The 126,073-nt window shown below is 50.2% G+C and overlaps 9 protein-coding genes and 2 long non-coding RNA genes across 24 annotated transcripts; 4 read left to right on the top strand and 7 right to left on the bottom strand.

The window, feature by feature from the left end:
• Positions 1–15,194: 15,194 nt before the first annotated feature.
• On the bottom strand, positions 15,195–22,045 carry LMF2 (lipase maturation factor 2). The gene is made up of 14 exons (XM_074271963.1): positions 21,781–22,045; positions 21,053–21,306; positions 20,775–20,803; positions 20,326–20,522; positions 20,016–20,194; positions 18,616–18,757; positions 18,395–18,529; positions 18,113–18,218; positions 17,822–17,918; positions 17,553–17,735; positions 16,923–17,091; positions 16,545–16,656; positions 16,108–16,204; positions 15,195–15,820 (listed from the first exon to the last, which is right to left on the bottom strand). Exons 1-14 carry the CDS (start codon positions 21,977–21,979, stop codon positions 15,518–15,520), a joined length of 2,202 nt encoding a protein of 733 aa, XP_074128064.1. The 5' UTR covers positions 21,980–22,045; the 3' UTR covers positions 15,195–15,517.
• Positions 22,046–22,388: 343 nt separating this feature from the next.
• Positions 22,389–30,910, top strand: NCAPH2 (non-SMC condensin II complex subunit H2). 3 transcript variants are annotated; one of them, XM_074271965.1, is made up of 20 exons: positions 22,389–22,639; positions 24,908–25,009; positions 25,699–25,754; positions 26,036–26,120; positions 26,219–26,287; positions 26,436–26,515; positions 26,702–26,835; positions 27,559–27,654; positions 27,888–27,985; positions 28,386–28,463; positions 28,678–28,744; positions 28,919–29,026; positions 29,136–29,186; positions 29,269–29,339; positions 29,518–29,611; positions 29,692–29,748; positions 29,843–29,895; positions 29,982–30,083; positions 30,169–30,318; positions 30,437–30,910. In XM_074271965.1, exons 1-20 carry the CDS (start codon positions 22,532–22,534, stop codon positions 30,575–30,577), a joined length of 1,800 nt encoding a protein of 599 aa, XP_074128066.1. In that variant the 5' UTR covers positions 22,389–22,531; the 3' UTR covers positions 30,578–30,910. The 3 variants fall into 3 exon arrangements, with proteins under 3 accessions (XP_074128066.1, XP_074128065.1, XP_074128067.1); XM_074271964.1 differs by having other exon boundaries at positions 28,386–28,502; XM_074271966.1 differs by having other exon boundaries at positions 22,437–22,639; positions 26,680–26,835; positions 28,386–28,502.
• On the bottom strand, positions 30,822–32,603 carry SCO2 (synthesis of cytochrome C oxidase 2). Its single transcript, XM_074271970.1, has 2 exons — positions 32,189–32,603; positions 30,822–31,738 (listed from the first exon to the last, which is right to left on the bottom strand). Exons 1-2 carry the CDS (start codon positions 32,484–32,486, stop codon positions 30,975–30,977), a joined length of 1,062 nt encoding a protein of 353 aa, XP_074128071.1. The 5' UTR covers positions 32,487–32,603; the 3' UTR covers positions 30,822–30,974.
• Positions 32,604–32,741: 138 nt separating this feature from the next.
• TYMP (thymidine phosphorylase) lies at positions 32,742–38,778 on the bottom strand. 3 transcript variants are annotated; one of them, XM_074271967.1, is made up of 11 exons: positions 38,604–38,778; positions 38,481–38,519; positions 38,275–38,409; positions 37,956–38,158; positions 37,573–37,671; positions 37,253–37,382; positions 36,977–37,095; positions 33,752–33,914; positions 33,447–33,677; positions 33,177–33,317; positions 32,742–33,034 (listed from the first exon to the last, which is right to left on the bottom strand). In XM_074271967.1, the coding sequence occupies exons 2-11, from the start codon at positions 38,506–38,508 to the stop codon at positions 32,880–32,882; spliced, it is 1,404 nt and encodes a 467-aa protein (XP_074128068.1). In that variant the 5' UTR covers positions 38,509–38,519; positions 38,604–38,778; the 3' UTR covers positions 32,742–32,879. The 3 variants fall into 3 exon arrangements, with proteins under 3 accessions (XP_074128068.1, XP_074128069.1, XP_074128070.1); XM_074271968.1 differs by having other exon boundaries at positions 38,481–38,516; positions 38,604–38,771; XM_074271969.1 differs by lacking the exon at positions 38,481–38,519 and having other exon boundaries at positions 38,604–38,758.
• Positions 38,779–53,439: 14,661 nt separating this feature from the next.
• CIMAP1B (ciliary microtubule associated protein 1B) lies at positions 53,440–57,939 on the bottom strand. Its single transcript, XM_074271959.1, has 6 exons — positions 57,676–57,939; positions 56,839–57,042; positions 56,310–56,411; positions 55,870–55,991; positions 55,614–55,754; positions 53,440–54,306 (listed from the first exon to the last, which is right to left on the bottom strand). The coding sequence occupies exons 1-6, from the start codon at positions 57,782–57,784 to the stop codon at positions 54,226–54,228; spliced, it is 759 nt and encodes a 252-aa protein (XP_074128060.1). The 5' UTR covers positions 57,785–57,939; the 3' UTR covers positions 53,440–54,225.
• A 51-nt stretch (positions 57,940–57,990) lies between these two features.
• LOC141545059 (uncharacterized) lies at positions 57,991–67,082 on the top strand. The gene is made up of 3 exons (XR_012482865.1): positions 57,991–58,119; positions 63,326–63,372; positions 66,333–67,082. It is a non-coding gene; the product is annotated as an uncharacterized LOC141545059 (long non-coding RNA).
• A 3,769-nt stretch (positions 67,083–70,851) lies between these two features.
• On the top strand, positions 70,852–77,279 carry KLHDC7B (kelch domain containing 7B). The gene has a single exon (XM_074271947.1). It carries the CDS (start codon positions 71,545–71,547, stop codon positions 76,339–76,341), a length of 4,797 nt encoding a protein of 1,598 aa, XP_074128048.1. The 5' UTR covers positions 70,852–71,544; the 3' UTR covers positions 76,342–77,279.
• SYCE3 (synaptonemal complex central element protein 3) lies at positions 76,971–83,670 on the bottom strand. 2 transcript variants are annotated; one of them, XM_074271960.1, is made up of 3 exons: positions 83,564–83,670; positions 82,478–82,586; positions 76,971–77,278 (listed from the first exon to the last, which is right to left on the bottom strand). In XM_074271960.1, the coding sequence occupies exons 1-3, from the start codon at positions 83,603–83,605 to the stop codon at positions 77,121–77,123; spliced, it is 309 nt and encodes a 102-aa protein (XP_074128061.1). In that variant the 5' UTR covers positions 83,606–83,670; the 3' UTR covers positions 76,971–77,120. The 2 variants fall into 2 exon arrangements, with proteins under 2 accessions (XP_074128061.1, XP_074128062.1); XM_074271961.1 differs by lacking the exon at positions 83,564–83,670 and adding an exon at positions 83,355–83,495.
• Positions 83,671–84,450: 780 nt separating this feature from the next.
• CPT1B (carnitine palmitoyltransferase 1B) lies at positions 84,451–98,807 on the bottom strand. Of its 5 annotated transcripts, none has more exons than XM_074271948.1 (19): positions 98,524–98,807; positions 96,168–96,327; positions 95,766–95,905; positions 95,272–95,449; positions 95,007–95,108; positions 94,577–94,714; positions 94,281–94,358; positions 89,283–89,390; positions 89,099–89,183; positions 87,983–88,178; positions 87,377–87,562; positions 87,130–87,235; positions 86,934–87,050; positions 86,579–86,743; positions 86,336–86,470; positions 86,101–86,253; positions 85,899–86,012; positions 85,276–85,368; positions 84,451–85,017 (listed from the first exon to the last, which is right to left on the bottom strand). In XM_074271948.1, the coding sequence occupies exons 2-19, from the start codon at positions 96,306–96,308 to the stop codon at positions 84,928–84,930; spliced, it is 2,325 nt and encodes a 774-aa protein (XP_074128049.1). In that variant the 5' UTR covers positions 96,309–96,327; positions 98,524–98,807; the 3' UTR covers positions 84,451–84,927. The 5 variants fall into 5 exon arrangements, with proteins under 5 accessions (XP_074128049.1, XP_074128051.1, XP_074128053.1 ...); XM_074271950.1 differs by lacking the exon at positions 98,524–98,807 and adding an exon at positions 98,191–98,438; XM_074271952.1 differs by lacking the exon at positions 98,524–98,807 and adding an exon at positions 97,763–97,908.
• On the top strand, positions 97,954–101,736 carry LOC141545058 (uncharacterized). Its single transcript, XR_012482864.1, has 4 exons — positions 97,954–98,063; positions 99,036–99,769; positions 99,977–100,042; positions 101,284–101,736. It is a non-coding gene; the product is annotated as an uncharacterized LOC141545058 (long non-coding RNA).
• On the bottom strand, positions 99,107–103,734 carry CHKB (choline kinase beta). 5 transcript variants are annotated; one of them, XM_074271955.1, is made up of 12 exons: positions 103,239–103,734; positions 102,640–102,898; positions 102,355–102,463; positions 101,794–101,907; positions 101,435–101,568; positions 101,291–101,353; positions 100,824–100,882; positions 100,664–100,739; positions 100,460–100,568; positions 99,960–100,063; positions 99,682–99,763; positions 99,107–99,549 (listed from the first exon to the last, which is right to left on the bottom strand). In XM_074271955.1, exons 2-12 carry the CDS (start codon positions 102,828–102,830, stop codon positions 99,439–99,441), a joined length of 1,152 nt encoding a protein of 383 aa, XP_074128056.1. In that variant the 5' UTR covers positions 102,831–102,898; positions 103,239–103,734; the 3' UTR covers positions 99,107–99,438. The 5 variants fall into 5 exon arrangements, with proteins under 5 accessions (XP_074128056.1, XP_074128059.1, XP_074128057.1 ...); XM_074271958.1 differs by having other exon boundaries at positions 99,682–99,786; positions 101,258–101,353; positions 103,239–103,732; XM_074271956.1 differs by having other exon boundaries at positions 99,107–99,531; positions 99,682–99,786; positions 101,258–101,353; positions 103,239–103,730.
• Between the last annotated feature and the right edge of the window lie 22,339 nt (positions 103,735–126,073).

Here is a 126,073-nt window from a genome sequence, read left to right as displayed (position 1 = left end):
TGGGGGAGGAGAAGGAGGACAAAGACTGGAGGAAGAGAAAGGCTCAGGGAATCCCCAAGAGTTTCTCTCTCTTGGGGCATTCACCATAAACAGTATGAAGTGAATTGCCCCAGGAAAGAGGCTTTGCAACACTTTGGGCTCGTCATAAAGCCCTTTAGCCAATCTTAGATTCCTCTAAGAGAGGGAAAGCAGACAGACAGAGAGACCACATACAAAGAGACACACAGAGACATACAGGATAAGACAGAGAGACATACAGAGGTAGAGACAGAGACAGAGAGATACATATAGACAGAGAGACCCCATATAGAGACTCCAAGAGACAGACAGACAGAGACAGAGAGACATACAGAGGTAGAGACAGAGACAGAGAGATACATATAGACAGAGAGACCACATATAGAGACTCCAAGAGACAGACAGACAGAGAGACATACAGAGGTAGAGACAGAGACAGAGAGATACATATAGACAGAGAGACCCCATATAGAGACTCCAAGAGACAGACAGACAGAGACAGAGAGACATACAGAGATAGAGACAGAGACAGAAAGATACATATAGACAGAGAGACACAGAGACCATATACAGAGACTCGAGAGACAGACAGACAGAGACAGAGAGACATATAGAGGTAGAGACAGAGACAGAGAGATACATATAGACAGAGAGACAGAGAGACCATATACAGAGACTCCGAGAGACAGACAGACAGAGACAGAGAGATACATATAGACAGAGAAACCATATACAGAGACTCCGAGAGACAGACAGAGGTAGACAGGACACAGACAGAAACATACATACAGACACAGAGACGGAGAGATAGAGACAGAGAGACATGGCTTAGGCTTCCCTCTAGAGTTGTATCATACTGAGGCGAGGAGGTGGAGGACGGCTCTGGAGTCAGGGAGAAGTGAGTTCCCATCCTGCCTCAGGCACTAACTAGTCCTGGTCTCCTGCAAACCCTTAACCTGCTTTATTTTCCTCATCAATAACATGGAAATAGCAAGAGTCCCTAGCTCCAGGCGTGTTGGGAGGATTAAATGAAGTCCTGTTTGTAAAGCAGTTTGCAAAACGCTGTAAAAATGCTACTGACTGTCCTTGTTAAGATTATTAATTAGTTTTCATTTGCAGAAAAAAAAATGGCCAATGTGAGGCTCGATTTCTCAGGCTGTGGCGCCGCCTGCTGTCCAAGAGGCAAAACTGAACGTTCAGAGTTTTGTTTCTAGTTGGTCTAAAAACTGTGATTCTTTTTCTAAACTGTTATTTTTCAGTGAACAAGCACTTGTTTTCTCTCTTTATTACCCTTTCGATTTAAGATAACAGAAGAAACACAGAATGTGTGTAGCAAATATACACAGTCAATCAAATCAAATCTCTCATCAGGCAGCTCCAAAAAAGGAAGTAGGTATCTGTCTGTCTGAAAGGAGGTGGACTGTAAGCTTCCTCATGGGTCCTCTGGAACTGTGATTGGTCATTGCATTGAATTCTAAGTTTTCCAATTCCCCTGTCTCTCTCTGTCTCTCTCTGTCTCTGTCTCTGTCTCTCTGTCTCTCTGTCTCTCTCTGTGTGTGTCTCTCTGTCTCTGTTTCTCTCTGTTTCTCTCTGTTTCTCTCTTTTCTCTCTCTCTCTCTCTCTCTCTCTCTCTCTCTCTCTCTCTCTCTCTCTCTCTCTCTCTCTCTCTCTCTGTCTTTCAGTCTCTGTCTCTGTCTCTCTCCCTCCCTCTCTCTCTCATTCTCACCTGACATTCATTCCTGTGACTGAGCAGTTTATTTTTCCCATTTAAGCAGTTGACAATTTTATTTATTTTTTCTTTTATGTGTACTTAATAGTATTTTATTTGCCCAAACATATGCAAAGATAATTTTCAACATTCTGCTTTGCAAAACCTTGTGTTCCCGGATTTTTCTCCCTCTTTCCCCTCTCCCCTCCCCAAGACAGCAAGGAATCCCCTATAGATTAAACATGTGCAATTCTTCTAAACATATTTCCTTATTAGTCATGCTGTGCAAGGAAAACCAGATCAAAAGTGAAAAAAGAAGAGAAAGAAAAAACAAACCACAACCACCACAAAAGGTGAAGATACTCTGCTTTGACTCACACTCAGTTCCCATAATCCTCTCTCTAGATGCTCTTTCCATCCCAAGTCTACTGGAATTGCCTTGAATCACCTCATTGTTCTTAAAAAGATACAATTCGCCACCATTCTTGTTACTGTGTATAATGTTCTCTTGGTTCTATGCCAAGTTAGTTACAAATTGCTATTGTATATACATTGTTTATACAAGGTATACCATATATATACAATGTATTATATACATATTATATATATAGTTCTCCTGGTTCTGCTCACTTTCTTCTGTGAAACTTTCCCAAGTTTCTCTGAAACCCTTTCCTTCATTATTTTTAACAGCACAGTTGTATCCCATTATTTTCATATTTTTTCAACTGTTGCCCAATTTTAACGGGAAAATGGTGTGATTCTTAACAGCTTCCACTGTCTGGTTTGTCCCTCTGCCATGGACCACTGTGGACTCAGAATAAAGGCCACACAGGATGCACAATTCACTTTTCTTTGTTCGTGGATGATTATGGCCAAGAATTCATCTGGCTACTTGTTGATCTCTCTATGTTTAGCTAAAGATAGCAATGGTCAAGAGAAAACTCATAAGGTTTCCAGCTTCCCCAAACCAGTCAGTTGTCTGGAGAAGCCTTCCAGATCCTAGGATCACTACCATTCCATGATGGGTCAAGTGGCAGTTGGGATTAAATCTAAGGGCCTCTGCCTCCCAATCCAGGGTCCTTTCCCTGACTTTTGAAGCCAGTTTATACTGCCACAATGGTGAGGCTCTGAGCATGGTTGAATGCTGGAGAGATGAAGAAGAGAGGACAGATGTCAAAACCTTACTTTGCTTCTTCCTCCTCACCCCCATGGTAAAACTAGGGAGGAATGATAGCTCTTCTTGCTAACAGGTGTGTGCTGGACAGCAAGTCTAAGAGCAGAATAATGGGTTTTCACTGTTCCAAATTTCCTCACTTGAAAGAACAGTCCCATGCTGTCTTCCTGTTGGTGGCCTATCTCTGCAGCAACCAGGCTCGTTCCCACTAATGAGGACACTGTTATCATTGAATTATGTTTGGAAGCTAATGCTGGATGTATGGCCAAGGGACTTTTTAGTGCTCTGTGGTCATTAAGCTCACCTTCATCCTCTCTTGGTGGATTACTTTTGTTCAGTCAACCAACTTGAGCTATGATGGTACCAAAACTGTTCTGGAAGGTTTAGGAATGGCAGTCAGTGGCTCGATTTCCTTAGAGACTATGGGGCTCCATTCAAATCAACCCATTTCCCAGATTAGGATAATAGCTTTTTAAAGTTCCTGATGCAAAAAGAAATGAGCAGAGACAGGAGATCATTATACACAGCAACAACAAGACTATACAATGATCAGTTCTGATGGTCTTGGCTCTCTTCAACAATGAGATGATTCAGACCAGTTCCAATTGTTCAGTGATGAAGAGAGCCATCTACACCCAGAGAGAGGACTGTGGGACCTGAATGTGGACCACAACATAGCATTTTCACTCTTTCTGTTGTTTGCTTGCATTTTTCTTTTCTTTCTCAGTTTTTTTTTTCCCTTCTTGATCTGATTTTTCTTGTGCAACAGATAACTATATAAATATATATACACATATTTTAACATATTTGACATATATGGGACTACCTGCCATCAAGGGGATGGGGTGGGGGAAAAAAGAGGAAATTTTGGAATAGAAGGTTTTAAAATAAGGGTCAATGTTGAAAAATTACTCATGCATATGTTTTATAAATAAAAAGCTTTAATACAAAAAAAATTTTATAAGGATGGGAGTTCCTTGGAATAATTGAAAGTGTTGTAATTTCAGAAGTGCAAATCAATTCATTCTCTATTGCAAATGCATGAGGGAGAGGGGGTGTAGCACAATCAGCACAATGTCATGAATCATCAAGAGCATCTGGAGAACCTTGCCATCTATAGGGAAACCATCTTCCATTTCAATCCTTTGCAGAGTGTCTTCAATGACAGTAGCAAACACTTTTCTATTTTATATATGGCTTGCTATAATCAATAGATCCTTATGTTTATGTCATTGAGAAGATCTCTGTGATCATGATGAGGAGAAACTTTTTTTTTTTTGGTGAGGCAATTGGGGTTAAGTGACTTGCCCAGGGTCACACAGCCAGGAAGTGTTAGGTATCTGAGGACAGATTTGAACTCAGGTCCTCTTGACGTGATAGAGCTGGTGCTCTATCCACTGTGCCATCTACCTGCCCCCAGAAACTTTTTTATGGTCTTAATAAACATAAGATACTTTTAGTGAGAAGAGCATTAGTCTACACATACACACATACATATACATATAATAGGCATTATATGTGTGTGCATGTATGTATGTTTATATATGTATTATGCATGTATTTGCAATTATAAAAAACTAAACATAGAAGACTCTTTTCCCCCTCTGATCCTGTCAGTTGTGTCCCTTATAGATGAGGTCTCTTCTAGAACATTGTTCCTAAATCCTCTGCCTCTTGCTTTCTCCTATTTTTAAAAATCAAGAAATCTTCCATATGTGTAGATCATTCACATAAAGATGTCATAGAAATATTTTTGTTATTGTTTGTGTCCTCTCAGCTGCCTTTAAAAAATGCTGTCCATGCTTCCTGCTCCCAGTTATTTTCATCATTTTCTCTTTCCAAGACCTTGAAAATTGATTCTTAATGTTTTCAAAAATGTGTGCTCTCTAGCATGAATTTACTTTGTGTGCATTCACTTGTTCTAGTTCAGTGGAATCTGTTGCTTATCAGAATATTTACTCTGGATGTACAGACAGTCTTCCCTTGTTTATCACATGGTGTCCTCAATATCTTGTTGCATTTCTCTGGGATGTTCTGTATTGAATTCCAGCCTCTTCAAATGATGTACACACATATGTGTATCTCTTTCTATATATGTGTACACACATACACATATATTTTTAAAAGAAAGATTATAGTTTGCTGGAGAAATATTGGTTAATCTGTTTCATTTTTTATTTATTTGTTATCTTCCTTTCTCCTCCCACTTCCATCTGAAAAACTTTTAGCTTGATTGGGTTTATCTGCATTCTACAGAAATGTTTTCCTTTCAGCATACTTCATGTTGTGAAGTAACATTGTTTATAGCCTTATTCCTTCTTCCCCTATAATATTTTGCAATTGAGTTTATATTTTAAACAAATGTAGTCCTGAGCTGCCACATGTCTGTTTGGCACAGGGATCAAAGGTTTGTTGTCTGAGGTAATTTCTAGGTACTTTTGATCTCTTCATTGTGATAACTGCTTTATGTTTCTTTAACTTTTGTAGGAAATGTTGATGATCAGAATCAATGCCTTATTTCATCCATTCCTCATTTTTCAGCAGGAATGAATCATTCGAATAGGTCAGGCTGGAGTTGTTATAATCGGCTAGAATGTCTTCTGCTCTTTGTCCTTTCTTCCAGATGAATGTCGATTTTGTTATACCTTTGCTGCATTCATTGCAGGTCCCAGTGCATACAGACAGCTGATTCAGAAATTAGTTTAGCATTAGTATCCACTTGCTCCTAACTGTCCAGTCTGCCTTCAATTTCAGTATTTTGATAAAGTATGGATCTTGTAATGTCCCAAGAAGACTGTTCATCCTTTTCAGGAATTCAGCTTCTGAGTGCTCTAGCAACCCTTGGTTTCTTCCATTTCTTAGTCTCAAATCATGCTTTCTAGCACATTTGTTAGAACCCTTTATTTTGAAGTTCTTGAATATCTATCTATTGACTCAAACCATGTTTTCTAGCACATTTGTCAACATCCTTTATTTTGAAGTCCTTGAATCTCTCTCTTTATCAACTCAAACTATGTTTTCCAGCACATTTATCCTAACTTTGAAATTCTTGAACATATATATATAGTTTGGGATAGTTTATTTGCTTTTTGCATTTCTATCTCTTCCCTTTCTACAATATATGTTGGTTCATTAGGCAAAATGACCTCATGCTTACTTACTTAGTGGGAATGGTACCAGCTCATGGCCAAGAGTCAAATAAAATGATGTCTTCCTAACTCTTAGCACACCACCAATCAATCAACATTTATTAGCCACCTATTTGTGTTTTGGCATAGTGCCAGGCTTTGAAGGTACAAAGACAAAAGTTGATCGGTGCGTGACCTTAATGAACCTAAGAGGTAGCAAGGAGATAATATGTATGTACATACATACACAACATACAGAAACATACAAAATAGATACAAGGCTAAATTAAACCCAGCAACTCCATTTTGCCCTTCTCCAATTAGAGCTTTCCAGCTTTCCTAAAACTGAGCTTCCTTTCGTCACCTGGCTTCCCTTAGAGTATGTATGGCAATCTGGATACACCTAGACTCTTTCTTCTTCCTTCCTTCCTTCCTTCCTTCCTTCCTTCCTTCCTTCCTTCCTTCCTTCCTTCCTTCCTTCCTTCCTTCCTTCCTTCCTTCCTTCCTTCCTTCCTTCCTTCCTTCCTTCCTTTCTTCCTTCCTTTCTTTCTTTCTTTCTTTCTTTCTTTCTTTCTTTCTTTCTTTCTTTCTTTCTTTCTTTCTTTCTTTCTTTCTTTCTTTCTTTCTTTCTTTCTTTCTTTCTTTCTTTCTTTCTTTCTTCCTTCCTTCCTTCCTTCCTTCCTTCCTTCCTTCCCCTGAGGCAATTGGGGTTAAGTGTGCTGCCCAAGGTCACAACTAGGAAATATTGAGTGTTTGAGACCAGATTTGAACTTAGGTCCTCCTGACTTCAGGGCTGGTGCTCTATTATCTAGATTCTTTCAGTAGGAAATGAATGCTTTGGTTGTTAGATAGGAATCTCACATTTAGAGTGCCAACAATTACTGTTTATAGAAGATCCAAAGACTAATTCATAGCATTTTCTGCTGCCTTTATGTTTGCTCATCCACCATCCCTCAGAGAAAGTGGGAAGGGTCAACAAAGTTTGATGACTATGATTGTATTTTTCTTTGTCCCTTAGGTTGCCAAGGCTAAAGAGTTCATCTCTTCATGATCAATCTTCCGATGAGCCTTGGAAAGCAGACATGGACTACAGTAGAAGCCCATCCAGCTTGGTCAAAACAATCATCCCAGGTTCTCAGGTTTGTATATTCAGTGTTATCCATGATTCCTCATGCTTCTCCTACTCTTATTCCACTATATCCAATCAGTGACCAGATCTTGTTATTTCTGCCTCACGTTTTCCCCTTCCACTCTACTCAAACAGCTCTGCATCTGTTCAGACTCTCTCTTATTACCTCTTACCTTAACTATTGTACCAGCCTCTATTTATTGCCCTTTTCTCAAGTCTCTCCCTATTACAATCCATTCTCATTCAGCTGCCAAAATAATCTTCCTAAAGCAAAGGATCATGATCATGTTATTCCCTCCATCCTCCCACTCAATAACCTAAAACCCCTGGGGAACAAATGTACACTCCTACATGTTACATTTTAAGCTCTTCACTACGAATCCCTTTCCTATCTTTCTGATCTCTCTTTTTTTTTTTTTATTGCTTCCCTTCATGTATTCTACCATTAATCTACGCTGGCATGTCATTCATGACACATCTCCTACCTCAATGCCTTTGCTTTGACTATCCCCCATTTGTGTAATACTCTCCCTCATCACCTTCACCTGCTTCAAAGCAAAGCTCAAGCCCCATCTTCTAAATAAAACCTTTCCCTATCCTATGCAGCCCTCTCCAAGCCACCTTGTATTCATTTGGTCCATATTCTACATACACTTATATCTGGACATGTTGGTTCTTCCATTAAAATGTAAACTTCTTGAAGAAAGGGACTGTTTCATTTTTGTCTGCGAACGCCCATGCTTAACGTAGTTTCTGAAACACAGTAGGTGCTTAATAAGTGTTTGCTTGATGGATAGATTGCAAACTTCCAGTGCTTTCAAGCATGTAGGGTTACCTCCAGGAACCCAAAGTCATGTGACAGGTAAACAGTAGAATCAGGATTTGAACCCAAGACTTCTGGTTCCAAAGCCAGGGCCCTCTCCACTATGCTTCTTAAGTCATTCTATTTAGTTGGAGTAATGGAAGCTCTGCACTAGGACTCGGAATGGAGAAGAGCGAACATGCTCTCCCATGATCACCTCCCAGGGTTTCTCAACTGGAAGACAAAGGGATGAGTGAGTGATATCCAACCTTGCCTTGCTTTATGAGGAAGAGAGAACAACTTGTGTGGAAAAAGGGGCTCTCAGTGTTCCTGCTTTGCCTAGCTGAGTAACTCCTTCCCTTTGATCCCCCCTTCCTGGGGTTAATGATATCTCTGATCTGGCTGGGCTCCTTCCCTGTAATGGCAACTCCAGGTGTCTGCCCAGGGCTAGAAAGGGGAGGGAGATAGGGAGAAGAGCTGGGGGGCTGGAGGTGACCCCAACTCAGATATTCTATACCCTCAGGCTGCTCGCTCCTGACATCTGGTGACCCCTTTCTCATAGATTCCACTTATTTGCGGTTCTGAAGGGCTCATGTCCCCCATGCCTTCTCCCCTCAGCCTCCTCCCTCCCCCAGCCCTGATGGCAAATCCCCTCCCAGATTATGTGTCTCCTCTGAAATATCCCTCCCCTGGATAATGGCTGATAAAATGCGAGTCCAGGGGGGATCAACCTGGGGGAGGCAGGTGCAAAGGTGAATGGTGATCACAGGAGCTTGGCTCTGGAGTTCAAGACCTCCAAGACCTTGGGGTATAGCCATCCCCTTTCTACAGATGAGAAAATTGGAACATAGGGAGATGAGGTAACTTGCTTAGGTGAATATAGAAGATCAGAAATCTAATGGGTAATAATAATAATACAGCTAGTGGTAATGGGTAGAACACTCATCCTGGAGTCAGGAAAACCTGCATTTAAATCCGGCCTCAGGCACTTATTAGGTGTATGATCCTGGAAAAGTCACTTAGTCTCTGTTTGCCTTAATTTCTTCAACTGGGAAATGGGGATAATAACAGCCTGTATCTTGCAGGGTTGTGAAGATCCAATAAGATATTACATGTAAAGCACTTAGCGTAATGATTGGAAGCGCTATACAAATTTGTTTCCCCCTAATAATGATAATCAATACCATTTATGTATTGCTCTAAGGTTTATAAAACACTCTGTCAGTCAATTAGCATTTATTACCCCTACTGTGTGCTGGCCACTGTGTTAAGTGCAGGGGATACAAAAAATGGCAAAAGACAATCCTTGCTTTTGAGGAATAAATGGTCTAATGGCGCAGACAACATTCAAACAAGCTATATTCAAAAGAAAATGGAAAGGATCAATAGCACCGGAATTGGGGGAATGAGAAAAGGCTTCCTATAGAAGATAAGATTTTATGAAGATTATTTCATTTGCTCCTCACAATAATCCTGCGAAGTAGGGGAAATGATTGATCCCACTACACAGATGAGGAAACTGAGGCAATTGGAGGTTAAGTGATTTGCCCAGGGTCACACAGCTGCGGCGTGTCTAAAACAGGACTTGAACTCAGGACTTCCTGACTCTGTTCTGACCATCTTCATCAGCTTCTTAGTATGCCCCCCTTCCCCAACCCTCAGAATAGCCACTTTCCCAAAAAAAGGAAGCTAAGGCACAAGGAGATTATGTCAAGGAAGCAAACATTACAGGGAGGATTTGAATTCAGCCCCCTGCTCATTCTTATGTGATCTCTGGCCAGTTTTTAATCTCCCCATTCCCAAGTTTCCCCATCTGTGGAATAAGGATAAAGCTCATCGGTGTCAGAGTTGGGATGCGAATCCAGATGTTCTCCCTCCCAGCCCCTTCCCCTTTCGTTGACCAATGATACTCATGATCTGACAAGTCACAGGCTTTTGGACTCAGAGATTCCAGGGCCTAGGATCCCTCCTCCCCCCTCATCCTCCCTGTGCTGAAGAGATCTCTTGGGATCAGTTGGGAGGACAGACCAAGCAGGGTGACTCAGAGCTGCAGGGAGCCTGGCCTGGGTGGGGAAACTCTTCATCTGTTCTTCCCTCCCTTCTCTATTCCCAGTATGGGAAAGGGGGAAGAAGCATTTATCGAGCACCTACTGTATACCAGGCTTTATAAATATGATCTCATTTCACATCAGCTCTTCAAAAATAATTCTCAACAGTGACGATTGGGAGTGGGGCTCAGAGGATCCCCACAGCAATCCAGATGTCCCCCCCCCCACTTCCTGTCCCTGGCTGAGTTCCCTTTCTTCCTCAACATCTGACTTCTCCAGAATTTCCCACTCCCATCCCAAGCTTCTGGGGCTTGGAGGAGCAAACTCTAAAGGGGGGAAGCAGTGATGGGTTTGAAGCCAGGGGATTGGCTTACATGACCTTAGACAGGGGAAGGGGAACTTATAACTCAAAGTCAAGGGAAACAAGGTCTAGCTCCACCCCCAAAAAAGAGTATTTCTGGTCTGGGCTGGTTTGGAAGATGTAATATTCTCCTGTGAAGAGAGGGAAGGCACTCGACACTCTGGAAAGCTCTGGTATCCTTTCTGCAGCTCCTGCCCAAGAGCTCCCCGCCTCCCTGACCTTTTGCTAATCTCTCTGCTCATTGCCCCATTTCCCTTCTTGTGCTCCCTGGTCCCCATCAGGCACCCTCAGGGCTCCCCTGGAGTCTCACTTAGCCCCACTCTGTCCATCCTGTCCTCACTGCTCCTTGTGACTTTACTGACTCCAGTCCCTTGTCCTCACTAACTTCCCATCATCCCTTTCTTCCCCCTGTTCCCCAGTCCCTCCTTTCCAGTGGCATGGAAGCGCTTTAGAGGGGAGGGCTGGGGAGTCTGTGAGAGAGGAACTTTGAGGAAGTTAAGTGAAGGGAGGTTGGGTTCCCAACCCATTGAATCTCTCTCTCTATCTCCTACAACTTCCCCTCCAGGGCGGCCTGGATCTGACACCTGGAAGCCTCGGGCCCTTTTTTGCTTTGACCATGATCCTGCCTCTCACCCTGTCCAAGATCCTCCTGAGCCTTCTGTGCCTGTCACTGGCTGGACTCTGGACCAGGTCAGTTGAACCCCCTTGGGCCCCTCAGGTCCTCGAGAACCTGAGTCACTCCATCTGTCATTCTAGAGATATCAAGAACCTTATCTTAGCTCCAGCGGATCCTAGACCCCCTTTACTAAGTCTCCTTTTCTTACCCTGCAAATTAGTCGGTTCCCCAAACCCTTCCCTGAGCCTGGCTGCCCAGGCTCCATATTATCCAGAGCCGAGAACAGGGAGGATGAGGCAGGGATGGGAAAGTTGGGGTAAGGAGTGGGAGATGGATCCAGTAATACCTCTAGGAGGCCTTCTGGTGGGGGGCAGGCAGAGAAGATTAATGGCGAAATACAAGCTCACAAGGGACGGAACGGAGACTAGAAACTCAGAGTAACCATGTTGAGAGCCCAGAACAAGGGCCTTTCTGGCCCTGGATCCAGTCCTGGGTCTGGTCTGTGCTGTCCCCCCCTATGGAGGCCAGGCCAAAAGAAAGAGCCTAATTAGGGCTGGATACGAGCAGGGGAAAATGCACCCTACTCATCACTGCCTCCCCTAAACCCTCCCTGGGGACCCTATGAGGGGCTGGGCTAGTTTGAGAGGTTGGAACTTTAACGGGAAAGACCCTGAAAGCCTGACTACAAAAGTCTGAGGCGGGGACCGGACTCCCTAAGGTAGGTTGACAACAGGATGATGAGGGGCTGTGTGGGAAGGGCAATTACTGTTGGAGGGTGAACAACAGGGAAGGGAGGAGGTCTGAGGTGCTGATGGAGAGGCCCGTGGGTCTCCTTTTTGTCCCAGCCCCCTCCCAGAGAAGGCCCTGGATGACGCTGCTAGCTACCTCCCAGGAAATACCCTGGAGCTGGCCGAAATGCCGCCCATCCCAGGAGGCCGAGAAAAGCGCTCCTCTGAGAAGGGCCGCTTCTTTGAAATATGTAAACCCGAAGACCCGGCCTGTGACACAGTGGGCCCCAAAGCCTGACACTCCTGCTCCTGGTGACCTCAGCAGCCCCAAGGCCTTTGGCCGCAGTACCTCCAGAGCCTACCTCCGGCTCTTGGGGTCTGGTGGGCAGCTGGGCCAGAATTGGATGAACCACTCAGGGCCTACCCAGAGCAACCCATCAATAAAGACTCACCTGTGTCTATGCAGAATCATTAGTGTCTTGGGGAGACTCCCCAGCTTAGAAGTAGCAAGGACTCAGAAGACTTGGGGGTTCAGGGAGAGAGGGAGGCAGGGAGGAGGCCTCAGGGAGCATGGGGGCCAGAAATCAGGTGACTGAGGGATCAAGGGATTCAAGTAATAGGGACTAGGGTTCTCAGGGCCTTGGGGACACAGGGATAAGGGCAAACAGGGAGCAGGGGCTCAAGGAGTAATCAGTTCAAGAGGTTTAGGGGGTGGGAACTTAGGCGGTTTGGGAGTACAGGGAACAGGGGTATGAGGATCATGAAATTTGGGGACTCAGGGCTCAGGGAACAGGGCTCGAAGGGTCAGGGATTGGGAGCTTGGCCTTCAGAGGGTCCAGAAGTTCACTGGTTCTGGGCTCAGTGAGTCCTGGGCCAGGAGTCCCATGGCATGAAGACGTGGCTAGGTGGAATTATGGGCCAGGCGGGAATCGGGGGAGTTACTGGGTACAGTCATTCCTCAGGTCCTAGTACAAGAGGCACAAACTGGGTAACTGGAAGGAGGCTGACTCTGGCCTCCTCAGGGAAGGCTGCTGGCATGGGGGTGGCGCAGGGCAGAGAATGGCATGGGTGCCTGGGGTCCGATTTTAAGTAATTCTTCTTGCTAAGGGGGTGCTAAACCCAACTCTGTTATTTATACCTGAAGAAATTTATTGTTTTCAGGCCCCTTTAAAAGTCGGCATCCCTCGGCAGAGCCTTAGTTGCCTCTCCTAGTTCTATCTCTGAGGGGGCTTGGTGCTCTGGGGCTCATACACAAGAGGAGGGTTAGGGAGGTCAGTGGGGCTGGTTAGGTTAAAGTCAGAAGCCAGGAGACAGTAGTGGGTCAGGGTGGCCCCCTCACTTTGGGAAGGCCCAGAGTGACCCAGGTTTCAGGGAAGGGAATCTGGAGGGGGAGCCACATGAGGTACATGCGGAGAGGTGGGCTATGGGAGACACGCTATAAAGCTTCCAGACTGCTAGACCGCTGGGAAAGTTTGTGTTGACTCTGGAAGTAAAAGGGAGACACTGGAGACTTCGCAATAGTGGAGTATTATGGTCATACTGTGCCTCTGAGGATTACTTTGTGGAGAGAGAGGAAAGAATGGAGGCAGGGAGACCAATTAGGAAGCCAAGAAGTCGAGGAGGGAATTGGGAAAGAGCCATACTTGCTCTTTATGTTAAGGTTAAAAAAAATTGCGGAAGTGTGGGGAGGGGGCAGCCAAGTAATATCCCTTCATGGCCAACATGGCCCACCATAATGGGTGATGAAGCGATGTGGGGCGCTCAAGAGGCGAAGACCCCGTCCCTCTCTCTCTCACACCCACTCCCACACACATAGCCCAACAACCCAGGGGAGGAGGAGGCTGTGAGGTAACATCTGCTCCCCCCGCTCAGATCCCCAGATCCCCCCCTTGGGCCTGGTAGTCTTAAGGAAAGCCTCGGCTACTGGTGTTTCTGGGCCAGGAATCCTTTGTCTTTGGTTTCGGGTTTGATTGATGCTCCTTGGAACCAGAGAAGTCCAAGGTCAATGGGGAGAGCAGAGCTCACCCCTCCTTCCTTCCCCTTCCCGGGTAGCGGGAGTCGCCAGGAGGAGCTGCAGCCAGTGTTGCAATAATGGAGACCAAGCTGGAGCAACTTGAGGCTTGGGCCCTCCCACTGAGACACCTCTCAGGCCCCGTTTTCCCTCGGAAGAGGAAAGCATTTGGACCTGTGTGCCCTGCAGCACGGCTCCCTCACTTGAAGGGCTGTTTTGAGTGCGTGGCCCAGCCGCCCCTGCTGGCCGGGAGTCTCGCAGAGCTGTGCAAAGGCTGCGATTTAGCAGCCGCCTGGGTGCGCTCCGTCCCCGGCTGGCCTCAGGCCCTGGGCAGCCCGTGCTTCCCTATAAGGGAGACTGGCAGCCGTCCTGGGACAGCCTCCCAACAGCTTTATACTTCGGCCACGTTCAGTGGTTCTGTGGCAGTCCCAGGAAGCAGCAGAAAGGAGAGAGGAAGAGCCATAGGGACCTCCCATCTCCCCTCCGAGGATACACCCCAAGATACAATACAGTCTCCGTCTAAGATATGGCTGCAATCTTCCCAGAGCCGAGCCACGAAAAGCACCACTCCCAAGGCCACGTGATCTTCGTGGTCAATCATATAAGTCATTTTGGATTGACTTCCCAGGCAGAAGTGGATGCCTTCATTCAATTAGGGAGGATCGTGACCAGCTGGAGAGTTCAAGGGAAGGTGGCCAGGGTACAAGGGAGCCATCAGCCTCTTCCTCACCAGGGTTTCTGGCCTGGAGAAGAGAAGGCTTAAGACATGAATCCTATCTAGAATTACTGGAAGGGCCGTCATGGGACAGAGACTGACCCGGGGGCAGAACCAGGAGCAATGGGGATGGCCGTAGTTGCAGATTCAGGTTCAATGTCCATGTGAAAGAACTGCTTAATTGCTAAAGCTGCTGCAAAGCAGGAGTTGCTGTGGAAGGTAGTGAGCCCCTCATCCCCCAGGATCATTTCTGGGACGAACACTTGCCAGGGAGGTTGCCAAGCAGATTCCCTAAGTGGGCATTGGACTAAATTTGCCCTGAACTCTCGTCCAGGACATGACCTTTGTCTGCTCTGTGCAGAGCCCTGCGCTGAAGCCTGGGAAGGTGGGATGTTCAGCTCCATGAGGACCACCGGACTCTGGTCTGGCCTCCCTCTCCCACATCGGGCCCTGGTCCTCTGCAGGGAGAGATTCCAGTGCCCGGTGGCACCCTCTTCTTAAAGCCCATGGGTAGGCTGAGGGGAGCACTCTGAACGTGGCTCTGGTCCTAGGGAGCAGTGGACCAAAACAGGGTTTCTCTTGCCCCATCCAGGAAGAGTAGGCTCTCGGCCTAGGCAGAGAGGGGCTGGCTCAGGCCCCGCAAGCCCAGCCTCTCGCTCCCCTGAAGCCTTTCTGGCTTTTCTGCCCTCCCAGGGGAGAATCCCACGCCTGCTCCTCCCTCTACCGCCCACAAGCCAAGGATGGAAAAAGGCCAGAGACGTTCCTTTCTTTATTTAGAAAACTCGAGGAAGACTGGTGTCCATCCATCTTACACGCCCGCAGGAAGGGGGGGTGTCTGGCCTGGGCACCCCGGTCCAGCTCTGGGGAGTCAGACAGTCTTATTAAGGCATTTGAAGCTGGCCCCACGGAATGGGCCCAGAGTGCAGCAGGTGGGAGAGGCCGAGAAGGTCCTGAGCTTGGCGGAGGCTGGTGCTGGTGCCCTGATCGCTGGATGCCCCAAGAGCATCCCGCCGTCACCCTGCCACCAGGGGCAGGGGAGCCTCACCTGAGAAGTGGCCTGAGATCCAGGCTGACCAACATTATTTCTTTCTCCGGGAACCCTTGGAGCCATTTCCAGCCCCCTCTGAGCTATGGGGTTGGGACCGTTCCTTGCCCCCCTTCTCCTTCTGGGAGACTGGCTTGTTCTTCTCCCCACTTGCTGTTTCCGGCCTCTGGGGCCTGGGATGCAGTAGCGCCTGGAGGAAGTGGATGGCCCCCACTGAGCAGATGAGACCCCAAAGCAGCATGGGGGCAGCCAGGGGGGTCAGCTGATCCCGCAGCCAGCGCAGGGCTCGAGGTAGCAGGCTGGCTGAGCTGTGGGGGGCGCGGCCTGGGTTTTTGTCCTGGAGGGGAGAGAGAGAGAGAGCTATGGCTATCCTGCAACAGCCCCCAGGACCACAGTAATAACAATGGGCATTCTGGCAATCTTGGAAGGTTTGCCAACATTTTGTTGCACTTCACGTGTGGAGAAACGAGGGACTTGCCCAAATCCAGACAGGGAGGGAGGGAGATAGGGTGCCCAGCTGACACTCCCTGCCTCCTTTTGCTGGGGCTCGCTGTGCAGAGATGTGCCTTCCCATGCATCCTGCCCCATGCCCAGCCTAGCCTCGGCCCCTGGGTTCCTCCTTACCTGGAGACCAAACTGTGCGAGCAATGACTCCAGCTTTGGGTCCCCCAGGGACACTGGGGGAAAGAACTCCTCAGCCCATTTTCGCCGCCACCACGTGCTAAAAGACAGAAAAAGAAATGGAGGCCAACAGGGGTTGGGGGACCGCTAGATTCCCTGTACCCTTCCCAGCCTGCAACTGCCTCTGCCATTTGACAGCGTGTGGTTGCTCTGCCACTCTCAATGCCCCCTCCTCAGGCTTAGTTCTCAGATATGCTCCCAGGGCCCCACTCCTGCCTCCCACCAGGACCTCACTTTTGTCCCCTGTTCCTGATACCTGCCCATCCCTGCCCCTTGGCCCCACCTGCTTGCCACCAGGGTCCCCTCCCTGCCCCCTGGTCCTGCACTCTTCCCCCGGCCAGGGCCTCCCTCCTGCTCCCTGTGCCCTACTAGGGCCTTACCCTTGCTCCCCAGGCCGTGAGAACCAGTACTTGTACAGGTGTGCCCGGATAAAGGTGGGCGGCTGCTCCCAGAACGGGTACTTGAAGACATCCACTTGTAGCAGGCGGATCACTGCCGCAGGGGAGGGAAACTACTGAGGATGCTGCCCCCAAACCAGGACCTCTGCTCCCATCTACTTGGCCCCTCGCTGTGTCTTCCTCTGAGGCAGAGGGATGACTCCGAAGAATGAGGCTGCCCGGGGCCCCTCGCTCCTGTCTCCTGCAGCACAAGGCCTTCCTCGTGGCTCCCCACCCCCTCCTGTGCTTCCTTCTGTAGCAGGGGCCCAGGAGCCTTTCTTCCAGCACTAGGACCCCTGCCTCCCTCCTCTCTGCCCTCACCGGGTGCCTTTCCCTGAAGTAGGCGGTAGACGAGACTGGAAAACCAGGGGCTGTGGGTGTGATGGCCCAGGGCAGCAAACCACATCTGCCAGTCTAGGCGGGGCTGGTGGGGAACCACGATGGGGGGAGCCACACTGACATTCCCCGGCTTATACATAAACTCGATCTCCTTGGGAAGCCAAAAAGGGAAAGAGCTGAGGGTCCCAGCTGGCAGCATGTCCCCCTTCTCCCCTCCTCTAAGGGCTTCCCACATGACACACAGCCCCTCGTATGATGGGGGGACAGGTCAGGGGTCACAGGGAAGGCAGGTCAGTGAAGGCCAAGGAATTAAACAAGTGCTTCCTTTTTCTGGGAAGGCTTATGCCCAGACCAGGAGGTTGGGAGGGGTAACCCCAGATCCCCAGGCTGTATGAAGGGGATAAGAGAAAGGCTGGCATTGCCCACGACATAAACATGTCTCCGAGCACTGACTTCTCGTCTGCTCCCTGGTGCCCGGCTGACTCCAGGACCAGGACTTAAGATCCTCATTTGCAGTGGCTCAGGGGCATCTCTTGCCCTGTCCCTCTGCGCTCAGGCCAGCACCCACCCCTGCCTACCGGAGGCCCGGCCTCACGTCCCTGGGCTCCTCACCGTCCAGCTCTGCCCATCATAGCTGCCCTCCAGGACCACCTCGGGCCGCCCACCCAGGCCCGTCATGCGGCGGAAGAGGCCGTAGGAGTTAGCCAGCTGTAGGTGCTCCACGGCGCCAAAGAGGCGGTAGGCCCCAGGCCAGAGCTGCCGGTTGGTCCCCGGCTCCAGATAGGTGTAGGGTACCTGAGGCAAGTTACAGAGTGGGTCATCCCTAAGCCTGGCAACACCAGCCCCTGTGGTGCAAAGCTCCCGGCCCGGCCCCGGCTCACCAGGCTGATTGTGAACATGGCCATGGCGGCGGCACCCACGATGGACAGCTGGACGGTGGCTTTGAGCTTCCCCAGCCATTTGCGGATGCGGGCGCACCTGGGGGAGGAGGGGACCAGCCAGACTTAGGAGGTCCTTGGGCCCCTGGTTGGCTTCAGGGCACAGGCTCTCCATGCCCAGCACGGAGCCCACATGCTTGAGATGGGCTCTGGAGCTGGAGAAGGGCCCAGGCCCCACCTTGGCCCAGGTCCCACAGGCCTCAGCTCCCTGCCCCAGCCCGGCCTGCCTAGTACCTGTAGAGGGCAGTCAGCAGGACCCAGAGCAGGGAGGCCATGCCCAGCCACACAGAGGGCATCGTGACCACCTTCAGCCACTGAGAAAACTCATGGAAGGTGAAGGCTGGAGAGGAGAAGGAGGAGAATCAGGAAGAGGATGGCGCAAGGAAGGCTGCCCCATGCCAGCTGGAGCAAACCAGCCACTTCATGAGCACGACCTTCCCCTCGCCATCATGGGTGCCCGCCCTGCCTGGCTCACACCTCCCCTCCCCCACATCGAGGACCGTGACTCTGTCCTACCCGTCTTGGCCTGAATGCTGCCCCATTCCCGGTCCAGCTCCAAGCCAAAGTAGTGCACTGTGCCGTAGGCCAGGAGCCCATAGACGGCCACCTCCAGCAGCAGGGACAGGGCAGTCAGCAGCCGCCGGGCCCGGGCTGCAGAGACAAAGATGGAGGGAGGGCGTGGGGCCGTGGGCCTGCCGGGCCAAGGTCCCCGCTCCACGGGCCGAGGGGGCACTTACAGGCAGGCGGCTGCTTCGTCCGGCCCGTGCCCAGCCACCAGGCCACGTGCTGGTCGTCCAGCAGGGACGTGGTGAGCACCAGGGTGAGGAGGTTGAAGAAGTTATAGTTCCCTGTGAGGATGATCAGGACCTGGAGCAAGGCCTGGGGAAAGGGGACAGAGAGGTCAGTGCAGTGAGGGGGAGGTGGTGGAAGGGAGCTCAGTGGAGTGGGGGAGAAGTAGAAGAGAGATGGGAACAGGGGGAAGGAGGGAGGGGAGTGGGGCATAAGGGATAGCAATAGGAGAAGGAAGTAGGGAGGGCAGTAAGATAAGGGGGAGGAAGAGGGCAGGGGCGAGAGAGGGAGAAGAGGAGAGGGGAACAAAGGAGCAGACAGTGGGGGAGGGAGGCAGGGAAGAACGAGGGAGGGAACATCAGTGATTCCCCATCAGCCAGGGAACAAACACAGAGCCCGGAGCCGGCTCTCCCCGGGCCTCCAGCGTCCTTCCCCAGTGATATTTCAGATCTGTCCTTGCCCCAAGGCCAGGCCAGCCAGTTCTTGACATCTGTGCCATGGGGCCATCTGGCTCCAGGCTGGACGCCCTTTCTCCCTTCTGCCCACTGAGGTCAAGCAGGCCGGCTCTAACCCCCTTCCACGTGAGTCCGTCAGGCTTGAGGCCCTGCTTGCATGCCCCCACCATCCCCTCGGGTTACTTGTCCTGGAGAACCCTCAGCTGCCCGGGTCCCCCGCCGCTCCCGCGCCTCCAAGGCCTTCCTACGCTGACGTCGCCAGAGCCAAACCCAAGAGCTCTGAACGGCTTCGGCAGCCGTGGCGGGCGCTGAGCGCGTTCGAAGCTTGGGGTCCGCTAAAAGCTTCGGATCTTTCCCCAAGGAACTCTTTGGTCCCACTTGCCCCATCACAGACTCGTGGGGCTGGTTTTCGCCAGTTTTCCACACAGGACTTGACAGTTGCCTTCATAGTTCAGTCCAGAGTTCTGGCAGGTGAACCCTGACTTATTGTCCCTCCCCATCTCTGTCAGCTGAAGGGATGAGCGTTCCAGGCCCAGTTTTCCTGGGTTTCTCCAGGGCCTTTTCCAGAGCTGACAACGAGCACTCTTTGGGACAGGGTCCGACCAGGCCAGCATCGCCTGAGGGTCTGGCCCGCTGCCGCAGGGGCGCCTGCCCGGCTGCAGGAAGAAGACGGCCCCGATCCTTCCCTATTTCTTCCTGCCGTGATCATCCCACACAGGAAAGTGACCCCCGCCAGCCTGGACCCATCTGGAGGGCCTCATGCCTAATTTGGCCTCCGAGAACACGCTCCCTGGGGGCAGGAATCCTTTCTCGCTCTTTGAGCCTCAAACACAGCCGGCCTTTACAAAAGCCAGGGAGAAAAGCGGGGGCCCAGGCCCCTCTGTCCGGCTTACCTGGGAATAGAACGCGGCGAGGCGGAGCCGGCGGATCGGGGCAAAGAACAAGACGGGCACGGCAATCTCGATGAGGAAGGTGGCCACCACACTGAGCTTGTGAAGCCAGACGGGCAGGTGGTGGGCAAACCAGGCGGCAGGGGTGGGCAGACACTGGGTCTCGTAGTGGTAGGTCAGGGCTGAGGAAGGCAGAGCTGGGGCTCAGGAAGGGTGGGGGAGGGCCGGGCGCCAGCGAGGGAGCACAGGACCCCTCGTGGGGGGATGGCGGGGCGAGGGCACGGGTCGGGTGGAGGGCAGCGTGGCTGCTCACCTGTGAGCCCCCACCAGGTAGGGCAGCGGCTGGTGAGCTTGACCACTCCCGAGGCAAACATGAGGCGGAAGAGGAGCCACCGGACCAGCCAGAAGGGGACGTCTGCGTGTGGTGGGGCTCCTGTCTCCTTGCCCCACGTGGGACACCAAGGGGCTACCAGCACTGCCAGGAAACCAGTCTCCAGCAACAGGGAGTCCCTGCAGGGGCCCGGTATCACAACGAGGGAGGCAGGGAACCGGGCCCCGCCCCCCCAGGGGCCGGCGTGCACTCCCTGCAGCCTGCCCCGGCCCCATCCCTGTCCTCCCTCACCCGGGGAAGCCCCTGCTCTGTCCTCCCTCCTGCACTGACTCCCAGTCGGGGCCGCTACAGCCTGCTGGCCCGGGGGCCGCTGGGACGTGAGCTCCTCCAGGACCCCTCAAGCTGTGGGATGGAGGCGCGTGGCCACTCACCACTGGAAGTACAGGAACACCTGGCCCACCTGCGGAAGACAGGAGGTCTGCAAGGGCGGCCAGGCTGGGCTCAGCCTCCTCCCTCCCCGGCCTCCCCCGGGGGCTCGCTGGGCCAGGAGGGCTTTGCGATGCTTTCCCCCAAATCCCAAGGGAAGGGAAGGGAAGGAAGCAAGATCCGGGAGCCTGCAGGGCCTGCAGAGGGCAGGAAGGGGGCGGGCAGAGCCAGCCGGCTGCCCTCGGGAGCGGAAGGGGCCTCTTGCCCAGCGGGCCCTCCTCACCTGGTACAGGGAGAGGTAGAGGCTCCAGAGCAGCAGGTAGAGCAGGCCGTGGCGCAGGGCGGGCAGCAGCAGCGCCCCCAGGCTGCCCAGCGTCCCCACAAGGCTCAGCAGCTCCATGCCTTGCTCCGTGTCCAGCCCGAGGCGAGGGGCCAGCCAGAGCAGGGTGGGGGCCTCCCGCAGCTGCTGCCACAGACCCTTCCCCAGAGGCCGCAGCATCTTCCGGGCCGGCAGGATGCCCTCGCGCCCATACAGCCCTGGGGGAAAGGCGGGTCAGGAAGGCAGCTGGGGGGGGCGGCGCGTGCCCACCCTGTCCCAGGAGAAAAGCACAGACGCTCCCTGGGCCGCCCGAGGGGGAGGACGCCAGGGGCAGGGGCGGGTCCCTGGGGAGCGGCCCAGGGAAGAAGGTCGGGGAAGTGGAGGATGGGGACGCGAGAAGATGGGGGGGCCGGTCCCGTTAGTCCCCAGGAGAGTTTGGAGAAGAAAGGTGGGGGGAGGGGCCCGGGGGAGGGGCTCGGAGTGTTGGGAGAGATTCCCAGGGGAGGGGGGAGCGTGCCCCGCAGGAGGAACTTCCCGGGGAAAAGGAGACGGTCCCTGGGGGAAGGAGCAGGGGAGAATCTGCAGGGGGGGTTCCAAGGGAAAGGGAAGGGTCTCCAGCGGGGGAGGACCTGGAGGGGGATTCCTGGGGCTAAGAGGGGAGGGTCCCCGGGGCGGGGGTCGCGCGGCCTCACCAGGGATCTGCGCGTAGAGCGAGGCAAAAGCGAACAAGAAGGCAGCCGCCACGCCCTGCAGAAACAGGCGCTGGGGCTGCCGCGAGCCCGCCATGGCGGGCAGTCCCGGTCCGAGTCTGGGCCGGAGCTGCCGAGACACGTCGGCCCGCCCGCGGTTGGCCCCGCCTCTCTTCCCGACCCCGCCCTGGAGGCGCGTCATGGGCTCTGGCTCCGCCCCCGGTGCAGCCCCGAGCACCGAGGAAGCTAGCTCCCTCCCTCCCGCTTCTGTCCCGCCCCCGTGTTTACGTCAGCACCCGCCCCTCCTTTGGCCTGTCATTCGTTTAAGCCCCGCCCGGCTCGGTGACGTCTCATCCCTGGTCCCCGCTCCTTCTCGGGGCTTCGTCTCTCAAAATCTCCACCTCAGTCTCCGAACGCCCCGCCCGAAGAGGAGTCTCCATCCCCTCTAGTGGCGGCCCCGCCCCACCGGGTCTCGGGGAGAAGCCCCCCGGAGCCCTCCCTTCTCCTTGGTCTCCGCCCTCCAGGTGGAGGCGTCGTCAACGCTCCGCCCACTAGACACCGCCCCCTTTCTCGGGGTAGCGGCTGGTAGGCCTCGAATCGTGTGACGTCACTGATGCGCGCCGGGCGCCGCTCATGGATAGTCGCTTAGTATCCTGAGCGGGAAAAGCAAAAATGGCGCCAGACCGAGCGGCCCCTACTGTGGCCTGAGGAAGAAGCGGAGGCCGGAGCTGGAGCCCCGGCATCCACTTCGTCCATGGAGGACGTCGAAAGCCGCTTCGCCCACCTCCTGCAGCCCATCCGCGACCTCACCAAGAACTGGGAGGTGGATGTGGCGGCGCAGCTGGGCGAATACCTGGAGGAGGTGACGTCACGGGCTTGGGAGGGTGACATCATTGATGGCAAGGCCGGGGGAGGGTCTGGGCGGTGACATCACTGGAGGCCGGCCAGGGCCTGGTGTTGGGGGTTCCAGCGGGAGCAGTCTGGAGTTGGAGTCCAGCACCCTTTAACAAGCGTGCATTGCTTAAACACCCACTGTGTGCAGCCCCCTGCCCTTAGGGCTGGGGTTCCTGCCCTGGGGGGGGCTCCCAGGCAGAGACAACGTGCAGAGCCCCTGGAATTGCGGTGATACCCAGCGTTCTGCGGTGTACCACAGCGTGCACTTGTATATTACATGTCATTATCTTGTGTGTTACATGGTATCTACTCGAGATGGGGAAATACACCATTTCCCAGGCAGGGAACTGAGGCAGAAGCCCTGCGCTGGCTTTGAAAGCCAGTCACAGCATTTGCTCCTGGAGGCAAGGGGGAGTGGAGAGGAGTGAGTGACAGGATCAGAACAGCGCTTCTGCAAAACCATCTCCTCCATGAATGGAGGATGTAATGGAGTGGAAGCAGGACCTCCCCCCCACCCCCCCAGCTGTTACTGCAATAGAAAGCATGAGACTTCAAAGAAAGGCGGATCTGGGGCAATAAAGTCAATTATGTGAGGGACCGAGCCTGGTCAGGCCTGACTCTCGGTGTCTTGTCTTGTCCCCACCGCACAAGGTCGTCCTGGGTGGTGTTCTGTAAACCTCAGAGCAGCCCCTGCAGCAGCTCGGGCGTCTGTGGGAAGCCATGGGCGGCCCCCCGGCCAGCAGCCTCTCGCTTGAGGTCATTGGAGCAGCAGTATGTGGGCTTCTCCCCCAGCATCCACAGGGGCAGCCGCTGCGCTCTGGGCACCGATCTGCACACGGACAGGCTCCCTGCTCTGCCCAAGACTTGCTCCCATCTGCAAGCACATGGGCCCCCACCTTTGCAGGTCTTGCCGTGTCTCCTCACCAGACTCCTTTCCAAAGAAGGGCGGAGAAGGGAAATGGGAAAATTGGGATTCCCACTGGGGAAGTAAAGTTAGAAAAAGGAAAAGACTCGGATGCGATGAATCAGCCAATGACTGAGCTGTGGAACACTTCCCTAATAACCTCTAGGCGGACGCTGACCCATTGATATATGGCAGCATTTGGGTCCGGTACAGACAGTTCTGAGACTACCAAACTGACGGATTTGTCCGTCTTCTGGGGCAGGATAGGAAGCGTCATTTCTCAAGTCAGTGAGCTACTCATCAAATGGTTATTAAGTGTTGACTGTTCTGGGCGCTGGGGATAAAAAAATGGACGGAAGAAAAAAAACTACTCGGGAGCTCACATCGTAACAGGATGTCAATAACTGGTCAGAGGAGACAGTCATTCCTGGGCTTATCCCCCTGCAGAAGGGGGACTGGGGCTGAGTTTTAAAGGTCAGGAGGCAGAGGGGAGAAGGGGAAACTGAGTCTCAGAGAAGTCAGCACTAGGAAGCAGTGGGCTCTGGCTCCAGTTTGAGCTTTGCAGGATTTCTGGGCCCTGGGTAGAAGATTGGCCTTGGCGGCAGGAGCCGACTTCGTGTTTCTGTGCCTCCGTTTCTTCGTCTTGTTAACGGGACGATAGCACTTGCCTCCCAGGGCTGTTTTGAGGATCAAAAAAGTTCACCCATGTAAGGATACGCTAGCAAGAAAGGGCCAGCTAAGTTCCAGCTCTTATCACGAGCCACAGAAGGACCTTGGAAGTGGTGAGCCAAGAGCCCAACCAACGGAAGATAATGCTTTAAGAAGGGAGAGTTTGGCCCCTTGCCGTTTGTTGGTTGGCTGGCTCACGGTATCACTTTGTGCGAGTGGTTGTCGGTGGATGTAAGAAACATGAATCTTTAAAAAACAGAGATTTGGGTCTTGAAACGGAGACCAAGGAGGGGCTTGGGGCTGATAATTGTCCTTATTTGGACAGGTCAGGAGTAGCTTGGTTGGCCAGGACAGTCTGGAAGGTTCTGATGTAAGGCTTGAGGCACCCACTGTAGGCAGGGGCTGTGAATGGAGGAGAGGGCTTCATAAGTACCACCCGGAAAGGCCTGCCCGAGGGCGTGGCTCTGTTACCTGCCTTCAGACCTTGATCTCTTATTTGTTCCCTACTGCATTCCAACTCAACCAGCCTGGGCGGGATTCCGGCAGGAGATGGGCTGAGGGGGTATGCCCAGTGGTAGAAAGGCAAAGGCCTGGAGGTGGGATTGAGCGTGGTCAGGATAGGCCCTGCTCACTTCCCTTTTTTCCTCCCCATATGTCCTGAAGCTGGACCAGATCTGCATTTCTTTTGATGAAGGTAAAACCACCATGAACTTCATCGAGGCTGCACTGCTGATCCAGGGGTCTGCCTGTGTCTACAGTAAAAAGGTGAGCACTCCAAGCACTGATTGGGCACACTGTGACCCCCGGGGGCCGCGGGGAGGCAGAGCGTGCACGCCGTGACCCCCGGGGGCCGCGGGGAGGCAGAGCGTGCACGCCGTGACCCCCGGGGGCCGCGGGGAGGCAGAGCGTGCACGCCGTGACCCCCGGGGGCCGCGGGGAGGCAGTGTGCATGCCGTGTTCCCTCTGTTTGGGGGGCTGGCCTGTGGGCCTTGTTTCCTCGGGCTCCTTTTTGGAGCCCAGTCGTGGTAGCCCTTTGTGGTGATGGCACAGGGGATGTTTCCTGCCTTTGAGAGAGCGGCCTTCCCTTCCCTCCATACCCTCAGTTCTCCTCTTGAGAGTAGCACCCGTGGGGCACGCTCTTGCTTGCCCCCTACCAGGGCAGCAGCTCCAGCTCCTTGTCCAAGGCCCATCGTGTCACCCCTGTGGGCTGCCCACGGCTCATTCCCTGGGGCACACTGGCTGCGGCCATGCTTGGGGGGGGGGGCTCTCAAAACGGGCCCTCCCGGGGAAGTGTCCCTAGGGCACAGACACATGTACACACGCTCTCAGATCCCCGTGCCGGTTCCTGATGCGCTGGGACCGGCTCCGCTCGGCCATCATGCTGGGTTGGCTGGGAGGGAAGCCCGGGGGCTGCCGTTGGCCGCTCTCCTCAGCCCGTGCCCCCCTTTTGGCAGGTGGAGTACCTCTACTCACTGGTCTACCAGGCTCTGGATTTCATCTCAGGAAAAAAGTAAGGGCGGTGGGACACGCAGCAGAGCGTGAGAACCTGGGCCTGCTGTGTGCCACAGACGCCCCCAGTGATCCTTCTCTGCTCTGCCCCATTGGGGTTTGGTAACAATGAGCAAACAGGAAATCTGGAAGGACAGGTGGCTGGGCGGAGACCGGGCACCTTCAGCGGGGCAGCCACTTGGGGAGGAGGCCCCCCCGGAGCTCCCCGGCTGCTCTGATAGCTGCACGACCTTGATGGCCAGGGAAGAGCTGACCCATGCCCGCTTGCCTCTCTCCTCCCAGGCGAAATAAGCAGCTGGCGTCGGCGCAGCCCGACGGGCAGGATGGTGACAATAGCTGCAGCACGCGCCCTGAGCCCGAGGAAGAGGTGAGGCTCCCCGGGGCCCACGTGCCCTCGGCTCCCGCCTCTGGGGCCTTCCCTGGGCACCGCGGCTCCTGCTAGCTGTTGCCTCTGTCTCCCCACAGTTTCTGTCCCTCGATGACTTTCCTGACCCCCGCACAAACATAGACCTGAAGGATGACCAGTCTCCCACCGTAAGTGGCGCCTTCTCCCCGATGCTCCTGGTCCTTTGGGCAGATCTTGGGGGCGGTGGTGATGGGAAGGGGAGGGAGGGCCTGGGAGGTGGCCGGGCTCTGGGGGAGCCCTCCTCCAACATCCGGTGACTCTGTGTGCCCCCAACAGGCCGTGCCTGTCATTCCCCTGGTGCCCATGGCCCTGGTGCCCCCTGACGAAGAAGAGAAGAAGAGCAACCCACTCTACAGGTACAGGACCCCAGCCCCCACCCCCAGTACTCCGCTGCCTCTCTGGGGGTCCTGTTCTGTGTCTGCCCTGAGCCTGCAGCCTCCTGAGGCAGGGCATGGGCCTCTGCCTCCCTGAGCCTGCGGCCCCCCTGAGGTGGGACATGGGTCTCCACCCCTCTTCTCAGAGCATGTTGTCTGCCAGCACAGCCGCCGAGGGGAGGTCCTGGCCAGTCGCAAGGATTTCAGGATGAACACCTCCATCCCTCACGCCAGCGGTGCATTCCTGCTGGAGCCAGGAGGCCTGTCCCCAATGGAGCAGACCATGCCAAGGACCCAGCCCGGTGAGGGTCACGGCCAGAAGGAGACTGGGGGGAGGGGAGTTGGTGACCCCTTGCCCAGGCTCAGGACCCAATTGTTCGCATTGGGGGAATTGTTCTGCACGAGAGTCTTAGACAGTAAAAGCCAAGGGGCAGTGATTATTCTCTCCATCCAGTAACCATTTATTAAGCACCTACTGGGTGCCAGACTCCATGCTGGGGGCTGGGCAGCCCCCACCTTCCAGAGCTTACTGTCTGGAGCCAGGAGGCAGGGAACAGCTTCTACTCAGAGCTAAGGAACCTCCCAGTGGCCACTGAGAAGCGAGGGCTGAGGTCTTGGCGTCAGGGCACCCCTCTGGCCGATATCAGGGTCATCAGGAGGTGAAGCGGGCATCCCGGCCATGGCACAGAGGGGGCAGCTGGAGCCTGGGAGCAGGCCGGGATGGCCGGGGAGCCCCCAGCAGGGTGCGGTCAGCCTGGGAGATGGACTGGCTGCTTGTGCCGAGCTCCCCCCAGGCACGATAGGCCCTGCATCAGGGCATGTAGTTTGAGCTGGACCCATTTTATAGATGAGCACCCACGAGGGCAGGGCCTCCACCTACCCTGTCACCCTCTGCCTTGAGCCCCCTTCTCCCGGAGTGAGCTCTTTGCTGCGAAGGCCCAACTGCAGAAGGGTGAAGGGCTGGGCGGCGTGGCCGGCTGGCGTCCCCAGCACGAGCTCGGCCCTTCTCATTCTCCTCTCCCCAGACGCGGAGCGGCCCGAGGAGATGCCCATGGACGTCTCGGTCTGCATGTCCCCAGCTCCGGTGCTCAACTTCTCCCAGGAGGAAGATGAGAAGCCAGGTGTAGAGCTGAGGCTCATTCCCTTCCCCTGCTCCCTTCCTCCGCCCCCCCCCCCCCCAGCTCCCATGCAACCCGAGCCCCAGGCAGCCGAGTCTTCTTCCCTCCAATTTAAATGGAGGCGAATCTGGACTCAGCTTTACACCGAGCTTGAGAGCCCGGTAGCCCCGCTCCCCGGACACCTGCCTGGGCCCGTAAGTGGCCAGTCTCATCCTCCTCTCCCTGCCCTCCTCCAGAGGCTGCACTGTCGGAAGGTGAGGAAGAGGTGGGAGGAGACGCGCTCCTTCACCCGGAGGTCCCCGAGGCCTCTCCTAAGTCCCCTGAGCAGCAGCAGGTAGGGCGGGAGTGCAGGGGGATGGGGAGACTGCTCCGATGATGTCAGAGGGACATGGGCTCTTTGAGGCTCATGTGGGCAGATGAATCACAGAAGAGTGAATGGGGGTGAGGGTGGTCTCTGGGCTCATTGGGTCCAAGTGTTTGAGCACATTTTAGCCCCACGTCTGGGGGGACCGCTGGAAAATACACGAAGTACGGCATAATCACGGGCCTTTTCCTGGGCTCAACTCCGCTTCCAGCAGCCCCCAGAAATCCTTGGGGACCCTGCCCTTCTCCCTCCAAGCAGGGCGGCCACTCGGGCTGGTCTGGGCAGAACATCTGCTTGTTCCCTCCAGCCTCTGGGGGCAGGTGGAGGTGCGACGGGCAGTGAGGTTGATCGCTTCCACTCTCTCTCCTAGGGTGTCCTGGAGCCAAGGAGATACTCGCTGCGGGGCAAAACCCCAGCTGCCACCCCTCGTCCCTCATGGCACCCAAAGGCAAGAGGAGCCGTTGGGGCTGAGGGAGGCGCCACGGAGGTCTCTTCCCTGTCCCTTCCTGGGAGCCATTAACTTTGCCAGCTGTTGGGGTGGGGAAGGGAAAGGATCCCTTTCAGAGTGGCCTGGCATCTTTGTGGGCGGGCAGGCCAGTATTTGATTATCAGGGGTCCCAAACACATGGTCCTCACTCAGTATCCCGTGTCCTGCATTGCAGGAGCCTCCCGATCCCTGGCAGAGTCTGGACCCCTTTGAAGCTGTGGAGGGCAAGCCCTTCAAGAAAGGTAAGAAGAGATTAGGGCTGGAGGTGAGCACTGTGGTGTGCTGGGCCCATCCCCGGGGCCCAGAGGGGCTGGGCTTGGGGGCTCCCACATCTCTCTAGCGCCATCTCTCCTGGGCGTCTGCTTCGTCCCCGGGGCCGGGACCCCTTCGCCTCACTTCCAGGCTTTGTCCGCCAGGTAGCCCTTACTCTTTGCCGCAGCAGCTGGAGGAGACCACGTCTGGCAAACGCAAACGGAAGATCTCCGCCAGACTCCAGGGGTTTCATGAGTGGTACCTGGCTGCTTGTGAGTTGAGTCCCAAGTGGGGTGGAGGCTTGGAGGGTGGGGAAGGAGGGGGTGACGATGGGATAACAGGCCCGAGCTCCGGTGACGCTCGTGTGACCTCCTCCCTCAGATAGCGGCCGTAGCTCCCAGAAACCTCGGCACAGAGGCCCCACATTTGCAGGTGAGGCTGGAGAAGGGTGGGAGGCCTGACCGGGACGGGGGCGAGGGTGCCAGAACCAAGAGCCCTGGCAATGTCTCTGCAGACCTAGAAGCCCTCTACTGGAAGCACATCAAGGAGCAGGTGGATGCCCTTCGGAAGCTGCGGCAGGGAGAGGTGAGGGCAGCGGGCTCAGCAGGCACCGGGCCGGGCCATTGCTCCCACGCCACTGCCAGATCCCAGGAGGCGGCGCCTGTGGGTCTGCCTCCGTTTCCCCTGCAGTGGCCCCTATGGGAAGGGCAGGAGGATCCAGGTCCAGACCCTGGGTAGCTCACCTCCCCCTGCTTCTGCCCAGGGAGCAGAGCAGCTGCTGTCCAAGGACCAGGAAGGGCTGTGGGCCCTAGAAGAGGAGCGAGTGGAGGACTCCCTGGAGCAGCTTGGAGGAGGAGGTACCCCTGGGGTGCATGCGGGGGAGGGGGCACTGGTGCTGGCCGGGTCTCTTGATGGGCCCGGCTTCCTCTTCTCTCAGACAGCTACTTGGAACTCGAGGATGCAGAGCACGAGGAGCCGCTGGAGAATATTCCTGGTAGGCCTGGGAGAGGGAGTGGGGAGGGTTCTGCGGCCACGGCCGGGCGTCCCAGCTCGGAGCTGACTCTCGGGGCCCTGCTTCCCTCCCCTAGAGCCAGAGATCATCCCTGCGCTCACCTACGAGGAGTTGGTCCAGAGAAACGTGGTAGGTTCTGTTTGGGGGCCAGACCGATGAGGCAGTGGGGGGGCAGCTGGCCCAAAGCCGTCCTGAGCCCCCTCTTCTTCTCCCAGGAATTATTTATTGCCAACTCTCAGAAGTACGTTCATGAGACCGAGCTGTCTCAGCGCATCCGGGAGTGGGAGGACACCATCGGGCCCCTGCTCCAGGAACAGGTGAGCAGGAGCTTGGGACCTGCGGGGCCCTTCACCCCTGGGCGGGGCAGACAGGCAGCAGACAGCCCCCGCTCCCTTCTTCCAGGAGGAGCACGTACCTTTCGACATCCATAATTACGGGGACCAAGTGGTAGCGGGCTTTCAGCAGCTCAACGAGTGGTGTCCCTTTGCAAAGCTGGTGGCCGGCAAGCCCGCCTTCGAGGTGTGCCGCTCTATGCTGGCTTCCCTGCAGCTGGTGAGTGGGGGCGAACGGGGCTGGCCGAGGGCGGGCGGGCACCACTGAAGCTTCTCCCCCGGAACCGCGAGAGGGAGAGGAGGAGGAAACTTCCCCCCACCCTCCCCTGTCCCTCCAGGCCAACGACTACACCGTGGAGATTGCCCAGAAGCCGGGGCTGGCCGAGGCTGTGGATACCATGTCCCTGCGGCTTCTCACCCGCCAGCGAGCCCACGAGCGCTTCCAGACCTACACGGCCCCCTCCATGGCCACCCCCTGATTGTGAATGTTTGTGTGACCGAGTCTGTTTGTGAACGGGTCCCCTTATAGCTGTTTTTTCCACGTTCTGTCCAAAGTTTGCCCTCCGCCTTCCCTCGACAACCCTGAAGCAGGTGCCCAGAGGACGCTGGGTTTTGGGGATGTGCCCTTCCCCACCCCGGTGCCAGAATACTGGCCGGATCCCTGCTGCCCCCAGACCCGGGCGCCCGGGCCCTAACCCAGACCTCTAGGGCGCTTCAGACACGTTGTTTGTAGAAGAAATACCTTTATTTCCCACCCCCTTGTCGAGTACTGTTGTAGAGTGTTGTTACACAGAATAAATATCTGGTCACTAGAGAGCCCACCCATCAGGGTTTGTCATGGGCCGTGGGGGGATGACTCCGAGGGGCCGGGAGGGCTCAGTCCATGATGCTGCGGAAGGCCGCCATGTGGCGCCGCACGCTGTCTGTGATCTGCTCCTCCGTCTTGCTCCGGTTGTAGTAGTCGGTGAAAAGGCCGTCGGGATTGAGCAGGTAGATGATGATGGAGTGGTCCACTATGTAGTCCTGATCCTCGTCGGGAGGCCCCGCGCTGTAGTAGACCCGGTAGTTGCGGCCGGCCCGGCTCACCTGCTCCGGGGTGCCGGTCAGCCCCAGCAGCCGCGGGTGGAACTCGCGCACGTAGTTCCCCACGGCGGCCACGTCGTCCCGCTCGGGGTCCACGGTGACGAAGAGGGGCTGCACGGGGGGCAGGCCGGGCTCGGCCTCGAGCCTGCGCACCACCGCGGCCAGCTTCTCCAGCTCCTCGGGGCAGATGTCCGGGCAGTGCGTGAAGCCGAAGTACAGGAGCACCCACTGGCCCGCGAAGTCGGCCTTGCGCCTGGGGCGGCCCGTGTGGTCCACCAAGTCAAAGTCCCCCTGGCCCACGGCCGCGCTGCGCAGCGCCTCGATCCGCCGCCGCTGCTGCCGCCGCTCCTTCTCCGCCCGGGCCACCAGCCAAGCCGCCGCCAGCCCGGTCCCGAAGAGCCCTGTCACCAGCAGGCGCGTGCGCAGCCCCAGGGCCCTCGGGGGCCCGCCGCCCGCTTCCTGGGAGCTGGAGTAGGGCCGGGCGGCCCGGCGCAGGGAGGCCAGGGCCACGCGCCAGGGGCCGGGAGCCCGCAGGTGCCACATCTCACTCTGGAGCCCTGCAACACAGGGAGCAGAGGGTGGGAGGGGGCAGAGGTGAAAGGGCAGTGGGGGACGGGGTAGGGGGCACAGAGGGGGGAGGGAGCAGAGTGGGGAGCCGGGGATGAAGGGGTACTCCTCAAGCGGAGAGTTCGGAGGCGGCCTTGGCCGCACGTGGGCCGCTCCTTGGTGCCCCGCTCACGGGGGGCTGTGCGCCGGCCCGACCCCGAGAAGCACGGGGTCTTTGCCCCGGTGGTACCCCCGCCCTCGGATCTGGTCTCCCCTTTATTAGACTGTTAGCACAGAGCACAGGCTCGGGACACAGCAGGCGCTTAGCCAGTGTTGACCACTGCAGTCTGAACTTGGGATCTGGGCTGGAGCCAGCGTGCACAGGACCGCGCGCGGAGGTTCGTCCGGAGCCCAGCACCCAGAGGGTAGCTGTGTGGGGAGGGGGGGGCGCATGCGCTCACCTCTGTTCGCGGGCTCGCCGGTCTCGTATCCGGAAGTTTTTTTGGGATCTCGCGAGACGGATACACGCGCGATGAAGTCCGAATTCGCGTTCAGCCGGCAAGTGACGAAGTCACCTCGGACTGGAGGCCATGGAGCATGCGCAGCGTGTGGGGTGGGGCCAGCGGGGGAAAGGAAATTATGCTGAGTCTGCGCAGGGATGTAGTGCAACCGGGAGGCGACGGCCGAAGACACCACGCATGAGCACGACCGGCTCTCCTTCCAAGCTTGCGAGCGCCCCCTGCTGCCCCTGAGGCGCATAGTGTCTGTCGTTCTTACTCCCAATTCCGCAGCCGAGGGCGGTGGTCCCCGCTATACGCACGTAGCCCCCATTTTCTTCGCCCCAAGTGCACGCACCACCCTACGCATAATGCCCCCCAGGCCCCAGCCCCAGCGGCGAACCAGCCGGGCTCGCGGAATGCCCGTGGACTTGGGGCTGTGACGTCATCGCCCCGCCCCCGGCGCGCACGGACCCAGAGACCAGACCGGAGGGGCCCCGCCCCCGGACAAGCGGAGTTCGAGCCGAAACGGGCACTTTATTCCGAGAAGACGCCCCCCCTTCCCCAACCGAGGGGGCCCGGGAGGCACGCGGACAGCGCCCCGGGTTGGGACGCGCGCAGATCTCGCCCGAAGGAAGCGCCTGGAAGCCGGGGCTCAGCCGCTCACGGAGGGGGGCAGGATGAGCTCCCGAAAGCAGGGCTCGGGCACGAAGGGCTCCCCGCTGCCCAGCGTCAGCGCCTCCTGCAGCTTCTGGCAGTGCCGCGGGCTCAGGCCGGGGCCCTGGTGGTGCACGCGGATCCAGGCGGTCCCTGGCAGTGGCGGGGAGAGCCGTCACCGCGAGCCCGCCGCGGTGGGAGGGGGCTCGGAGTACTTGTCCCCGCCCCACCGGCCGGGAGCCCTTAAAGGAGGCCCGGGAGCGGGTCTGGTGCTGATCTCGGTCTTCGCTCTCACCTGCACTGACCCTCTGTCCCACGCTCACCAGCAGCTCCAGCCCCACGTCGTGGCGGAGGGGCTCTCCTGCCCGGGTCCGGCCAGCCCCCAGCTCGTGGAGAACCTGGGCCAGGGGCAGGGCCTGGATCTTCTCCACCGTCCCTGGGGGGAGGGGAGGGTTAGTGGGGGGAGGGGAGGGGAGCATGGGGCACGGGGTGACTGACGCGTACAAAGGTAAGGGGGAAGGTTTGTGCTGGCCGGGGCGGGCCTTGAAATCGGGTTTCTCCTCACCCTCTGAAGCTGTTCTCAGCTCCTCCTGGGTGGGGGCCGTGGGGAGCAGGCCTCGGCGCTGGGCGGGAGACCCCGAGCACAGAGCCTGGGCCAGCGCGGGGGCCACCCCCTGGGCCTCCAGCATGGCCCGGAACTGGCGCAGGGCAGAGCCGTCGTCCAGCGAGGCCCCCACTCGGGCTGTCCCCTGGGTCAGGGTTGGAGCCTGGCCGTTCAGCCACAGCAGGGATCCTCCTGGGGACGGGGTTAGGCAGGACGGTGAGCGGGGACAGAGGAGCCCTTCCCCCCCTCCCCCTCCCTTCACACACCTAACTGGGTGACGAGGTCCCGTAAGTCCGGGGGGCCTCCTCCCTCCAGACACCGCAAGGCCTCCTCCACTTCGAGCCCGTGGCCCACGCAGCGGCCCAGAGGGTTGTCCATCGTCGTCAGCGCGGCCGCCACCCGGACCCCCAGGCGGGCCCCCACGCCCACCTGCAGAGAGCAGGCCGGGTCATTCTCGGCCCACTCCCTGTTCTGCTGGGCCTGCTGCCCGGAGTGCTCCCCTCCCTGTGTCCGTCCTCCCCAACCCTCCTCTGCGGCCTCCTGGGCTAGAAACCTCCTCTCTCCTTCATCTGCCACATCAACCACCCACCGAGTCCCGATCTTACCCCCACACGTCCTTCCCTTCCCTCACCTGCCTCACGCTGCCCTCCCAGAGTCCTGTGTCCTCTCATAAATGTCAGCAGCTTCCTAACAGATCTCCGTGCTCCTCTCCCCCGAGCCCCCTCACCATAGGGCCAGCCCTCCTAAGACACGCCTCATACCACGGCAACCGGGTCTTAGGCTCCTGTCTCTACCAATTGATCAATAAGCATCTATTAAGTGCCTACTGTAAGCCAGGCTGGAGCTCCCAATACCAAAAGTGTGACCAGTTCTGCCCCTTGCAGAGCTTAGACTTTTGGAGGAGGGGAAGGGAGAGAGCATGTAATATATGCTTTGCTGGGGGATGCTGTTGGGGAAGAGGAGCTTGGGAAATTCCTGCTGAGAACATTTCTGATTTATTTTTTTTTCTGACTTCATGTCGTTTTTTCCTTCTTAATTACTTAAAAAACAAACAAAACTAAAAACATGCTATTTTTATCTGGGGAATAACCAGATCCCTAGTCTGAAACGGATTTCAGAAGCCCTCGGTCATACTAGGGCATGAGCTGCAGCGCAGGGTGCCAGAGTCTTCGAAGGACTGGTGCTGGCTGGCCCACAGGTAATTTGCTTATTAGACCCCAACTGTGTACAAGGGTCCCTTCCTCTTTGATAATTCATCTTGACAAACTGGCCCACGACTATAAATTCTGCTTGTCTCTGGTTTGGAAGCCTTTTTTCATCCATTTCTGAGCCACTTATTGATCAGGAGGGTTTCCCAACCAATTTCATTTTCTCAGTTCCGGCTCCTTGGTTCAGAGTCCTTTGGATATGAAGTCTGCTTTTTGGCAAACATGAAAACAGAAATGGGTGATCTTTTCAGGGCCCTTCATTTCAGATTCTAAGACGCTCTCATTTTCCTTCCAGTTTGCAACCAGCATGTTTAGGGCTTCCCATGGCCTGGGCTGACTTTACTACTAGTCTCAATCGTCTGTCTCTTCTGTCTGTCACATTTACTGCTCCATTGCCTGCTAAATTAGGTAGTGAGTTCCCTGTCACCGGAGGTATCCAAGCAATGGGTGGCTACCCCCTTGTAGAGGAAATTCTCCTTTATATACAAGCACGGAGTTTTCCCCATCGAGTCCAGGTGCACTCTGGATCCTCACCCAGCACAGTCCTAATCCTGCAGAAGTCTCTCAAAGGCCTCCCCTTGTTGCTGTCTCTGTAGCTTATGAGTCATTTGAGTATCTGTTCTGGAATTCTCTCTCTTGCCTCAGGTTGTTTCCTCCTCCCTTCCTGACTCATTCCCAAGTTCCTTTTCCTGGCTCACCTTCTCCCTGCCTTTAAAGTTGGCTGCTATTCAAGGTTGCTCTAAGCCCTCTTCTCTTCACACTTTAATCGCTCTTTCTTGTTGACTTACCCACTCTCTGGTGGCTAATATTAGCCCAGATGAGTCCTGAGTCTAAAACTCCAGTCCCAATCACAAAGTGCACAACTCCACCTGGACCTGCCCACCTTGTGCTCCCACTAGCACCCCAAGCTCACTATGCCCTAAAGCAGGGGATTTTAACTTGGGTCCCACATGAGGACTGATTTCATGAAAAACAAATGGGAAAATAATTACATCCTTTCTTCTCACTAACCTTTACTGAAATGCAACATTTCCTTCAATTATGAATTTTTAAAATCGTTCTAAGACCGAGTACGGAGACTTCCATCAGATTGCCAAAGGAGCCCGGAGCTCTGCTCTTCAGCCTCCCTCCAGTCCTGCCTCCTCCAACTGCAGCAACCGGCTCTTCCCCCGGCCCTTCCTCCCTCTTTTACATTCGATCAGCCGCCAAGTCCTGAGATATGTGTGCTTTGTGCCAACTGGGGAACCCATTTACTCTCATTTATATTATCCATACATATTATATCTGTATAATTGTATGTGCATAATTATTGGTGTGGTGTCTGGGATTCGGAGTTCCTTTTGAAGGCAGTGACTGTGTTTTAACCTTTTTGGTATCCCTAGGAGTTGCCATAGTGCCTAGGACACAGTTACTGGGTCATGACTGACTGACTGACTGCCCCTCATTCAGGCCCTTATTGCCTCTCTTATTGCAGGCTCTCTGCCTCTCATCTCTTCTCTCAGCCAACCTGGGAAGAGTCATCCAAGTATGACAAAAAGTGGTCATCCATTCCTTCAGCAGGGTCATTGGGCTGCAGAGCCTGCAGTGGTTGCCTAGTGCTACTGCATGGAGCCCAGACATTTCCAGCTGGTATTAAAGGTCCTCCACACTGGTGCCTTTCTAGCCCCATCTGCCTCCACTGCCCTTCACGCCTTCTGTTCCTGCCTCTTTCCCCCTTGGTGCCCCCCTCACAGTCCCATTTTTGGGAATGCTCTTCCTTCTGCCAAGTTCTACCTATCTGCTGCTGAATGTTTGGGGTGGGAGAAAGAGAAAGGGGGAGGGGGAAAGAGAAGGGAGAAAAAGGGAAGGGATAGGAGAGGGGGGAAGGAAATAAGGAGAGAAAGGGGGAAGAAGGGAAGAGGAGGAGAGGTAGAATAAAGGAGGGAGAGGTAGAATAGGGGAGGGACAAAGCAGAGTAGGAGAGGTAGGGGAAAGGGAGGAGTGAGGGGAGCAGGGGAAGAGGAAGACAAAAGTGAAGGGGAAAAGGGGAGGGATTATTTTTCTCACACATGGATGGTTTTTATTGTTTGAATTGGAAGTTATGAAGGTAATAATAAATAAGTTATAAAACTCTGACTTTCAAGGTTCACCTCTCCTAGACCCTGATCTCTGGCCCCCACAATATCCCCCACCCCGACTCCAAGACCTAAGTTGGTGATTTTATTGGCACAGGAAGCTCTCAAGGAGGAAATACTCTGCAGGTGAACAGTGAGCCATGAAGGAGCCTCGGTCACACTCACTCACCAGGGCATGGGCTAGCTCCCGAGCTTTTTCTTGGCTTGGGAAGATGGCTGCTTCTCCAAATTTCACATCCACCACCAGGGTTGAGAGTTGTTCCACAGCCTTTTTACTGAGGATGGAGGCTGGAGGGGCAGAGAGGGGGCGCTTGGGCTAGAACCGGGACCTCCTGTCCAGTGGGGGGAGGGGGCATGGAGACATGGCATGGGTCCAGTCACCAATGGATAGGCTGTTCCTAACCAGGGTCAGAGTAGCCTCCAGCAGGGGTGGGGAGCAGGTCACCTGTGATGAGGGGGAGGCTGTCCACTGTGGCAGTTACATCCCGGATGGCATAGAGAACTTTGTCTGCAGGGACCAGCTCCTGGCTCTGCCCCACAATGCAGCAGCCTGCACGCTCCAGCAGCTCCCGCATCTGATCTCCCAGGTGGGGAGGATCCCCATTAGTGACCAAAGCCCCCCAAACAGTAATGCCCCATGGATCCATGACCCCCAGGGATTTGGGACCAGATTTCTCCCGGCAGTCAGGTGCCCTTCAGTGAGTACTGTCTCACCCACTGATGACTGTTCATGAGGGGCCCCAGTCAGGGTCCTTTGCCCAATACCTGCTCTGGACTTTGTACCACCGAGAAGCCTGGGATGGCTTCCAGCTTGTCCAGCGTGCCCCCGGTGTGTCCCAGTCCCCGGCCACTGATCATTGGCACCTGTGTGGATGAGACCCAGCCCCATCCCAGCGCCAAGGGCTGGAACCTCCCTGTTTTCTCTCCGTCGGACTTCAGTGTTCAGCCCCCCCCCAACAATTCGGGGTCTGTTCTGAACCGACAGTCTGCCTAAGGGCCGCTCTGAGTTCTGAGCAAAGAGTGGAAGTGGACAGCGGGGAAAGAGCCCAACGGGGAGGACCTGCATTCACCTCTTCCCTCTGTCTCCCAGCCATCCCTCCCTTACACCCAGGCCTTGAGGCCCCTGGGAGAGGGGGCAGGGGGCTGACCTTGCAGCCACAGGCGGCCAGAGCAGGCGCCAAGACCAGGCTGACTTTGTCCCCCACGCCCCCAGTTGAGTGCTTGTCCACCACCAGCCGTCCCCAGGCCTCGGGCCACTGAAGCTGCTGCCCGGACTCGGCCAGGGCTCGCGTCAGAATCTCTGTCTCACCCAGGTCCATGCCCCGTAACCGGATAGCCATGAGCATGGCACCTGTGGGCACAGGGAGAACCTGACAGGGCTGCCCAAGTGGGGGGAACTCTGTCCAGGGACTGGGGAAGTTGGGGTCCCCGGGGGGGTGGTTCCAGGTCTTGGGGCAGGTATGTCACCTATTTGCGCCTCCTCCACTGTCCCCTCTGTCACCCCCTGAATAAAGCTCCGAATGTCAGCATCCTCCAGGCGAGCCCCGTCTCGCTTCTTCCTAATCAGCTCCGGGATGGAGGGGGGGTTCTGGGGGCTGGAGCCTGGGTGAGGAGAGGGCCGGGTCAGAGGGTCCCCGGGCAGTCCCGGCCCCCGGTCTCCGAGCCCCCCTCACCTGGCCCTGTCCGGTCCGTCGCTGCCATCCTGGGGTCTGCTAGGAGGGAAAGCGGGAGGTGTAGCCCTACCCTCTGCCCTGGTGCTTCTTGGCCCCCTCCCGGGACCGCTCAGGGCTTCTTACCTCTGCCCTCTCAACCGCAGTTATGGGTCCTGGCTGGTCCCGGCCCCCGCCTCTCTCCTGGGCTCCTCTCACACTCTCTCCCTGGGGATCTGGCTTCGGCCCCTCCCCCTGGTCTCTTTCTACCTCCCTCTTCAGCCAACCCCCTCTCTCCTCCCTTTCTCTCTGGTCCCCGTCTCAGGGAGATAAGAGGGGGCGTGCCCTGGTCTGGACCAATCCTGGGGCCCCCAGTGTGGGTGGGGAGGGAAAGAGTCCCGAATTCCCAGAACTGGGCGGGGTCTCCGACACATCAGCTGTCCCCCTTCCTCCAAGAAGCCCTCCTTGCTTGACTAGCTTCGTCTCTTGCCGGCGAATTCTATAGTTCTTGGTGACATTCCAACGTGTCTGCTCCGCGCGGAGCTCCGGAAGGTTTCTCTGAGCAGGAATTGTTGCTTTGACATCTTGGTTTATTATCCTGACTTCCCTTAGAGACTGAACAATGAACTGTGTGTGCTGGACTAGGACCAGCCCAGCCCAAGAAGCCACTAACGAGGCAATCTTTTTTTTTTTTTTTTTTTGTTTTTTTTTTTTATTTTATTTATTTTTTTTTTTTAGATTTGGAAGATTTTCTTTTTTTTTTTTTTTTTATTTTATTTTATAATTATAACATTTTTTGACAGTAACTAACGAGGCAATCTTAAAAAAAATCATTCATTCAATAATGATTAACTAAGTATCCATGTATAACTCTTCAATAGTATTTTCCCCAAATATTCGTAAAGACAATTTTAAACATTCATTTTTAAAAATTTGATAAGAGCTTTTTTTTTTTTTCTTCAAAATACATGCAATGATAGTTTTTGTAAAGTTTTGTGTTCCAAATTTTTCTCCCTCCCTCTTTACCTCCCTTCTCTTCAAGACAGCAAGCAATCTGATACGGGTTAGATATGTGCAATTCTTTTAACCATATTTCCATGTTTGTCATATTGTACAAGAAAAAAAAAAAAAACAGACCAAAAGGAGAAAAAGCCACAAGAAAGAAAAAGAAAGCAAACTTTTTTTTAAAGGTTTTTATTTTCAAAACATATGCACAGATAATTTTTTCAATATTGACCCTTGCATGTTTCAGATTTTCTTTTCCTTCCAATATATATATATGTATATATATATATAGTACATGTTAAAATATATGTTAGATCCAATTTGTGTAAACATATTTATACAATTCTCTTGTTACACAAGAAAAATCAGATCAAAAAGGAAAGAAAATGAGTAAAAAAACCAAATGCAAGTGAACAATAAAAAGAGTGAGAATGTTATGTCGTGATCCACACTCAGTTCCCACAATCCTCTCTCTGGGTATATATGACTCTCTTCATCATAAGATCATTGGAACTGGCCTGAATCACCTCGCTGTTGGAAAGAGGACATCCATCAGAATTGATCATTGAATAATATTGATGTTGCTGTGTACAATGATCTCCTGGTTCTGCTCATTTCACTCAGCATCAGTTCCTGTCAGTCTCTCCAGGCTTTTCTGAAATCCTTCTGCTGGTCATTTCTTATCAATAATATTCCATGACATTCATATGCCACAATTTATTCAGCCATTCTCCAACCAATGGGCATCCACTCAGTTTCCAGTTTCTCGCCACTACAGAAAAGGCTGCCACAAACATTTTTGCACACATGGATCCCTTTTCCCCCTTTTATGATCTCTGGGATACAAGCCCAGTAGAAACATTGCTGGATCAAAGGGTATGCACAGAGCAAACAAACTTTTTTTAAAAGGTGAAAATTCTTTGCTGTGATCCACACTCAGTCTCCATAGTTCTCTCTCTGGATGAGGATGACCTTTTCCCATTCCAAGTCTATTGGAATTGCTCTGAATTACTGCATTACTGAGAAGAGCCAAGTCCATCTGTGGATTATCACATAATCTTGTTGTTGTGTGCAATATTCTCTTGTTATGCTCGCTTCACTCAGCATTTGTTTATATATCTTTCCAAATTTTTCTGAAATCATCCTGCTCATTGTTTTTGTTTTGTTTTGTTTTTGTTTTTCTTCCCAGATTATTTTTACCTTGCGAATACAATTCTTCCTTTGCAACAACAACAATTCGGTTCTGCACATATATATTGTACCTAGCATATACTATAAGATATTTAATATGTATGGGAATGCCTGCCATTTAGGGGAGGGGGTGGAGGGAAGGAGGGGAAAAACTCGGAACAGAAGGGAATACAAGGGATAATGTAAAAAAAAAAAATGCCTATGCATATGTACTGCCAAAGAAAATGTTATAATTATAAAAATTAATAAAAAACAAAATAAAATTAAAAAAAAAGAAAAAGAAATCATCCTGCTCATCATTTCTTATAGAAAAATAATATTATTCCATTACCTTCATATACCATAATTTGTTCAGTCATTCCCCAAAGGGTTCATTCATTCACTTTCCAGTTCCTTGCCATGACAGAAATGGCTGCTACAGAATGGTAAATGTGTTTAGAAGAGTTGCACATGTTTAACCTATATCGAATTACTTTCTGTCTAAAGGGGAGATGGGGAGGGAGGGAGAAAAACTTGGAACACAAGTTTTTGCAAGGGTGAATATTAAAAACTCTCTTTGCATGTATTTTGACAAAGAGAAAGCTATTATTTAAAAAAAGAGCTGCTACAAACATTTTTTCCACATGTGGATCCTTTCCCCTCTTTTATGATTCCTTTAAGATATGGACCCAGTAATGACACTTCTGGATCAAAGGTATGTACAATTTTATAGCTCTAGGGCATAGTTACAAAGCTCTGCTGGTAAATTTTTAACAACCAACAGGGAAAAAAAATGTTCTTTCTCTAAGAAAAAAAGTCCTCATATGATACTTTTTGGAGAAATGAGACATTTGGGGTTAAGTGACGACTTGCCTAGGGTCACACAGCTACTAAACATTTCTGAGGCTGGATTTGAACTCAGATCCTTCTGACTAGGGCTAATGCTCTATCCACTTCACCATCTAGCTGCCCCACATATCACACCTTTTTTTTTTTTTAAAGGATGTGTTTATGTATGGGACTACCTGTCATCTAGGGGAGGAAGTAGAGGAAAGGAGGGGAAAAGTTGAAACAGAAGTTTTTGCAAGGGTCGATGTTGAAAAATTATCCATGCATATTTTGTATATAAAGAGCTATAATAAAAATAAAATAAAATACCAGTGGTGAACAAAAAAAGGATATTTTTTATTTATTTTTTCAATTACATGTAAAATCAATTTTAAAGTTCATTTTAAAAATAGTTTTTGACTTTTAAATTCCTTTTCTTCCTCTCCTCCCCCTCTTTGAGAAGTCAAACAATTTGATATGTTATATACATATGCAGTCATACAAAGCATATTTCTGTATAAGCCATGTTACAAAAGAGAACACAGATCAAAAAAAAAAAAAAAAAAGGAAGAAAAAGAAAGTTTTACTCCATCAGTTCTCTCTGGAAGTGGATTGCATTTTTCTCATAAGTCCTTCTGAATGATCTTGGATCATTGAGAATAGCTAGGTCATTCACACAGTCATATAGTAGGTACAACATTGCTGTTCTCTTGGGTCTGTTCCCTTCACGTTGCATCAGTTCTAGGTTTTGCTGAAAGCATCCTGCTCATCATTTCTTAAAGCACAATGATATTCCCTCACAATCATATACCACAATTTGTTCAGCCATCCCCATTTGATGGATAGCTCCTCAATTTCTGATTCTTTGCCACCACAAAGAGAGCTGCTATAAACCATATCACACTTTCAAGGTTCCTGTGACTTTCTGACATTTTTTTTCTTCCTATAGATTTTTAAAATTAATTTTATAATTATAACTTTTTTTGACAATACATATGCATAGGTAATTTTTTACATTATCCCTTGTACTCCCTTCTGTTCCGTTGACATTTTTAAAATTACTTTCTTTAGATGTTCAAGAAAACAATGAAGCAAGCCTTCATTTGTAACCTTTGTTGATTCTCAGATGTAAGTGTTCACACTGAAAACTTTTTTTTTTAATTTTTTTATTAATTTTTATAATTATAACATTTTCTTTGACAGTACATATTCATAGGTAATTTTTTTTTACAACATTATCCCTTGTACTCCCTTCTGTTCCAAGTTTCTCCCCTCCTTCCCTCCACCCCCTCCCCTAGATGGCAGGCATTCCCATACATATTAAATATCTTATAGTATATTCTAGGTACAATATATATGTGCAGAACCGAATTTTGTTGTTGTTGTTGTTGCAAAGGAAGAATTGTATTCAGAAGGTAAAAATAATCTGGGAAGAAAAACAAAAACAAAACAGTGCTCACAGTTTATACTCATTTCCCAGTGTTCCTTTTCTGGGTGTAGTTGATTCTGTCCATCATTGATCAATTGGAATTGGATTAGCTCTTCTCTATGTTGAAGATACCCACTTCCATCACAATACATCCTCATACAGTATCATTGTTGAAGTGTACAATGATCTCCTGGTTCTACTCATTTCACTCAGCATCAGTTCCTGTAAGTCTCTCCAAGCCTCTCTGTATTCCTCCTGTTGGTCATTTCTTACAGAACAATAATATTCCACACACTGAAAACTTAACAATTGGAGGTTCTAGGAGAGACCAGGCTGGCTGTTCGGGGAGAAGCAATTTACCTAGTATAATACCATCCCTGCCTGGAATTCACAGAATGAGGCACAAATCCAGAGGACTAAAAAGCCCAAGATAAAGACTATCCATGGAGTGCAAAGGGATGTTTGTCTGAAGTTTCAGCATCATTACAAACCAGAAAGGCACCAAAGGGGGCTTCCCGGAGGTGGTGGGATTTGAGAGTTTAAAGGAAGGCTTGGAATTCAACAGGGGAAGTTCTGGACATAAGGACACCTTGAGCAAAGATTCAGAAGCAGAGTGAGCTCTTTGGGATCAGATTGTGTGGAAAGAAATATTACGGAGCTAGAAAGCAGAGGAGGAAGAGGAGCTTGAGTTTTTCTCATAAGGCAATAGAGAACCCTTGAAGGCTCCAAAGCTGATATGACCCGCTGATGCTGGAAGGGATGATGAGTCTCAGAGGAGCAGGAAGAGACCTACTGACAGAAGTAGCTTGAGTGACTAAGATATTTATATTATTGGATTTATTATTATATCATATTAGTTTATTAATAATATAACATAATATTATTAAATTATGTAATGGATTATAGGCTCAAAGGATCACAGATGATACAGAATGCTATCTAAGAAAAGAATCATCCCTCAAAAGGGTGTTTTGCCTTATCTGAATCAGGGCTGGTGTATTCCTTGGTGATTAGATTGGGGTACGGGGCCCCTTTGGTTTACAATCCCTCTAGCATCTGGGGCCATCTAGAGTTAGTCTATTGTTGGGTACTCTGGTCTGGCTGCATTTCTCTGCTTCAGGGCTGACAGGGAGGTTCTGGGAGCTTATATCCTTTTTGGGTGAGTATGTTCTCATAGTCTGTAAATGATCAATAAACCCCGTGCTTAGTTTAACTTAATGATCGACTCAGTGTCTCACTTCCTCAGTCACTTAACTGGACGGTTACTGACTAGATCTACCCCAAAGGTCATTCATTCTAGCAGCAAGAGAAGAGTGAATCCTTTTGGATGGCCTGGCCAAGCCCAAGCTTACGTGAGACTCTTTGGGGATTTGGTTTTTGTTGCACTGCTTTCTGTGGATGGGTTTGTTTGTTCCTTTGTTTTGGGGTGTTTTCTGAGGTGATTTTGTTTATACTCTGTCATTCTCTTACACAATGTTTTGCACATGAACTTGTACTCTAAACAGTGTACTTGGCTATTTGTTTGCCAAAGCATTTTTAGGTTTATTTAGTATCCTTTAACTGTTAATAATCAATAAACATTTATTAAGTGCCAGCTGTGTACCAGACACTATGATATAAGCAATAGAGATACAAAAAAAGGGCTAAAGAGCAATTCCTGTCCTTAGTAATTTACAATTATTTTTCATTAATTTTTTAAAAATTTTCAGTTCTAAATTTTCTTTCTTTCTCCCCCCCCCTTCCCACACTGAAAAGGCAAGAAAACAATACCCATTATACATAAGAAGTCATTGGAAACATTTCTCCAATTAGTCCTGGTGTGGAAAAGAAAACAAATAAAGAAAATTATCTTTTTCAATCTGCCTTAAGTTCAACAGTTCACTCTCTGGAGATGAATAGCACTGTTCCACATGAGACTTATGAATTGTGTATTAATCTGGGTAGCTAAATCTTTACCAAGGGATTGTTGTTGCAGTGTTGCTGATATTGTACACAATGACTATATAATACATAGAAGGCAGCTATATGCAGATTAAATATATAAATAACAGAGGGGAGGCACTAGAATTAAGAGGGATTGGGGAGGGATTCTGGTAAAATAGGGGTTTAAATTTTTTGTACTGTTCAAAACTTTTCTAAGGAAAAAAATCACTATGTTCAAAAAGTTATCCAACTGTGCATCCCCTTTGACCCAGCAGTGTTTCTACTGGGTTTGTATCCCAAAGAGATCTTAAAGAAGGGAAAGGGACCCACATGTGCAAAAATGTTTGTGGCAGCTCTCTTTGTGGTGGCCAGAAACTGGAAATTACGAGGATGTCCATCAATTAGAGATTGGCTGAATAAATTGTGGTATATGAATATTATGGAATATTATTATTGTTCTGTAAGAAACGATAGCAGGATGAATACAGAGAGGCTTGGAGAAACTTACATGAACTGATGCTGAGTGAAATGAGCAGGACATTGTACATGGCAACAAGAAGATTATGTGATGATCAATTCTGATGGACATGGCTCTTCTCAACAATGAGATGATTCAAACTGGTTCCAATTGTTCGAGTGTTGAAGAAAGCCATATACACCCAGAGAGAGGGCCGTGGAAACTGAGCATGGACCACAAAATAGCATTCTCACCCTCTCTGTTGTTGTTTGCTTGCATTGTGTTTTCTTTCCCAGTTTTTTTTCCTTCTTGATCCAATTTTCTTGTGCAGCAATATAACTGTATAAATATGTATAAATATATTGGATATAACATATATTTTAACATATTTAACATATATTGGATTACCTGCCACCTAGGGGAGGGGATGGAGAGAAGGAGGGAATAACTTGGAACAAAAGACTTTGCAAGGGTCAATGTTGAAAAATTACCCATGCAAATGTTTTGTAAATAAAAACTTTAATAAAAAGAAAAAAGTCCTTTTCCCCCCCCTCCCCCCTTTTTAGGGTTGACAGTTTGTTAAAAAACAAACAGGTTGAGTGATATTGAAACAGCAACACTATATTACTTTTTAGTTTTACTTCAGTTTTGTCTTTTTTTCTAATTCAGTATTTGCTCTGACCTTTGTTCTAATTGATTGATGATCTAATTGCACATATCCAGTGGATGCTGGAAGTGGGGGCAGCTGAGCATTGTAGGAAGCTTGTTGGCTTTGGAATCAAAAAGCCTGAGTTCAAGTCTTGTTATCTATTATTTAACACAAGTGTGATCCTCAGCAAATTGCTGTTTCCTTCTTTATAAAAGAAGAAAAGGTGAATCAGGTGAGTGAACTTTGAGGTGCTTCCTGTTCAAGAAGTAGGATCTTAAGAAAGAGCATCCCATTGGGTGTTTCCTATTTGGGTGGGAGTGGCTAGAGTGGTGAGTTCGGGATCCATTTATTTCAGTTGGAATCCTCAAACAATATCATAGAACTTCTTGGAGCCTCAGTTTTCCTGTCTGTAATTTGGGCATACCGCTACTATCACTACCCAACTTCACAAGATTGGGGTAAGGAAAATTTTTTGTAAAACTTAAAGGACTTTGAGACATGTTTTTTACGTGTTAAGCTACCTCAAACTCATATTTATGCTGCATTTATTCTTCCCATTTATTTATGCTTGCATTTATTATCTTTGTATCCTTAATATTTAGTACAATAGCTTGTATATGGTAGACACTTAAACTAATTAAATTGAATAAAGGTTTATTAAAATGTCTATACATAGAAATGTTCAAAGTTCAGATGACCAACAGAAGCAAATGATGTTATTAATGGAAGGAAGCAATTTTAAGACTAAAAAAAAAAAACAAAACCAAAAAAAAAACCCTTGCCTGGAATACAGCCTTAGATGGGTACTCATTATTCAAAAGAGAGAAAAGAGAAGTGAGGGGGAATTAAAAAGATATATGGGGGCAGATAGATGGCTCAGGGCACAGGGCACTGGACCTGAGTTCAAATATGACTCTGACACTTTACACTTATTAGCTGTGTGACCCTAAACAAGTTACTTAATCCTAATTGCCTTAAAAAGAAAGAAAAAAGAAGGTATATGACCCAAAGTTCCCAACTATTGGAGTAAGAACTCATTTTATGGCCAACACTGCTAAGAAAACTGAAAATTAGCCTGATAGAAACTAGTTTCTTGCAACATATACCAAGATAAGCCCCAAATGGGTACAGGATTTAGACATAAATTAGCAAATTAGAAGAAGAAATTACCCTGTCAGATCTATATGTATGATAGAGAAAGAGTTCATGACCAAATAAGAAGCTCATAGATGGCAAAATAGACAATTTTGATTACATAAAATGAAAAAGATTTTGTACAAAGCAAATACAATTAAAAGTAGAAAAAGAAGCAAGAAATTGGGGGGGGGGAGTCCTAACAAAAAAGTTTCTCTGATAAAGATTTCATTTCTAAGATATGTAGGAAACTGAGTCAAATGTGTAAGAATAAGTCCCATTTCCCAATTAACAAATCATTATGAATAGAATATGAATAGAAGTTTTCAGAAGAAAAAACAAAGCTATTATTAGCCATGTGAAAAAAAAAAACTGCTCTAAACCATTAATAAACATAGAAGTGCAAATGAAACCATCTCGGAGATACCGATTTTATATTCTTCAAATTGGCAAAATTGGCAGAAATGTAAGATGTTGGAGAGGATATGGGGGGAAAATTTATATTAGTGTACTGTGGGTGGACCTGTGAACTAATCCAGAAAATAATTCTGGAAAGTAATTTGGAACTTGTTCCAAAATCTATTAAACTATATATATCCTTTGATTCAGTGATACCCTTATTAAATCAAATAGGAAAAGGGACCTATATGTACAAAAATATTTATAGCATTAAAAAGAGTTGGAAAAGTGTCCAAGTGGAAATTGAGGGAGTGGCCATCACTTAGGAAGTACCTTAACAAGCACATGGGATGAAATACTATTGTTCTATAAGAAATGTTGAAGGGATGAATTTTAGAAAAACCGGGAAGACATATAAACCAATGCAAAGTGAAATGAACTGAATCAGGAGAACAATTTATATAATGACAAACATATTGTAAAGATAATTAACTTTGAAAGACTTAGGAACTCTAATCAAAATAACATCACAATTCCAGAGAAATGATGAAACCTGATGTCTAGTTTCAGATAGGATACTTGGTATTCTATCAGTTCTCTATCTTCTTTTCCTCTCCTCTCCTGTAAGAATGGTGTGAGAACATATATTGTATCTAGGTTATACTGTAACACATGTAAAATATATGGGATTGCCTGTCATCTAGGGGAGGGAGTAGAGGGAGGGAGGGGATAATTTGGGAAAATTAATACAAGGGATAATGTTATAAAAAAATTACTCATGCATATGTACTGTCAAAAATTTATAATTATAAAATTAATAATAAAAAAAAGAATGGTGTGAGAAGTAATTGGAGACTTAAGGGGGAAGCTAAGGACAACCAAAAAAAACAGCAAACATTAATACTGGGAAGAGAGGAGGGTCATGGCTAAGACAACAATAACTGTCAGTGCAAAGAAAGGAGAACTCCCATTTCTACCTTGGATTATTTTCTTGGCCAAAGAATGGTATAAGAATAAAATTGGTTGGTAGGGCAGGGATGGCCAAGGCAGGAAAGAAGATGGTTAGGGAACTGAGAATTACTGGTCCAGATGAATGACATCTTCAAGAAATAGTAACATGGCTGTTGAGCTCTAAGTCATATCTAAATGATATGTGAAAAATCAATGGGAACAGGAGTACAGCCTGACTGGAGAAGGGCAAAATGTCTGGCAAATGCCCATTTCTAAGAGGCTGAATGCTAGAATTCAGGGAGGTTGCCTTGATTTCCTGGAAAAGATTGTTAAAGAGATGATTAATGACTCTCTAGAAAAAGAAAAGGTCATAAACAAGAGTTAGCATGGCTTTGTAAAGACCCAGGCATTCACTTTTTTTCCTTTTCGTTTTTTTGGATAGAATTGCCAGCGTGGTAGATGGACACCTCTAGATATAGTTTCCTCAGATTTGTCATCCAGCATTGGCTGAGGTGGGTATAGTGGCTAGGGTGCTAATGGTGAAGTCAGGAAGACCTGAGTTCAAATCGGAGCCAATCAATAGAGATATTTGTGAAGTGTTTACTAGCACAACACCTTGCACACAGTAGGTGCTTAATAAATGCAGTTTTTCTCCCCTTACATTGAGTATCTCATACTATTCCTATAGAAAAGTTGAGGAGATAGGGGCTCAGGAACAGTAAGCTGCATTTTGGCGTAGGAAATTCTAAAGGAGAATTATTTTTGTTGTATTGTTTTTGTTTTGTTAAACATTTCCCGATTATCTTTTAATCTGTTTTTTTTTTTTTAACCAGAACTAGGAAAATTTTGCAGTCCACTTGCAATCATGAATTCAACACCTCTGAGACAATAGAACAATGTGAAAGATTTGTAACTCATTGAATGGTTGAATCGAGAAAGAACTATCAATCTGTCAATCCTTTCCGTGTCCAGGCCGGGTGAAGCTCAAAAAAGCTTGCTAGATGAGAGCACAAGGCTGAATCTAATGTGTTGCAATTTAATAGGGCTGAATGGAATATTACCCGGCTTCCAGGAGCCTCCAGAAATGGCCTTGAAAAGGAATCAAGGGTATTAGTGGCTCCTTAGCAATTTCCAACCAGAATCCTTTGGGACTGGGAAAATTGGCTCTGGGAAAGGGAGAAAGAGCCTTGACTTGGGTGTTTGAGCACTGTGTTGTAGATCTTTCTTTAAAAGGCCAAGGAGACATCTCCAGTCATCCTGATCTATCTCTGACCATTGAACCCCAGATGGCTCTGCAGGGGAAAGTGAGGCAGGTGACCTTGCACACCTCTCCCTCACTGAAATCCAAGTCACTTGCATGTCATAGCATCACTCCCCTGATGTCATGGTTCACAAAGGACAAACAATGAGAGCTGGCCACTGTCTGTGAGACTGATCATGGACCTAGAGCAGAGGCAGAACAGGGCTAAAGACTGAGGAGGAGAGACTGACAGTTGCTGTTTTGTGCACTTGCCGGGAACAAGACTAATAAACCAGGAGAGCCAAGTAGGGTCATGGTGGGAGAGCATATACAACCCCATCCACTTTACTGCTGCTTTCCTTTTGTTTCTTCACTGGCTTTAAAGCTATCCAATTCTTTCTTTTCTGTTCCTCCTCGGACCAGTTGCTAAGAGAGGATGATGGGAAATGGGAACACAGCCAAGCTCCACAATTCTGAAGTTTGCTTTGGGAAGGCTTTTGTCTCCCTGGTGTGTGTGTGTGTGTGTGTGTGTGTGTGTGTGTGTGTGTGTTTTATTTCCAGCGGGGTCCTGTTTGTAGTTGTCTCCCTGAGTGAATTCTTTGACAATGGATGAAGGTTTTGCTTCTGTCTGCTTGGTACTTAGCACAGCCACCTAATAAATGATGGTTGATTTGTTTAATACAGTGCCACTTAAATTAAACTAAATTAATGGAGCAGGTGGGTGGATAGAGAGCACTGGATCTGGAATCAGAAGGATCTGAATTCAACTACTGCCTCAGACACCTCCTAGCTGTGTGATCTTGGGCAAGTCACTTAACTGTTTGCTTCAGTTTCCTCGTCTGTAAAATGAGCTAGAAAAAGAAATGGCCACTCTAGTATCCTTCCCATGAAAACCCCAAATAGGCTAGTGAAGAGTGGGACATGATTGGAAATGAACAACAAACAGCAACTTGATAAACCATATGGCCAGTAGTAATGAATTATTGAATCCTATGAATTAATAGTAGAGAGGGGAGGATAAATCATTAGTTGAGAAATCTTTTATTTGATGGTTAGATTATGGAAGGTAGCAATGTATGGTGGATAGAAAGCTGGCATCAGGAAGACTGGATTAGTCTCCCTTCTGTTCCATACTGGCTATAGGACTCTGGCAAAGCTTCTAGAGGGACTGGACAAGAAGTTAGGAAGACTCGAATTCAAATCCTGCCTCAGATACTTACTGAGTGACCCATGGGTAAATAACTTAGCTTTTGCTGCTGTAGTTTTCCCACCTACAAAATGGGGATAATAGCACCTACTCCAGGGTTTTTTTTTTTAGTGAGAATCAAGTGAAATATTTCTAAAACACTTTGAACATATAAAAGGAGTCTGTAAATGCTAGTTGCAAAAATATCAATTATTATTATATTATTTCACCTCTAAATGCCACAGCTAATTCTCTAAAATTAGATATTGCTGAGAAATGTTGCCCTGTGTTGGTAAAGAAAATCCCTTGGCTGAAGCTCTGCAGATCAATAAAATAATAGGCCATGCTAAAGAAATAAATGCGAGATAAAAGCTTGGTATATGATTTCATGCACAGTCAGAGACACACACACACACACAAACACACTCAAAGAATATGAACAAAAAGTTCTCAAAAGAATTGCAAAGTGGGGCAGCTCAGTGGCGCAATGGATAGCGCACCAGCCCTGAAATCAGGAGGACCAGAGTTCAAATTTGATCTCCAACACTTAACTTCCTGGTTGTGTGATCTTGGGCAAGTCACTTAACCCCAATTGCCTCAGGAGGAAAAAATTGCAAAGTATTCATAATAGCATAAAAAACGCTCCAAATTGAGCAATCTGGAATTATGCCCAAAAAGTTATCAAACTGTGCATACCCTTTGATCCAGCATTGCTGCTATTGGGCTTATATCCCAAAGAAATAAAAAGCGGAAAGGGACCTGTGTGTGCCAAAATGTTTGTGGCAGCTCTTTTTGTTGTAGCTAGAAACTGGAAGATGAATGGATGTCCATCAATTGGAGAATGGTTGGGTAAATTATGGTATATGAAGGTTATGGAATATTATTGCTCTGTAAGAAATGACCAACAGGAGGAATACAGAGAGGCTTGGAGAGACTTTCATCAACTGATGCTGAGTGAAATGCGCAGAACCAGAAGATTGCTGTACACTTCAATGTTGTATGAAGATGTATTCTGATGGAAATGGATATCTTCAACATAAAGAAGATCCAACTCACTTCCAGTGGATCAATGATGGACAGAAACAACTACACCCAGAGAAGGAACACTGGGAAGTGAATGTAAATTGTTAGCACTACTGTCTATCTACCCAGGTTACTTACACCTTCGGAATACAATACTTAATGTGCAACAAGAAAATGGGATTTACACACATATATTGTATCTAGGTTATATTGTAACGCATGCAAAATGTATGGGATTACCTGTCATCAAGGGGAGGGAGTAGAGGGGATAATTTGGAAAAATGAATATAAGGGATAATGTTATAAAAAAATTAATTACTCATGCATATATACTGTAAAAAATTATAAATAAAATAAAAAAAAAGAACATAAGGGGTAGTAGGACTTATATTTAAGGCCTAATATTTGCCTCAAAATTAATTTCATATTTCATAAATCATTCTATATTGAGAACTTCCCCCCAAAAAATGCTCCAAATCAATAATAAAACATGCAAATCAAAGCCATCCTGAGGTTTCATCTCACACCTCACAAATTGGCAAAAATGATCCCCAAAATGGCAACCCTTAATGTTGGAGGGGTGGTAGGAGAGGTATAATAGGATAGGTATACTAATGCATTGCTGGTGGAGCTATGAAATGGTAAAATCATTTTGGAAAGCAAAGTAACTAAAATATCTATGAACCAGAAGTTCCTTTACTGAGCTAATAGCTTAAGGAAGCCATTGATAGAAAGAAAATTCCTGTATATACTAAAATATTTATAGCAACCCTTTTTTTGTGATAGTAAAGAATTGGAAATCTGGTTGATGCCCATCGAATGGGGGAGTGGTTCAACAAATTGTGGTATATGAATATAAGAGTACTATTCTTTTATAAGAAATTGTCATGAATTCAAAGAAGCAGGGGAAGATCTATATGAATTGATGCAGAGGGAAGTCAGCAGAGCCAAGAAAACAATCTACACGGTTAACTGCAGCAAACTAAATGTAAAGAACAGTGACAACCCAAAACAACCAAAAATAAATTAACAAAATTATAGAGCTCAAGAACAGGACTCAAATGGAGAGGCCACCTCCAACATAATTCTATGTAGAACTGAGAGGTCCATAGATGTTATACATGACATATTTTTTTTAAATTTCCCCCTGTACATCAATCTGCTGACTTTTTTCCTCTTAAAAATACCATTTGTCATTTCTAAAACACTTTGAACATATAAAAGGAGTATGTAAATGCTAGTTACAAAAATAACTCTGGGATGACTCTGGGAGAGGAATGGGAAGGCTACTTGGTTTAACTTTTGACAATGTAAGAAACTTACATTATATTAATGTAATATTATTAATAAAATGTATTAATATTAATATTATTAATAAACATTTAAAAAACAAATGGTAGATTATGTTGCCAAGCCAGAGGCATAGACTAGAGCTTTGATGAAATTTTAGAAATAGATTACTCATGGACAGGTAGTCATGTTGTTCTTAGTGGCCAAACATTATACTTTATTCATCCTTTTCTACAGGATATGTGATTGGCTGGGAGTTCTTTCTTTTTATTAATGTAAAAATTAATAAAACCTCTCAATGAGGTTACTTTTTTATTAAAGCTTTTTATTTACAAGAGTTCTTGTTTCTGTAAGAGCATGATGTAGGGGAGGCCATCCAGAGTGACTCAGCACACACTGCACAAACATGACTTGGGAGAGGTATAGTTAAAAGCATTTGGGGGAGAAAAAGATCTGAGAGGTTTAGTGGGGATAAAACTTGTCAGTGATGTGGCGACTAGAAAAACCAGTGGGATTATATTCTAAACAGGGACTTTTCTCAAATAATTAAACCTAAATGTCTGTCTGGGGGAAGGCTGGACGGAGGGACCCACTGGGGAAAGGGAGCAAGGAAATGTTTTTCTTTCTCCCCCCACCCCAGATCCTCCTAGCTGGACTCTCCGGTTTGCAGGGGGGATTGCTTGTGGGCGCCCGAAATAGGATCGAAGAGCCATTGGGTGACTCTTCGTCTATCTTTCTCATGCCCCCGGTTCCCTTAGCTCAGGTGAGGGGACAAAGGAGCAGCACGCAGAGGTCAAGGTTTATTTCCACACAGGGCCACAGGCTCACAGACAGACAGACTCACTGGAGCTCAGGGCGGGAGCTCCAGCAGCCAGGGTGCTCGGGGCTCTGCGGCCCAGCCTCTGACCCTGCCACGGAGAATACTCTGCGGCCCTCCAGGGGCCTGCCTTAAGCGGCGCGGAAGGGAAGCGCGGCTGCGGCCGCACACGCGGACGCTCAGGGGGGTGGGAGCGGCTGGACAAATGGACAGAGGCGGGGACCGGGAGGGGTCTCCGTCCCTTCTCGTGGGCCTGGCCTCCCAGGAGTTACTCCTGCGGATCCATGATAAGCGGGGCCTGATATTCCGAGTGGCGGATCCCGAAGCTGGGACCCGGGGTTTGGCGAAACTGCAGGGGGGAGAGGGAGCTGGGAGCGGGAGCCCGATGCCCCCGCCCCGACTCCCCCCGCCAGGCCTCTCAGCTTTCTGAGGTCCCTGGGCCCCGGGAGCCCCATCTGCCTGAACCTCTCTCCCCCCTTCTCCCACCTCTCCCAATACTCTCAGAGCAGAGGCTGTCCATGTCCCTCCCCTCTCTCTGTCCTTCCCCATCTTCTTATTCTCTCATTCTCTTATTTTCTCTTTGTGTCTTATTCTTTTATTCTCTTATTTTTTCTCTAATCCTCTTATTCACTTTTCTCTCATTCTTTCTCTTATTCTCCCATTATCTATTTGTCTCTTTATCCATTTCTCTCTCTCCATCCTCCTCACTTCTCCCTGTCTCCCTCTCTTTCTCTTATTCTGTTTTTCTCTCTCCATCCTCCCCCCTCTTTCCCTTTCTGTCTCTATCTCTCATTCTCTATTTGTATCTCTGTTTCTCTTTCTCATCTCTCCATCCTCCCCCCTTCTCGTTTTCCCCCTCTCTCTTTCTCTTATTCTCTCTGTGTCTCTCCATTCTCCCCTCTCTCCCTTTCTCCTTGTCTCTCTCTTATTCTGTTTCTTCATCCATCCTCCTCCTTCTCTTGTTTTCCCCCTCTCTCTTATTTTCTGTGTCTCTCTTCATCCCCCCTCTCCCTTTCTCCGTCTCTCTTATTCTCTGTCTGTTTCTTTGTCCATGCTCCTCCTTCTCTTGTTTTCCCCCTCTCTCTTTCTTTTATTCTCTCTCTCCATCCTCCCCCTCTCTCCTTTTCTCTCTCATTGTTTTTGTCCATACTCCCTCCTTCTTCTCTTGTTTTCCCCCTCTCTCTATATCTCTGTGTGTCTCTCTCTCCATCCCCCCCTTCTCCCTTTCTCCCTGTCTCTTATTCTGTTTTTTTGTCCATCCTCCTCCTTCTCTTGTTGTCCCCCTCTCTCTTTCTCTTATTCTCTCTGTGTGAGTCTCTCTCTCCATCCCCCCCTCTCCCTTTCTCCCTGTCTCTCTCTTATTCTGTTTCTTTGTCCATCCTCCTCCTTCTCTTGTTGTCTCCCTCTCTCTTTCTCTTATTCTCTCTGTGTGAGTCTCTCTCTCCCCATCCTCCCCTCTCCCTTTCTCCCTGTCTCTCTTATTCTCTGTGTGAGTCTCTCTCTCCATCCTCCCCTCTCCCTTTCTCCCTGTCTCTCTTATTCTCTGTGTGAGTCTCTCTCTCCATCCTCCCCCCTCTCCCTTTCTCCTGTTCCCGGCCCCCCCCCCCAGCGGGTCAGCTGTCCCCCAGCCTCAGTTTGAGATTCCCTCTCCCCCACCTGTTGAGGATAGTAAGCGGCGGGACCCGGCTTCTTGCAGATATCCTGCGGCATGGAGGTGCGGGGCTGCATGGTGAACTGGGGAGCCTTGGTCTTGTACACACCGGGATTCACCTCGTGATAAGCGCAGGGGCCCGGGGTCTGCGGGGTGGGGGGCGCGTTCAGACCTTCCGGTGGGCCCCTGCTCGTTCTCTCTCCTCCCGCTTCCCTCCACCCCACCGGTCGCACCCGCCGAGCTCTCCGCCCCAGTCCCCACCTTGCTCAGGTCTTGGCAGAAGCTGCCCACGGAAGTTCGGCCACTGATGGAGTAAGTGGGGGCCGAAGCCTTGTGGATCAGACGGCAGCCCAAGAGGGAGGGAACCGAGTAGGCCGCCGGACCTGGGGCACCGGGAGGACGAGGAGAGCGGGTTGAGCAGAGCGGTGATGGCCGGAGATCTGCTCCCTGCCTGCTGGGGTGGGATGTGAGCCCCTCCTTCTTGTCTTGGACCTTTAAGAACTTTCTTTAAGCTCCTCACCCCCCCCCCCTTATCCTTTCATTTTTCAGCTGGGGAAACTGAGGCCCATAGACGGGAAAAACTCCAAACTGTCTCGCGGGCTCTAGAGGCGAGGGTGTGCGTGGGGCGCGCACGTGCGTGTCTCCTCCCCAGTATTTAGCTGCTGTTCCGGGACTGCTGTGGAAGGCGGGTAGGCGCTTACCGGGGGTCCCGGCCGACTGAAGGTCTTTGGTACGGCGGGCCATAGAGTGCCCGGGGGGTTGGGGGTATGCCACATTGGTGGCCCGCTCTGGGAAGTAGCGACCTGCGGGGAGGAGGGCTGCTGTCGGTCCTTGGGTGGGGCGGGTGGAGGGCCTGAGCTGGGGACAGCTTCAAGTGGCTGTGGGACCCCTTAGGGGACACTCGGACCCTAGATCCGTAGGTGATGGGGGCCAAAGAAGGGCCTGAGTGCCGGCTGTTCGCGTCCCACTGAGGGGCCGACGCGGGATCGTCCACGCAAGGGACCTTGGGGATTCTCCGCGGAGGGGGTCGTGCAGCCCCCCTTTCCCCCCCAGCGTCTCCGCGTCCTGTCAGGGGGAGCTGGGAAGGCTAAGCTCTCGCCAGGGGTTCTGGGGGAATCGGGGCCCACACTGAAGTTTCAGAGCCAAGCTATTGGGGGATGGGGGGCGCCGGGCTTGGATTTGGGCCCCAGCGCTGGATGGGGTGAGCTCTCAGCTTGGGTCCTCTCTGACCAGGGCCCGGAGTGCGAAACAAGCTGGAATCGCGGGGCCGCCCGTAGAGGGAGAAGGCCGGCCCGCCGTTGGGGCCCCGAACCGTCATGCGCTGCGGGATTAGGTGCCCGGGGCCGGGGCCACACGTCGTGCTTGGTTCGGGGATTTTCATGCCGAACGAGAACGCGGGGGCCCGGGAACGGGATGGGTCGTGCATCTTGTAACCTGCGGGGAGAAAGGAAGCCAGCGCGGGAGGGGATGCAGTGCTGGGGAGGGGAGTGCTCCCCTGCTCCTTCCCACAGGCCTCCCAGCCATCTCCCAGGCTCCCCCGCAGCCTGTCGAACTGGAGGCCTTCCCGGGCATCCCACAGCCCTCCCTTGGGAACCCGGGGATGGGGTGGGGGGGAGAGAGAGAGGCAGAGAGAGGCAGAGAGAGGCAGAGACAGACAGAGACAGACAGACAGAGACAGACAGACAGAGACAGACAGACAGAGACAGACAGAGACAGAGACAGACAGAGACAGAGACAGGCAGAGACAGAGACAGGCAGAGACAGAGACAGGCAGAGACAGAGACAGACAGACAGAGACAGACAGACAGAGACAGACAGACAGAGACAGACAGACAGAGACAGACAGACAGAGACAGACAGAGACAGACAGAGACAGAGACAGACAGAGACAGAGACAGACAGAGACAGGCAGAGACAGGCAGACACACATAGACACACACAGAGAGCGTGTGTGTGTACGGCTAGTGCAGCAACTATACTAGTTGCACCAGCTGCCCTGGGTTAGGGGGCTGAGAACCCCTCCCTCTTCGGCCCTTCCGGCTCCCGCTCCCCCTGGACGTGCCTTACCGGTGCTAGGCGGCAGCATGTACTTGGGTCCGGGACCAGAGTGAAGTGCTGCAATGGGGCCCCGGGGCCGGTGGGGCCGCCAGGTGCCCACCCACACACTTTTGTCCATCTCGGACTCTGGAAGAGGTTTGCGGCACCTGAGAGCCGGGAGGTGCTGCGGACCCCCGCCGGAGACCAGCTCCGGGAGGCCGCACCAGTCTTCTCGGCTCGGCTGGGCTGCGGCCGCCAGATCGGCCACGCCTCCGGCCGGTCTCCGAGAAACCGGACAACAAACAGAAAGAGCCTTTGGTGGGGAGGAATTGGGGAGGGGGGGCCGGGCACCCCGCGTCACCCCGCCCCGGAGACGGAATCCGAGGAGCCCGCGCCCCCGGGGGCTCCCCGGCGGGGCAAGAAACGGGGAGCGACCTCGGGAGGAGATTCCAGGGGACCCGCTGAGGGCTTGAGGTGATCAGGGAGAGCTTCGGGGTTCATAATAAGGAGACTGGGAAGGGAGGTTCGGGGGTTCCCGGGGAGGGGCTCCGGAGGGGGCAAAGAGAGGAGCGGGTTGGTGATGGAGATCTCTGCCCCGAGGGCAACATCAAAAACGGGCCTGAGAGCTGGGGGGGAAGGGGAGCACCGGCAGCTATCTCCGGGCCCCACTCACCAGTCTCGCCTGCAGCAGAGAGGTGGAGAGGAGCCTGAAGATGCAGCGGCTCAGAATCAAACTGACCCTCGGGGTGGGAGGCCCAGGTCCCCCGGCCTGGCCCTAGCCCCGCCCCAAATCCTATTGTGGCCCCTCCCTCAGCCTCATTGTGGCCCTGTTCTCACTGAGATTTGGCTCTGCTTCCCGCCGCCACCCACCCCAACTCCTGTTTCCCCATAGCTTTTGCTGGAGCTGATCGGAGCCCAGGCTTGGGGGGCTGGACATTTGGGTTCCAATCCCAGCTCTGCGGAGGAGAGCTGGATCTCTCTCTTTCTATAGATACCTTTTTATTTACAAACATACGCCTGGATAATTTGTCAGCATTGACCCTTGCAAAACCTTTGTTCCAACTTTTCATCTCCTTCCCTCCAGCCCCTCCCCCTAGATGGCAGGCAGTCCCAAACATGTTCCATATGTTAAAGTATATGTTAAATGCAATATATGTATGTATATTAAATGCAATATATGTATGCATATTTATACAGTAGCTGCATAAGACAAATCGGATTTAGAAAGAAGGTAAAAGTAACCTGGGAAAAAAAACAAAAAAGCAAGCAAACAACAACTGAGAGTGCAGATGCTGTGCTGTGGTCCACACTCATCTCCCAGAGTTCTTTCACTGGGTGTAGCTGGTTCAGTTCATCTCTGCTCTATTGAAACTGATTTGGTTCCTCTCATTGTTGGAGAGGGCCTCGTCCATCAGAACGGATCATCATGTAGTCTCACTGTTGAAGTGCATAGTGATCTCCTGGTCCTGCTCATTTCACTCAGCATCATGAAAGTCCTTGTAAGTCTGAGAACTCTGTCTTATCCCTTTAATTATCAAGTAATTAATTAATCTTATCCCTTTAATTTGTGCTTTAATTCCTTCACAAGCCTGCCCCAAGCAGAGGCAAGGAGCAGACTGACCCTCAATGATTGCTCCCCGCATCACCAGTGTTCTCTGAGTCAGCTGAGAGGAACCTTAGAACAGAGAATATCAGAGTTGGGGAGGGGTCTTAGAACTATGAAAGGCAGAACTGGGAGAACTTAGAACAGTGAAGGTCACAGCTGGAAATGGCCTAGAACAATGAAAGTTAGCTGGGAGAGACCTCAGAACAGATAATCCCAGAGCTGGGAGGGGCCTTAGAACAGAGAATGACAAAGCTGGGAGGGAGCTTAGAATAGATAATGTCAGAGCTGAGAGGGGCCTTAGAACAGGGGATGTCAAAGCTGGGAGGGGCCTTAGAACAGGGGATGTCAGGGCTGGAAGGGAGCTTAGAAGAGGGGATGTCAGAGCCCGGAGGGACCTTAGAAATCATCACTGCCAACCTCCTTGTTTTGGGGTTGTGGAAACAGACTCAGCAGGAGAAAAGGACTTGGCCAAGTTTATAAAACTAGGCAGTGGTGAACTTTGAATGGGGATCTCTTCTGAATCCAGAACCTTTCTCACTAACCCTGCTGCCCCATGAGAGTGGAGAACTCTACAATAGAAACCATGGCTCAGCCTTACTGAGGCATCTGGTACCTGGATGGGACTCAGGGTGGAACTGTAACAGAGAGGGCGAAATGGCAGATTTAGCCCCAATTTGTAGAAGATCAATATAATCTAGAAGTAAGTGCAGGATTGCTGACTGAGAACACTGGCTTTGCTCGGGTGTGCTGTAATGACATTCTCTTTATTTCATCTCAAGGGGCCTGAGGCCTTCCCAGGTCACCCCTGTTCTTCCCTCTGATCTTTCATACCTCCCTGACATTTGCCCTCCCCACATTAGACTGGAAACTTCTGGTTTCCAGGGGCTCCTGCTACTTCTCTGACATCTATGCTTTGGTTATAGGACAGGAACATCAGGCTCTCTTTTTCCTTCCCTTAGGAAGCAGATTTGTCAAGTTAGAGTTTAGTTCTTTATAGATTCTTCCTGAATCACTGATTCAAATCAACCAAGAGGCATTTGTGAAATGCTTCCTATGGGCCAGGCACTGTGCTAAACTAGAGACACGAGATTGCAAAATTATACCTGGCTTGTACCAATAATCCCAACAGACAAACATCTCCTAAACTCCCAGTATGCATCAAATACTGTGGACACAAAGATAGAAATGTAATGAACTATCTTTAGAAGAGAATACGCATTTATTAAATACTCTGTGCCCAAAACTTCATAGATATTTCATCTTCACAACTATTATTCTCCCACTTTACTCCTCTCCCCCCATTTTACAGATAAAAAACTCGAGACAGGTTAATTAACTTGCCCAGGGTTGAAATTACTGTTGTGGCTGGATTAGAACTCATCTTTCCGATTCCAGGTCCAGTAGCTTGTGCACTCTGGTGTTCCGAAGCTGCCCCTCGTTCTTGCTGAAAGGAGCTTTTCTTATTCTACTAATAGCTCCTGCTTCCATTACTTCTCTCACTGGGGAGGGAGAAGGGGAGGTAGGAATCCTGAAAGCACTGTCATCCACCTTCTATAGAAGAAGATCACAAAGTAAGTGGCAGAGTTGGGGTTCAAACCTATGACCCTTGACCACATCAACTCCATTGTGACCTCAAGGCTCAGGCAGGCCATTGACAGATGTAGGTCTACTCATGGAAGGTGGTTTCTTGGGCAGGGAAAAGGCACATAGTGCTCATCACTCATCTGTCGGACCCTGGCCAGCAAGAGGGATGGATGCTGGCTCTGTAGGGAGGGCATATTGAGTGCTGGACCTCTGTCTGGTCCCTGAGAAGGCCAGTTTGTTTTTTTCTTGACCTCTTTGAATTCCCCCCCCTTTTTTTGGTGGAGGAAAAGGATGATCCATTTCTTCTCTTGCACCTATTTCATCCTTGTTTTTCTATAGAAGGAAAACAGAATGGGGGAGAGAATAAAAGAGCACCATTTGTACTTTGGTTTTCTATTTCTTTTGTATTTTTTAACCTTTGGTGCAGATTCCAAAAAGGGAAAAGCTAGTGCCAAAGGGCAAGGGGCATGAATAATGAGTGGTTTGAGCAGATGGAATATCACCCAGAATCATCTTCTGGAGCTACTATAGATCTGGGGGCTGTTCCACCAAAGGGAATTTTCTTTTTTCTCCAGTTTCCTAGAATCCAAGAAATTGAAAAAAAGGGGAATGAAAGCTCTCTCTCCCATTTCTCTTCATGAGATTTGGTAATGTACAGTCAGGAAGTTATAACATTTGTGTAGAACCCCTTGGAGGAAGTGCAATGACTGGAAGAACTATCATTTGTACTTTGTCATATTATTAAAAATAATGTGACCACAATATGCTAAGTAGGTGAATGAATTTCTGGAAAATAAATAAGATGGACCTAGTGAACTGAGATCTAAATAGTAGATTTCATGTTTTAATATTTGATCAATATTTCATTTACTAGACTAGATTGGAATCTGGGAACCCAGGATAGGGAATTCTGCATGTTCCGGCAGGGAAAGTCAGATAGAAAGTAACTGTAATGGGTCTGTAACCAAATTTTGCAGACCTAGAGGAACAGCTGGAGTAGAGTGCCATCTGATGGCTAAATCTGACATTAACTCATTCTAAATTAATTCGAACTCCTTGGCTGGATTTTTACTTGGGTCTCACATGAATGAGTTCACATTCTAAGCTAGAAGAAGTAGCTGGAAGTAGTAAAGTTACATATAGGAATATTAATAGTGGGGAAATGTCAAAATGAAGACTATTCCCTTTTCAGCTGAATTTATTTTGCTGATATGTTGTCTCCTTTTTTAAGTGTTTTCCATATTTTTATTCTTTTTGTAATTTATTTTTTATTATAGCTTTTTATTTACCAGATATATGCATGGGTAATTTTATAACATTGCCAACTGCAAAACCTTTTGTTCCAACTTTTCCCCTCTTTCCCCCCACTCTCTCCCCCAGATGGCAGGTTGACCAATACACATTAAATATGTTCAAGTATAAGTTAAATACAATACCATATATATGAATGTTATGGAATATTATTGTTCTGTAAGAAATGACCAACAGGAGGAATACAGAGAGGCTTGGAGAGACTGACATGAACTGATGCTGAGTGAAACGAGCAGAACTAGGGGATCATTATACACTTCAACAATGATACTGTATGAGGATGTATTCTGATGGAAGTGGATATCTTCAACATAGAGAAGAGCTAATCCAATTCCAATTGATCAATGATGGACAGAATCAGCTACACGCAGAGAAGGAACACTGAGAAATGAGTGTCAACTGTGAGCATTATTATTATTATTATTTTTCTTCCCAGATTATTTTTGCCTTTCGAATACAATTCTTCCTTTGCAACAACAACAACAACAAAATTCGGTTCTGCACATATATATTGTACCTAGGATATACTATAAGATATTTAATATATATGGGAATGCCTGCCATCTAGGGGAGGGGGTGGACGGGAGGGGAAAAATTAGGAACAGAAGGGAGTACAAGGGATAATGTTGTAAAAAAAAAAAAAAACCTATGCATATGTACTGTCAAAAAATGTTATAATTATAAAAATTAATAAAAATTTAAAAAATGCAATACAATATTTTTATTCAAACTCCTTGGCTGGACTTTTACTTAGGTCTCACACAAATGAGTCCACTTTCTAAGCTACAACAGAGATATTTACCTATCTCATATTACTGTTTCCATATGTATATACCACATGTTGAAAGTAGTAAAGTCACATATAGGAATATTAATATCGGGGAAATGTCAAAATGAAGACTATTTCCTTTTCAGCTGAATTTGTTTTGCTGCTATATTGAGTCTCATTTTTAAGTGCTTTCCATATTTTATATCCTTCCAGTCTATCATTTGCTATTTGCTATGGAATTTCTTTCCAAAAGCATTATTATTATTATTATCATTCCAAAAGCATTGTTTGAGAATATCATAGATTATTAATGCATTCTGCCCAATGCTTACAGTAATATTGCACGGCTATTAATGTTGCTCGGACTTAATAGTAGTAACATGATCTTGATGACTGCTGCTTATTTGCAGGTGACATTGAAATCATCAGCACTGCCTGTCTTCTCATATGCTCTCAGGTAACATTGCTCTATAGTATCATTATGTTTTTGTTTGCATTTGCATTTGTTTGCATTTGTTGCATTTGTATTAAGTTTGAGCCTGATGATTTGACTCCAAAGTATCAGTTTATTTTTTTAACTCATGTCCCTATCCCAAAATTAATTTTAGAGGAAAGCAGCCAATTTTTACCCTCTTCAGAAAATCCATGCCCCACAGGGGCCTGTGCATAAATGCAGAAAAAAATTTAAATTGATACACACACACACATGTATATGTGTGTGTATATATATATATATATATATATATATATATATAAATTATATACAAATATATATAAATTTAAAATTTTTATATAAAATATATATATTTAAATTTTTCTGCATAAATTCATAAACATAAAGCCTTCAAATAGCCCCTTAGATTCACCCTTAGACTCCTTTGATGGGACTATGAGTTGATCAATAAGATTATTAAGTGTCTACTTTGTAACACTCCCATTCACCTTGGACCTATTCTACATAAACAATGGACTCACAGCAAAGTCAGGGTTGTCAAAAGTCAGTTAACAGACATTTATTAAGTGCTTATGATGTGCCAGTCACCACTAATCCCTGGGAATACAAAAAGAGGAAAGCTGGGAAACATTTTTTTCTGGCAGAAAAGGGAACAGTATATATATATATATATATATATATATATATATATATATATATATATATATAGTATATATTATGGGTGCTCAGGCACAAGCTAAAGAAAATTTTTATATTTCTTGTCTCAGTTTTTAAACTCAAATTTTAAAATATAGTTGTTAATCTTTCTTACAATTTGGTTGAATTTTAATTTAGTTTCATAAATAAAAATAAGGACCTGTATGTTTGAGTATTCAAGAAATGTTTGTCTCAGTAAAGTTCACTGGATATACTTCCTTGTGACATGTGCTACAGCTGGCTAGGATCCCATCTCTAATGGGTACATTTGGCACATGACTCAGCTTCCCTGGGCTGCAGATCCCATATCTATAAAATGATGGGACAGGAGGATGGCTCCTGAACTGATTTGCATGGCAGCAAAAGGCATCACAGGAGAGGGGATCGAAAGGGATCTTTTCACCCTTGCCCCTTCGCCATGTTGCTAAGAGGAATTTCAGGAAGGATTTGAAGGAGACCTAATTTAGTGACCCAAGCAAATGAGAGAAGTGAAAAGGAACTTGGAGACTTCATTCAGGTGAGAGTTTCAGACAATAGGAGTTGAAAAGCCAGGTTTAATTTCAGTCTGAATCTTGTGGCTTGGCTATGGTAGAAAGGGTTGAGTGAAGTCTTTTAAGGGCCTGGGCTTGAGAGATTAGAGTCAGGTTTCATATGTGAGCTCTATTGAAGTCCTGTGGCAAGCGACCAATGCTCAGGGCATTGTGTTGTCTTCTCGCTGGACCCAAGAATGGACCACTTGTGACCAACCTGTGGTAGAGCCTTCCAAACTTGTATTGGACCCATAAGCCACAGCTGAACATCCCATCCTCCAACCCCACACTATGATGTCTGTGATTGTGGTCTTTGAAAAGGAAGGATGAACAACAATCCAGCAGATGGCAACAGAGAACAATGATGTGAGTAGAGAGAAGGGGAAGGTTATGAGAAAAGGGGGTAGAATGAAAAACTTCACAAACTGCTTGGATATATGAGGGGCTGAGAAAGGAGAATTAAAGATGAAACTGTGTGAATATGGAACACTAAAAAGAGGGTAATCCCCGGGACAAAAACAGGGAAGTCTGGAAGAAGGAAGGATTGGGAGGGGAAAGAGGAAGCCAATGAATTCTTTTGGACATAATGAGTTTGAGATGTCTCTCGTCATCCAGGTTGAAATATCCAACAGGCAGTTGGAGCTTAGGAGAGAGACAAGAGCTGGATGTATGGATCAGGGAATCATCTTCATCGAGATGATAGTTAAACCTCTGTGAGCTAATGAGGCTATCAAGAGAAAAGGAGAGAAGAGGGCACAGAACTGATACAGATGTATTTGAGGGTTAGGGGTGGGTCCTGCCAAGGGGACCATTGGAGGCTGATTGGGAAGGTAGGAGGAAAACCAGAAGAAAGCAGTGGAATGAAATCCAAGAAGGAGAGGGTATCCTGGAGAGGGTGACCAAATGTAGCAGAGTCAAGGAGGAAAAGGATTAAGAGAGGGATATTATCTGTTTTATGGTTTATTTGGAGAAATCGGTTTCAGTTTTGGTATGAAATTGGAAGCCAGATTACAAGGAAGGAGTTCTCCGATTGATTACAAATTCATTCAAAGACAATCAGAGGCAAGGAGGATGCTTTTTCTAAGAGGATAGCACAGAAAAGGAAGAGAGATAGAAGATAATATTTGAGGGGATAGAAGAGTCAGTCAGGATTGTGTTTTGTTTTTAAGGATGAGGGAGAACCATCTGGGTATGTCTGTAAGCGATAGGTTAGATTTAAATTAGAGAGGGGGATACCCAAGAGAGTGATCTGCTGGAAGAGACCGAGCTGTTCATTAAACAGTGGAGGTCTCTCCATTAAAGAGTGGAGTAAAGGAGCAGAGAATAGACTTTGACATCAAGGGCTTGAGAAATGTTGAGAAAGGGAGAATAGGGAGCAGGAAATATCATCTCGCTCAGTTATTTGGTGGATCAAATACAATAAGTAATAATAATAACATATATGAAATGTTTTATAAACCTTAAGCTAAGCAGTACATAAATGATTATTATGATCAGATAAAACTATACATTGAATTCTGTGTTCCTTTGTCCTTGCCCCAAACCTAACTCTGTTAGTCCCGCCCCCCCCATGCTGCTGAATCCCCTGGAGGAATCACAGAACTGTGGCTAACTGGAGCATCTATCTACAGAGTCTAACTCAGCTGGATCTTCATTGGTATCTTCTGTTCTGGAGAGATTCTTGCTCTATTCCTCTTCCCAAATTGCTTATTTCAGACCTTCTCTTCCTTTTAAAAGCCTCAGAGGAAAGGAGGAGATATGCCCTTTCTTGGCAAAGGAGCTCGATCCTTCTTTTACTGAGCTGCATTCACACAACACTAACTACACCATGAGCATCTCTGCCTGGAAGTTCACTGGTACCTCCGACTCGACGTATTCCAAACTGGACTCTCCTAAAAATAACTTGCCTCCAAATTTCCTCATCTGTGTGGCGGACAGCACCATCTTTCCAGCCATCCAGAATTGCAATTTGGAATCATCTGTTCTCTTCTCCCTGCCCCCTTCCCTCAAATCTGATCAGTTCTTTAGGAAAAAACCCCAATATAATTTCACTTTGAATTTAAACACTTAGTAAAATGGGCATTTCCATACATTTATATAGAGTACTATAAGTCATTTCCTGTAATAGAAATGAGTTCAAACCTCAGACACTCACTCACTGTGTCACCTTGGGCCAGTCACTTAACCCCATCTGTCTCAGTTCCTTATCTAGTGCCTTTGCCAAGAAAACCCCAAAGGGGTTCACAAAGAGGTGGCCACCATTGAAAAGTGACTCAACAACAACAAATGTGTATATAGGGTAGCTAAGCGATACAGTGGATAGATCTCCGAGCCTGATCTCAGGAAGACACATTTTCCTGAGTTCAAATATGACCTCAGACACTAGCTGTGTGATTCTGGACAAATCACTTACGTTTTTTTTGTTCCAATTTTGTCATTTGTAAAATGAGCAGGAGAACTAAATGCAAATCACTCCAATATCTTTGCCAAGAAAACCTTAAATGGAGTCATGAAGAGCTGAATATTACTGAAAATGAACAATATGTGCATATGTATACACATAGAAACAGAAAAAGAAAATTCCACCTGTTGTGGAAAAAATAAATTTAAAAAATTAATAATTTTACATTCTAATTTTATATTAAATTTTATTTTGAAAGTTTTTTCCTATTTATGAGTTTGCAAAATTCAACAAACTCGAGCATTTTCATATATAAAGAACTTCTATTATAATCAGACATTCAAAAGTCAATCAGCATTTATTAAACACCTAGTACATGGCAGACGTCGTCCTAAGTGCTGGATCCTAAAAAAGGAAAAAAAAAATCCTTGCTCTTGAGGAGCTCTAATGGGGAGACAGTGTATGAAAAATTATATACATGCCAGATATATAGTATAAATGAAAGGTAATTTCAAAGGATAAATACAAATTAAATTCAATATGGTAGGACTGCTTATTTGAACTGCCTTCTGTTCTTTCTAATATTTTTAAATGCTCTTCTCTTTATCCTGCCCCTTTTGGGTCACACTCTGACTAGCCCTCTCTACTCTTCATTACACTCCTCTCCCCCCCCAAAAAAATACCCATCCTCCACCTTGAGTCTTGGGATTCCTTGGACATCTGGGTTCTGGAGCTTCTTGTGTTCTTCCAGTTCTAAATTGGAGGTGGGAGAAGAGATGTCCTCTTAGGCTGGGCTCTGTCCTGTGTATTGGACATTCTCCAGACCCCCAAATTTCATCACCCTTCTCTCTCTCTCCTTCCAATTCCATTGAAGATTCCATGAGGATTGCTTTGTCTCCAACGATTATGACTTTGAAGTTGTATCAGATGTCGGAGCTAGAGATGTTAGAGAAGCCCTTACTCCTTCCCCACTTACCTGCTTTTACAGTTAGGGAAACTGAGGTCTAGAGAGGAGAAGGGACTTTTTTAAGATTTCATGGGCAGTTAAGTAGCTGCCATAGTGGTGAGGGACCTCACCTACCTCTCAGTTCTCCTTTTACATGTGGGGGGGGGTGAGCGTTTCCCGATCATAGATCCATGGCCAGATGGGTCCTTAGAGATTATCTAGTTCAACCCCTTCATTTTATAGTTAGGGAAGCTGGGGGGGGGGGAGAACTTCCCAGATCACAGCAGGCTGAGAGGCTGAGTCTCTGTTCTTAATATGAGATCTTTTCTTTTAAGTCAGGTAGGAGGCAGAAGGTATGGGGAGTCAGATCTTGAAGCGCGTGGTCCCCGCTGCGGAAATCCCCAGCTGGGCTTGGTCTGGTTAGCCACCCCAAAGCAGGTAGAGTTACCATCCCAGAACCCAGAGAGGTGAGGGGTGGAGGCGGTGGAGGGGGCAGCTCTTGGCTCAGATGGTTTCCCCAGGCTGGCAGGCTTTCTGGAAGAAGAGGCTGCCCTGTGTAGGGTTACCAGATTGTCCTGGTGATAACAGAGGACAGGCAGCGGGCCAGAGAAGGGAGTAAGGGAGGGGAAGGGTTCGGCTTAAACTGGGGAAGGCACTGAAGCCCTGGGGATTCCAATGTGCCTTAGCCCTGCCCTACTGGCTACTGGGGGGGGATCAGAGGATACTGAGCCTTCTTCTCTTCATAGTCACCAGCTCCGGGGGCAACACCCTTTTTCAGCTAGCTCCTCCTGGGGCTTTTGCTGTCAGGGCCATGACATCCTGATTCCCCCAGTCTCAGCAGAAAACATATCCCTAGTCCCCCATCCTTCCCCTTCTCCTAGACTGGCCTCTGCCCTGTCTGTTCCTTCTCCCCCAGCTGCAGCCTCCAACTGCCATGAACACCTCTTCTGGGTGAAAGTAAGGCAGTAGAGCAGTAGTAGTATTAATAACAGCTAAAGTCCGCCATGATTTACGAATAGGATCTCAGTCCTCACAACAATCCTGTGAGGTAGGTGCTACAGTTAAAGAAACTGAGGCAAACAGAAGCTACTTGCCTTGCCTCAGGTTACCTGATTAGCAATTATCTGGAGCTGGATGTGAACATGGGTCTTCCTGTATTCAAGACATCAGTGCTTTATCTACCACAGCATCCAGATGCTCTTCAAACTCAGAAAGGATGCAGCTGGAAGGTCATAAACTCGTGAGGTCATGGCTACCCCCCCCTCCCTGATTCTTCGACATTTGTTGTTCGCGTCATTCTCGTTGGATCCCCTCTGTCTATCCCCCTCTGGATCTCTCTCTCTCCTCCCTTCTCTGTATTTCTGGGTTTCTCCTGCTTCCTAGGTCTCTTGGCTTTGAGAATAAGGTCTTTCATGGCTCTTCACAGTGCCAGGCCAGTTGCAATGGTCTTGTGATGGGGAGAGAGCCATCTGTACCCAGAAAGAGTTCTGTGGGAACTGAGGGTGGCTCACAACATAGTATTTTCACCCTTTTTGTAGTTGTTTGTTTGCATTTTGTTTTCTTTCTCGTTTTTTTTTCCTTTTTGATCTGATTTTTCTTGTGCAGCATAATCACTGGGGAAATATGTATAGAAAAATTGCATATGTTTTAATATATTGGATCACTTGCCATCTAGGAGACAAGATAGGGGGAAAGGAGGATAAAATTTGGAACACCAGGTTTTGCAAGGGTGAATATTGAAAATTATCCATGCATATGTTTTGAAAATAAAAAGCTGTAATAAAAAGAAAGAGAGAGAGAGAAAATAAGGTCCTCCAGAACGTGTACTCCCCCCGCAAATCTGACCCAAGATCTTTGGTTTGATGAATTACCCCGGTTCCTCTTAGCCAACCAAGAGCTTCCTGATTGTTCTTCCCCATTCACACCTGCCTCAGGCATCAGAGGAAAAGATGAATGAATGAATGAAGGATACGTTTGTTAAGTGCTTACTATATACCTAGTGCTAGGGATACAGAGGGTACAGTAACACCATCCCCCTCTCTCCAGGAGCTCCGCTTCAACAGCAAGCCAGATGCAAAGGTCCCCTGAGCCTTCTGGGCTCCAGAATGTCCTTTCCCTCATGATCCCACCCGTTTCTCAGGCTGGACCACCGGACGGGGCTGATGAGCTTGGCCAGGCTCTTCCTGGCCCTCGGTAGCTGCGTTCCCAGAGGGCGCTGCGAAGCTGGGGGTCTGCTGGGGTTGGGCCGGGAGCTGAGTGCTGGTAGGAAGGGGTCCCCGCTGTTCCTGGGGCTGCTGGCTTATGGCCACAGGTGGCAGCTGGTCAGCACTGGGTCTGGTGATGGCCAGGAATATGGGCCCCTTGGGACAGCTAGGTGGCGCAGTGGATAGAGCACCAGCCTTGAATTCAGGAGGACCCGAGTTCAAATCTGATCTCAGACACTTAACACTTCCGGGCTGTGTGAACCTGGGCAAGTCATTAACCCCAGCCTCGGGGGGGAAAAAAAAAAAAAAAAGGAATATGGGCCCCTTCCCCAGAGCGACTCCCCCCATGGTAATGGCTCAGGCGGACCCAGAGCTGGCAGTCAGAAGGGCCCTGCTACTCTGAAGTCAGGTTCAGGGTCCTGGGCCAGCAGGATCCAGGGGAGGCAGCAGCGGTCCGGCTAAAGTTCAGGACCTGGGACAGAGAATGACATTCCCCTGATGCTCTGTTTCCAGACTTCCCTTTGGGAATAAGCCCCAGCAATGTGCTCATGTAGCCTGTGCCGTGTGGTGATGGGGGCGGGAAGGACAGAAGGAGTAGGGGGCCGGAGAGCCAAGTGAAGGGGGGATTGCCAACTCAGAGGCCGGAGGACCGGGCATCTTCCTGGAAGCCGGCCCTGATGCCCGCTGCCCCTGCCCGTTCTCCCTTCTCCAGGCCCAGAACCCATCTGGGTTGGGTGCCCTGTTGGGATAGTGTTGGTGGGCCCACATCCTTGCTCTCGCCATGTGGCTCCAACCACGTGGCGGCCGCGCCGGGCAGGATAGGGGGGGCGATAAGATCCTCATGAGGGGAACGGGGTTCAGGGCACCCGAGTGAGAGGCAGAAGCTCTCAGATGATGTAAGTGGAGGCTGGGGGAGCATGGACCTTGTGTTCCTCCTTCCAGGCCCCCCTCCCCTGCCCCAGTGGAACACAGACTCGGGTTTCTGATAACTCGGGTTTCTGCCTGCATCGTATAGCTTAAGATAATGTCTCCCAGGAACTTAACAGTTTCCTCCCCAAGCCCTTTCCCATGTGCCCCCATTCTCCTTAAAGCTTCCCACGCCTCACTTCCCATCATATCCTAGATCCCAAATATCTCTGCGCCCGCCCAATCACGAGCCCCCTCAAGGTCTCCGGTGCCTCCTTGGTCATCCCCCCCTTTCCCTGCCCCCTGGGCCACCTTAACAGTGGGAGGGGCTGGTGGGGACTCCGGGCCTGCTGCCAGACCACCTGTGATCACACGGGCCGAGCTGGTCTGAGACACAGATAAGGGAGACAGCCGCTGAGCCGCCCGCGCTCCCCTGCTTCCCTCACCTTTAGGGCTCCCAGGCTGCTGGGGCCGCGGCCTAAGCCCAGCGAGATGGCCCTGAGCTTCTCCGAGGCGGATGGCGATGGGGAGGACTCGGTGGCCCTGACTCTGGCCCAGGCCCTGCTGGCGCTGGCCGTGGTGGCCGCCACCGCCTTGGCCCTGCACTGGTTAGGATCCGGGTCCGAGCAAGACAAGGACGTGGACAAGCGGAGCCTGGAGGCTGGCCCGACTCAGAGTCCCCAGGACGGAAAGACGGTCCAGACCCCCGCCCCAAAGGCCAGGCTCAGTTCCGAGGACCAGGAGACCAAGGCCCCCGAGACTCCATCAGGCCCCCCGGCGCCCAGCCCCAGGGAGCGGCCCGGCAGAGGCCCCAAAGACCCCGAGTCTCCCGGGAGCCCAGACGGAGGCCTGGCCCCACGGGCCGCTCCCCAGGTCAGAGCACCCAAGATAACTTCCAGGGTGGCCCCCCCAAAGCAGCCTGGAGATGGCTCCCAGGCGCCCCTTCGCCCGCAGAGCAGAGCTGGAGCTCCACCAGGGCCAGGCCCCCTCCTGATCCATTTCACTCCAAGGCACCCGGACCCCTGGAGTGAGGGGGGACTCGGGGGCCCGGGGCGGCCCAGCCTCCTGGTAGCGGCCCCGCCTGGAGAGAAGCCAGACGATGGACGAGGGCCCTCGGGCCAGCGGCAGGAGGGGGCGCCCAGTCCCAGGATCAGGAGCCGAGTTCGAGGGCCGGGGCCGGATCCCTTCAGCCTGGGTACGGTGGTGAGTGTGTGGGATGCCATTGATGCGGGAAGCTCCCTGGCTGCTGGGGACCCACTGCTCGGTGGGCTCCTGCCCCAGGCCCCGGGCACCAGATTCTCGGCTCCAGAAGAAGCTCCCGCTGGCCCTGCGCCTGACCAGAAATGGGCCCCACCATCTGGGAGCCCCCGAGATACGGCCTGGAGGAGCGGTGGGGGGGAAGGGCACCTCTTCCTTTCCTCAGGAGCCGGGTTAGCCCCAACTGCTGCTCAAGGGGGAGCAGACAGTGAGTCAGGAGGTGGAGAGCCCAGCCCTGGGGGGACGGAGCTTCCAGCATGGGGTGCCCCCGCCCAAGCAGTGGCCCCAGACCCGGAGGAGAGGTGGCCCTGGAAGGAGAGAGAACTCCTGATAACCAGCAGTTTTAGCCGGCCCCCCAACGCCCTGATCCGGCAGCTGGAGGGCTATGGCCAAGGGTCCCCACTGCCCATCAGGAAGGAGACCCCAGAGGCCGTCCCAGCTCCCAGCCAGGTCTCTTCAGATCCCGAGGAAAGGAGGAAGGGGCCAGTCCCGACCCCTGCCTCCCCAGAGGGCGCCAGCCCAGCCCGGGACCCCCAGCTTCCTAGCACTTCCCCAGGTTCAGTGCCTCTAGTTGCATCAGAGCCGGGGAGTAGGGCCAAGAAGGGGCCTGAGAATACTCCTACATGCACTGAGGGAGGAGCCGGGGATATCCAGGCTCAAGAAAACGCCCCCATTATCCAGAAGGGTCCAGGGTTGAGCTCATCCTCTTCCTCAGGTCCTTCTCCCAGAGCCCGCAGGGCCCTAGGGTCTCTAACTTCAGTCACTGCCCCTGGAGCACCTCCTCCCATGCAATCTCCAGCCTCAGTCCCTGCACCCACAGAGTCTCTGACCTCAGCCCCTGCGCTGACAGGCTCTCTAGCCTCAGCTCCTGTACTTAAAGGGCCTCCAGTCTTAGCCCCAGCACCCTCAGGGTCCTTGACCTCAACCCCTGTACCCACAGTGTCTCTGTCCAAAGCCCCCCTGTCAGCTCCTTCACCCAAAGAGTCCCCATCCTCAGTTCCTGTACCCAAAGGGCCCACCTCCCCAGCCTCTGCATCCACCGGGTCCCCGTCCTCGGCCCCCACATCCACAGGGTCCCCGTCTTCTGCCCCCACATCCACAGGGTCCCCATCCTCGGCCCCCACATCCACAGGGTCCCCATCCTCGGCCCCTGCATCCACAGGGGGCCCGTCCTCAATCCATGAACCCAAAAGACCCACCTCCCCAGCCCCTGCACCCAAAGGGTCTGTGTCCAAAGCTCCTGAACCCAAAGAGTTCCTATCCTCAGTCCCTGAACTCAAAGTGTCCCCATCTGTAGGCTCTGCATCCCAAGGACCCCCCTCCTCAGTCCCTACACCTACAGCGTCTCCAACCTCATCCCCTGTACCTCCAGGGTCCTTGACCTCAGCTCCTACATCTTCAGGGTCCTTGTCTTCAGCCCCTGTATCCATGGTGTCATCTTCCTCAGCCCCTGCACCCTCAGGGCCCCCATCTTTAACCCCTGCACCCTCAGGGCCCCCAACCTTAGCTCCTGCACCCTCAGGGCCCCCATCTTTAACCCCTGCACTCTCAGGGTCCCCAACCTTAGCTCCTGCACCCTCAGGGCCAACATCTTTAACCCCTGCCTCCTCTGGGTCTCCATCTTTAACCCCTGCACCCTCTGGATCTCCATCTTTAACCCTTGCACCCTCTGGGTCCCCAACCTCAGCCACTGCACCCTCAGGGTCCCCAACCTTAGCTCCTGCATCCTCAGGGCCACCATCTTTAACCCCTGCCCCCTCTGGGTCTCTATCTTTAACCCCTGTACCCTCAGGTTCCCCAACCTTAGCTCCTGCACCCTCAGGGCCACCATCTTTAACCCCTGCCCCCTCTGGGTCTCCATCTTTAACCCCTGCACCTTCAGGGTCTCCATCTTTAACCCTTGCACCCTCTGGGTCCCTGACCTCAAGCTCTCCACTCTCTGGGTCCCCAATTTCAGCTTCTGCAACCTCAGGGTCCCCATCTTTAACTCCTGGATCCTCTGGATCTTTAACCTCAATCCCTGCACCTTCAGGGTCTCCTATCTCAGCCACTCCACCCTCAGGATCCCCATCCTCAGCCCTTACACCCCCAGAACTCCTTCCTTCAGCTCCCATTGCCCAAGCCTCATTGCTCAAGGATCTGCCACCTGTGACCCAGAATCCTCCGGGGGTTGAAAGTCCGACAGTATCTCCAGCCCTAGACCCAACCCCGGGTGGCCAGTCGGTCAGAGCTCTGCCCCAGGGTGCCAGTGGCAGCTGGGGAAACCTCATTTCCATGGTCTTGCGGAGCCACCCCTTCCCCAGGCCAGAGAAGCCCCCGGGGGAGGCCCCTGGGACCAGCCCTGCCGCTGTGCCCTCCCCAGGCAGCAAGACTGGGGAGCTGACTCCAGGGGGAAACGGAGTGGTTAAGGGGCCCCAGGCCAAGGTTAGAGCTCCCCCACCTTCAGAAAAGTTGGAAACCCCAGGAGCGCCCATTCCAAGCGACCCCAGGGGCCTGAATGGGGCCCAAGTGGAGGAGAAAAGGATGGCCAAAGCAGAGCTCCAAAGTGTTGCCCGGAGGCCCTCAGCTCCCCCGGAGGCCCCTGGCCACCCCCCGGAAAGGAAGCCGGAGCCGGCGGCCCCCAGAGAGGCCGTGCCCGATGGCCAGCCTGCACCCCGCCCCCGGAAACGCAGCATCTGCCAGATGGCCGACAGCCTGGCCCAGAAGGTGAGCCCAGTAGTCCCCTCTCAGAGGGAGACCCCCGTGGGGCTGGTAGCCCCCCTCACCGAAAGGCAACTCCAGGACAGCCAGCTGATGGCCTTCCTGCGGCGTCCCGGAACCTGGGGCACGGTGGAAGGGCAGCGCAAGCCCAGCCACCCCCCGGAAGACCTCTCCAGCACCGTGGCGGCCCTGCGGCGGCACCTGGACCTGGGCAGCTGCGTGGAAGCCCTGGCCTTCGCCCAGCAGCACGGCGAGCTGGCCCTGGCCGAGGAGGTGTATGCCCTCATGAGCGACAACTTCCTGCTGGTGCTGGGTGACGCCCCGCTGTACCGGCAGCTGGGCGCGGGGGACCGTGAGCGGATTCTGGCTCTCCGGAGCACCCGAGGCCAGGCCGTGCTGGGGGTGCTCGTGCTGCCCAGCGCCTATGGGGGGAGCCGGCTGGGCTTGGCGGGGGGGTCCCAAGCGACGGAGCCGCCGGCCGCCCCCTCGGGGCCGGTGGCCCGCACTTACCTGCACATGTTCGAGCCTGGCAGGAACGCGTGGCTGCCCCTGGCCCTGGTGCCCGAGGAGGCCCCGCTCCGGGGCTGTGGCCTGTGCACCATGCACAACTACCTGTTCCTGGCTGGGGGCATCAGGGGCTCGGGGCCTGGGGCCGTCTGTACCAACGAGGTCTTCTGCTACAACCCGCTGACCGACATCTGGACCCAAGTCCGGCCCATGCTGCAGGCCCGGGCCCAGCTGAAGCTGGTGGCCCTGGAGGGGCTTCTCTACGCCATAGGAGGGGAGTGTCTCTATAGCATGGAGTGCTACGACCCTCGCACCGACCACTGGACCTCGAGGGCCCCTCTCCCCGCGGGCACCTTTCCCGTGGCCCACGAGGCCGTGGCCTGCCGGGGGGACATCTATGTCACGGGGGGCCACCTCTTCTACCGCTTGCTCAAGTACAGTCCCCCGCGGGACTGCTGGGCCGAGTGCCCCTACAGTGCCAGCCACCGGCGCTCCAGCGACATGGTGGCACTGGGCGGCTTCCTGTACCGCTTTGACCTGTTACGCGGGGTCGGCGCCGCCGTGATGCGCTACAATACGGTCACGGGGTCCTGGAGCCAGGCCGCCCCCCTGCCCCTTCCAGAGCCCATCCCACTCCGATGTGCGGTCCTGGGGAACACCATCTACTGCCTCAACCAGCAGGTCACGGCCACCTTCACTGTGTCCGAGGGAACGGCGCAGTTCGAGGCTCGCCAGCTGAAGCCCTTCCCTATGGGGGGGAAGGGTGTTCTCTGCCCCTTTACCCTGACACTCCCCGCCCTGTCCCCACTACAGACCCCACTGTAAGCTTCCTAGAAAAACCTGCTGGCACTGGGTGGCGAGCCCTGTGAGGACCTGAGACACCCCCCCCCCCAAGAGTGCTTAGAAATCTCCTTCCTCCTCAAACATCCTGAAATGCCCCCCACCTGCTGTCTCCTCCTAGGTGTCTCGGGTGCCAGGGCCACACGGGGGGACTCCGGGGAAGGAGGCTGGGTTTGAATCCATTGACACAAGTTGTCTCTGCTCCTCGAGAGCCCTCAATTTCTTGGATAAGCAGCAGCTCCCAGAATAGGGGAAGGGAGGAGGCAATCCTGCAGCCTGAGGGCAGGCCTGGTCTCCATGGGAGTCCCCATTTGGGCTTCCCTTTGGAGTCAGTTTTGTGGGGTCTCCCCCCCATGTCTGGTTTTCACTTCTGGCCTATCTTCAAAACCCAAGGGGTGATGGATCTGAAAGGGGAGCCGGGCTGCAGAACAGTCACTGAACCAAGGAACCTGCTCCCCCATCCCAGGCCCTTTCTGCCTGTCTGTCGTCCTCCTCCGCCTGGCCCCGGCACAAATAAACCCCAGCTGCTGAAAGCATGAGTATCTCCTGTTTTTATATGTAAGACAGGGCGTATCTTAGGTGACAAACGCGCAAAAGAGAGCCAGAGTCTGATGTGTGCTTGAAAATACCTTCATTGGGCAGTGAGCACTTATGTATGTACATCTATATATTGGGGTGTCTACTTCTCAGCCAACTAGGGCCCAATTCTCCTCTCGAGGTGTCTGGGTCCCGGAGGTGCAGGGAGGGGGCCTGGAGGGAATGGCCTATTGCTTGGGCTTGGTTTCGTTAAGCAGTTCTTGCCAGTTCTTCTCCATCTCCTCCTTGCAGTTCAAGAAGGCATCTTCCAGTCGCCGCATGGAGTCCGCCAAGGCAGGGTTGGTGCGCATCACCACCATGTCATAGGCCATCCAGGTCGCCTGAACTGCAATGACCAGACAGGGCTATTAGGAGGGGGCGGCCCCCGGGAGGGCTGGCGGGATCCGGCTTCCAAGTTGTCTGCCCAGAGCTGGCAGAGCCGGGAGCCTCAGGGAAGGTGCCCGACTGTTTCCGCAACAGGAGAATGAACGAGTCAGAAAGTCAAAACTGAACTGGAGACCGCCTTTGAGGCCATCCAGCTCGAGCCCCTCGTTTTACAGATGAGAACCTTAGGCACTCGACAACCTGCCCAGAATCACTGAATGATTAACTATCTGAAGCAGGATTTGAATCCAAAGTCTAGTGGCTATGTCCTGGAGCCAGAAATTGCAAAGTGCACTGGGCATTTTGCAGAAAGTGCTATCCATACTAATTACTCACTGGGAAGTTGAGGATATGCACCAGCTGGCGGGTGACTAGCTAGAGCACAGATACCACCTGCCATGCCATTCCTGGGGATGGGGCCCTGCAGAAGGCATCTGGCTGACCACGTCTCCTGCCCTCCCTGACAAAGGCTCTGCCACCTCTCCTACGACTGTGACCTAGGAGGTCTAGGGCCACACAGAGGACTGCCCCTCTCATTTCTCTATGGTTTCGTGCTAGAAAGGACATGGCCTCATGCTGAGCCCAAGTGCCTCCCCCCCAACTTCCACCATTAATAGTCTTCAAATAAGCTTCTGCTTCACTATGATCCTCAGATCTTTTTCCATACCAAATATTGTTCAGTTATGTCCCCCCACATGCCAGGTTTAGGAAACTATTTTGAATCTACTAAATTGACTCATTTGTCCCTTTTCAATTTTATCCATATTACATTTCTCTGATATAACGGGTCCCGTTGTTCTATTTCAGTTCTTCCTCATGGATGTACAGGGAATTACAGACCCTTCTTCTCTTCTATATAAGAAGGGCCAGAAATACCCGACTATGACAACCACCCCCTATTGCTCCATGGGTCATAGAGAGGGGGGGACCACTGCTGGGTGGGGGAGCTCACCTGCAGAATGCACAAGTACCACATTGCTGCTCAGTAAATAGCAACCAACTGACTTGAATACACAGGACCTGCAGGACGTCTGCTTGTGGGCCAGCTGAATCTGACTGAAAGCGCCAGGGGGGGGGGGACCAGCTCTGTCCCACTTAGGAAAACCTCCTGAAGTGGCTACATTCTAAGATGGGAGGAACACAGGCTTGGGAGGGAGGAGGGAAAGAGGTGAACAAGCGCTTGATCATATTTACCAGAACCTATTAATGGAGCCTTTATAAAGAAAACTTCAGAGGAGTTTTTGGCAGAAATGAAGTGGGAAGAACTGAAGGCTGGGAATGTTTGAGTCAGAGACCTGAGTCAGAATTAGGGTGAGCTGCCCAGAACTGTGCTAGCAGTGAGACACCCAAAAATAACCTCTAGCTGGATACAGGACTTAAAAGACGTACAAGGTGAAATCAGAAGCAAAATGGAGGAGAAGGAAATTCTCTCTAGAATCAAATGGAGAGGGAAAGAATTCATGACTAAATAAGTGATAGGGTTATAGCAAATAAAATGGATAATTTTGATGATATAAAATTAATAAGTTTTTGCACAAATAAATTTAATGTAATTAAAATTAGAAGGGCAACAGATAGCCGGGAAAACATCAGTGGCAAGTTTCTCTGATAAAAGTATAATTTCTGGGGCAGCTAGATGGCATAATGGGCAGAGCACCAGCCCTGAAGTCAGGAGGATCTGAGTTCAAATCTGATCTCAGACGCTTCCTAGTTGTGGAATTAACCTTAACTTCACCTGCCTCAGCAAAAAAAAGTATAATTTCTAAGACATAAAAGAGACTTAATCAATTTTTTTTTTTTTTGTGAAACTAAAAGCCATTCCTCAATAGAAAAAACTGATCATGGATATCAACAAGTAGTTTTTCAAGATAAGAAAGTTCAAGCTATGATTAGCCATCCAAAAAATGTTCCAAATCACTTACAGAAAAATTCAGATTAAAAAACCCAAATTCTGCTTCATACCCATTAGTTTCACAAAGATGAGAGGAAAATGACAAATGTGGGAAGGGCTGTAGGAAAAAGACATATATGCATTGTTGTGGATCTATGAATCGGTTTAACCATTCTAGAAATTTGGAACTGTTCCTCAAGGTCAATGAATTCTGCATATCCTCTGACCCTACATTATTATTGCTAGGTATTTAGCCTAATAAGATCCAAGGAAGATGAAAGGGACTCGTGAACAAAAATATTTATAGCAGGCCTTACTGGAAACTAAGGGATGAGCTCCTCCTGGAAACAGCTAAATGAATTCTGAAATTGTGAATAGTATAGAATGTGCCACAAGAAATAAGAAAATGGACAAGTTCAAAGAAAACTAGTTAGATTTCTATGAACCGAGTTAGAGTGAATAAAGCAAACGTAAGAGAACAATCCATACAATGCCAGCAACATAAGAGAAAAGCAACTTTGAAAGGCTTTAGACTCTAACCCAATCCCGAGCTAGGATTACTCGCGTCACAGAATCCAGAATGAGACGTGAGCTTTTTAGACTTGGCCAGATGGAGATTTGTTTGCTGCTGCCATGGAGGATGCGAGGCAGGGAACAAAACAGGAGCACTCGCTCCAGGCTGAGACGGGCACTCCGCAGGGCCGCCCTTCTCTTCCCTAGCCAGCTGCCAGTCTGCCTTGCCCCGTCCCGCTCCACCCTTTAAACCGGACCATTGGTGGGAGCAGCTAAGCCAACCTTGGGCTCTGCAGTCTGGTCAGGCCTTCTTCTTCCCCTTGACCATTTTCCACCCTCAAAGCCTCGGGCTGCCCAGGCCCATCTCCGGGCTCCAGAGCCAACTCCGAGACCCCAGGTGGCAGGAAGACAAACGGGACACCTGTGTCCTCCATACTCTATGGCCACTAGATTAAAGTCCATACCTTTAACAGACCTGGAGTTGGATCAACTGGATTGGATTCTCTAAAGCTGGGTCTTGAAATCCCAGCTCATTCTCGTGTCTAATATTCTGTCAGTAATGCTGAACGGGGAGGGACTCGTGGTCTCTGGCCCCTGCAAGCCCCTCCCTCCCGCAAAGGGCATTGGCAATGGTGGAAACGGTGGGCACAAGGAAGCCAGACATTCCCAGTGAAGCATTACACAGGGGAAGGGGTGTAAATGATAGTATCACATTGATTTATGACTGAGAAAACGAACTGTAGAGAGACTGAGGCGACCCCTGGAACCCCCAGTATGTCAGAAGTCTAGAAGCAAGAACTCTGGAATTCTGGAAGGAACCCTTTGGAAGATTTATGGCAGGATGTGGACCCCCGAGGAGGAGGTGTGGGTGGAGAGCCTCCCCGCCACTGTAGCAAACCCTAAACTACATTAGAGATCACAGAAGCACCAGATGTTTGGGGGTGAGAAAGGGAGTTGGGATATACCCAGTCCCAGGTGCAGAGAAGATGGTCTGATAAAAGTGCCAGCACAGCTTACTGTCCCACACAGTGTGCCATGGAAAGTCTAGTTCAGAAACCGTCCCCTCATGTCCCAGATGAGTTAAGGAGGGAAAGCCGAGGCTGCTTCGGGCTTCCTGGAGGTGGGGTCTTTTCTAGGGAGGTGAAAAGCCTTGGTGGCGGGAGTCCTTTCCTCCCCTTTCACGCGGGCCCTAATCTTCAGAGGGTGCAGAGGGCTGTTTTTTCACTTCCTTTCTCTAACGCTGCTGCTCCCCAGGGGAGAGGGTCTGGCTCAAAAGGAGTTTCGATGGCGCTTGGAGTCTTCCTGGTGGGAGTCGGGCGGGGCAGTGAAGAGGCCCCTGAACCGGGGAAGGAGCTGCTAATGCCCCGTCCTCACGGTGGGATAGCCAGGAGAATCAAGTCCTAAGTGAAGAGCGCGGGAGCGCGGGTGCCGGCACAGGCGGGAAGAGAAGGCGTTAGCAGGCTCCATTTGGGGCATTCAAGGTGCCCGTGGGACCGCCAGATAATGACCCCGGGAGGAGCCCAGGGGGCTTCTGGGTGGAGCTGGCTGGAGAGTCAGCTTCCGCCATGAAGGCCAGGGAGACCTCGGAGGGCAGAATGTGAGGAGGAAGAGAAGCCCTGGGTAAGCCCTCCCCTTAGGAGGTCGGGGAAGAGCGGCTGGCGAGGCTGGCGAGGCTGGCCAGCCAACGGGAAGGCGGGGGCAAGGCGGCAAAGCCGAGGCTGATCTAGAGGAGGGAATGGGCACGGCTGCGGAAGGAAGGACGGGGAGAAGGGAGGAAAGAACAGTTTCGGGCCGCTGGCCCAAAGCCTTTGAAGACGGTCTGGCCGGAAAGGAAATTAGTGACCAAAGCCCCCCGGAGAGAGTTCCGGGGTGGGGGGGCCGGCTCAGGAAAGCCCCCTGTGGGTCAGAATGCTGAGACCTCACTTTGTCCTAAGAACCTCCCAGGGGACGGAGCAGAGTACTCCCGCCACGTCCCCCTCCTCCTGCAGCCCCTCCACCTTCCAGCTGCGGCTTTTATGCACCACAATCCCGGCTGCTGCTGAGGGCGGAGCCTCCTAGCTGGGGGATGTCACTGCCGATTGCCTCAGTTCCTCATCTGTAAAACGGGGGTGATAACCGCCCCTATCTCCCGGGGTGGTGAAGGACAAAATCCTGGAGCACTTAGCACAGTGCCGGTGGGGTGCCCCCTTTGGGTTTCCTTGCCAAAGACGCTGGAGGAGTTGGCTACAGAGCCTTGCCCGGGGTCTGAACTCAGAAACGTGAGCGGCCCCCAGGGGTCCGTGCTCTCCCCACCCCTGCGGGGGGTTTGCTGGGCTGGGGCTGGCTCCAGGGATGGGACTGAAGGGGGGAAGCGCAGTGGTCAGGAAGGCCTCCAGGGCTTTTTTGTGCGGACGCTGGGGGGCTCCTCCTGGGCTCCCTCCCCCCACCAACCAGGCCAAGGGCTGCGGCCCTCGCGCCCTCCGCCGGCCCCCTGCCCTCACAGCAGCTGTGACTGCCACTCGTCCCGGCTCCCCCGGGAAGCCTGGGGCACCCAGCGGCCCGCCCCGCTCTCCGCCCCCGCGGTTTCCTTTAAAAGATTCAAGCTCAGTGAGCATCTACACCCAGTAAGTGATTCCACCCAGAGCGGTCAGTGGGTCAGTAATCCCCACGGGGGAGAGGGAGCCCGGGCAGAAGTGGGAGGGAGGGGGAGGGGAAAGGGGAGGGGGAGGGGAAGGGGGAGGGGAGAGGGGGGGGAGGCGCTCCCAGCTGCCCCCATACCGGATATCTTCTCCATCTCCTCCAGCAGCTTCTCCAGGTCCTTGTTCAGGTCCGACAGCATCTTCAGCATGTTGTCATAGTTTCTGTCCCCAGGATCGGACTCAGCCATCTGGGGGTGGGACAGGAACATTCACCCTGGGGTCCAAGGAAGGGCCCCGCCCAGGACTGGAAGATGGGAGGGAAGGGGGGGGCACAAGAGGGGGTCTGGGACCAGGGGCAGCTCCCGGGGAGGGGGAGGGGAACCTGAGGGGACAAGCCTAGGGGAGCGGCTCTCTGTGGGGGAGGGGGTTCTGAGGGGTGGGCAGTCAGTGCCTTCAGGGGGCATCTGAAGAGGGTCTGGGGATCTGGGATGGGTGGGGCAAGAGGGGAGCAATTCCTTGTGAGGGAAGCAGGGGGAAGAAGTGGGGGGGAGGCCCGCTCTTGGGAGGGGGGGGGCAGGTAACTGAAGAGCGGTGCGAGGTTTTGGGTGTGGGCCTTGAGGGGTAGGGCAGCGGTTCTCTGTGGGGGGCTCTGGGGAGAGCGAAGAGGAAGTCTGAGGAGGGGTCCCGGGCCGTCTGAGGAGCGTTGGGAGGGGTCTGGCGGTCCTCAGGTCATTATGGGGGAGGGGGCGTCTTGGGGGCGACATCTGAGGAGGGGTCCCGGATGGTCTGAGGGGCGTTGGGGTGTGCCGGGGGGCGGGGCTCGGGTCATTAGTGGGGGTTAGAGGTGTTCGGGAGGGGTGAAGAGGAAGTCTGAGGAGAGGCCCTGGATAGTCTGAAGAGCGTTGGGGGTCGTCTGGGGGGGACTGGGGACGGGTCAAAGGTCACGCCCGTCGAGGGATCAGAGGGCGTGGCCGGGGTGGGGGGCGCGCCCCGGCGGGCCCAGCTCCCCCTCTCACCACCGCCTCCGGGCGGGCTCATGGGGCGGCTCCCGCCGGACTCTTCTCACCGCGGCCCCGCCCCGGCCGTTACTAGCGGCCCCGCCCTGTCCGGCCCCGCCCCACCCACCCGCTCGGCTCCCGCCGAAATCGCGCCGCCCCGCCCCACGAGCAGAACCATCCGCGCCTGCTCCGTCGCCGCTCCCAGCCCCGCCCCTGGCAAGGCGTACTCGCTGCGCTTCCAGCGTCGCCCTCTGCGCAGGCGCATCCATGCTCAGGACGCCCGAGGCCCAGAACCCCGCCCACACCTGCTGCGGCCTCGCCCCGGGCAATGACCACGCCCACGGCCCTTTGCTCTTGCGCGCCCACAGCCCCTTGCGGCCCGGATCCCTCCTCAGCTTTCCCCTACGAGCAATAGGGGCCCGGGCCGCGTGCTCCGCTCGGCTTTATGCTCGGGCCAGCCAGGGGCGCTGGAGCGCTGGTACCGCGCCGGGCTCCCGTGCTTGGGCCCCGTCACCGCTCCGAGCCCGTTACCTCGTCCGTCAGGTGGGGGAGGGGAGAAGGGGCAGCTGTAGCCGGGGCCGGAGTCACGAGGTTCGGGCCTGACCTCGCGCTCCCTGGCCGCGTGCCCTGGGCGAGTCACTCACCCATCTGCCTCGGCCTCGTCGTTTGTGTGAGGGAAGTGCGAACCTCGAAGGAGGGGGACGGGACTGAGCAAGGTGGGGGCGGGGTCCCCCCGGGGGGAGAACTAGTGTGACCGCAGGCTTCCTGGCGCAGGCCTCCACAAGTGGGAGCGGCCATTCCGGCGTCTCGCCCCCCTCCCCGCTCTCCTGCGCATCCTGCAGGCGGCCTCCGACACTGGGGCCTTCCCGTGGCCTCCCCCGGGCTCCCTCCGCGGCTAAACTCCTTAACTCTGCCCCGTGGGCTGTCTGCAGATTTAAGCACCCCCGGTTAGGTTAGTACTCCATGGTGCCTAATAAACGCCTGGGCTGAGGTCTCTCCGAGCCGCTTGGACCTTCCCTCAGGCCCAGCGCTTCCTATTTCCCACCCGGGTCCTCAGTCACGTGTGGGGGGAGGGGCGGGCAGAGCGGGAACACACGGAGACGAGACAGGCGAGTGTTCTGTAACATGAGTGTTTATTGAAAGTGTAACCCTGGGCACGAGCACCGCAGCACACACTCAGTCTGGGGACCAGTCCAGGGACGGCCACGAGCCCTCGTCTCACCTCGCTCGGCCCCACCATCCCCCTCCCACTGTGTCTCGTGGGGGCTGGCCCCCTAGGTGCTCAGCTCACACACTATACAGAAACCAAAGTCTTGTTACCTAATGGTTAGGACAGAATTCCACAAAGAGTCTTATCTTTATTAACATCTACTGAAAAAAATACAAATTCTGTTCCCACCCCCATCACCCCCGCTCCCTGCGCCTCTATTGTCAGGGGACAGTGTCTGGCCAGGTGGTGGAGGGGCCTTGCTCTCCGAGGCGGGCTCATGGGCTCCGGCTGCCCGCCTCTCCCTGGAGCCAGCCACAGGCCCCTCCCTTCCTGCCACTGGGACAGGGGCGGGGGAAGGGCAGCTGGCCACCTTCTCCAGTCTCAGCTCTCTGGCTTAGGGGCAGGAAGCTCAAAAAGAGCGGCGATGTCCTCGAGAGCTTGGTGGATATGATTCCCGAAGCGCTGGGCATTCTGCGGGCAGAGCTCCCGGTCACTGCGAGGCCACCCCGGGCATTCCCCGCCCCCGCGGCAGGGTTATGTCTGCGCTCCCATAATGCCCCGTGACCCCCCAGCTGCCAGATGGGCCTGGCTCCCGCACTGCCCCAAGCCCACCAGCCCTCGCAACCTGTTCCTGATCCCCACGGACACCGGGGCCCACCGCTGCTCCAGGCCGGGCATCCCCGGCCCACACCCCCAGCTGCCACGTGCCAGGCTCGGCACTGAACTCACCGTTTCTGAACTTGAGAACTTGCTGGAGATGTGGAAGAAGATGGTGTTTTCACCAGCAATCATGTAAGAAACCCCATACCCATCATCAGCTACCTGCAGGCACCGAGGGGAAGGAGGAGTGCAGGAAGTGAGAACCTGGGGGCTGGAATTTGGGCCGGCCCCTGGCCCGGCCTCGCTCGGCCGAACACCGCAGGCTCAGCCCAGCATCAAGAGACAGCCAGTCGTGCCCTGACTCTTGCCATGGGACAAGCCCCCCCCCCCCTCCCAGAGGGGCAGGGGCCTCAAGCTGTCAACACTCAGCCATCCTGCTTCCCAGGAAGGAGCTACTAATTTGACAACAGTGATGGAAGAGAACCAGTCTCTCTGATCCCGCCCTTCTGAGACCACGTCACATTTTAAGAGGAACCTTTAGGAGGCGGCGCCCCTGCATGTCACATCTAAACCCCAAGAGCTTTTCGGCCTAGGAAAGGGGAGAGGAGGGCCCGCTGGCAGGGCAGGGCCTAGGTGGTGCCGGCTTGGAGCAGAAAGGGGCCTGTATCCTGGGAATGGCTGACTGCTGCTGCTGTCAGCAGCCCTGCAGGCACAGCACGCACCCCCTCCCCTGATCCCTGTGGGTCACTCACTGGGCCAAAGCCCCCTCCAGCTGCCAAGTGGTTGGGGTACTTCTCTGGGTCAAACATGCGGATTTGGAACTGGGCCGTCTGGCTGGTGGAGAGTCTCCATGGCTCCGAGAGGACCTGAGGCAGAGGGAAGGGACAGTGGAGGTGGACTGGGCAAGCTGAAGCTCCAAGGCGCCTCCCCAAGAGCCTGGCAGTGGTCACTCACCTGGGCCAGGAAAGGGGAGTGGAGGCCCAGGTACTTGGAAACTACATACAGGCAGAACAGGTGCCGGTCAATGCCAGCCCCAGTCATGGCCAGGCGATACAAGTGTTGGTGCTTTTCGGCAGCTTTGCGGAAGAGATCCTGGAGGTCTGGCTTCTGCGGGGGCGCACAGGAAGAGGGGCCGGTTAGGCCTCCAGGAAGGCCGCAGCCCCCAGCCCTCACCCAGGCCGGCACTCACCATGTACCCAGAGTCCGTCATGGCCCGGACGAAGGCCGTGGCCTCAGAGGTACAGGATCGCACGGTTTCTGTCCTGCCATCCCGGAACATCCGTGTCATCGAAGCCTCGTAGGTCAGACAGAAATTGCCTTTGTCCTGAAGGGAGCATAAATGTCGGGGCCCTTCTCAGGGCAGCGTCCAGCTCCCCTCCCCTGGACGATCCCCCCACCGCCGGTGGTCTTGGGAAGCAGGGAGGGCTCTTACCCGGAAATGGGCCAGCTGCAGGGCGATCTGCACGAAGGCATCAGGGCTGGAACGGCACTTCTTGATGAGGCCCTTGCCAAAGGGCAAGAACTGGAAGCAGTACAACTCCACATCATCCGCCAGAGCCTTGGCCACCTCGTACGAGTTCTCGATGATCTTCTGGCACTGTGTGGAGGCAGAAGATCAGCCCCCACTCGACCCACGCGCATCCCACAGGAGGCCAGGACCCGGCCCTCGGTGCTCCCAGCTTCTGGCCTGGCCACAGGCCCCATTCCCCGATTGGTGAGAACGGTGCCGGGAAAGGGCCTTCAGCTCCCATCCAGAGCACTCCCCTTCCCCCGGGTCTCCCACCTACCTCCTCGGGGATTTCCCACTGCAGCCTCTGAGGTGGGGCCAGGGAATGATTAGGTTTACCCTGGCAATGACCAGACTCATTGTAGTCCAGGTGGAAGGCATCGGTGGCTAACACAAACTGCAGAAGAGGGTGGTCTAAGCGATACAAGTGAAGCAGCCCTTTCCCCGTCACCGCCCGGGGCCCGGGGCCTCCTTACCTCCCAGAGGTGCCCAACAATGGGAGCGTCTGCCCAGGCATGCTCAGTATTGAGGCCCAGTTTGCCATTCTTGAAAGCAACGAGGGTGAAGGACTTATCAAACCACCTGATGTCAAAAAAGGACAGGGGGACACAGAGCAGGCTGAGTGGCAGGAGGCGGCGATGGAAGCCAGGGTGGAGGGAGCAGGCACTGGAAGGGGGGGAACTGCAAAGGGGAAGGCAGGAGGCTGGAACGGGGGATCAGTACCTGTTATAACAGTTGCCATGAAGCAGAGCCTTCCCATAGAGGCTGAGGCTGGCCTCATCATCAGGGTCATAGCCATGGGACTCTTCATCCAGGGTCACGAAGAAGGCTGCCTTCTCGATGGCCTCCAAGGAAGCCTTATTCTTTCCTGTGCTGAAGTAGGTCTGGCGTGCCTCAGCCCACTGTACCCTGGGGGACCGTGGAGGTATCAGGTGGGATGTGGGGGCACCCTTGGCTCCCTTAGGGCATTGGGAAATGCCGTGGGAGCACTGACTTAAGGCCAGCGAGTCCAACCCTTCCTTTCCTGAGAGACACTTGGAAATTCCTTGTCTAGGATAAGCCAGCAAGAAGGAGGTGCGCTCCTCCCAGGACTCAGGCAATTAAAAACTGTGTCTCAGCTCTGGGGGCCTCCTTCCCTTACCCTCAGCCCATTGCTGCTCTCCCCTTTTCCCTGTATTATTCCCCCCTCCCCTTTACCATCTCTTTACCTCCACCCTCTTCAGGGATAATGTTTCCTGCTACATTACCTAAGGCCCAGCCCCTCATACGACAGAGCTGGTCAAAGACCTGTCCTCCCCCTGGATCAGAAGGCCTCCCCAGCTCCAATACCTGCCCCCAGCTGTGAGGGCTGCTAATTTCTCCTCGCCAGGCTGGATGGGACAAGTGTCATCCAGGATCCTCTGGAACTGCATCTCCAGGTCCCGAGGCTTGAGCAACTGGGTGCCCTGATAGAGCCAGACCTTGTAGAAGCGACCCTTGTGGTAGACAGCCACGTGCCTGCTGTCGACAAGGTGCTGTAACACATCTGGGGGCAGGGGAGCCAGAGGTTATAGGGGCAGGGGAGGCAGCATCACTGCACCAGGATGGGGCAAGCTGCCAGCCACCTGCAAGGATGGGGTATACAAGCCTGCAGCAGTGGGGACAGGAGGGGACCCAGACAGCTCTTTTGGGAGAATCCCCCAACCCGTAGCTTTCCATCTTTTCTACGACAGTGTCATTCGCAGGCCAATCTATCTGTCTGAATTCCTGTGCCTCTAAGCCCAAGGCAGCCCAAAAAAAGACCACCGAGAACTTGTCATTGTAGCTTCCTTTGCTGTTAGCCTTCCCGCGCTGCCTGTGCATCCCACACTCAAACTGCTACTGCCAGCAAGGTCATATCGCTCTCCCACCATTTTCATCCCCCTTCCCACTGCCATTAGGGGCTCCTACCACTCATTATGGCTCCTGGGACCTAAACTTCCCAACCTAGCACTCAAACCCCATCCCTACCACTCCAAGGTAGGGCGACAGGCTGGCCCTGTGTCCAGAGCTCTCTCCTCACTCATCTTCCCTGCCAAGCTAAGGTCATCACAGTTTGCACTGGTCTTTTCTGGGCCTCGACGCTCTAGCACCAACCCCCACTCCCTATTAGAATGTAAGTTTCTTGAGGGGAGGCATTGCCTGGGTGCCCAGCACAAGGTGCTTAATGCTTTTCTCTTCATTCATTCATTTCTGGCCCTCTTCTCACCCCCCCACGCCTTGACTGTACTACTGTGTGAATATTCAGGTTCTGGCATCTGACTGGAGCCTGACCCCCACTCAGGGAGCTGAGGAAGTGATGGGAAAAGCTTCTGGCCATGCTTGGAAAGTGGCCCAGATCTTAAGAGGTCAAGGGGCTCAAGGCTGCCTGGGCTGGAGGGAGGGTACCTGGGCACCTACAGTGGCAGGAAAGCCAGCAATGGATACCTGATTCTTTTCCAGGGATCCGAGTGGTATTGAACATCCTCTCCATCTGATATGAACACATGGGCACAATGCCAAGAGCCATCACCTGTGGGACAGGACCAGAAAAGGGGCAGTCTTCAGGGGCTGTTGGGGTCCCCGCGGGTCCCCAACCCTCCCAATGCTGGGTCCTCAGGGCCACACTCACAGGCTTGATCTCCTCGCGGTCCAGCTTTCGCCGATACATGATCATGGCATGAACCACGTTGCCCAGCCGAGCCGCCTGAACTTCAGTATGCGGGGTCAGTACAAAATCCTGGGGAGGAAGAGCAGCAGGGCCATGGGGCCAGAATGGTAGGTGGGGGGAGCCCCTGCATCTTCCTCAGGCCAGAGCCTATAACTACCTGGCCTCCTATCGCCTCACCCCCATCCCTCCTTCCTTGCAAATGCTCTCCTAATGTCTCTCTTCTCTAACCCTGGCATAACTACCCCAGACATCCTCCACTCCAGTGTGATAGAAAGGAACATCCCCACAGTATCTAGAGCCAAAAGACCTGGCTTCAAATATGTTCAGGTTGGCCACTTAGACTCAATTCCTACTTTGGACCTCTGTTTACTCCCCTGAAAAACATGGGACATGACCAGATGATCTTTGAGGTCTCTTCCAGCTTTAAATTCAGTCTAGATTGTGCCAATTGAGCACAATAAACCTATGTGCAGTAATACAGAGTATATATACATTGGAGATGGTCCTTGCCTTAAAACTTTTAGTTGGTTGACTCAGGGAACCAAAGGTAAATTCAAAGGGTTATTATAAATATGTAATTTTACGTAATTTGACATAGAAAAAGGCAAAATAAGTGCTGAGAAAAAGTTGGAGCCAGTTAATTACTGTCAAATTTTCAGTTGTTGCCCCCTGGATCGAACCCCTATAAGAATAATCCTCATTATAAAATAAAATAAAAATTAAATTTAAAAAATTATAAAATTAAATAAAAAAAAAGAATAATCCTCATAAAACACTCAGTTGATCATACCACTCCCTCAAGAATCTATAATGGCTCCCAACTACTTATTACATCAATCAGTTATTTGCCATTTCAACCCATAGTCATCAAGTACCTTTTCTAATCTGGCTGTGCCCTCTCACCTTGCTTCCGATTTCCCTTCCCCAAACCACCTTAGATATATTATGTTTATATTTATAAGACAATAATCAAGCACTTATCACCCACCTTTACCAACTACCACCTAGTACCAATTGATGCTAGGTACTGTGAAGACAAGTACAAAGAAAGGAAACAATCCCTCCTCCCAAGGGGTCTACATTATAAGGTGGTGATGGAGAGCAATGTAGAGGAGAGACTAGTCTGCAGATAAGTAGATGGCCAAATAAATATGAAGAGAACTACAAAGAATTTTGGTGACAACAAGGGATTTTGGGGAGAGATTGCTACCAGTTGGGGGATTGGTAAAGGCCTCATGCAAAGAATGGGATCTCTTCTTGAGAGGGACTCTCTTGAGACTTAAATGAGTGTGTTCCAGGCATAAAAGGCACAGGGAGGAACAGAAAGGAACAGGAAAAAGGTCACACGCTTTGGGAGGGGAAGTGATGTCCAAGGTGGCTGGGAGGGCAGGTTTGGATCAGTGATAAAACTAAACAGTTAAGGCTATTGGAGGCCAATGAATTGGATGATGTGATCAGATATTTATTTGCTGAAGGAAAGTCACATTGGCTCCTACATAGATGGACCAAAAAGGAGATACCTGTAGCACAGACCACAAGTAAGCTCTTGCTATAATCTTGGCCAAGAGGCAGGAATTCTGGGAGCAGTGAAGTATCAAATAGGGAACTTGCTGTGAAGGCAGAAGGGACATGATTTAACTGCTGGTTGGCCATCTGCAGTGAAGGGAGTTGAGAGAAATGACCCGGAACTCCTAGAATGTGGCATCTTTGTAGAAGGTTGAGGGGGAAAGAATAACTTTTTTTTTTTTTTTTTTTTTTTTTTTTTTTTTGGACACTTGAATTTGAGATGGCAAATAATTGGTGCTAGAATCCTAGGAGAGAGACAAGAGTAGATAGAGATCTGGGAATCATTGACATAATTAAACTCAAGGAAATAGGTGGCAATACAGACTAAAGACAGCCCCTTGGAGGCTTTGCACAGCATTCTGGAGAATACCCACGATTTGAAGGATCAGTCAATAAAGGAGTCAAGAGGGAAGGGTCGAATAGGTGGGAGAATCAGGGGAGAACAGTGTCACGAAGGCCGTCTAAGAGGGTAGAGTGGCTCTCAGGAGTGAACTCAAAAGAAAAGTAGGGTGAGGACCGAGATTGGCCTAAGATGTGCTGTGGGGGTGAACAGGTTCTTGACCCAAGAGCAGGGATTCAAGTTTTACTTTTATCCCAGCATGTAGCAGGTCCATCATAAAAGCAGCATGGTGAAGGACAGAGGGAGTTTTGTCCTTGCTTTTGGTCTGAACAGTACCATCTCGTTATTTTAGGGGCAAGGTTTTCTTTGCTGTAGTGAGAAAGCCCAGGTATAAATCTAGCCTCCCTTACCTTCCCACACCTCCCCTCTGGAGGCTGCAGGTTCCCAGCTCTTACAAGTTCCTAGCTCTTATAATTCTTACAACCTTTGCAGTCTCAGGTTAGCAGGTTAATTCTATCTTGGTCCTGGCAGCCCTTTGCTTTTTTTCTTCTTGCAAGGTCATAATGTGCTCCTGGAATCCTGAGCTAATGCTCTCCAGGAAGTTTTCCAATGAAGCCTCCTTTGCTCAGCTCCGCCCTGGTCTGTCTCACACTATTCCCTCTCATCTCCTCCTTCAAGGCTCCCTGAATTGCTCCTTCCCCGTCTCCTTCCCTGCATTTCTGGCCATCTCTAGCAACATCTGTCATCCTGGCTCCTTTTACATTCACCTCCTCTGGGTCCATTTTCTGGGTCAGATACTTGAGCCCACATGCTCCCCCACACCTAGCCCTTCCCCTTTCCTGATTTAATGACTGTCAAGTATCTCAAGGCTATCCTGAAGGACCCTCTCTGTGGGTGTGAATCTGCTGAGGTTGGGGGAAGGGGGGAAGGGGAGTCTCAAGGACACTGGAGGGAAAATCCAAAATGGATTCTTGGCCCTCTACCCAACTCTGACATCTCTGCTGGCAGCACCTTCAGTCCTAGTGCCTCAGCTTCCAAACTCAAGGATGAAAGTGCTAGGGCTGGAAGGCAGCTCGGGTGAAGGTCGACTGAAGGTGCCATTTGAATCCAGGTTCTGTGACCCTGCATCCAGCGTTCATTCCATTGCCCAGGCTGCCAGTAGAGCTCTGGTGCAGTCTGAACCTTAACTGATCCAGACTGGAGCAGAGTGGAAAAGCTGCAGCTCTGGCCCTGCCGTGGGACATCTCCTAGCTCCTCTGCTCAGACACATCCTATAGCGAGACATTCATGGCTCTCTCCAGCTTGGGGGCTCCCTCCATGCTCTCACGAGCCCCCCAGCCCAGCTGTTCTGGCATCTGCTCTTAGACTTTGCCATGGCCTTTCCTACCTTCATGCTGGGTGCTGCCAGCTTCTTCCCAATCGCCTTCTCTTCTGAGAAGCCTTCCCTGATTACTCCCACTAAAAAAAAGTTCTCTCCCATCAAAAGCCTGAGAGTCCTCTGCCTGTATCCAACTCTCCTTTTTGCTCTAATGCTATGTAGTGTTTGGAGGGTTCCATCTAGAGTCAGGAAGACCCCATTTCAAAATCTGCCTCTGACACTAACCATGGACTCTCAGCCTTTCACATTCTCAATTTCTTCAGCTGTAAAGTGGGGTAAAAACACCTATTTCACACAGTTGTGCTGAAATTCTCACAAGACAGCATATTTAAAGGGTTAGCTAAATATTTTAGAAGCAGGTGCTAAAAGGGAGAGCGCTGCACTTGGTTACAAAAACCTGAGACCAATGTCAGACATAAGCAGTGTGACCCTGGGTAGGGCCCGCAATCTCTGCCTCATCGGTAAATGTACACAACAGCTCTCTGATTTCCCAGAGTTCTTGTGACGATTAAGTCAAATAAAGTATGTAAAGTGCTTTGCATGAAAACCTAAACAAATGCTAGCCATGGAATGAAGGGACACCATGGTGCACAGAGCACCAGGTCTCAATCAAGAAGACTTATCTTCATGAGTTCAAATCCAGCCTCAGACATTTACTAGCCGTGTGAGCCTGGGCAAGTCCATTAATCCTGAATGCCTCAGTTTAATCATTTGTAAAATGAGCTGCCAACAAAACCCCTGATGATCACTGATGACTAAGCAACAAGTATGAAACTCTTTGACCTCCTGCATCACCAATCAGTGCAAGCTTGCCCCTTGAGGGCCTTAACATCCATTGGATAAATATAACTAAGTGAAGCTGTGGAGGCCTTCCTTCTCCATTCAAACACAACCTCACAGCAGCCCTGAGGCTCCTGGAAGATGATGGAGGAAAGTACAGCACTGGCTGCCACAATCACCAGTGTCACTCAGCACAAGCTTCCAGTCTTTGAGAAGGCCCAAGGCCACCTTCTGAAGCAATGACCCAATGCCCAACTGCCTGATTACAAACCATGAGCCGGAAAAGGGAGAATCAAGAAAAGGGGCTGAAGGTGACAACTTGGGCCTTGAAGGATGGCTATGGTTGACCTAGGCCCAGCAGAGCCATTGTGTTGAATAGGAGGAGGAAGAGTTGGTTAGGGGCTTTAGATCAACGGGTTAGACTTTAGCCACAAAACAATGGAGAGCCCCACTAAATACTGGGCAGGCTGTTTGGGGAGATCGATTGGGCAGTGGGGTTCTCCCAAATGACTGTACTAGTCATGTGCAGACTGGAGGCCAGCTAGAGCCTCTTATAACACTGCAGGTGCACAGAGTTTAGACTAAGGATGGATGCAAAATAAAAGAGGTGTTGCCAAAGGGTCTGCTTCATGACCTCTGTCTCTTGGGTCCCACTTTTTAAAACCCGATCCTGACCTTGTGTTTCTAGGTTCCCCTACAATATTCTCTAGCTCTTTCTCAGGGGAGTCTCCTGCCACCCTCCTGTCTGCACATGACTAGTACAGTCTTTCACAGGTTCCGGCTGGGATCCCAAGGCTTGTTTTCATGACCATGCAATGGAACCACATAGCTTGACTGGGTCTTCTGGGGGTCCCAGCTAGTGTCGCAAAGAGCCCCTAGGGGTTGCAGTTCTTACCATGACATAGTAGTTGCTATTCACCATGATGGGGCCCCTGCTTCGAAGGTAGATGTATTCTTCCCACCAGTCACTCACCTGTAGGGGAGGGGGAAATCAGAGCTGATAGGAGGAGGGGAAAGATCAGGGCCAGAGGGGAAGGAGGGGCAAGTAAAGACTGGGGGAAATGAGGGAGAGGTCAGAGCCAGGGGGAAGGAAGGGGAGATCAGAGTCTAGTGGAAGGAAGGGGAGGTTAGAGATAGAGTGCAGGGGAGATCAGAGCTAGTGGGAGGAGGGAAAAGAAGGGGAGCACTCACATAGTTTGTTGCCCACCAGGACTTGAGCACCAGGTATTTCTGGAGCCGGGGAGCAGTCCTCTCTTGGAAATCTTTAGCCAACATTTCCATTCGATAATATTCCTCATCATCTAACAAAGGTCTCACAGATTCTAGGTACTGTCCCCCCACCCCCCAAGCTCTCATCAGGGTTGGGTTCTGTCTCCATGGCAGGCCTTGCCTCTCTAAGACTGGTCAAGGGCTGGAGACATTGGCCCACCCTCTAGTCCCCAGCTTCTTAAACTAAGGGTTGTGATCCCATCTGGGGTCTTGTAACTGAATATTGGAAGTTTATTATCAGCAAATACTTGATTTGTGTGAATTTCTCAAGCAAAAAGGGGGCGTGAATGGGGAAAGTTTTTGCTAGCCAAGCCACTCCCTTCCCCCAGACCTCAGCAGCCTGACCCCTCACCCGCTTGATTGTGGCTGACACTTTGGGCACTGGCAACTTGGGCAGAGAAGTCTGGAAGGTGTAGAGCATGGGTCGGCGATTGGACAGGAGCCGGACGCAGATCTGAAGGTTATGAGAGCGTTATGGGGGTCAGGCAGTCCCCGGGTCCTTTGATTCCAGAGAAGAGGGAAACCAAAGGAGCCCAAGCTCTCCCTCCAGGGTGCCCTTCCCACCTGCCTCCTCCTCTCCATCCCCACCCCCCCAGCCCAGGCCAGGCCCTGCTCACAGCCCAGATCTTGGTGATCCGGCTGGTCTGGCCATGCATCTCAAACATCCAGCCATGGTAGGAGAGCAGCAGCTTCAGGGTCTGGCGAAAAAGGAAGATGCCAGTCACCCAGACTCCAGTGGAGAAGATGCCCACACTGATCAGCGTTCGCGTCTGCAGGGTCAGGTAATTGCTGCACCTGTCAAGTATCCGAAAGCGGAGCTGGGACACGGTGTCGCCTCAGCAGCCCCAAACCAAGCGCCAGGTGACCCACGGTGCATCGAGGGCTCCCGACCAAGTGCTCACATGGGCTCACACCAACCTCACTGAACAGATGAGGAAACTGAGGGCGAGGATGTGGAGTGACCCAGGAGGAAAGGTGCAGGGATGAGGTGTGATGGCAGGACCCTCTTCAATGCCCAGCAGTGACCCCGGGCAGCTGCTGCTCTGACTCCCTGCCCCATGCCCACGGCCCGCCCAAGTCCAGCCTCCAGCCTCTGGGTCGGATTCCTCACCCCTCTGGGATATATTTCCGGATGTGGCAGATCATTCCCATGGAAATGTCCACATTGCAGTAGGAGGAGCCCATTGTTGCCATGACAACGACCAGCCAGCTGGTGGGGCTGCCAGGATACACGCCCCTGAGGATGCCATTCTGTGGGGACGGGGCCGGGGGCAGAGCCCCCAGGGGCTCTTAAGGAACTAGGAATCATCAGACAGGCCAGGGAGAACACTGGGAAGACAGGAGTGCTGCCCCCACGTGGCCAGTATGGGGACCAACAGAGGAGGGGGGACGGTGGGGCGGGACCAGTGGAGAATGGCCTTCCCCCTCTCCTACTTTCTGGGGACCCTGGAGAGCTGCAGAGGAAGTATGGGGCAGTGTGGCCCTCCTCCCCTAGCCCTGCCTGGGCCCCCACCTTGATTCGGATAAAGCGTTTCTTCCAAGAGTTGATGCCAGACAGGTAGACGTGCTTCAGGGCCTCTCGGCTGAGCTGGAAGTCTACCCCATCAGGGGTCACTGTGAACTGGAAGGCTACGGCCTGGTGGGCTTCTGCCATCTTGGGGGGCAGCTGCAGCCTTTGGGGGACATGAAGCCAAGCCTAGCTTACGGGGGCAGGGATCAGCAATGAGATCTGTGCAAGCTGTGGCTAACCTGGGGCTAGGGACGAGGCCTGTGGGTCAAGTGAGGGCCGGGCTGCTCAGGAGCCCCCAGTTCGTTTAAGGAGCATGGTTAAGAGCTTTGGCCCCTAGCTGCTCTTCCACATCCCGTTCCTTAAACAAATGGCCCAGAAGGCTGGCCCCGGCCTCCACCTGGTCCCTGTCTGTGTGCCCTTATCTTTGCCCATCTCATCATCACAACTCCTGAGAGATTCACGCCCACTTGCCCACTACCAGCTCATTCACTTTGCCCTGGCATAGCAGGGAGCCAATCTGTGCTCCTCACCTCCCGTTTATACCTACAGGCTGTGGGGCCCTAGACAAGCCATCCCAGGCTGCCTTGGGTGAGTTTCCTCACCTGGGAGTTCCTTAATATTTTATTTTTTTCCTGAGGCAATTGGGGTTAAGTGACTTGCCCAGGGTTCCACAGCTGGGAAGTGTTGACAGACCAGATGCTCAGGTCCCCCTGACTTCAGGGCTGGTGCTCTACCCACTGCGGCACCGAACTGCCCCCTTGGGACTTATTTTCCAAAGAAGCCACCAGCCCAATCCCCATCAAGCCTACAATTGAACAAAGCCAGCCAATTGCTGCCGCCACCCCATCCCCCTTGATTTCCGGCCCTGGTTGGGAGCCTCCTGGCATCCCAAAGGCGCTCCCTACCCTTCCAAAAGCAATCTTTGCAACCCCTCGCTTCTCTGTCCAAAATCTTCAACGACTCCATTCAGATGACCTGCAGCCCACCTGTGCCCTCCTTCCCTACTCTAGGGCTCGAGGCAACTGGCCTTTCCTCCTGCTTGCAGCCAAGGCCAGGAAGGAGTTTCCCACCGCTGGCACCTCTCCTCTCAGACCCAGCTTCCTTCCCTGGTGTCCTGGGCGGGAGCTCGGCCTCCCGAGGCCGCGGGCACACTACCACCGGTCCTCGGCCTTTTTCCTGGGCCACAGGTGGGGCCCCTGACATACCTGTCCTCGTGTCCCAAGACTGCATCGAGCCCTGCTCACAGCCAAGCACAGCGTGAGCCTTCCTTTGGGAGACTGAAATGAATCCAGGTCTGCAAGTTCACACTCTTCCCAATGCTGAGGTAACCCAAAGGATGGCAGCCAGGCTTCTTCCCCCAGCGCCCCCTTCCGTTCTTAAAGCTTTGTGACTTTTTCCCCCAAAGACGACCCTTCCCCAATCCAGGATGTGTCAGAACCCCCTCCCTGACCCAGGATTTCAAGGACCCATTCCAGAGCCTCAGATACCCTCCCCATCGAGGGTCACAGACACCCTCGGCCAGCCCTCCCCAATCCAGGTGGTGAGCACATCCGTCCCCACCCCGTCCAGACCCTCCCCCTCTCCCGCCCCCATCTCACCCCTCACCACGGAGCTCGATCCGGGCCCCCGCGGCCGGCCGGCCCGGGCTTCCTGGGCTGGGCTGCGCTGGGCTCGGCTCAGAGGCTATGGGGCCGCCCTCAGAGACCGGCCCGGCCCTGGCCCCGGCCCCGGCCGGCCGCCCTCCGCCCCATGGCCAGCCCCGAGCCGCCAACGGCCGCCGAGCCTCGAGCCCCTCGCTTGCGCCGTTCCACGGGTCCCACGCGAGAGGGCGGGACCACAACGCCCCCCCCACTCATGAGGGCGGGACCACCTCAGTGGGTACCCTACTGGCTCGACGGGGTGAGGCTTCAGGGCGGGGCGTCACAGAACCAGGAGCAGCTGGGGAGGCGCTGAGCCCCCCTGGGGGGCACGTGGGCTGTGGAGGGACATGGGACAGTGGGGCTAGCAAGTAGCTAGGTCCGATCACCTGGCGGAACGTGGGCGGACGGGGCGGAGTCTCCGAGAGCTTGGGTGGGTGGGGGAGACGCCCCATTTATGGAAGGCGGCAAGGTGGGGGTCCGAGATAGCCCAGCGGAGGGGGCAGGAGACGCGAGCGGCGTGGAGTTGGTCCGGGAGCGCATCCCGAAGAGGTCGGGACTCTCCACCAGAGGTGTCCCGGGTCCAGCGGCCACGCCACGGCCGCCGGAGGCCTACGCCTTCCCCGCTCCGTCCCCCCGGACGGGGGCGGGGGGAAGTTGCCCTCCCTCCCCTCGCCCCGGCCCCGGCCCCTCCGCAGACGCGTGGGCTACCCCGTACTCACGGCTCGGCCTAGGGGCAGGGGTCCACTCCGGGAAGAGGCCTGGCAGTTCTGGCCTGTGCCCTCGCGTCCTTCAGGCCGTCTCCAGCCCCGCCCCACACCCCGCGGGGAATCCGATACCTGCTCCCAAATTGGGGGCGAGAAAACCACTGGGCGGAGATCGCAGCCTCCCCCTCCCCCTCAAGCTGCAGCCGCGCGCCTCCGGGGCCAGTCAAGTGGGCCCGGGCTCTTGGACTGGAGGTGCTCCGGGAGGCTAGGGGGTGGGGGCGCCTCACGTGAGGTCTGCCACCCAAGCTAAAAATAGCCAATCTGGGGAAAAGGTCGCAGCCGGGGGCCCCTCCCCCCGGCAGGCCTGAGGAGGGCACCCAGACTCTTAGGACCCTAAGGAGGGAGGGCCCCCAGAGCTCCAGGCCTAAGGGCCTCTCTACCTCCAGCCCAGCGGCTGCCCCTCTGCCAGGCAGCCTTAATTGGGGAGGGGGGCGCCCAGCCTCTCAGGCGTACCCTATTGGCTCCAGCTCCAGGCCCTCAGCTGTCCACAGCCCCCTCCAAAATCACCCGGCGTTTGGAACAATCAAAACAGGAGAGATGAGACCCAGCTGGCAACGCCAGCAGCAGTTAAGTCTTTATTGGTCTGAAGATACAGAGGGTAGAGAAGTGGCTGCCCTGGCTGGGCAGGCTCCTTTGGGTGTCTCCCACGGTGGGGATCACAATTGGAGGGGGCGGGAAGAATGGGTTCTCCTCTGGGTGCTAAGAGAGACTGGGGATTCCCACTGCTCAGGGCTCAGCCGGTCCTTTGGTTTTTGGTCCATTCTCACCATGGGGGAACAGCTCAGGCCCCTGATTCCCTCCTAATTCTCCATCTCCCATCCTATCTCTCCATCCTGCCCTTAGACTCTGAGGTCCGTCAGAGGGGTGAAATCAGGGGGGAGGAGGGCTGTTAGGAGGGATCAATCCAGAGTTCAACTTCTCCTTCTGACTGAAGTAGATTTGGAATCGAGATTCTGCATATTCCTGGGAAGGAAAGCCTACCTAAGATACCAGGGAGAAGATTCCTTGGGGGAAGCTCCCCTCTGACGCCCCAGGACAAGAGGTCTCGACCCCCATCCCTGCTCGGACCCAGAACAGGGACTCCAACACCAGATTCTTTATGCGGGAGCTTACCAAGTAACCAAACTCAATGGTAGACATGATATTTTGGAGGATGGACCAGAGTCCCCAGAAGAAATGGGATGCCAAAGCAAACCTAAGGGTAGGTACAGAACATAGCTGGTTTTGCTGGGTAACCTGATATCCTTGGACCCTCCTGCCTCCCCCCTCCCCCAACATGTGGACCATGAGCCCTGGGTTATAGATCGTGGGCCAGGTGCCATGAGTTGTAAACTGTGGGTTGAGGATTATGGGTCTCCTAAACCCCTCTGCCTAACCCCTCTGCCCCTCACCTGTTTGCTTCCACCAGCATCTTCTCTTCCAATTCAGTCTGCTCTTCTGGGGAGGGAGGATCATCCCCCTGGATTACTGACAGGTAATTTCGGATGAAATGAAGCTACAATGGGGAGGTCCCATGAATCAGAGGACTTCGGGAGGGCCCACTGCCAGTGCACATCCCTGGTCTACACTGATCCAGTCCATCCAACCCAACAAACCTTTGTGAAGTGCCTGCTGTGTGCGAGGCACAGTGAGAGCCGGGAAGAGCTGGGCTCAGGCTACCCAGGCTGTGTGACCCTAGCGGAGTCACCCAGCCCACTCTTCAGGAGACAAGGGCTGGGCAGCAGCCACAGATGGAAATCCCCACCAGGGAGCAACCCACATCCAGGAAATCACAAGCTCAGAAAAACGGAAAGGGCTGAAAGGACGGGGAAGCAAAGACATTCCCCCTTAACCCCCTTCTGGGGCAAAGACCCCAAGAGGAATGGCCGGGCCTTCCCTGTACTCCACAGACCTGCTGTTCCCGGTTGGGGTAGTTTTTAGGCTCCATCAGGAAGTAGGGAGATTCCTCGTAGCTGTAGTCATAAATCCACTCACAGAAGTGGTTACCGATGTCAAAACCCCTGTGGGGAGGAATTGCACAGCCGTTGGGGAGAGGGGAGAGGGAAGAAGGGAGGGGAGAGGAGGGAGAAGACTAGGGAGGGGGAGCTACACCCACCTGTAATTGTAGCTGCTGTACTCAAAGTCTATGAGCATAAGTCCAGGCTCTTTGTCGGAAAGCAGCAGGATGTTCCCTGGGGCGGGGAAGGGACACAGGCTGGTCAGTTCAGGGACGGACCTAGGACCTCTCTCTGCCTCCCTCCCGTCACTCCCTGTACCTTCTTGGATGTCATTGTGACAGAATACCACTGGGGAGGATGTTGAATCCAGAAGCTTTCTGCAGTAGGGAGACAGGCTTTGCTTGGGGTGGGGGGTCCAGGGGAGTAGGGCAGGGGTAGGGAACAAAGGGATGACAGCAACCTCTGTCAAACTGAAACTTCAAAGGTGCTCCCTTCTCCCTCCCAAGGCCTCTCTGTCCTGGGAGGGGAGGACGGGGAGAGGGCAACAGGCCTTCTTTGGGGATGATGGGAGGAGGTGATGTGGCCCAAGGGAAGGGCAGAGTGGAAGGAGACCGGAGCCTTTTCCCGGGGTGTGGGGGGGATGGGGGGAGGTGGAAAGCATGGCTTCTCCCCAAGCGTGGCTAGGGTGGAAGGTGAGCACAGGCTTTTCCCGGGTATGTGGGGGGGGTGCTGCCTCAGGTCCCAATGCCCACCGTAGCATGCTCATCTCTTCCTCCAGGTGGTACCTCTGGATCAGATTTTCGTTGGTCTTAGTGGGAGGAATCAAGTCCTGGATCTGCTTCAAGTACCTGATCCAAAGGGAGGGAGGACGGGCTCCAGTGACCACGCCCCCTTCTCTGGGAGTCGGCCCCTCCCCGGGCGCTTCTCACCTCTCCATGGTCCCAAAGAGCCACCGCGGCTCCTTGTTGAAGGGCATCTCCATCAGGTGGAAGCGGGCCATTTTGACAGCAATCTCGGCCGACCTCCTCGGCTCCTTCAGCTCGTTCGTCCCCAGCGGCCGGCTCTGTACCCAGCGCCCTATCAGGGGGGGCAGCCGGGCCAGCGCCGGGAAGGGGCGAGGGCTCGGGGTTATTAGCAGGAGAACGGAAGCTCCTGGAGGGCAGGGCCTATCCCTAGTGGGGAACTAGTGAGCACCTAGTAGTACTTAATAAAGGCTTGTTCAATGAATGAACCCAGGCTAAGGGTGGATTGGGGGGCAGAGGACGGGAAAAGGGGAGGGGCTTCGTACCGGAATGTATTGCTCCAGCCTCCCTTCTGGAAAGACCCCATAAAGCCGAGGTCCCAGCCGACGCTCAGCCAGGATGGCAAACATCACACTCTCCAGGACTAGGGAGTCCACCCCCTGGGGGAGGGCCAACGGAGGACGTAGAGGTCCGCTCCCTTCTAGCGCCCCCCGACGTGCGGGGAATCATGCCTCTCCCACCTCCCTAGGGCCCCGCCCACTTGGATATGCTCCTCCCACCTGACCCGCCCACCCCACAAAAGCTCCTCCCACTTGGTCCCGCCTACTTAAGCCCCGACCACCAGACACATGGTCCTCCCATCGGGGCCTGCCCACCGAACACATGGTCCCAGGCTCCCGCCCACAATGCGTGTAGCTCCGCCCACAAGTCCCGCCCCTAAGGCCTCGCCCATCTCCGGGATGACTGCCCCAAGACCAGCTCCTCCCCGAGACTCTGTCCATCTGGCCCACCGCCCTCTTCCCCAAGGCTCCGCCCACCTCCTTGGATGACCATCCCACGGGCCAACTCCCTTCCCCTCCCGGCTCCGCCCCTCCAGCCCCGCCCACCTGCAGAATGGCCCCATAGAGCCTCAGCAACACTTCCCGGGGCTCGTCCCCAACAAGGGGTATATTCTCCGGGAGGGCGCATCGGAAAAGCAGGTTACTGAGCCCCCCGCTGCGGACACGGACACGGAGGACGGGTTGGACTGGGGCCCCAGGCCCCGCCCCCAGGGCCGGCGACGGGACGCCCGTTCCTCCCTACGTCCCATCTTCTGACCCCCAGATGACCCCCAGGGCACCGCCCCACATCCTGGCTCCTCCCTTTCCCTCCCTCCCCCCTCCCCCGCTCACCTTACGGGGCTCACTTGCAGCTGCTCGACCTGGATTTGGCGCCAGGCTCCGCCCAGGAACTCCCGGCACCACTGCCAGGCGTGCTGCTTGCCCTCTAGGGATAGCGAAGATCTGCACCGGTCCATCTTGAACCACTTAAGCCCCATGGACATGTCGGCCCGGTTCCGGGCCCCGCCTCCTGTCTCCGCCATGGTCTACACCTCGCTCGGGCTCCGCTCGGCTCCGTCCGCTCGGGCTCGGCTCCCTTCGGCGCCGTCTCCTGATAGGCCACGCCGCCCGGTCGGCCACGCCCCTACAGGCCCCGCCCCCGGCCCTGCCCCCCCCCCCCCTCCCGCAGCCCGGTGTGTAGCTGCGCGTCCTGCGGCTCCGGGCCTTCGGGCCGTTCTGCTGCACTCGCCCCCTCCCGCCTCGCGGCCGTCCCACGCCCTTAGGCCCGTCCGTTAAAGCCGCTTCTCTGTCCTCCGGCGTCCGCGAGCGCCTGTCCCAGTCCCACGAGGCCGTGCTCCCCGTCTTGCCCGTGGCCCCGCTGTCCACGCGCCTCCAATCCCTGGCGGAGCAGCCGCGGCTCTGGGGCAGCCAGCCCTGCCTTTATCACTTACCCTTCGACCTCATGACTCGGATGCGGGCTGTGCAAAATGGCCTGGAGGGAGGCAGCTCCCTTTTATGAACCGAGTAGCAGGGGAACCCCTCCCCCAGCTTTGCAGGGCGTCCCCGCGCCTCCTCCTCGCGCCCAGGGCCTCCTTCCCTTCGGCCTCAGTGTGCCCCGCTGCAGAAAGGGCGCGCGGATCTCGCTACCTTCTAGGAGCCTGGCCCGGCGCGATGGGGTCATTTCTCGGGGGGTTCTACAGGCCTTTAGTCTCCTTCATCCCGCGCTCGGGCTGCAAAGCGCACCCCGCCCTCCAAGGTAGTCATTTTCCCGGGAAAATCAATAAATAATAGTTATTATTCAGGTTTTCGGCTTCCCGTGATCCCGCGGGGGGTTTTCTTGGCAAAGACACTGGAGCGGTTTGCCATTCCCTTCTCCGGATCATTGGACGGATGAGGAAACAGGCTACTTTTGTGCTTCTCTAAAGCCCTCCGTCCTCCGGAAGGAGAAAACCGCAGCGTTCCCTCGCGCCCACCAGCCTGGTCTCATCGCCCGGGCTCGCTCTGGGGTGGGGGTGGGGTGCGCAGCCGCTCCCCACATTTCCCCTTTCGCTCCTGAACCGGCTTCTCCCCGTCAGATCTCTTACCCTTGTGGGCCAGAATGTTCTTTGGAAAAGTACCCATCGAATACAAGCTTTCCCAAGCGAGTTTATTCCTGGGCATGAGGGCAGTCAAGTACACGGCGCCCCTATTATTATTCCCCCAGAATAGGCAAGACCCCTCAATCAATCCCTCATCGGACGCCAGCGAGAACCGTGGCCCTGTCCTCGCGGAGCGGGCTCCATTCTCCTCCCGGGGTCACACGTCCAGACTCGGAACTCTCCGGGCTCTGGATTCCGTGGGAAGGAAAAGGAAGTGGGTGCTGCTCTGCACCGGCCCAGTGAGTCCCGGGAATAAAAGCAAAGGCAGTTTTCTGTCCCCTTTCGTCAGGGCTCAAACTCTCCCTACATGCTGCCCTACATGCCAGAGAGATGCGCAAGTAGTATGTGTGAAGGACTTGGGGCAGTTGGAGTGGGCGCATAATAAATGCTTGTTCCCTTCCCCCCCAGCTCCGTAAAAAGCTGGGCCAGAAACTCGCCATCTTGTTAGAGCCTGTATTGATGATCAGGAATGGACCTTGGCTACCTGGGCCTATTTCATTCTCTCCATGTCCCCATCTCTCTGTCTCTGTGTGTCTCTCTCTGTCTCTCTCCTCTGTCTCTCTCTCATAACAAACAAAAACCCAATACTCAATCAACATTTATTAATTACTTATTACATACTAGGCAGTTCAGCAGCTACAGCCTACAGCATTCTAAATTATCCAAGCCATGGGCAGCTAGATGATGAACTGGGCAGAGTACCAGCTCTTAAATCAAATAAAGAGGATCTGAGTTCAAATCTCATATTCCTAATATTTACTAGTCATAACCCCAATGGCCTCACTGAAACAACAACAAATAAACAAAAAACCAAAAAATGGATTTTTTTTTCTTTGTGTGTGGGATTTTTTTTTTTTTTGGTGAGGCAATTGGGGTTATGACTAACCCAAATCATCCAAATTATCCCCAGATGCGAAGAGTGGAGACATTCATTTTCAGTGGTTTCCAGAGTATGTTCCCCAGTCTTCTCCATGTCTATAGCCTCCAGAGGAGACATAAAGTCCTCAGCAAAGGTGACCTATCTCATAAGCTCATATGGAAATCTGTTTAAAATGATTGTGTGTGCATTACCTCTATCAGATTACTTGGTATCTTGGGAAGAAAAGGAAGGGAGGGAGAAAAAATTTCGAACTCAAAATTTTACAAAAATGAATGTTGAAAACTATCTTTATATGGAATTGGAAAAAATGTTGAGAAGAAAAAAAGAATTTCTTGCTTGTTCAATACCCAAGTGGTTTCTCAATCTGGGTGCATTAAGTGCAGTGATAGAAGACCTTGTTGAATGAAGAAAGGCATTAAATGCCTCTGTAGCAGCCTTTAGGGTAGGAGGTTTCCGAGAGCAGGCTGGATGGATCCAGACACCAAGGAGACAAAGGTTTTGTGAGGGGTCCACTGAACCCCCAGTCTCAGCCATCTCTCCTAAAAAAAAGGAGTGATAGAATGTTAAACATATATTGGATTATCTAGGGGAGGGGATGGAGAGAAAAAATTTGGAACACAAGTCTTGCAAGGGTGAACATTGAAAACGATATGTTTTGAAAAGAAAAAGCTCTAAAAAGAAAAGAAAAGGAAAAGGGGTGATGAGGCCTGAATAGGCAGGAACAGCCGCCAGAGCTGGAAGAGGCATCTCTGTAAATGTGGCCCAGTCTCTGCTTGCCTTCCCCATCCCAAGCAGGTCTTTGACTTCCTCCTTGGGTGGGCCCTGGATGCGCCAATGGGTCATGAGCTCAAACCTCCTTACAGAAGAACACTTAATTGGACTGGGCTCTGGATAGTTTTTCCCCACAAACAGCATTTTACCAGTGAAGAAAATCTACAACTGAAAAAGTCCTTCCTGAAAAGTGCCTACAGACCTTTATCTGATCTCTCCTTTGCTCCCACCAGGCCTGCCCAGGACTATGATGATCTGTGTACCTTTTAACTGAAACATTCTCAGAATGTAGCTGCCTTGAGCTCAGTTTTCTCAGGAAGCCTCCCTCTCTTGGCTTCTGCCTCCTCTCGGCTCTGTTCCCATTTTTAAACAATGGATTCAACGTGCTAACTTTGCAGGAAACTTAGTTTCCTGTGCCCTGATCCCCTTGTTCTCTCCTAGGTTTTTTCTAGAAGACATCTTTGAAATATTTGCCGACAAACTGCGTGATATTTAAAGTAACTTCTGTGTGTACAAATGTGTGTGTGTGTTTGCTAATGTCCATACTTTGTTCCAGTTCTCATCGGGATGTCACCAAACACCTATATCCCAAAGAGACCTTAAAGGAGGGAAAGGAACCTGTATGTGCAAAAATGTTTGTGGCAGCCCTTTTTGTAGTGGCTGTAGTGGATGCCCATCAATTGGAGAATGGCTGAATAAATTATGGTATATGAAGGTTATGGAATATTATTGTTCTGTAAGAAATGATCAGCAGGATGATTTCAGAGAGGCCTGCAGAGACTTACAGGAACTGAGGCTGAGTGAAATGAGCAGAACCAGGAGATCGTTGTACATGGCAATAGCAAGATTATGCAATGATCAATTCTGATGGATGTGGCTCTTTTCAGCAATGAGATGATTGAGGCCAGTTTTAATGAATGATCTCGTGATGAAGAAAGTCATCTACACCCCACAGAGAGGACTGTGGGAATTGAGTATAACATAAACATTCTCACTCTTTTTGTTCACTTGCATTTTGTTTTCTTATTAATTTTCTTTCCTTTTTGATCTGATCTTTCTTGTGCAGCAAAATAATTGTACAAATATATTTATATGTGTTAGATTTAACATATATTTTAACATGTTTAGCTTATATTGGATTACTTGCCATCTAGGGGTCAGAGGAAGGATGGGAAAATATGGAACACAAGGCTAAGCAAGGGTCAATGTAGAAAAATTATCCATGCATATGTTTTGAAAATAAAAAGGGGGAAAAAAGGAATGTCTCCAAGCTCCCTAGATTTGCTCAGATATTTTACGATTCAGGAGTTGTTGCTCAGTCCTCATCTTCCTTGATTTTACCCCAAGAATCATCTCTGTTGACCGTCCTTTCTGCTTTTGGCTTCCATTATAAGGTTGTCTCCTGGCTCTGCTGTGTGATTAGTGGTCTGAGATTGTAATGCTGGAGAAACTGAGGCAAAATAGAGATTAGAGAGTATTTAATATTTTTATTTGAAAGGGAGAGATTTACTAGGACCAAATGGATCCATGGTTTGGTCCCAGGGCTGAATGAGACTGTTGTTTCTAAAAATCCAGCCAATAATGTGAGTTCTCAATGACTTATATACCTGTGGCTCAGATACAGGGGGTAGACAGAGGCAGGGGAGAAGTCAGAGCACGGAGAGGGGGAACTAACAATCCAGTTCTGACAGGGTGGGGGAGGCACAGGAGACATCTAATAAATTACAGAATGGGGCCAGGCACCCAACATTCTGATGATGCCTAAAATAGAAGGTCTTTCTCCTTATCTGGATCATGTGATTAGGAGGGAGAGGTGGTTGAGCAGAACTATCAGAAACGGAGGCAGAACTGAGTCAGGACAATTGGAGAAACTGAGTCAGGACAATAAAAGAGAACTGTGGCACCACAAGATGCTTCCTCTTTCTTCCTCAATCTCCTCAACAAAGATGGAAAACCCCTCAGACTCCATCTTAGGTCATACTTTCTTTCTCTTGCCCATCCCATCCATTCGAGGAAAGATTCAGGGACCACCTATAGGCTGTGGCTCCCAAATCTGAATTTTCCCTCAAGCCATCCTTCCCTAGAACTGTAGCCCTACTTGCAAACTTCCTTCTGGCACATGTCCCAGCAGCACATAAACCAAACATGGCCAAGAACCATCACCTAGTTAAAAGGATGGTTTATGAGTATTTAAAAGGGGAATCCGTGATCACTAAGAACCAATGTTTGTTTATCAAAAACCGAACAGACCAAAATGACCTCTTTGACTTTATTTTTACAGGGTTTCTAGACTGGGGGGATTAGGGAATGTTGTAGCCTTGGAAGACCTAGCCTGTTCCATACCCTAACTGTCCTCAAGGACAATGGAGGAAGATGACACACAGGAGGAAGCTGGAAAGAGGGCCCTTTGTCAGGGCACTGTGTTCTATGGAGTTCAAATCAAGCAGAACTGCAAATGGAAAGTGGAGATTTATGGCCTTTTAATGCCATCTATATCTCCAGAGAGGGACAGCTCTCTGGCAGTGCCTCTCTTGCCCATTACTTCTCTCTAGAGCTAAAGAGAGCTGGAATCGTTAAAAGGGGAAAGATAGGCTTTGTATTTGCTTTTCTAGGAGCTAAGCTCCTGTATTTTTGTTAAAAGAACATAACACTTTCTCAGCACCCTGCCAAGTGTAGCTGTGTGCTAAATAAGCCACACCCTGTTTCAGTGGCCCAAGACAAGCAGAGAAGTGGGTTTTGCCTACTAGGGATCACGTGGTACAGATCAAGGAAATCACAGCCTGCTTTTTAGATTCTTGAGTTTCTCTGGGCAGTAGATTTCCCAAATCACATACCTGACTGCTGAGTTTCTCTAAATATGCTCACTCTTCCCTTGTATTGGACTATTATATTTTTATTATTCTTGCTTTTGTCTTCTGTTGAGTAAACATTATGATTCTTCCTGATTTTTTTGGAATGAATTTTACAATTATTCTTGATTTTTGCTTATCATTTAGTAAATGTTTTGTGAACACGATATCCTTTTTGCCTGCTTTTGTAGAAATAGGAATCATATCACTTGGAGTTCAGAAGTCACAGTGGCAAGAAGTAGGAATGTATTCCTCCCAAGCTAGGGTTCGCCCAAGCACCCTGACAGTACATAAGAGTAGTAGTATGGTCATGGCCAGGGCTACCTCTTCTTCCCAGGCCTTCTAGCATGAGGGAAAGTTGAAGGGGAAGGGAACCAACCAAGAGAAGGGAAGCATGGGTGCTTCTCCTAGGGTGGTACCTGAGACATTGAGGGATATCATCAGTTCATATTCATGGGGTCTTATCTGCTCAGCTTCAGTTTTAACCGGTTTATTTTTTTTTTAATTTTATAATTATAAATTTTTATGCATGAGTAATTTTTTTATAACATTATCCCTTGTATTTATTTTTCCAAATTTTCCCCTCCCTCCCTCTACTCCCTCCCCTAGATGACAGGCAATCCCATACATTTTACATGTTTAACTGATGTTTATTAGCCCCCTTCTTGCACCCTTCAATCCTGGAGCCTGCCCTTCTCAAGGAGAGGAAGACTAGTCAAAGAGCTTGAGTGATGCTGCTTTACTACTCCTTAAGCAAATGACTTCCCTTTCCGGGCCTCAGTTTCCCATCTGTAAGATGAAGAGATTGAACTCAGTGCTGTTCAAGGTCTTCTCCTTCTCTAAAACCCATGATCTTAGTGTAAGAACAGATGTTTCTTCTCTCTAGAGGAGTACCTGTCTCCCCTTGGCACTAGAACTGGAAGGGCAGGTGGCTACACAGGTAGTGCCCATGTATTTTTTCTAGGGTGGGAGTATTTGTGATCATAGTTCCTATGTAAGCCACCAGCTCAAGCTGCTTCAGTACCCTCCTTTAGGTACGTCCCTGAATGCTCTGCATTGAATTAAGACTGCAGGATTTTCCTTAGCTCCCAGTCTCTTAGCTCCTTCCCAAATTCCCAGTTTAGGGCATGAAAATCATAACTCATTTGACTCATTTTGTTAATTCTCATTAATATCCTAATCACTTTTTCAACTTTAAAAGACCCCAACTGGATGATATATTCTCTTTATAGATTAAAGCATATTTACTGAATGAAATTTAGATGTATCTATTCTTGAGAGTCTATGCTTTTAGGTTCACCAGGGAACAATTGCCTCCTCTTCTACTCTATAAATGGCTTCTGGATATATCCCGCCTTCCTTTATAGGGGCAGCACTCACTTCCCAGGCCGGCAAATGCTTTTCTTGACCTCTCCAACATTAGTGGACTGACCTGCGCCCTAGTTCATCTTTAATAAGACAACCCGATTGTACTGCAATCCTGTCTGATTCTTTCTTCCAGGGTTTCCTCCTCTGGCTCCTTTTGAGCTGTTCCCCCCAAAACCCCAAATGATTTATTTCCAAGAATCCTGTCATGATGGTTCAACAAAAGAAGCTGAGCAAGTTTGCAGCAGAGCAAGCCACTTGCAACTTTGTCTCTCCGGTGCTTTTAGGATGGGAGTGGGGCAAGGGAGAAAAACAAAAAAAAATTCTTTCTTCTAGTGCAAGGTCTCAGGCCTTTCCCTTCAGCATAGCCTGTTCTAATACCTACTTCCCCTTCTATGAGGCCAGTTTCCTCTGTCTGCACTGAAAACCAGCTGGGCTTCACATCCTACGTGTCCCCCTTCTCCTTGTTTTGAGAAAGTAGTCTTCTTTTTCTTTCTTTAAAAAATTTTAATAGTATTTTATTTTTCCAAATACACACAAAGATAGTTTTCAATATTCACCTTTGCAAAACCTTATGTTCCAAATTTTTCTCCCTCCCTTCCTCCTCCCCCTCCTTAAGACAGCAAGCAATTCAACATTCTCCTCCTCCTCCTCCTCCTCCTCTTTCTTCTTCTTCTTCTTCTTCTTCTTTTTCTTCTTCTTCTTCTTCTTCTTCTTCTTCTTCTTCTTCTTCTTCTTCTTCTTCTTCTTCTTCTTCTTCTTCTTCTTCTTCTTCTTCTTCTTCTTCTTCTTCTTCTTCTTCTTCTTCTTCTTCTTCTTCTTCTTCTTCTTCTTCTTCTTCTTCTTCCTTCCTCTTTCTTCTTCCTTCTGTCTTTCTGTCTCTGTCTCTGTCTGTTTTTCTTTTTCTCTCTCTGTTGCCTGATAGTCTGAGTCTTATGTTCTGGCTGAGCTGGATCTGCTAGCCTGACTTCATTACATTCTCCCCCTTACTCTCTCCATTCCTAGATCAGAGGGTATCTGATTCTGACTTTTTGCTTCCTGCTGGACATCTTGAGACAGGGTATGCTCTATTTCTTCCTTGGCTCAAGCTCTGACTCATTTCTTAACTCTTTCTCAGACTCTGAATTAGCGCATATTGGATCTCTTTTTGTCTAGGCCTTGGTCAGGATAACCTGACCTGATATGTCAGGATAAAAAAGTAGAATACTTTTGAGGACTGGAGAGTACCTTCAATAACTGCCAGTTTCTCCCTCATATTAACACTTAATTTTTTTTTGAGAGATGCTGTGTTATTGTGAATGGAGAATAAGCCTTGGAGCTAGGAAGATTTGGGTTCATCTCTGACACATCCTGGCTCTGTGCTCTGGCCAAGTGTTTAGGACCCAAACTTTATGGAGAATGTGTTGAATGTGTTTCATTGGGAGAAGCAGTTGACTCATCTGAGATATCAGGGGAATCCAATTCCTATTCCCATCTTATTTTTATGGTTACTTACATGCAACACATACCCCCCCCCAAAAAAAAGGAATAAAAAAGAGGAAAATAGTATAGAAAGTCAAACCAATATTTGACATCACATGCAATGTTTTTTAAAACTTTTTTTTTTTTTTTTTTTTTTTTGCTAAGGCAATAGTTTTTAAGTGACTTCCCCAGGATTACCCAGCTAGGATGTGTTAAATGTCTGTGGTCAGATTTGAATTCAGGTCCTCCTGACTCAGGGCTGGAATTCTAGTCACTACATCATCTAGCTGCCCCAAATGTGGTATATATATATATATATATATATATATATATATATGTGTGTGTGTGTGTGTGTGTATGTATTATTATTTTTTTTAATATCAATACTGTCTCCATGCCTCCATTTGAATTTGGATCCCCAAAGTTTTCCAAAGACCATGGTGATGGATGGCCTTAAGGACATTAGAGAGAGACATGGTGGCTTGAGCTAGGGTTAGCCTTTTTCTGGATCTCAGTAAGTGGTATGGAAGGCTGTATTGAAGCAGAGAAGGAGGTGAGTGCATTATGGGACTAGAGTGAGGGTAGCTGATGGTTGGCCCATGCTGTCCATTCTGGTGCCCTGATGGAGTGGGGAGAAGGGACTGTGGAGAGGCCTTCAATGCCTCTGTGAAATCTCTAAAGAGGTAGGGTCACAGGCAAGCAGCAAACATCATGAGTTGTCTTGGAACCATTGGTAGGAGAACCCAACCCAGGTAGAACATAGAGCTACAAGTTTTTTCCCTTGCAGTCACTCTGTATTTCCGAAGTAGATCCCAAAAGATCCCAATGCTTTTGCAGTTACTGAAGGGCAGGGACCTGAGAGAGGAGAAAACTGGGGCTCAGAGAGGTGGAGGGCACCCAGAAAGCCCAGCTTTGACCAAGTTCTTTATTGCAAGCTGGCTGAAAAGTGGCTAAACAGCAACTTGGAATCAAGAGCCTCCTAGGTTCCAATTCTACTTCAGATACTGCTGAGTGATCCTATGCAAGTCACTTAATTTCCTGTAACAAGATCAGATATATACATTAATCCCCAGTGTGATGATCAAGTGAGTTAATTTACGTAAAGCATTTTACAAAATTTCAAATGCTAAAGAAATTCAGTAGATATTCTTATCCCACCAATTCCTAGTCATGTGATCACAGGCAAATCTCTTTGTTTCTCTGAGCCTCAGTGTTTTTATCTGTCAATCGGGGCAATACTGGGAGGGATGACTTTGTAGGCTGATGGACATGTGTATGTGGGAGGTGTTGGTGGATCTTGCTCAAGGTCAGATAAGTAATAAGTGTAGGAAGTGGAGATTGCCTGCACATCCCTAGCTTTTCCCACTGAACCAACCAGATAAATTTCTCCAAATAAATAACACTAACCAATGTTCGGGGAACACTTCAAGGCTTGCAAAGCAGTTGATACATACTATCTCATTTGATCTTCCCAACAAGCCTAGGAGGGAGCTGAGGGAAATGAGGCTAAGAGAACCCAAGATCACACAGCTAGTGTTTGAAGTAGAATTTGAATTCAGTACTTTATGATTCCAAGTCCAGAACTGGGTTCATGATACCACCTATCTGCCTGATCTTCCAACCCTATTTTTCAGCCAGTTCTGGTCCATCTGGTCCTTCACCATCCTGGTGGAACGCTTGTGTGGTCCCCTGCCTTCTGAATGTCCTTTATAACAGCTCTGGAATATCCCTACTTTTCTCCTTTGATTCTGTCTTCTCCTGACGAAGACCCTCATCATCTCACATCTGGACTGTTTGCCTTCCTCAAGATAAATCTGGTTCATCCTCTATTCACCCAGTAAAGGGATTTTCCTAAAACGTAGGTCTAATTGTGTCCCCTTCCCCCTAATTCCTACTCACAAATTCTGGTGGCTTCCTGTCACCTCCAGGATTCAACATAGCATAATCCATTTGGCATTCAGGGCACTTCCTAACCTATCCCTTCCCTACCTTTTTGTTCTTCTTACTGCTTACTTTCCAACATGTATTTACTCTCCAACAATCTTCTAGGCATTTTTACAAGTCATTCTCCCTAGCTGCCATGTGATTTCTCAATCCTCAGGCTTTCTTAAAGCTCCAGGGAAAATTCCCTGCAGGAATTCTGCAAGAAACCCTTCTCCATTCCTTTCATTGCCAATACCTTCTCTCTCTCTCTCTCTCTCTCTCTCTCTCTCTCTCTCTCTCTCTCTCTCTCTCTCTCTCTCTCTCTCCCTTCCTTCCTTCCTTCGTTCCTTTCTTTCTTCCTTCCTTCCTTCCTTCCTTCCTTCCTTCCTTCCTTCCTTCCTTCCTTCCTTCCTTCCTTCCTTCCTTCCTTCCTTCCTTCCTTCCATATTTGAACTCAGGTCTCCCTGACTTCAGGGCTGGTGCTCTATCCACCGCACCACCTAACTGCCCTCCTTTTTCTTTCTAATGATAAGTTCATTTTGTTCAGTATGTGTTTGAGGCACTGGTGAAACATTATACCAAGAAGTCCGTAGCTTGGTGTCAATCTTAGAAGGGAAGTAATAGGGGCAGCTAGTTGTCTATTTTAAGATATTGCTACAGCTACTCCAACCATCACAACCACCACTCTACTCAGTCAGCAACCATCAACATTGAGGCAAGACTCTTCACTAGCATTTTTAAGAAATAAAGCATATTTTTATTTTCAAAATATATGCATAGATTTCAACATTCATCCTTGCAAAACCCTGTTCCAATTTTTTTCTCCCTCCTCTCCTCAGACAGCAAAATAATCCAATATATGTTAAACATATGCGATTCTTTTATAGATATTTCCACAATTTTCATCCACAAGAAAAATCAGATCAAAAAGAGAAAAAAGGAGAAAGAAAACAAAAAGCAAGCAAACAACAACAAAAAAGATCAAAGCACTATGTTGTGATCCACATTTAGTCCCTATAGTTCTCTCTCTGGGTGCAGATGGCTCTCTCCATCCCAAGACCATTGGAATTGGTCTGAATCATCTCATTGTGGAAAAGAGCCACATCCAGCAGAATTGATCATCATATATGATCTCCCGCTTCTGCTCATTTCACTTAGAATCAGTCTTTCCAGGCCTTTCTGAAATCATGCTGCTGATCATTTCTTAGAGAACAATAATATTCCATCACATTCATATATCATAACTTGTTCGGCCATTCCCAACTGATGGGCATCCACTCAGTTTTCAATTCCTTGCCACTACAAAAAGAGCTGCCACAAACTAAATAAAATCTTTTTAAAATTAAGGTATATACATTGTTCTTTGGACATATAACTATTGCATATTTAATAGACTATAGCATAATGTAAGCATAATTTTTACATACACACACACACATACATATATACTTATATATTCCTGTTCCTGTCAGTCTCCATCACCCACCTATTCAATCCCTTGCCAAAGTGTGTTGATTTTACCTCTACAAAACCTTTCAGATCCAAGCTCTTCTCTCCATTCTGCTAACCATCACTGATGACCACCAGCCTTCTTCAGGCCCTCATCATCAGTAGCCATTTAATTGGTCTGTCCATTCAGTTGCCAAAGTGAATTTCCTGAAGTGAAGTTTAGACTATGTCGCTCCCTTCCCTTCCTTATCCCTCTGATGGCTCCTTCTTACTTCCAGGATGAAATATGAAGTCCTCTCATGGCATTTAAGGCTCTTCGTGACCTCGTGCTTCCCATCTTTCCAATTTTTTTCACCCTTTACTTCCTCTCACATAGTCAGAGACCCAGAAATATTGGCTTCCTTTCTGTTCCTATGCCTCTACCTCCCATCTCTGTACCCTTGCACTAGCTCCTCCTCCGTGTTTGGAATGTTTCCCACTCTTCCCTCTACCTCAGGACATCTCTGGCTTTCTTTAAGACTCAGCTAGACTGCCATCTTCCATCCATTTCCCAGTCCCTCGATCTCCTTGAGCTTCCCTCTCCTTTCTATGTAACTAGTTACTTATATGTCGCTTCTTCCTGTATAAGCTCCTTGAAGCCAAGAACTGTTTATGGTTTCTTTGTATCCCCAGACTGGAACATGGTAAAACACTTAATAAATACTGGTTGGCTGATTGATCATGACCTTTCCCTGGTCTTCACACCCCCATCCCTCTAACCATCCTTCTATTTCTCTAATATTTATCCATCTATCCTCTCCTCTTCTTTTGTTTCATCTTCTTTTCTACTCTCCCCCTTTTCTCTTCTTCCCAACCCTCCCCATTCCTTCAAGAATCTTCCCATTTGTTCTAAATAGTTCTAAATACTCACTAGACGTGAGCAGAACCAAGAGAACATCGTATACAGCAGCAACAAGATTGTGCAATGATCAATTCTGAAAGATGGGGGGCTCTTTTCAACAGTGAGGTGATCCAGGCTAGTTCTAATGGTCCTATGATGAAGAGAGCCATCTGTACCCAGAGAGAGGATTAGCGGAAGTGAATTTGACTGAAGCATAATGTTTTTATCTTGTTGTTATTGTTTATTTGCTTGTTTTTTTCTTTCTCATTTCCCCCCTTCTGATCTGATTTTTCTTGAGCACGTGATAAATGTGGAAATATGTATAGAAGAATTGTACATGTTTAACGTATATTGGATTATTTGCTGCCTAGGAGAGGGGATGGGGGAGGAGGGAGAGACAATTTGGAACACAAGGTTTTGCAAGCATGAATTTTGAAAATTATCTTTGAAAATAAAAAAGCTATTATTATTTTTTAAAAATATAAATAAATAAGCAAAAAAGCTAGTTTTTCTAGCTCATTGCCCTGAATTCACTCTAAATTTGTATTTACTCTTGTCCCTTTTAGATAAACTCTGACACGCTCTTGGGGTTTCAAGAGTACAGCGGAAAAGACGAGATAGAAGCCAGATTTGGGGACAGGAGCTAAAGGACAAGGCTGTGGTCAATCTCTGGGGCCCCAGAGTCACGGAGGATTCAAGGAACATGACCTGTAAGCCAGCTCCCTGGTCAGTTTGGAAAATAGGACCTCCAATACAGACTAAGGTTTTATGAGACTGTAACCCTCAGGAGTTACTTGGGTTACATGGCTATAACATCTCTCTCTCTGTGTCTCTCTGTCTCTGTCTCTCCTCCCTTATGGATATTATCTTTCCCATTTACATTATACACATTTGTAATAGATATTCTCCCTTACCTGTATTTGTGTCCCTGACACTTGGCACAACTTGGCATATAGTAAATGCTTAATAATTGGTTATTGATTGATTGATTCAGGAGGAATGAGTAAGACAGAAGCTTCCAACTAGCAGAGGTAAAGGAGGATTGTGTTAGGAGTGGTTACCCACAAGGCAGCCCTGATACCTGAGCTGGCAGTTGTTGCTCTAGGCTCCGTCTGTTGCTGTGGTTGAGTTGAAGGATTGAGCCAAGAGAAGATGCTATACTACCTTGGCCATATGATGGGTAGTTGAAGGTGGAGTTTCGAGGTAGTTTGATTTTTCCTTTCTCTGCTTTTCAAGGAAATGCATTCATTTTGCTAGCCCATTATCAGCCCAGAATTCCTGGGGTGGGGAAGACATTACTTGGAGATTATTTGCCATTGCTGCTTTCTCTTTTGTGAGTTTTCTATCCCTATCATTGGCTTTTGGAAAGAACATCATCTTAAGGCTATTACTTCAATACGTTGGAACATGAATGCTATATGATGCCATTGGCATGGGGATTCTCCCATCCATGCCACCTATCCATGTGTAAATTCTATCCAAGTACTCCTGTAACTCCTAACTTGGAGGTTTCCCCAAGTGTGCTGTAATGGGGACCAATCTCTGGATCCTTTCATCTTGCGTAGATACTCCTGAAACCCACTGCTTCTTTTTTTATATTTATCTTTCTGGTTAACATTCTTTACTTCTAGGTTCTGATTAGTTACTTCTCATAGTTACAATTATGTCAAATATGGTTATTGGTTCCAGCCCAATGGAAATATGAAGAGTGAATTTGAACAATTTGATTACTTCATGGGATTCATTATTCACATCAAGAGGGACCTAGCTAGAAACCCTTTCCTGTGGGTTAGGTGGTACAGCTGAATCCTTCTTTGCTTTGAAGACTTTTAACAGAGGAGTTTGCTGCAAATTCCAATTATTCTTCCCCACTCTTCCTTTGTTACTTTTCATATTATTTTGTTATATTGTCTTTTGATGGACAGAAATGAACAAATGTAGATATTTAAATTGTCTTCTATTTTTATCACCAGTCATTTTCCCAATTCATTTCACAGCTGACAATATCCTTCTTGGTCCTTCATGCCTTGGATACCTACATTATTCCTTTTGCTTCTTGCTGCTTTATGTTCTAAAAATCTTTCATTCATAGATCAAATGAGAACTTAATGGTGTAAAATTTAGAACCATTTCATCCTTCCTGCTTTCCAATATTTTCAAGAAGCCTTTCCCTTAAGATTCAAAATCCTCAGATTTGGCAAACACTAATATTTGGTATAATCTGTTTCTGTTCCTGGAATCTCTAGTCTGTTTTGTTGACACTCCTTTTTATTTTTATTTTTTTTTATTTCATTTTTTTGCTGAGGCAGTTGGGGTTAAGTGACTTCCTTGGGGTTACACAGCTAGGAAGTGTTAATTGTCTGAGATCAGATTTGAATTCAGGTCCTCCTGACTTCAGGACTGGTGCTCTATCCACTTAGCTACACAGACACTCCTTTTTCCTCCCAGAAGACCTCATACTCCGAAGTCTCCAGTTAGCAGTTTACCCAGATTGATTGGGGCTGGGGCCAGTGCCCTTCAGCAGAGATGCCAGTCTCTCAGACCACAGCAGGTCTTTCCCTGATGAGCTGAGCTAGGGATTCCTTGATAAAGAGTCCCAGGAGGTTGGAGCAACAGAATAAGAAGCAACAGATTCTCCCATCAATCCTCAGGAGAATCGAGCAGTCTTTTAGAGACCAGAATCTCATACTATTTCCTCACTGAAGAAACTGCCAACAAATTTCTGGCAAATAGAGAGCCCCTGGAGGGAAAACAGCCCCCCTAATCTCTAATCCCCCAAGCCACGAGGAAAACAGAGACATGAGGAAGACTGTGTGTGTATGGGACAGTGTGAAACCTAGGATGGGGAGAGAAGATCATAGAGCTTGAGAGGAGCAAAGAGTTCACTCTCTTTTGCCTCCTTTTGTATCCCTAGCACTTTAGCACGGTACCTGGCACATAATAAGTGCTTAATAAATGTTGATTGATGGATGGATCTAATCTAACCTCCTCATATTCATATATGGAACTTAAGGCTACTCCAAGGTATATTTCCCACAGTGACACACTATCTTTAGAACATAAAGACCTGAGTGAAGGAGGCAGGAGGTGTGTTTGCTTTTGTCCAACTGTACCACAAGTCGGTTCGCAAGCCATTTATTGAGCTGTTTTTTTTTTTTTTTTAACAATGGAGCCAGGCTCTGGGCTGAATGCTGAGGACACAGAAGGAAAGCTTTGGAAACATTTGTAAAACAGTCTCTGCTCTCAAGGAGGCGGGAGACATTTCAATGGGGGAGACAACAAGTACATAATAAGATACATGCAAGACACATTCTGAGTACGTGAAAGGCAGACGGAGATAGGCAGCTTCTAGCAGTAGAGAGGGCCAGGAGAGGCTTCTCGCAGAAGATGGAATGAGATTTGAAGGAAATCAGGGAAGTCAGCCAGTGGAGGTGAGAAGGAAGGGTATCCCCAGGTAGGAGATACAGCCACTGCAAAGGCCCCAAAGCAGGAAAGTGTGCCAAGAGCAGAAAATAGACCAATGAAGAATCAGTCCAAGTAGCTGAATCATATAGAGAGGTGAGGAGCAAAGTGCAAGTGTGGAAAAGTAGGAAGGAGCCAGGTAGGGAGGGGCTCTAAATGCTCCACCAGGTACTAAGGTAGAGCAAAGGTTGGGAGGCCAGTTGGGTGAGCCCCAGGTGAGTCAGAAACAGTCAAGTATGAGAGGTCCAGGAAGGCAAAAGGTCTCAATTCACTTTAATTCAAAAGGAACTTATTAAAAACTGTCTGCCTACTGAGCCCTATATTCTAGAAGAGGGGAGATCCTTAGATGAATCAGACCTTACCCTCAAAGAGCTCATGAGTAAAGAAGATAACCATTAGGCTACACAGTATTCCATGATATATGCATTAGAAAGGGGCAGTCTGCATACTTCCTGACCTCTAGCGAGGAAGAAGGGATGGATCTGCCAACCAGCAATCAGAAAAGGCTTCCTAGAAGAACAAGAATTGGAATTAGGCTTTAAAGAATTAATAGGAACTAAATGGAGGCTCTGGGAAGCACTATAGCTCATGGGTACCCAATGAGGATGGAGACTCACATTGTTTCTTGAAGTGTGCTGCACAGGAAAACCTCTTGATTGCAGCTTCTCTCCTTCTTTCCATTGCTGCCAGAAGCATCTTTCACAGGCTTGCCTCTGTCTTACATTCAGTGCTTAATAAATAAAATAAAGGCTTCTTGAACTGAATATAATGGAACCGAATGTCTTTTCTTCAGTTATTTTCAGTAACTTATTATTGTCTACCCAGAAACATTCAGCCACCTTGGTTTGGCAATCAAGACCCTCCACACTCTGGTATCATTTCCTTTTCAAGTCTTTTCTTCTATTATTCCCCTCCATGCAGTCTTATTTTCCAGGCAGACTGGATGGCTCCCTGTGCTCCCAGCTTGGATTGTAACATGCTACACGTGTTCTGTGACAGACACAGTATTTTAGTTAGGTGCATCTCCCCAGTGTTTAAAACAATCTTCTGCATGTTGTAGGCACCTGATAATGTTTGTTGAGTGAATTAAGCTGGAGAAATAGGCTGAGAATCAGATCATGGAAGATTAATGCCAGTTTAAAGGAGGTAAATTGTGGCTTACTCAATATAATAGATCTATTGGGACTAATGCAATGAGATCATGATCTTAGAGATCAGATGAAGAAACATGCTATTCATCTATAACTTATTCAGATATTCCCCAATTCATGGGCAGGTGATCATGTTTTACCAAAATCTCTGGATCAAACGGAACGCACATTCTGGTCATTTTCTTCACATAATTCCAATTTGCTTTCCTGCATGTTTGAGCTCATTCACATTCTACCAGGATTGTCACTGTGCCTATCTTTCCCCAGTCCTTCCAACACTATTTCCATCTATTGTCACCTTTGATAAATTTTTGGGAATAATATGAAATTTCTATTTTTCATTTCCCTTATTAGTGACTTGTATCAACTTTTCTTTTTTTTTTTTAATTTTATAAGGCTTTTTATTTTCAAAACACATGAATAGATAGTTTTGAATATTCACTCTTTTTAAAAAAAAATTATTTATAAATTTTTTGACATTATATATGCATGAGTAATTTTTTTATAACATTATCCCCTGTATTTATTTTTCCAAATTATCCCCTCCCTCCCTCTACTCCCTCCCCTTGATGACAGGCAATCCCACATATTTTACATGTGTTACAATATAACCAGATACAATATATGTGTGTAAGTACCATTTTCTTTCAACTTTTCTTTTAGTTATTCATGATTTGCAATTCTTCTTTTGAGAGCTGTGCATATTCTATGACATTTGAGAGCTTCATATTCTATGACCACTTATATACTGAATCATTCTGAGCCTCAAGTTTTTATATGATTAATATTTTTACAAGTTAAAAAGTCTTTGGCATTAAAAACCTTTCATATCTAACTCCCTCTTACCTTTCCAGGGTTTTTATACTTTACTCCGTTTATTCTTTGATCCAGGATGCTGGTCTCTGGCTGCTGTTGGAAGAAGATACTCTATTTCTGGACTCTGGGAATTTTCTCTTCTTGTTTCTCCTCTGCTCTATCTGTTGGTTTTCCTGGCTTCATTTAATTCTCAGCTAAATCCCCATCTTTAACATGGAGTTTTCCCAATTCCCTTAATTTTAGTACCTTCCTCTATTAATTATTTCCTTTTTTATCTTGTACTTATCTTGTTTGTAGTTGTCTCCATTAAATAGTGAGCTTTTTTTAGGACAGGAACTATCTTTGGTCTCTTTTTATCCCTAAGACTTAACACATTGTCTGGAACATAGTAGGTAATTAATAAATGTTTCTTGATTAATTGAGAAGGTGGAGGTATAATTGACATGTTTATGATATCACACTCAAATGAAATGGATGCTCAATAGGATGGACAGCCTACTTGTTGCATGATATAATTGGGATCTAAAAAGGTCTTTACAGATATGAAAATTGGACAAAATTTCATAAGATTACATTCTGCAGAGATAAATGTAAAATCCCAAACTTAGTTAAAAATAATCAACTTTACAAATGCCAAATGGAAGAGAATATGAGTAGATAGATGAGGAAACAGAGCTGAAAGGCTCAGTATAGGGCAGCTCAGTAAAGGGCTGGAGTCAACAGTATGAAGTAGCAATCAAGAAAGATATTTTGATCGTTAGATAAATTAATAAACATGTAACCTGGACCAATACAACCTGATCATCTCTGCCTTTGGAATCTCCCACTGTTTCAGGAGATTTGAAAGGTGTGCAAGGTGAAACTTCTAAGATCTTTCTACCATTAAGGGACTTCCCTGAAATCCTTCTAATTGTCTCAATAACAGATAATATTATAAAGGGGAGGAAAACTCTAATTTAGGGTCTTTTCAAAGAGTCAAGATATCACTGTCATGGCAGGAGGAAAGAAATTCAAGACAGTCTGGGGTGATCTGGTACAAGGGTTCAACCACAGGTAGAACTTTCAGGATGGCAATCTACTATGAATCCTACTTGGGTATAAGAGGATTACTTCCTTTTATACTAAAGATTGCTGAGAGAAACATCTCCTTTTCTACTATACTCTAGAAGTCTTGGGAGTGTGTGGAGCTATTCCCAACACGCAAAAGTGGATGGGAGGAGAAAAGAAACCCAACAGACAATAATGCCTGTCTTGGCAGAGAAATAAGAGATTATATCTTTGCTTTAATTCACTGCATCTTAAAATTGCAGTGATTTATGTGTTGTATGTCTGAATCTATTTCCTGTATACACAGGAAAGTAATTAAAAGGATAAACTGTTCCAAGGGGTAGGGAAAGAACCAACATAATCGCAGCAATTGTTATATTTTAAATAAATTTATATTTATAAATGATTTAATCTAAGGGAACATCTATAAATATAAATTTATTCCCTTAGATTAGAACCCTGGAAATTGAAAGATGTCCAGAGGATAAATGATATTTGTCTGTAGAATGGGAAGGGCCAAGGCAACTGGTGTCCATTGTTGGGAAGTGGTTAGGCTTTGATCACCACTTAGTGGTTGACTCAAGTATTGTTCTCCTAATTACTCCAAACCTTTCACATCTCCCCCATTTTTTTTAAACTGGATTTTGACCTGTATGACAGCTGTTTCCTTATGTGTTTAAAGGGAAAATGAAGGAAATAAAATGGTATATACTTCCTACTGTGTTTCAGGGACTGTGTTAAATGTTTTTATTTTAAAACAAATATAATCTCAATTGTTCTTACAACAGCCATATAAGGTAGATATGATTTCCATCTCCATTTTACAATTGAGGAAACTGAAGTAAACAGAGGTTAAATCTTGTCTAGAGTCAAACAGCTAATGTCTGGGGTCAGATTCAGGTCTTGAACTCAGATCTTCTTACACCTGGTTTAGAGTTCTACTTGCTATGCTACTAGCTGGTTCTATCCATATATATCACCTATTGGGTCCTACGAGTCATTCACAATTTCATAACTTATGGAGCAGAGTTCCAAAATGTTTTCTGGAATGGGTGGACCTATCCATAGCACTATACAAGTGTACCTCTTCTACTACAAACCCTCTAACATTTGTCATTTTACTTCTTTCTTCCCTTCTTTCTTTCTTCTTTCCACCTTTAACAACCTGATAGATGTGAGGCAGAATCTTGGAATTGATTTATTTTACATTTCTCCACTTATTGGTGATTTAGGACATTTTTATATGACTATTCATAGCTTGAATTTCTTCCTTTGAGAACTATCTTTGACCAATTATCAATTGGGGAATAGCTGTAAGTCTTATAAACTGGAATCAGTTCCTTTTGCATCTTAGAAATGAGATCGGGGCAGCTAGGTGGCGCAGTGGATAGAGCACCATCCCTGAAGTCAGGAGGACCTGAGTTCAAATTTGGCCTCAGGCACTTAACAGGTCCTAGCTGTGTGACCCTGATCACGTCACTTAACCCCAATTGTCTCAGAAAAAGAAAGAAAGAAAGAAACGAAATGAGACCAATGTTATCTTATGGAAGAAAGAGAAAACTTATTTTGGTAGCCTTAGAAAGTAAACTTAGATTAGAAAATGTTGAGAGGAAAGTTTAGATTCAATATAAGGAAAACAAATGATCAGCAATGAAAACTAACGCCAAATGGAATAGACTCCTTCAGGTTTTGAGTTCTCGGCCATTCGCTGTATTCAAGTGGAATTCTGATAATCAGTTATTGAGGATATTGTGCCTTCCTCTTCTTGGTCTAAATGTCTGCTGAGGTCAAGTCTAGCTCTGAGATTCTGTGATTTGATGACTTATCAAGTCTGAAGTCTTATTGGTCATCTGAGAATCATGTTGGGGACAAATTTTATTGTAAGGAAAAAACTTGTAGGGAATGTCAAGTTAATGGGGATCTCTAGACTTTTTGTGTCCTCTAGGGGAGTTCTCTATGCCCCACAGAGGCACCTTCATAGCATTCACTTCCAAATGTTGCATTATATTTACCTTCTTTTCTTTCCTTCTTTAGCTAAACAGGAGAGAATGTCATTAAAGGAGTGGATTCCCAAGGGGAAAAGGGGAGAGGAGAAACAGGAGAGAGAGAGAGAGAGACAGAGAGAGAGAGAGAGAGAGAGAGAGAGAGAGAGAGAGAGAGAGAGAGAGAGAGAGAGAGAGAGAGAGAGAGTCATAAAATGGGAGAAGAGTTGGATGAGAAAAGAAGGGATAGACTTTAGGGAATAGTGATGGGAAGATTGAGTGGGGTGGAGCATGCTGTAATGAGATGTCTAGGGAGAGGAGATAAATAGGGATGAAGCTTGTGTGTACTCCATCTCATATACTCTGTGTGAATGGTTGTATGGGGAGGTGGTTTTGCACTGTTTTCCATAAATTGGAACCAGAATCCTTCTTGGGACTCAGGGATATGGGATAAAGCCTGGGAAAAATTCTCTTCTCCTATTGATGAGAGCCATGACTTTACTCCTTGGAGACCTCACAAGTCTCCACTCAGTTGAGCCATGGCAACAGCTAAGAACCCAGTGCTGTTGTCCCCCTGAGTAAAGGAGAGGCCAAGGAGGAGAGAGCAGCTGTTTCCTCTGTACCTTGAGACAGGGTACGGGGGAGGAAAAGAAAAGAACCCAGCTCTTTGGTTCAGGTTCTGGACCAGAAGTTTGATTAAGGAACTTTGGGGAGATATCTTGGAGGGTGTATGTCAGAAATCATTCTCCAGACCTTATTGCTTCCAAGTCAAAAAGACTCTGGTTTCCTGCATTTTATGCCATTCCCAAACTCCCCTGCCCATCATAAGAGGCCTTCCACAATCTGATGCCACCCCCATTCCTCCCTTATCTCACATCACTCCCATTCACTCAGCCCAACCTGTTCTCTTTGTCCCACAGATGCATGGTGCACTTTCCCACCTCTGTAACTTATTTTAGGCTGTTCTTCATGCCTGAAATGTCCTCCCTCCTCCTTCTCTTGTTGAATTCCTTTCCATCCTTTGTAACCCAGCTCCGGTGACATTTTATGCTTACCCCAATCCTAATTTCATCAGTCAAACAGCATGATTTGTGAAGTATCTGTTATGTGCCAGGCAATGTGCCATTATGAAACATTCCCTAATCTTTAATTAGCAATGACTATCCTTTTAAAAACTTATATCATTTGTCTCTCTAACACTCAAATATTCTTATTATGTTTTATTGTGTCCTCTATTATCTGAATTGATTTTTAAAATCTATTTTCTAGACTACAAGTTCCATGAAGGAAAGAACCACATCTTATCTAAGCTTTATATTTTCCTCAAAACCCATAATAGTGCACTGCAAACAAGAATATATAATAAATGTTTTCTGAATGGATGGATAGGTATAAAAGATCAACAGGTCTGTTTCAGCCCAATTAGTACTTTTAAGGATAAATACATAAAGACAATCCCACCAATGTCTTCTGGATGATGATGATATTATCACTTTCATGATCATATTAATAGGTAGCACTTATATAGTGCTCCAAGGTTTGCATGACACTTTACACTGATTCAGTTCCACTTGTACACTTTGTATAGTTCACATTGGGCCAGTCGGAGTGTTTGCTTTGGAGAGATAACACTGATTTAGTCATGCTGATAAGCTTTGGAGAGGAAGTCTCATCCCTGAGTCGTCAGCATCATTGATTCAACTCCATTACTGGAATGGAAGACTCCGTTAATGATCCATCATATGACCATATATTGGGAATTAGAAAGGACCTTGGAGACCAGTCAGGCCAACCCCCTTATATTACAGATGAGAAAAGTACAAAGACATTAAGTGACTTGGCCAATAGCAGAATCAGGATCTGAACCCAGATTCTCTGATGTCAAGCCTAGCGTTCTTTCTAACACATTACACCAGAGCATCTCCTGGATGTATAATCTCTCATCTGTCATTGTTTTTAGGATGGACAATTCAGGCTCAAAAGGACTAAACAATGATCAGATACATGCATTTTGAATGGGAGAGAAGAGAATATCACTTTTTCAGAAGCCAGTCCCCCCCCAAATACTTTAAAGAACAAACAGGTAAGCTTAGGTCTTGGTCATATTTTTTA

The sequence above is a fragment of the Sminthopsis crassicaudata genome, chromosome 5 (assembly GCF_048593235.1).
Source record: "Sminthopsis crassicaudata isolate SCR6 chromosome 5, ASM4859323v1, whole genome shotgun sequence".
Taxonomy (NCBI): Eukaryota; Metazoa; Chordata; class Mammalia; order Dasyuromorphia; family Dasyuridae; genus Sminthopsis; species Sminthopsis crassicaudata.
The sequence above is the reverse complement of the archived record's forward strand: the minus strand, read 5'-3'. Positions and strand labels throughout refer to the sequence as shown.

Coding starts and splice junctions, on each gene's coding strand:
- NCAPH2 (XM_074271964.1), top strand. CDS start 22,532: ATGGAGGACGTCGAAAGCCGCTTCGCCCACCTCCTGCAGCCCATCCGC. Junction 26,516..26,701: donor AAGAGCAACCCACTCTACAG/GTACAGGACCCC, acceptor CTGCCAGCACAG/CCGCCGAGGGGAGGTCCTGG. Junction 29,749..29,842: donor GCCGCTGGAGAATATTCCTG/GTAGGCCTGGGA, acceptor TCCCTCCCCTAG/AGCCAGAGATCATCCCTGCG.
- KLHDC7B (XM_074271947.1), top strand. CDS start 71,545: ATGGCCCTGAGCTTCTCCGAGGCGGATGGCGATGGGGAGGACTCGGTG.
- SYCE3 (XM_074271960.1), bottom strand. CDS start 83,605: ATGGATGCGCCTGCGCAGAGGGCGACGCTGGAAGCGCAGCGA. Junction 82,587..83,563: donor CGACGCTGGAAGCGCAGCGA/GTACGCCTTGCC, acceptor TCCCACCCCCAG/ATGGCTGAGTCCGATCCTGG. Junction 77,279..82,477: donor GGAGATGGAGAAGATATCCG/GTATGGGGGCAG, acceptor TGGTCATTGCAG/TTCAGGCGACCTGGATGGCC.
- SCO2 (XM_074271970.1), bottom strand. CDS start 32,486: ATGCGCCTCAGGGGCAGCAGGGGGCGCTCGCAAGCTTGGAAGGAGAGC. Junction 31,739..32,188: donor CGGCGAGCCCGCGAACAGAG/GTGAGCGCATGC, acceptor CCTGTGTTGCAG/GGCTCCAGAGTGAGATGTGG.
- CHKB (XM_074271953.1), bottom strand. CDS start 102,830: ATGGCGGAGACAGGAGGCGGGGCCCGGAACCGGGCCGACATGTCCATG. Junction 101,354..101,434: donor CTCTTTGGGACCATGGAGAG/GTGAGAAGCGCC, acceptor CCTTTGGATCAG/GTACTTGAAGCAGATCCAGG. Junction 100,569..100,663: donor TACAGCAGCTACAATTACAG/GTGGGTGTAGCT, acceptor TCCTCCCCACAG/GGGTTTTGACATCGGTAACC.
- LMF2 (XM_074271963.1), bottom strand. CDS start 21,979: ATGACGCGCCTCCAGGGCGGGGTCGGGAAGAGAGGCGGGGCCAACCGC. Junction 20,804..21,052: donor TCTACCTCTCCCTGTACCAG/GTGAGGAGGGCC, acceptor TGTCTTCCGCAG/GTGGGCCAGGTGTTCCTGTA. Junction 17,736..17,821: donor CCATGTTCACAATCAGCCTG/GTGAGCCGGGGC, acceptor AACTTGCCTCAG/GTACCCTACACCTATCTGGA.
- CPT1B (XM_074271948.1), bottom strand. CDS start 96,308: ATGGCAGAAGCCCACCAGGCCGTAGCCTTCCAGTTCACAGTGACCCCT. Junction 87,236..87,376: donor CATGGCAACTGTTATAACAG/GTACTGATCCCC, acceptor TTTTGACATCAG/GTGGTTTGATAAGTCCTTCA. Junction 86,254..86,335: donor TGACGGACTCTGGGTACATG/GTGAGTGCCGGC, acceptor GCGCCCCCGCAG/AAGCCAGACCTCCAGGATCT.
- TYMP (XM_074271967.1), bottom strand. CDS start 38,508: ATGGCAGCGACGGACCGGACAGGGCCAG. Junction 37,672..37,955: donor TGGCCGCCTGTGGCTGCAAG/GTCAGCCCCCTG, acceptor TCATCCACACAG/GTGCCAATGATCAGTGGCCG. Junction 33,915..36,976: donor GGGAGCTAGCCCATGCCCTG/GTGAGTGAGTGT, acceptor TGCTCTCTGCAG/GTGGGCGTGGGGGCCCGCCT.
- CIMAP1B (XM_074271959.1), bottom strand. CDS start 57,784: ATGGACAAAAGTGTGTGGGTGGGCACCTGGCGGCCCCACCGGCCCCGG. Junction 56,412..56,838: donor GTTTCGCACTCCGGGCCCTG/GTCAGAGAGGAC, acceptor TCCTCCCCGCAG/GTCGCTACTTCCCAGAGCGG. Junction 54,307..55,613: donor CCGCTTACTATCCTCAACAG/GTGGGGGAGAGG, acceptor TCCCCCCTGCAG/TTTCGCCAAACCCCGGGTCC.